Here is a 140870-nt window from a genome sequence, read left to right as displayed (position 1 = left end):
AGGAGGCAGTGCAGGAGAGGACGCAAGGATGTGCTGATTCCTGCATCTGAGGTGGGTAATAAATGCTTCATTGGCGACGTTATCAATTGGTGCCTTCACTGCAGAACATAAAAAGGTGTGCGCAACAGTAATTTCAGTGGATGGAGGGAGGCAAGCTCTGACACTGATTTGCTTTATTTCTTTTCATGTAAAAACATGCCGTCGAGAAAACAATCCTTGAGACTTAAGGTCAGCATTCAAGCAACGAAGGCAACTGGATCATGCTGCGGAGCTGGTCACGATGTGGAAAGGAACATTGCATTTATGGATGAAGTGGGAGCGCACATTGGGATGTGCTTGGGGGGAACATTCACCAAGAATAGACTGAGCTCAGACTCTTGTGACTTTGCCTTCTTCACATGGACAATACAGTAGTGGAATAGAGAGCCAAGCGTTCATTCACCACAAGGCTCTCCAGGAACAATCTCTTTAGCTGTGCATAGCAGAGACTCGGCCTGTCTGTCTCACGGGAATGCTGGAGACACAACACTCATGTATCCATGCACAGCAGTTCCTCGGATGCTTAATGAACTGAATAAAACTTCTCAATAATTAACACCAGAATTGTTGAGGTTTTGTTTTGGATGCTATTTCCCCGACTTTGCAACTGCACTTCAGATATTCAACTGTGGTGGAGGGGTGGAGGTAGGGGGGTAGAGGGAGGGGTGGAGGTAGGGGGGTAGAGGGAGGGGTGGAGGTAGGGGGGTGGAGGTAGGGGGATGGAGGTAGGGGGTGGAGGTAGGAGGGTAGAGGGAGGGGTGGGTGAAGAGGGGGTAGAGGGGTGGGTGAAGAGGGGGAGGGAGGGGTGGGTGAAGAGGGGGAGGTGAAGAGGGAGAGGGGGGAGGGGAGGTGAAGAGGGAGAGGGGGGAGAGGTGGGGAGAGCGGGGAGGGGTTGGGAGAGGGAGCATGCAAAAGGCAGGGACCAGACAGTTGCAATGCCTGAAGTACTGTTGAGAAGTAGGGGAGAAAACAACTGGATTGGGCATCCGCAGCCGGGGGGAACGGCTGAATGGAGAGGGCCGGAAGCGAGAGGCCGTAGAGAGCCGCGGGGAGCGAGCGGCCGAAGACCTTGGTGTCACCGGGTGTGGGGACTGGCCGGTAAGTCTTTTGCTGTTGTGTTTATGGCGCATGCACAGAAAAACGCACTCCTCTTCCGCCTCGATGCTCCCCCCCCACACCCTCCCCAACCCCTGTTCTCCCCCCCTTCCTCCCCCCCGCTCTCCCCCACTCTCCCCCCTCCCCCCCCACTCTCTCCCCCCCCACAGCTCTCCCCCCCACCATTCTCCCCTCCCCCCGTCTCCCCCCTCCCCCCAGCTCTCCCCCACCCCCCTCCCCCCTCCTCCCCCCTCACCCTCCTCCACCCTCGCCCCCTCCTCACCCCCCCTCCTCCCCTCCCTCTCCCTCGCTGCTCTCCCCCCCGGCTCTCCCCCCCCCACCGCTCTCCTCCTTCCCCCAGCTCTACCCCCTCCCTCTTTTCCCCCCCTCCCTCTTTCTCCCCCCCACTCTCCCACACCCCCCCACCGCCGCTGCTCTCCCCGCCCTCCGCGCTGCTCTCCCCGGCCCGCTCCACTCTCCCCGACCCGCTCCACTCTCTCACTCCGGCCATTGTATGCTGCCACGTGTTTGTTAGGTTGCCTCTGTGTGATTCTTTGAGCAGCGCCATCTTTAGTCCTGGCAGCTGCTACAGTCGTAAGCTGTGACGTTTTAGTGGCACATGCTGTATTTGCGCATGTGCCAAAACAGCGCCACCTACCGATAGCGTTGTCAACAAATGCAGTCTTCTTGATATGCATACCTCAATACCGTATGCCAGCAGGATCTTTGGTGGGAAGCATCTGAGGATGCTAAAGGAGGTAAGAATGGAAATTGAGGAGGCACTGGCCATAATCTTCCAATCCTCCTGAGATACATGGGTGGTGCCAGAGAACTGAGAATTGCAAATGTTACATCCTGTCCAAAATAGGGTGTAAGGATAAACCCAGCAACCACAGGCCAGTCAGTTTAACCTTGGTGATGAAACAATAATGCAGGACAAAATTAACAGTTACATGGACAAGTGTGGATTCATTAAGAAAAGCCAGCATGGATTTTTAAAGGCAAATTCTGTTTAACTAACTTAATTGAACTATTTTATGAGGTGACAGAGAGAGTTGACGATGCCATTGTGGTTGATGTGGTGTACATGGAATTCAAAAAGCATTTAATAAAGTGCCAGATGACAGACTTGCCAGCAAAGTTGAAGCCCATGGAATAAAAGGGACAGTGAGAGCACAGATGAGAAACAGAGAGCAGTGGTTAATGGCTGTTTCTCAAACTGGAGCAAAGTATACAGTGATGTTCTCCTGGGGTCGGTACAAGGACCATTGCTTCTCTTAATTATATATTAATGACCTAGACCTGGGTTGTACCGGGCACAATTTCAAACTTTGCAGATGACACAAACCGTGGAAGTATTGTGAACCCTGAGGAGAACAGTGATAGACTTCAAGACGACATAGACAGGTTGGTGGAATAGGCGGAAATATGGCAGATGAAATTTAATGCAGAGAAGTGTGAAGTACTACATCTTGGTAGGATGGCTGAGGAGAGGCAATATAAACTAAAGGGTATAATTCTAAAGGGGGTGCAGTAACAGATAGACTTGGGCGTACAAAAGCAAAATATTGTGGATGCTGGAAATCTGAAATAAAAACTGAAAATTCTGGAAATACACATCAGGTCTGGCAGCATCTGTGGAGAGAGTAACAGAGTTAAAATTTCAGGTCTGTGACCTTTCTTCAGAACTAGGAGTATATGTGCAATGTGAAAGCATATGTGCACAAATCGTTGAAGATGACAGGGCAGTTTGAAAAGGGATGTGGGATCCTGGACATTATAAATAGAGGCACGGTATGCAAAGGCAAGGAAGTTATGATGAATCTTTATAAAACACTACATCGGCCTCAACTGGAGTATTGTGTCCAATTCTGGGCACCACACTTCAGGAAGCATCTGTCGGCTTTAGAGAGGGTGCGGAAAAGATTTTCAGTATAGTTCCAGGGAAGACGGGCTTCAGTTGGGTGGGTAGACTGGAGAAACTGAGGTTGTTCTCTTAGGACAAGAGAAGGTTGAGAGGGAAGACGGGCTTCAGTTGGGTGGGTAGACTGGAGAAGCTGAGGTTGTTCTCTTAGGACAAGAGAAGGTTGAGAGGAGATTTGATAGAGGCATTCAAAATTATGAGGGGTCTGGACAAAGTAGATGGAAAGAAACTGTTCCCATTGGTGGAAGGGTCAAGAAACAGAGGGCACAGATGTAAGGCAATTGGCAATAGAACCAAAGGTGACATGGGGAACATTTTATTTTTACACAGCAAGTGGTTAGGATCTGCAATGCACTGCCTGAGAGTGTGGTGGAGGTAGATTCAATCGTAGCTTTCAGACGAGAACTGGATAAGCAGCTGAATGGAAAATCATTGCAGGGCTACAGGGAAAGAGCAGAGTGAGTGGGACTAGCTAAATTGGTCTTGCAGAGAGTCAGCATGGGCTCAATGGGCTGAATAGCCTCCTTCTGTGCTGTAACCATTCAATGAGTCTATGGGCTAAATTTTACTGGGGATCTGCCGTCCGCAGCGGCATCCTTTGAATTCAGTGCGGCATTTAGCAGCCGTCGCAGAACCACCGTGATATTACGCGCAGGGGCTCATTAACATCACTGCGCCAAGTCTCCCCCCGATATTACGTGGGGAGAGGGGGGACATTCGGTGCAGAAAGAGTTTTGACAGTTGTGCAGCAGGTGCTGGGACCCTATTTTAGCGCCCCAGCACCTGCTTCCTGACAGCTGTCAAAGAAATACTTACCCGACTGCTGAAAAGTGGGGCTGCTGTCAATCTGGCAGTGAAGCAGAAAGTGCTGCAGAAATCCAGCAGGTCAGGCAGCATCTGTGGAGAGAGAAGCAGAGTTAACTTGTTCAAGATCACAGACCTGAAAATTAACTCTCTCCACAGATGCTGCCTGACCTGCTGAGTGACCCCAGCACTTTTTGCTTTGCTGCCACGTACTTACCGTGCTGTGCCCCAGTGTCCTGTGAAGTTGTGATCCTCTTCTTCCACTCAAGTGTAACATCCCTTCTTGTCGGCGTGCTGCACCTGGGTGAATAATCTTAAATTTGCACATTCCGGAACGTGAGACTTAAAGACACCATAAAGATTATCACAGAGATTTACAGAGAACACACTGACACAAATGGAAATGCACGGGTGTCACAGCAATATAAATCCATCTTTCACTAAATGTTCCTCACCAACATGTGTGTCCTTTTCTTTGTGTGAATGATGTGTGCCAGCATGTAGCGTCAATGTCACATCCCTTTGCACCATTGGCCATTCAGAAGAGCCAACGTATGCAGTAACATCATTGCCATGCCACCATTACTCATGAGCATCTCCACGGATGCAGTGACATGGACATTGGCTCAGTCAGCTGCTGCCTCTAATGGTTTACATAGGGATGCTGCAGATTTGGACTGGTGCACAGCAGGTGAGCGACGGTGATGTGTGGCTTGCAGAGCTCATGTCAGTGCCTATGGAACAGACAGTCTTTGTCTGATAAGCCACTGCCATAAAACCCTACCTCACTGCCCTCCCTGCGTGCACAGCCTGGGTGTCATCTGTCCTCCCATGCGTCTTTCATGTTGTAGATCCTCAGCGTCTTCATAGTCCGAGGAGGAATCCTGTTGACATCTCTCCTCATCATGCCAGGCCTGTTGGGTGCATAGTTGTGCAGAGCAGCAAAGAAAGGAGCTGGCCTTTTTGGCCGGTAGTGCAGGGCATCACCCTATCCATCCAGGCATTGGAGGCGCTCTTTCAGCATGCCGATCTCCTGCTCAGTGGCTGGCGTTGTATCTTTCCTCTGCAGCAGTGGTGGAGTCTCTCACTGGTGTTGGGAGCCATGTCTGCAAAGGATAGCCCTATCTCCAAGAAGCCACCCCTCCATCTGAGCCAGCTCAGTCAACAGCGGTGACAGCTGGGACTGGCGCAAGACCCAGGTGTCATGGCAGCTGCCTGAGAAGTGGTCACAGTCTTGTTGCAAGCATCAGCAGTGTTCACACACCAGCTTCACCTAGATTGAGAGGGTTCCTTTAATGGTGACGTCTGTAGGTGGTAGCCTGGCAGTAGGCCTGATGGTCACATGAGTGCAATCTATGAACATTACAACCTATGGTTCTCCGGCAATGCTGCCAGAACCAATGGTCCTCTGGGCCTGGCTGTGAGAGTCCGTCCTGACGCGGAAAATTCAGCCCTATGTTTCTTAAATGGGGAAGAGGAGGGACATCACAAAAGAACCCAAACATATAAGGTCTTTAAGATTATGAAAGAGTTTGATAGGGTATATGTAGAGGAGATGATTCTTTCCACTTGTGACGGAAACCAGAACTAGAGGCCAAAATATAAGATAGTCACTAATAAATCCAGTAGGGAATTCAGGAGAAACTACTTTACCAAGAGAGTGGTTAGAATGTGGAAATCACCACAAGAACTAGTTGAGGTGAATAGCATGGATGCCTTTAAGGGGCATCTAGAATAAGTACATAAGGGAGAAAGGAATATAAGGACATATTGGTGGGGTTAGTTGAAGAGGGGTGGGAAGAAGCTTGGGGGGAGCATAACACAGGCACAGATCTGTTGGGCCGAATGGCCTGTTTCTGTGTTGTAAATACTATATAATACTATGTATACCATATAAAGAAGTTCCTCCTTGATTTTTCCTTTTATCTGCTGGTGAACCTGATCAGAAATCCCAACAGCAGCAGAAGAGGATAAGAGGGAGAAAGAGGGTGAGCAGGGAAACAGCACGGACCTGTTCAGAGACACCAACAGTGGCAGCGGAGAATAAAAGTGAGAGCAAGCAGTGGAACAGTGCAGATCTGATCAGAGAAACTTGCAACAACAGCAGACGATAAGAGAGAGAGAGAGAGAGAGAGAGCAGGGTAACAGCACAGACCTGAGTGATGTATTTCCATAAAAGCAAAGAGTGACATCAGAGGACAGCAGGTAGGTAACTTGTTGAGTATTAGTTTATTAAAAAAAACTAGGGCAGTAGTTTAATAGGATTGGAAAACTATAAGGTACTGTATTGTTACAAGGTGTTTTTGGTATTAAAACTTAGGATTCTGTGTTTTTAAAAACTGAAAATGATTTCAGTGGACATTGAGACATCTGGAAATAACTGAACGTTATGGATGTTTTGAAAGGAAGTTCAACAAAAGCTGAACTGGTAAACAAGGACTGGAATGCAGGTAATTTCAAGGAAACCAGCAAGGGTGGTGGGGGGGCGGCAGGGTTTGACCTCAGAGCTACCCTCTGTTATGACAAGAGAGAATTTATGACTGGGCATGTGACTTATTTATGGAAGGTTTTGGTTTCATTTTTGAACTTTAAAAGCCAGTAGGTTTGGACAAAAGCATGCATTCTGAAATTTGATTTTGACCTGCCTGGAGATCAGAAGAAGATCCAGGAAAAAGTGTTACCTGTCTGTAAAGAATCCTTGCTCTGGAGAAGCAAAAGCTTGTATGAAGTGGTACTATTAGAGTCATAGAGTCATAGAGTTATACAGCATAGAAACAGGCCCTTCGGCCCATCGTGTCTGTGCCTGCCATCAAGCACCTAACTATTATTGTCCCAGTTTCCAGCACTTGGCCCGTAGCCTTGTACGCTGTGACATTTCAAGTGCTCATCTAAATACTTCTTAAATGTTGTGAGGGTTCCTGCCTCTACCACCACTTCAGGCAGTGTATCCCATATTCCAACCACCCTCTGGGTGAAAAAACTATTGCCTCCTGCATTTTTGAAGAAACCCTGAATCTTGCATTTTTTTTAAAAAAGGACTTTTGCATTAAATGTGAGAACCGACACCTGATGCTATACCCCTGATGGAAGACCAATGTGACGTCTCCTGCAGTTGAATTTCCTTGAATGCAGACTGTTCATCAAACTTGGCCAGAGAGACTTGCACAGAGCATCCAACTATTCGACTTTGGGACACCTCGCCAAACCGAAGAACTTACTTCCAGATCATGACAGTCTAAGTTTATTCTTCTTTTCATTCCTTTTGCAATAGATGTAAACCAAACTCTCTTTGTTCCCAGTTTACTAGTTTTTGGATGTATGTGCATGTGCATGAAGGTTAGGGAAAATAAGGAGGTTTCATATCCCAATTCATATATAGATTTACTTCATTATTGGTTAAGACTTGATTTTAGGGCGGCACAGTGGCGCAGTGGTTAGCACCGCAGCCTCACAGCTCCAGCGACCCGGGTTCAATTCTGGGTACTGCCTGTGTGGAGTTTGCAAGTTCTCGGGTGCTCTGGTTTCCTCCCACATGCCAAAGACTTGCAGGTTGATAGGTAAATTGGCCATTATAAATTGCCCCTAATATAGGTAGGTGGTAGAGAAATATAGGGACAGGTGGGGATGTGGTAGGAGTATGGAATTAGTGTAGGATTAGTATAAATGGGTGGTTGATGGTCGGCACAGACTCGGTGGGCCGAAGGGCCTGTTTCAGTGCTGTATCTCTAAATAAAAATAAACAGTTAATTTTGTTGCTCATTAAAGAAACCTGGTTGGTATTCTTTATTCTGGGGACAAATAGAGTATCTAATTGGCTGTTTTTGGTGAGTGGGAAAATTTATTGTTATGCTGTGACCTGTGGAGAAGTGGGACTGAATTAACAGTCCTCCACTGCTCGTCAACTGTCCCACCGTAAAATCTTTGTTTCCAGTCTACTTTAGCCAAGTCCTCCCTCATTCTATTGCAGTCCCCCTTGTTCAAGCACAGGACCCTGGTATTGGATTTTATCTTCACACTCTCCATCTGTATTCTAAATTCAACCATACTGTGATCACTCCTTCCAAGAGGATCCCTAACTATGCGGTCATTAATTATTCCTGTCTCATTATACAGGACCAGATCTAGGATAGCTTGCTCCCTCGTCGGTTCCATTACATACTGTTCAAGAAAACTATCACGGATACACTCAACGAATTCCTCCTCAAGGCTACCCTGACTGAGCTGGTTCGACCAATCTACATGTCGATTAAAATCCCCCATGATAATTGCCGTACCATTTTTACAGGCATTAGTTATTTCTTTGTTTATTGCCCGCCCCAATGTGATGTTATTATTTGCTGGCCTATAGACTACACCTATCAATGACCCCATGTTTGAATCCCTCCAATCAGATTTCCGCTCCTATCACATCACTGAATACTCAAAGCTGCAAATGACGTCCTCTGAGACAGTGGCCATGGTGAACGATCCCTGCTCATCCTTCGCTACCTCTCTCTGGTTGACCACACCATCCACCTGTTGGCTGAGTGATCTGCACTCCATGAATAAAGGCTCAAGACCCAAGAGTCCGATCAGCTTGACAGAGATTTTGTTGGAAGGTGCACGTTGAAAGAAGGAAAAACTTGCACTTATATTTATTTTTTATTTATTTAGAGATACAGCACTGAAACAGGCCCTTCGGCCCACCGAGTCTGTGCCGACCAACAACCACCCATTTATACTAACCCTACAGTAATCCCATATTCCCTACTACCTACCTACACGAGGGACAATTTACAAAGGCCAATTTACTTATCACCTGCAAGTCTTTGGCTGTGGGAGGAAACCGGAGCACCTGGCGAAAACCCACGCAATCATGCCTTACATGGTGTTTAGATGTCCAGAAGTACTTTGCAGCCAATTCAGTACTATTGGTATAGTCACTGGGGAGGCGGTGGCGTTGTGGTACTATCACTGGACCAGTAACCCAGAGACCCAGGGTATTGCTCTGGAGACATGGGTTTGAATCCCACCACAGCAGAAGGTAGAATTTGAATTTAATTAATAAATCTGGAATTAAAAGCTAGTCTAATGATGGCCATGAAACCATGGTCAATTGTTGTAAAAACCCATCTAGTTCACTAATGTCCTTTAGGGAAGGAAATCTGCTGTCCTTACCTGGTCTGGCATACATGTGACTCCAGAGCCACAGCAATGTGGTTAACTCTTACATGCCCTCTGAAATGGCCTCTCAGTTGTACCTAACCACTACGAAGTCAACCTCACATGGACTGCAGCGGTTCAAGAAGGCAGCTCGCCGCCAACTTCTCAAGGGCAATTAGGGATGGGAAATAAATGCTGGCCTAGCCAGTGACGCCCACATCCCATGAATGAATTTAAATAAAAAACTGTTGTAATATAGTGCACATGAGTAATAGAAGCAAGCGTTTATACTCTCATCAGCAAGATTCCCATCTTCTTTCTTTTGGGCCTCCTTATCTCGAGAGACAATGGATACGCGCCTGGAGGTGGTCAGTGGTTTGTGAAGCAGCGCCTGGAGTGGCTATACAGGCCAATTCTGGAGTGACAGGCTCTTCCACAGGTGCTGCAGAGAAATTTGTTTGTTGGGGCTGTTGCACAGTTGGCTCTCCCCTTGCGCCTCTGTCTTTTTTCCTGCCAACTACTAAGTCTCTTCGACTCGCCACAATTTAGCCCTGTCTTTATGGCTGCCTGCCAGCTCTGGCGAATGCTGGCAACTGACTCCCACGACTTGTGATCAATGTCACACGATTTCATGTCGCGTTTGCAGACGTCTTTATAACGGAGACATGGACGGCCGGTGGGTCTGATACCAGTGGCGAGCTCGCTGTACAATGTGTCTTTGGGGATCCTGCCATCTTCCATGCGGCTCACATGGCCAAGCCATCTCAAGCGCCGCTGACTCAGTAGTGTGTATAAGCTGGGGGTGTTGGCCGCTTCAAGGACTTCTGTGTTGGAGATATAGTCCTGCCACCTGATGCCAAGTATTCTCCGAAGGCAGCGAAGATGGAATGAATTGAGACGTCGCTCTTGGCTGGCATACGTTGTCCAGGCCTCGCTGCCGTAGAGCAAGGTACTGAGGACACAGGCCTGATACACTCGGACTTTTGTGTTCCGTGTCAGTGCGCCATTTTCCCACACTCTCTTGGCCAGTCTGAACATAGCAGTGGAAGCCTTACCCATGCGCTTGTTGATTTCTGCATCTAGAGACAGGTTACTGGTGATAGTTGAGCCTAGGTAGGTGAACTCTTGAACCACTTCCAGAGCGTGGTCGCCAATATTGATGGATGGAGCATTTCTGACATCCTGCCCCATGATGTTCGTTTTCTTGAGGCTGATGGTTAGGCCAAATTCATTGCAGGCAGACGCAAACCTGTCGATGAGACTCTGCAGGCATTCTTCAGTGTGAGATGTTAAAGCAGCATCGTCAGCAAAGAGGAGTTCTCTGATGAGGACTTTCCGTACTTTGGACTTCGCTCTTAGACGGGCAAGGTTGAACAACCTGCCCCCTGATCTTGTGTGGAGGAAAATTCCTTCTTCAGAGGATTTGAACGCATGTGAAAGCAGCAGGGAGAAGAAAATCCCAAAAAGTGTGGGTGCGAGAACACAGCCCTGTTTCACACCACTCAGGATAGGAAAGGGCTCTGATGAGGAGCCACCATGTTGAATTGTGCCTTTCATATTATCATGGAATGAGGTGATGATACTTAGTAGCTTTGGTGGACATCCGATCTTTTCTAGTAGTCTGAAGAGACCACGTCTGCTGACGAGGTCAAAGGCTTTGGTGACATCTAAGACTAGGAGAATCACCAGCTGAGGTTGTCCCTACAGCTGAGTTCACCTAACAGAGGGTTTCATTACATATTTATATATTGCTTGAAACGCACCCATTTTGGACAATCTCTTTTGTCTGCAACTATCACTCAGTTGTCATATAACTGGTTTGGGCACATAACTGTGGGAACTAAGGGTTTAACTCTTATCTGTAATTCTCAAGTTTACATTCCTTGCATTGTTTGGCTGAGCTCATCCCCTTTCTCTTAGTAATTTTCCATTCCCTCACACCTTCATTGTGATAGTTTATTATAATCAGGCCATGCCAACTTAATCACGTCTCCTTTGTTCATTCTAATCAGAGTATCCAATTGTCTAATCATAGACTGTCAAGTTTTCTTTTACTTCTGCTTTCTCAATCTCCTTTTCTAATTGGTTTGCTGAACAGTCTATCTCCCATCTGCACTGTGTCAAAAAAAATGGTTATTTGTACATGTCTAGCTGTTCAGCTAATGGATTTCGTATTCTAACTACCCCATCATATTCTATGCTGAGCTAAGCTATTTAACCTCTCCTGGTTAGACACGTCCTCCAATGCCTTTCCTCCATTGTCCAGCTCAGTGGGATTGCCTTCACCTGCTTCGACTCTTCCCTATCCTGTTGTAGTTGCAGAATCTCCAGCAATGACTTCTCTTCCTGCCTCCGCACTGCTACATCTGGAGTCCCCCAAGGATCTACCCTTGGCCACTGCCTACCTCTCATCTACATACTGCCCCTCAGCCACATTCGTCCGAAACATGAGGTCAGGTTCCACATGTGTACTGGCAACACCCAGCTCTATCGCACTGCCATCTCTTTTAATCCCTTCACTGCCTCCGTGTTGTCCTATGCTGAAAGAGCTACATTTTTCTGCAGTTAATCATTGGGAAGACCAAAGTGATTGTCTTCAGCTTCTGCCACAATGTCTATTTTCCTCATCATCTCTTCCACCTCCATGCCTGGTTACAGTCTCAGCCTGAACAAGACTGGTTGTAACCTCTGCTTTCTATTTGACTTGAGCTGAGCCTCCAACTTCATATTATTTCCATTACAAAGATATGTAACATCACCCATTTCCACACGGCCTCAGCCCATCTGCTGCTGAAAGCCACATCCATACATTTGATACCTTCAAACTTGACTATTCCAATCCTTCCCAGACCTGCCTCCCAACTTGCATCCTCCGTAAACATGGGCTCATCTAAAACTCTGCATGAATTCATACTCACCTATTCCCCTGTGCTCACTGACATTTTCTCCCCCATCCCTATCTCCGTCACCTCTTCCAGCCTGACAACCATCCAAGAACTCTGTGTTCCTCCAACTCTGGGCTCTTGTGCATCTCCCACTTCCTTATTGATGGCTGTATCTACAGCCACATAAAGGCTGGAATTCCTAATTCTTCCTAAGCCTTTCTGCCTCTCCGCTTCACACTCATCTTCTAAGACCCTCCTTAATGCTTACCTCTGAACCAAGGTTTTAGTCTCTCATCCAAATGTCTTCTCCTTTGGCTCGTTGTCAAATTTTGTCTGACTGCACGCCTGCGAAGCACTTTGTTTATCTTTTTACAGCTTTTTCATTGAAAATTCTCAGTTGGAATTTATAATCTCATTACAAAGGACTTGATGGTGCCAAATTATTTAATTGCTGACAGGAAGAAAGGGTTTATTGAGAAATCCTGTTTCTCAGAAATATGACTTGTGTGTATATAACTTCCTCCTCCTGAAGGTGCTTAGTTATGCCTGAGTTCAAACTACTGACATAGGCCTCCCTCTGCTGCCTCAACATGTGAACATTCTTGATACAAAGTGATTCCTGACAACGCAGCTCCCCACTGACGTCATCAGACTGCGCCGCGGTGCGCACATGCGCACACGGTCTCCTGCTCTCTGCGCATGCGCTGCGTTCTGGCTTGCCAGGACTGGTTAGCGCATGCGCCGATGACATCATCGCGTGACGTGGTGTTCCTCGGGCAACGCGCCAGTTCGGCCTCTGTGCATGCGCTTTATGCAACGCCAACGGATATTCAGGCATGCGGCAAAGCTTCGGCGCGAGTTTCTGAAAGTGGAAGGAGGAGAGGTTTCGTCGGGCATTTTCTCGCATTTTATCTCAATTATTTAGTCGTTTTGGAGATTTGCTTCATTTTTATTAGACAGAGGAGATTGTTCCAAGGTAAGTTGCTCTGCCGTTGTAAGTTGCTCTGAAAACATTTCCATTGTCTGGGGCACTGCATGTGCTCCAGTCCCTGTTGTAAGTTGCTCTGAAAACATTTCCATTGTCTGGGGCACTGCATATGCTCCAGTCCACTGCACTGCACTAAAATCCTTTCCATTGTCTGGGGCTGTGTGCAGGCAGTACATGTGCTGCAGTCCAGCGAACAACCTTCCATCTAAACAGTCACTTTCGTTTTTGTAACGTTTCAATGGAGTGCATTCTGTATTTCTTATCTCATCTCATGTTTCCCGTGTGGTCCCTTAATAGCCTTCCTGAACTGCAAACTTCGATGATGGCAGCTTCAGTAGATTCCACAGAGCAGTTCCTTGCCACCTTCACAACCCAGGAGTTCGAGAGTTATGACGACTTCAGCAGTAAACTTGAGATGTTTCAACAGCTAGCATGGTCTGCAGGCACATCCTGTGATGTGCCTTGTTATGTTTCACTGTGTTAACAATGCTGTTTAAATGCAATTTGCTGTTGTGCTTACAGGCAACGGGGAGTCTATTTAAAAAGGTCAGCACCCATACGCTTGAGAGGGAAAACAAGAGACAGCAAGTTGAAATTCCCATCCGCTTTAAGTATGCCTCAGTGAGGCTGTGCTGTGTACACTATGGGCAGCCACGCATCCGTTCCACTGGAGTGAGACTGAATCAGAGGTAGGTGCTGCGGTTACTACATTTCCACTGTGTAGCTTGTCAGTCCTGTGAAGCTGTTCCTTGATGCGCATCGAACCAAGATTAGATTTGCAGTATCAATACATCTCGTCAGTGAGATCCTGTGCCCACAAAGCCACGCGCATACCACCCCCGTGTCTACGGACTGCCTTTGTTGTGATTTCCCGGATGGAGCAATGGCTGGTCGACCACCTCTGCGCAACCTCCTCTGCACTGCTAAACAGGTGCGCACCAGATTTTGGGACCTTGTCATGGTGCACATGTAAACTGCTGCCAGCAATACACCTGGGGATGGCTGGCGTTTTGGTGAGGGCACGAGGAACTTGGGGCATGCTCATTGAATGTCTGTATAACTTTTCAGGTATCTCGCCCTGGGCTGTGAGGTCTTCATCAGTGTGAAATTCAATACGAGCAAGAACAAACTGTGTGTCAGCTCCTACCATCTTGTACATACCGCTCATGTTTTGCATCCAGAATGTTTACGCTTCTATGCAAGGAGACGACAACTGAACCACGATGAAAGGCAGAAGCTAGAAGAGTTGGTCAAGCTGCAGGCTGGGAACAAACAGCTGAAGGATTATATCGAGCGTTCATTCAATAAGACCGTGACCCTTAGTGACATTAGAAATGTAAAATCCCGGCTCAAAACAGGCGATGACAGCATGGATGCGCTGTGTAATACGCTGGAGAAGATTCAGCAGGACGGGGCAGCAGTATGGGTTGGCCTGCAGGGAAGCAACATCCACTATATTGCCTTCATGACACCAGCCATGAAGGCCCACATGCAGGCCTTTCCTGAACTGCTGTTCATGGACGGAACGTACAAAGTGAACAAATGCGGCTACCCTCTGTACCAGGTGATGGTGCCCAGGTGATGGTGCAGGACAATGTTGGTAGGGGCAGGGCTGTGTTCTATGCCATGGTGAGGAATGAGACGGCTCAGATGCTGGACGAGATTGTGGGTGTTTTTGTCGATTTCATGGGATCCAGCGCCTCCCGCGTGAGATCAGCCATTGTGGATAAAGACATCAATGAGATCAATGCAATCAGAAAGCATCTCCCAGCTGCAACGGTTCTCCTCTGTCAGTTCCATGTGATGCAGAGCATGAGGAGGAAGATCAGCAGCTACCCATTGAATGGTGAACTGAGGGATCAGTTGTTTATGATCTGCAAGGAAATGGTTCATGCACCTTTGGAGGAGAAGATCACAAGTTGTGTAGAAAGGATTGGACACCTCTACCCACCCCTGCAGGACTACCTGCTTACAAACTGGATTCCACAGAAGGAGATGTGGGCATCATGTTCACACGGTAAAGTCCTAACGTTTGGGAACAACACCAACAATCGCATTGAGTCAGAGAATGGCAAGATAAAGCACCTGCACCACTCCTCCTCATCCATGAAGGAATGCATCTCAGCGCTGATCTTCCACAATAGTGTCCTGGATTGGGAGCGCTCCTATTACACATTCCTGCAGGGAGCCTCTTTCAAACGCATCACTGAGGCACCAGCAGATCTACAATCATTTTACACAGGATTCACCAGTCATGCTGTGAAGCTGATGCATCAGGATCACAGCCACATTCAGCGAGTACATGTCAAGCAGCAGGACAAAGGCACAGTGACTGTGATTTCTGGTGCCAAACAGTACACACTGCAGATACATGATGGCCAGGCTACCTGCAGCTGCATCTTCTCCATTCAGACTTTGTTGCCCTGCAAACATGCTACTGTTGTGCAGAGGCATCTCGGTCTGTCTTTGGAGAGGAGAGGCTTGCCCCCAACTGCCGCTGGCGTGCATCTCAGACACCGACGACGACAGGCATGACTGCTGCCATTGTGATTACAGAGGAACAGCCAAGGCCCCTCAGCTACAATGAAAAATACAGCTTGCTTTCAGATCAATTGTACCAGCTACAACAGTCCGTTCTGCAGAGTGGAACGGCATCATTCATGCGGAAACTGGACTGGATGCGGCGACAGACTCTCCGCTGGCAGCAAGGACTGGCTGATGAGATGGAGCCAATTCATTTGCCCAACAATTGCCTGGAAGCACCTTCGGATGGAGGTGGCCACGCGCTGGACATCAGTCACGTGTCACAATCCATTGATCCTGAGCGTTTCATCCCCTGGCCTAATGATCTGATGGACCATACATACACCTGCCTGTTCAAAGCTCCACTTCCCCCACCTGCGGTACCCTCTCCTTGCTGCTCAGTTACACAGTCACCTATTCCTGCACCCATCCGAGCAGTGCACATGGACACACAGCCACCTGTTCCTGCACCCATCCGAGCAGTGCACATGGACACACAGCCACCTGTTCCTGCACCCATCCGAGCAGTGCACATGGACACACAGCCACCTGTTCCTGCACCCATCCGAGCAGTGCACATGGACACACAGCCACCTGTTCCTGCACCCATCAGAGCAGTGCACATGGACACACAGCCACCTGTTCCTGCACCCATCCGAGCAGTGCACATGGACACACAGCCACCTGTTCCTGCACCCATCCGAGCAGTGCACGTGGACACACAGCCACCTGTTCCTGCACCCATCCGAGCAGTGCACGTGGACACACAGCCAACTGTTCCTGCACCCACCCGAGCAGTGCACGTGGACACACAGCCAACTGTTCCTGCACCCATCAGAGCAGTGCACATGGACACAGAGCCACCTGTTTCCCCATCCGCTTTTGAAACAACCATGCAGAGCCTTGTGAGACTCCGCAATTGCCAGCTGCTGCCTGTCAAGCAGAGAGGGCATCCAAAGGGGTCAAGCACTTGGGGAACATTCAGCAAGAAGAGACTGAGCACTAAACGAAACAAGCATGCCGTGTCCAGTGGTATCACAAATGTGAATGCTCTTGTTGCGTGCACAACTGGTGAGGTGGGAGTGCAGCCACACCGTTCTCCATCCCCAATGTTGCTTTAAGGCAAAGGTAGTTAAGAGTGAAAGAAATGGAAGGTGATGCTGATAGTAGTGGGCAGGATTAAATGGGAGCGTATGGGAAGGCGCAGGAGTAGCATAACCACTAGCAGGGAACAGCTGGGCTAAATGGCCTGCTTTATGTTCATAGTCCAAAAGAAATGTGCTTCTTTTTCCAGCACCCTCACATCATTCATGTTTTCCCTGAGAGCAGCATTGAACCATCACGAGATAGGGGCAGTTACACCATCCTGCCTCCTACATCTGAGGTGGGTACTAAGTGATTCATTGGCGGTGTTATCAGTACATGCCTTTACTGCAGAACATAAAGCATGCTCAACGGTAATTTCATTGGAGGGAGGGAAGCTCTGACACTGATGTTCTTTCCTTCTTTCTTTTCATGTAAAACGTGCCCTTGAGAAAACAATCCTTGACACTTAAGGACGGCATTCAAGCAAAGGAGGCAGTGCAGGAGAGGACGCAAGGATGTGCTGATTCCTGCATCTGAGGTGGGTAATAAATGCTTCATTGGCGACGTTATCAATTGGTGCCTTCACTGCAGAACATAAAAAGGTGTGCGCAACAGTAATTTCAGTGGATGGAGGGAGGCAAGCTCTGACACTGATTTGCTTTATTTCTTTTCATGTAAAACATGCCGTCGAGAAAACAATCCTTGAGACTTAAGGTCAGCATTCAAGCAACGAAGGCAACTGGATCATGCTGCGGAGCTGGTCACGATGTGGAAAGGAACATTGCATTTATGGATGAAGTGGGAGCGCACATTGGGATGTGCTTGGGGGGAACATTCACCAAGAATAGACTGAGCTCAGACTCTTGTGACTTTGCCTTCTTCACATGGACAATACAGTAGTGGAATAGAGAGCCAAGCGTTCATTCACCACAAGGCTCTCCAGGAACAATCTCTTTAGCTGTGCATAGCAGAGACTCGGCCTGTCTGTCTCACGGGAATGCTGGAGACACAACACTCATGTATCCATGCACAGCAGTTCCTCGGATGCTTAATGAACTGAATAAAACTTCTCAATAATTAACACCAGAATTGTTGAGGTTTTGTTTTGGATGCTATTTCCCCGACTTTGCAACTGCACTTCAGATATTCAACTGTGGTGGAGGGGTGGAGGTAGGGGGGTAGAGGGAGGGGTGGAGGTAGGGGGGTAGAGGGAGGGGTGGAGGTAGGGGGGTGGAGGTAGGGGGATGGAGGTAGGGGGTGGAGGTAGGAGGGTAGAGGGAGGGGTGGGTGAAGAGGGGGTAGAGGGGTGGGTGAAGAGGGGGAGGGAGGGGTGGGTGAAGAGGGGGAGGTGAAGAGGGAGAGGGGGGAGGGGAGGTGAAGAGGGAGAGGGGGGAGAGGTGGGGAGAGCGGGGAGGGGTTGGGAGAGGGAGCATGCAAAAGGCAGGGACCAGACAGTTGCAATGCCTGAAGTACTGTTGAGAAGTAGGGGAGAAAACAACTGGATTGGGCATCCGCAGCCGGGGGGAACGGCTGAATGGAGAGGGCCGGAAGCGAGAGGCCGTAGAGAGCCGCGGGGAGCGAGCGGCCGAAGACCTTGGTGTCACCGGGTGTGGGGACTGGCCGGTAAGTCTTTTGCTGTTGTGTTTATGGCGCATGCACAGAAAAAACGCACTCCTCTTCCGCCTCGATGCTCCCCCCCCCACACCCTCCCCAACCCCTGTTCTCCCCCCCTTCCTCCCCCCCGCTCTCCCCCACTCTCCCCCCTCCCCCCCCCCACTCTCTCCCCCCCCACAGCTCTCCCCCCCCACCATTCTCCCCTCCCCCCGTCTCCCCCCTCCCCCCAGCTCTCCCCCACCCCCCCTCCCCCCTCCTCCCCCCCTCACCCTCCTCCACCCTCGCCCCCTCCTCACCCCCCCTCCTCCCCTCCCTCTCCCTCGCTGCTCTCCCCCCCCCCGGCTCTCCCCCCCCCCACCGCTCTCCTCCTTCCCCCAGCTCTACCCCCTCCCTCTTTTCCCCCCCCTCCCTCTTTCTCCCCCCCCACTCTCCCACACCCCCCCACCGCCGCTGCTCTCCCCGCCCTCCGCGCTGCTCTCCCCGGCCCGCTCCACTCTCCCCGACCCGCTCCACTCTCTCACTCCGGCCATTGTATGCTGCCACGTGTTTGTTAGGTTGCCTCTGTGTGATTCTTTGAGCAGCGCCATCTTTAGTCCTGGCAGCTGCTACAGTCGTAAGCTGTGACGTTTTAGTGGCACATGCTGTATTTGCGCATGTGCCAAAACAGCGCCACCTACCGATAGCGTTGTCAACAAATGCAGTCTTCTTGATATGCATACCTCAATACCGTATGCCAGCAGGATCTTTGGTGGGAAGCATCTGAGGATGCTAAAGGAGGTAAGAATGGAAATTGAGGAGGCACTGGCCATAATCTTCCAATCCTCCTGAGATACATGGGTGGTGCCAGAGAACTGAGAATTGCAAATGTTACATCCTGTCCAAAAAAGGGTGTAAGGATAAACCCAGCAACCACAGGCCAGTCAGTTTAACCTTGGTGATGAAACAATAATGCAGGACAAAATTAACAGTTACATGGACAAGTGTGGATTCATTAAGAAAAGCCAGCATGGATTTTTAAAGGCAAATTCTGTTTAACTAACTTAATTGAACTATTTTATGAGGTGACAGAGAGAGTTGACGATGCCATTGTGGTTGATGTGGTGTACATGGAATTCAAAAAGCATTTAATAAAGTGCCAGATGACAGACTTGCCAGCAAAGTTGAAGCCCATGGAATAAAAGGGACAGTGAGAGCACAGATGAGAAACAGAGAGCAGTGGTTAATGGCTGTTTCTCAAACTGGAGCAAAGTATACAGTGATGTTCTCCTGGGGTCGGTACAAGGACCATTGCTTCTCTTAATTATATATTAATGACCTAGACCTGGGTGTACCGGGCACAATTTCAAACTTTGCAGATGACACAAACCGTGGAAGTATTGTGAACCCTGAGGAGAACAGTGATAGACTTCAAGACGACATAGACAGGTTGGTGGAATAGGCGGAAATATGGCAGATGAAATTTAATGCAGAGAAGTGTGAAGTACTACATCTTGGTAGGATGGCTGAGGAGAGGGCAATATAAACTAAAGGGTATAATTCTAAAGGGGGTGCAGTAACAGATAGACTTGGGCGTACAAAAGCAAAATATTGTGGATGCTGGAAATCTGAAATAAAAACTGAAAATTCTGGAAATACACATCAGGTCTGGCAGCATCTGTGGAGAGAGTAACAGAGTTAAAATTTCAGGTCTGTGACCTTTCTTCAGAACTAGGAGTATATGTGCAATGTGAAAGCATATGTGCACAAATCGTTGAAGATGACAGGGCAGTTTGAAAAGGGATGTGGGATCCTGGACATTATAAATAGAGGCACGGTATGCAAAGGCAAGGAAGTTATGATGAATCTTTATAAAACACTACATCGGCCTCAACTGGAGTATTGTGTCCAATTCTGGGCACCACACTTCAGGAAGCATCTGTCGGCTTTAGAGAGGGTGCGGAAAAGATTTTCAGTATAGTTCCAGGGAAGACGGGCTTCAGTTGGGTGGGTAGACTGGAGAAACTGAGGTTGTTCTCTTAGGACAAGAGAAGGTTGAGAGGGAAGACGGGCTTCAGTTGGGTGGGTAGACTGGAGAAGCTGAGGTTGTTCTCTTAGGACAAGAGAAGGTTGAGAGGAGATTTGATAGAGGCATTCAAAATTATGAGGGGTCTGGACAAAGTAGATGGAAAGAAACTGTTCCCATTGGTGGAAGGGTCAAGAAACAGAGGGCACAGATGTAAGGCAATTGGCAATAGAACCAAAGGTGACATGGGGAACATTTTATTTTTACACAGCAAGTGGTTAGGATCTGCAATGCACTGCCTGAGAGTGTGGTGGAGGTAGATTCAATCGTAGCTTTCAGACGAGAACTGGATAAGCAGCTGAATGGAAAATCATTGCAGGGCTACAGGGAAAGAGCAGAGTGAGTGGGACTAGCTAAATTGGTCTTGCAGAGAGTCAGCATGGGCTCAATGGGCTGAATAGCCTCCTTCTGTGCTGTAACCATTCAATGAGTCTATGGGCTAAATTTTACTGGGGATCTGCCGTCCGCAGCGGCATCCTTTGAATTCAGTGCGGCATTTAGCAGCCGTCGCAGAACCACCGTGATATTACGCGCAGGGGCTCATTAACATCACTGCGCCAAGTCTCCCCCCGATATTACGTGGGGAGAGGGGGGACATTCGGTGCAGCAAGAGTTTTGACAGTTGTGCAGCAGGTGCTGGGACCCTATTTTAGCGCCCCAGCACCTGCTTCCTGACAGCTGTCAAAGAAATACTTACCCGACTGCTGAAAAGTGGGGCTGCTGTCAATCTGGCAGTGAAGCAGAAAGTGCTGCAGAAATCCAGCAGGTCAGGCAGCATCTGTGGAGAGAGAAGCAGAGTTAACTTGTTCAAGATCACAGACCTGAAAATTAACTCTCTCCACAGATGCTGCCTGACCTGCTGAGTGACCCCAGCACTTTTTGCTTTGCTGCCACGTACTTACCGTGCTGTGCCCCAGTGTCCTGTGAAGTTGTGATCCTCTTCTTCCACTCAAGTGTAACATCCCTTCTTGTCGGCGTGCTGCACCTGGGTGAATAATCTTAAATTTGCACATTCCGGAACGTGAGACTTAAAGACACCATAAAGATTATCACAGAGATTTACAGAGAACACACTGACACAAATGGAAATGCACGGGTGTCACAGCAATATAAATCCATCTTTCACTAAATGTTCCTCACCAACATGTGTGTCCTTTTCTTTGTGTGAATGATGTGTGCCAGCATGTAGCGTCAATGTCACATCCCTTTGCACCATTGGCCATTCAGAAGAGCCAACGTATGCAGTAACATCATTGCCATGCCACCATTACTCATGAGCATCTCCACGGATGCAGTGACATGGACATTGGCTCAGTCAGCTGCTGCCTCTAATGGTTTACATAGGGATGCTGCAGATTTGGACTGGTGCACAGCAGGTGAGCGACGGTGATGTGTGGCTTGCAGAGCTCATGTCAGTGCCTATGGAACAGACAGTCTTTGTCTGATAAGCCACTGCCATAAAACCCTACCTCACTGCCCTCCCTGCGTGCACAGCCTGGGTGTCATCTGTCCTCCCATGCGTCTTTCATGTTGTAGATCCTCAGCGTCTTCATAGTCCGAGGAGGAATCCTGTTGACATCTCTCCTCATCATGCCAGGCCTGTTGGGTGCATAGTTGTGCAGAGCAGCAAAGAAAGGAGCTGGCCTTTTTGGCCGGTAGTGCAGGGCATCACCCTATCCATCCAGGCATTGGAGGCGCTCTTTCAGCATGCCGATCTCCTGCTCAGTGGCTGGCGTTGTATCTTTCTTCTGCAGCAGTGGTGGAGTCTCTCACTGGTGTTGGGAGCCATGTCTGCAAAGGATAGCCCTATCTCCAAGAAGCCACCCCTCCATCTGAGCCAGCTCAGTCCACAGCGGTGACAGCTGGGACTGGCGCAAGACCCAGGTGTCATGGCAGCTGCCTGAGAAGTGGTCACAGTCTTGTTGCAAGCATCAGCAGTGTTCACACACCAGCTTCACCTAGATTGAGAGGGTTCCTTTAATGGTGACGTCTGTAGGTGGTAGCCTGGCAGTAGGCCTGATGGTCACATGAGTGCAGTCTATGAACATTACAACCTATGGTTCTCCGGCAATGCTGCCAGAACCAATGGTCCTCTGGGCCTGGCTGTGAGAGTCCCTCCTGAAGCGGAAAATTCAGCCCTATGTTTCTTAAATGGGGAAGAGGAGGGACATCACAAAAGAACCCAAACAGAGAAGGTCTTTAAGATTATGAAAGAGTTTGATAGGGTATATGTAGAGGAGATGATTCTTTCCACTTGTGACGGAAACCAGAACTAGGGGCCAAAATATAAGATAGTCACTAATAAATCCAGTAGGGAATTCAGGAGAAACTACTTTACCAAGAGAGTGGTTAGAATGTGGAAATCACCACAAGAACTAGTTGAGGTGAATAGCATGGCTGCCTTTAAGGGGCATCTAGAATAAGTACATAAGGGAGAAAGGAATATAAGGACATATTGGTGGGGTTAGTTGAAGAGGGGTGGGAAGAAGCTTGGGGGAAGCATAATACAGGCACAGATCTGTTGGGCCGAATGGCCTGTTTCTGTGTTGTAAATACTATATAATACTATGTATACCAGGCGCTGCTTCACAAACCACTGACCACCTCCAGGCGCGTATCCATTGTCTCTCGAGATAAGGAGGCCCAAAAAAAGAATACCATATAAAGAAGTTCCTCCTTGATTTTTCCTTTTATCTGCTGGTGAACCTGATCAGAAATCCCAACAGCAGCAGAAGAGGATAAGAGGGAGAGAGAGGGAGAGCAGGGAAACAGCACGGACCTGTTCAGAGACACCAACAGTGGCAGCGGAGAATAAAAGTGAGAGCAAGCAGTGGAACAGTGCAGATCTGATCAGAGAAACTTGCAACAACAGCAGACGATGAGAGAGAGAGAGAGAGCGAGCAGGGTAACAGCACAGACCTGAGCGATGTATTTCCATAAAAGCAAAGAGTGACATCAGAGGACAGCAGGTAGGTAACTTGTTGAGTATTAGTTTATTTTAAAAACTAGGGCAGTAGTTTAATAGGATTGGAAAACTATAAGGTACTGTATTGTTACAAGGTGTTTTTGGTATTAAAACTTAGGATTCTGTGTTCTTAAAAACTGAAAATGATTTCAGTGGACATTGAGACATCTGGAAATAACTGAACATTATGGATGTTTTGAAAGGAAGTTCAACAAAAGCTGAACTGGTAAACAAGGACGGGAATGCAGGTAATTTCAAGGAAACCAGCAAGGGTGGTGGCGGGGCGGCAGGGTTTGACCTCAGAGCTACCCTCTGTTATGACAAGAGAGAATTTATGACTGGGCATGTGACTTATTTATGGAAGGTTTTGGTTTCATTTTTGAACTTTAAAAGCCAGTAGGTTTGGACAAAAGCATGCATTCTGAAATTTGATTTTGACCTGCCTGGAGCTCAGAAGAAGATCCAGAAAAAAGTGTTACCTGTCTGTAAAGAATCCTTGCTCTGGAGAAGCAAAAGCTTGTATGAAGTGGTACTATTAGAGTCATAGAGTCATAGAGTTATACAGCATAGAAACAGGCCCTTCGGCCCATCGTGTCTGTGCCTGCCATCAAGCACCTAACTATTATAGTCCCAGTTTCCAGCACTTGGCCCGTAGCCTTGTACGCTATGACATTTCAAGTGCTCATCTAAATACTTCTTAAATGTTGTGAGGGTTCCTGCCTCTACCACCACTTCAGGCAGTGTATCCCATATACCAACCACCCTCTGGGTGAAAAAACTATTGCTTCCTGCATTTTTGAAGAAACCCTGAATCTTGCATTTTTTTAAAAAAAGGACTTTTGCATTGAATGTGAGAACCGACACCTGATGCTATACCCCTGATGGAAGACCAATGTGACGTCTCCTGCAGTTGAATTTCCTTGAATGCAGACTGTTCATCAACCTTGGCCAGAGGGACTTGCACAGAGCATCCAACTATTCGACTTTGGGACACCTCGCCAAACCGAAGAACTTACTTCCAGATCATGACAGTCTAAGTTTATTATTCTTTTCATTCCTTTTGCAACAGATGTAAACCAAACTCTCTTTGTTCCCAGTTTACTAGTTTTTGGATGTATGTGCATGTGCATGAAGGTTAGGGAAAATAAGGAGGTTTCATATCCCAATTCATATATAGATTTACTTCATTATTGGTTAAGACTTGATTTTAGGGCGGCACAGTGGCGCAGTGGTTAGCACCGCAGCCTCACAGCTCCAGCGACCCGGGTTCAATTCTGGGTACTGCCTGTGTGGAGTTTGCAAGTTCTCCCTGTGTCTGTGTGGGTTTCCTCCGGGTGCTCCGGTTTCCTCCCACAAGCCAAAAAACTTGCAGGTTGATAGGTAAAGTGGCCATTATAAATTGCCCCTAGTATAGGTAGGTGGTAGAGAAATATAGGGACAGGTGGGGATGTGGTAGGAATATAGAATTAGTGTAGGATTAGTATAAATGGGTGGTTGATGGTCGGCACAGACTCAGTGGGCCGAAGGGCCTGTTTCAGTGCTGTATCTCTAAATAAAAAAAAATAAACACTTCCTTGAACTGGAAAAGAGGTGCTGTCTGAATGTATTACAGAAAATGGCAACGAGCTGGGATTAAAGACAATAAACATAAGCATCAAGCTGCAGCAAGGACTGCAGTAAACACGATCAGCCAGCTCCCAGTGACCTACCTGCTTGGATGGTGGTGATTTTGGCTGGATTGTGCAAAGCCTGAGCCTCAAACTGTCACCTCAGCTGAATGGGATGCTTCAGAGTCCGAATGTGCTTTGGATTCAAAGTGCTTATTTGGGTAAGAAAATATTTTCAGCCACTGACTAGACTGATTTTAGGTATCACTGTTACAGACAGCCACAGTAAAATATTTAGTGGGTTACTATGAATTTGGTAACAGGACAATATGGCTGCACCCACAGGATACCTTTGAAGAATAAGAACATATAAGAGGGCTTTAGAACGATTCCGTTTGTTTATTGAAAGAATGGACATGTTTTTTTCAGAGCTAATAACAGTGAAGGTGCAAGTGAAGAGGTCAAGACTCTGATAAGGCAATACTTGAGTGCAAGAAAGCAATTTCGCTAACGGCCATTGGCCTGGAAGTATATGGCATGCTAACAAACCTTCTTGCTCCCAACAGGCAAAAGATTTGCCATTCAAAATAATTATTACCAGTTGGAGGAACATTTCAGCCCAAAGCCACTCGAGATAGTGGAAAGCTACAAATTTGGAACTAGAAATCAGAAAAGTAGTGAAACAGTTGGTGAGTACATTGTGGCACTGAAGAATTTATCACTACATTACAACTTTGACACCGTTTTAGACTGTGCATTACATATGAACATAGGAACACAGCAGCAGGAGTAGATCATTCAGCCCATCAAGCCTGCCCCGCCATTCACTATGATCATGGCTGATCTTCAACTTCAATGCCCTTTTCCCACATTATCCTCATATCCCATTATGTCATTTGTGTTTAGAAATCTGTCAATCTCTGCTTTAAACATACTCAATGACTGAGCTTCCACAGCCCTCTGGGGTAGAGAATTCCAAAGATTCACAACCCTCTGAGTAAAGAAATTTCTCCTCATCTCGGTCCTAAGTGGCTTCCCCCTTATTTTGAAATTGTATCCCCTGGTTCTAGACTCCCCAACCAGGGGAAACATCTTAGCTGCATCTACCCTGTCTATCCCTTTAAGTATTTTGTAGCTTTAAATGAGATCATCTCTCATTCTTCGAAACTCTAGAGAATACAGGCCCAGTTTCCCCAATCTCTCTTCATAGGACAGTCCCGCCATCCCAGGAACAAGTCTGGTGAACCTTCGTTGCACTCCCTCCATGGCAATAACATCCTTCCTAAGGTAAGGGGACCAAAACTGCACACAGTATTCCAGGTGCGGTCTGACCAAGGTTCTATGCAACTGAAGCAAGACTTCACTACTCCTGTACTCAAATCCTCTTGCGATAAAGGCTAACATACCATTAGCCTTCTTAATTGGTGACTTATTCACAAAGATACCCCGGTTCCTGTGTATATCTACATTTACTAATCTCTTGCCATTTAAGAAAGACTGCGTTTGCTGACAATGCAACCACTAGGTGGCGCTGCAGTGGCACATACGCAAGTGCAGCCTGTGCCACTAAAACATCACAGTCGGCGACGTCAGGCAGCTGCCAGGACTAAAGATGGCACTGCTCAAATAATCACACGAAGGCAACCTAACCTAAACACATGGCAGCACACAATGGCCGGAGGGAGAGAGCGAGTGGACCGGGGAGGGAGCGAGTGAGCGAACGGGCAGGGGAGAGGAGGAGAGCACGCCCACCCCCGCTTCCCCCACCCCCCCCACCCACTCTTCCCACACGCCGTGCTTCTCCCACCCCCCCGCTTCCCCCACCCCCCCATCCCCGCTACCCGCACAACCCCCACCCCCGCTCTCTCTCCCCATTCCCCCGCTCTCTTGCCCCACACCCCCGCTCTCTTGCCCCACACCCCCCGCTCTCTTGCCCCACACCCCCCGCTCTCTTGCCCCACACCCCCGCTCTCTTGCCCCACACCCCCGCTCTCTCCCCCACCCACCCTGTTCCCTCCCCCATCCCCGCTCCCTCCCCCATCCCCGCTCTCTTCCCCCACCCCCCTCCCACCCCCACACCCCCGCTCTCTCTCCCGCTCTCTCCCCCAAACCCCCGCTCTCTCCCCCACCCCCTCTCTCTCCCCCCGCTTCCCCCACCCCCGCTCTCTGCCCACGTTACGCGATGACGTCATCTGCGCATGCGCCAACCAGTCCTGGCAATGCAGAACGCAGCGCATTTGCGCAGACTGGCGCAGTCTGATGATGTCAGCTGCCGGCTGCATTGTCAATAATCACTTTGTTTAAGAAATACTGTACACATCTGTTCCTCCGACCAAAGTGGATAACCTCACATTTTTCCACATTATATTCCATCTGCCACATTCTTGACCACTCACTAAGTCTGTCCAAATTCCCTTGAAGCCGCTTTGCATCGTTCTCACAACACACATTCCCACCTAGTTTTGTGTCATCCACGAACTTGGAAATGCTACATTTGATCCCCATATCCAAATATGGTGAACAGCTCTGGCCCAAGCACTGATCCCTGCGATACCCCGCTAGTCGCAGCCTGCCAATGAAATTTATTCCTACTCTGCCTTCTGCCTGTTAACCAATCCTTAATCCATGCCAGTATATTACCTCCTATCCCATGTGCTTTAATTTTGCTAACCAACCTCCAGTGGGGGACTTTATCAAAAGCCTCCGAAAATACAAGTATACCATGTCCACCAATCCGCTCCCCTTTATCAATTCTGTTAGTAACATCCTCAAAAAACTCCAACGGGTTCATCAAACATGATTTCCCATTCATAAATCCATGTTGACTATGCCCAATCAGATCATTATTATCCAAATGTCCATTTATCACATCCTTTAGAATAGATTCTAGCATTTTCCCAATGACTGATGTAAGGCTAACAGATCTGTAATTCCCAGTTTTCTCTTTTCCTCCCTTCTTACGAGACAGATTTGTGTGTGGATTGATGGATGAAAGAACCCAATCAAAATGACTAAATACACAAAATCCTACATTTGTGCTAGCGCGTAAGATGGCTCTTTCTATGGAGATGGCATCAAAGATTGTTTGGGAATTTCATCCATTGCCAGTGACTAGTATAGCTTCTGTCCACTGTCAGAAGGCTTCTACCAAGCCTAAAGTGGAGAGACTGAGTCAGAAGCGTGCTGGTAATAGCAGTTTAGTGTCTTATTATCGCTGTAAGGACAACCAAATGGCACAAGAATGTCAGTACAGAAATGCTAAGTCTTTTTTTATTCATTCATGGGAAGTGGGCATCGCTGGCTAGAACAGCATTTATTGTCCATCCTGAATTGCCCTTCAGAAGGTGGCGGTGAGCCGCCTTCTTGAACTGCTATAGTCCATGTGGGATAGGTACACCAACAGTGCTGTTAGGAAGGGAGTTCCAGGATTTTAACCCAGCAACAGTGAAGGAACTGCGATATAGTTCCAAGTCAGGATGGTGTGTGGCTTGGAGAGGAAGTTGCAGGTGGTGGTGTTCCCATGCATTTGCTGCCCTTGTCTTTCTAAGTGGTAGAGGTTGTGGGTTTGGAAGGTGCTGTCTAAGGAGCTTTGGTAAGTTGCTGCAGTGCATCTTGTAGATGGTACACACTGCTGCCACTGTGGACTTAACTGGACCAGCCATATAAATATTGGGGCAACAAGAGCAGGTCAGAGGCTGGTAATTCCGTGGAGAGTAACTCATCTCCTGACTCCCCAAATCCTGTCCATCATCTACAAGACACAAGTCAGGGGTGTGATGGAATACTCTCCACTTGCCTGGATGGGTGCAGCTCCAACAACACTCAAGAAGCTCGACACCATCCAAGACTTGATCAGCACCCCATCCACCTCTATAAACATTCACTCCCTCCACCACCGGCACACAGTGGCAGCAGTGTGTACCAGTTACAAGAGGCACTGCAGCAACTTGCCAGGGCTCCTTCAACAGCACCTTCCAAACCCGCGGCTTCTACCACCTAGAAGGACAAGGGCAGAAAATGCATGGGAACACCACCACCTGCATGTTCCCCTCCAAACCACACACCATCTTGACTTGGAACTATATCACTGTTCCTTCAGAGTCATTGGGTCAAAACCTGGAAATCCCTTCCTAACAGCACTGTTGGTGTACTTACACTCAAAGGACTGCAGCAGTTCAAGAAGATGGCTCACCACCACCTTCTCAAGGGCAATTAGGGATGGCCAAGAAATGCAGGCCTTGCGAGTGAGGCTCACATCCCAGGAATGAACAAAAAAATTGACAAGGTCATTGGGAAAGTTCTATTGGTAGGACATTTAATATAAAACTAGGAATACTATACCTTGGCTGCACAGTTCCTCCATATGGCTGCATTTAGAGTAATGTGTTGAGTTTTAGTACCCAAACAAGACAGGAGACATTGAGGTCCAGGAGAAAGTACAAAAGAAGGCTACCAACATGGCTGCCAGTCTTGAGGCTCTTAATTATCAGGATTGGCTCAAGGGGTTGAAGCCTCTCTCACTATAGAAACACAGCTTAGAGGACATTTGAGGGTTTTGAGGTAACAAAAAGAATAGATTTTGTCCGGTTGAGTAAGTTATATAATATGGATGGGAGAACTAGAGGTTATGGCTATAAAATATGTAAGTAGAGGGGTTAAGATGCCAGGAAGTGTTTATCCACAGAGTGTCATTACTCTCTAAAATAGTTTACCAAACCACGTGGTATGTATTCCTCCTTACCTTCAAATGGGAAGCTGGTCAAGTTAATGAGGGAAGATGATATCTTGAGTAATAAAAGATGGCTTATGGAGTAGCCGGGAATTAGGAGATTCGGGATTTACCACCGTCTCCTGGAGCTAGCTTTAGTGGAGAATGGGAAGGTAGTTATCAGAATTTCTTTCCTAAATTGACCACAAGTTTTTTCTGAGCTTTGTTTCTTCTTCTCCCAGAAAATTTGTGATCAAATGTTTGGGTGAATACTTCACAATGTGGTCATTTATCTCATTGCTGTTTGCGGGATCTTTCTGTGTGCAAATTCGCTGCCTGTTTCCTACATTACAACAGTGATTACATTTCAAAAGTGCTTCATTGGCTGTGAAGAGCTTTGGGACATCCTGAGGTCATGAAAGATGCTATATAAATGCAAGTCTCCTTTTTTCCTCAACTGCGATAGCAAATGGAAGAGTTATACAAAAAGAGGGTGGCGAAATGGATATCGAAGAAACTGTACTGCAGAGTAATAGAATGCAGGTTCACACTTGCTAATTTCCACACTGTAAGTTCTCAATCTTGTGTATTTCTTTATTCCCACTCCGAACATAGGAAACAATGGGAAATCATGGGGAAAGTTGTCCTAAAATAACTACCTGCCTACTTTCACTGGGGATATTGTTTGCCATTGGGAGATGATATGCAAGAGTCACAAGTCAGGTGGGTGATATGGAAACAAAAGCAAAATACTGCGGATGCTGGAAATATGAAATAAAAACAGAAAATGCTGGAAATACTCAGCAGGTCTTGCAGCATCTGTGGAGAGACAAACAGAGTTAATGTTTCCGGCCAATGACCTGTCATCAGAGGTGATATGGAAATTACGTGCTGAGGAAGTAGATTTTTCATTACACTTTTTCCAACAAAATGAGTAGCAATATGTAGCAACAAGTTCTTCTGTTTCTTACAGCTTGTTCTTCCTTGTCGATGCTGTGTTCCTGATCTTTTACAGCTAACAACAGTCAATTTAATGTTTCCATTCAGCGTTAAGTGTAACAAGTTAATGGTTGGCTGAGGCATCAATTTTAGGAACTTGGTTTTTTTCCTGTTAAGGTATGATGATTACAAGAATTATGAGCAACGGCCCTAATATTAAATGAGGGTTTATTATTCAGAAATTGAGATAATATGAAGGGCCTTCCCAATTGTTTGACGCAAAGCCAAGATTCAGCATGTAGGAATCCTTGTCTAATTCCTGGCTGTTCTGGTGGATTCCCGTTGAAGTTACAGTGGGATTTTGCTGGATTTACTACCAATTTCCAGGTCCAACTTTGTTTTAACTGCAGGTATGTGGATGCCGAAAGATACTGCCTAACTTACTCTGTAATAACAGTGAGCACTAACAGTTGCACTGTTATTCTAAATGCAAAATCAAGGCTGTTGTTCTTAAATTTGCTATCATCTGTCCTGTCTCTTTAAAACCACAAACGCTACCCTCAGCACAAAAGGATTACCTGTTAAATGCATCAATTATTACGACAGTTCCAGGGTCAAGTTGAAACACTTTAACTAACATTCAGGTTGAATATTATTTGACCAGTTCTACCCGTGACATGAATCATTTATGAAGGATTTTCCAAATGATTCTGATCGTGGAATCAAGGGGCAGCAAGTGTTGAATAACTGCTGTACAGTCAAAGTGCACTGTGTTCATAAGCAATGTCAAGCTTTGTTATTCCTTGTGAGGCCCAACAAAATTAGAACGTTCATTAACATTTGAATTTCCTTTATAATTGCTACGAGAACTAAGGTGTTTGCAATAAATAGGCATTGTTGGATTTCTTACAGGAGACCTCCATGAGCAGTTTGATAGCTGGCCTATGCACGGTGAGCTGATCTCAGCTAACAGCATAGAAGAGCCACTATAATTGACTTTAATGCCCCCTAATTCAGAAAGTAGAAACATTAGTCCAGGTTTCCACTCCTACTTGCTGGAAAGTACATCCAAGACAGCATCAAGTGAGGACAGAGTTAGGATGTTCAGAATGTTATCTGGTGATCTGAGATATGACCAGATAATCTGTTTTTGTGACTTTGATTGAGGAATAACTATTGGCAAGGGCACTGGAGATAACTCGCCTGCTCTCTTCGAAATAGTGCCATGGGATTTTTTACGTCTGCCTGAGAGGTCAGGTGGGGACTTGGTTTAATGTCTCATCCAAAAAACGGCACCTCCAACAGTGCAGCACTCCCTCAGTACCGCACTGAAGTATCAGCCTTCAACTTTGCTGTTAAGTCTTGGAGTGGGACTTGAGCCCAAAACCTCTGACGCAGAGGTGAGAGTGCTGCCCAGTGCAACACAGTTGACAGTAATTCCTACATTACAACAGTGACTACACTTCAAAAGTACTTCATTAGATATAAAGCACTAGGGGACATCCTGTGGTCTTGAAAGGTACTATATAAATGCAAATAAAGGAAGAAATAATGGCATTTGGTGATCTGAGATATGCTTTCTATTTCCCTCCTGGTGTTTGATAAGGTATCTACCAAAACTCGTTTTCACAGCCACATCTCCTTCCTCAGTGACTGTCTCCGGCTCCGACTGATTCCACGTGGATTCCAACTGCAGTTTCACCCATCATGCTTTGAAACCACCCAGGATCACAGGTATCTCCGAGAAATACAACGTTCCTCGGACTGCTACTCTCGCCGCATCCTGAGATCCACACTCAGTGCTATGCGCCGCCATATGCACACACTGGACCTCTCTCTCCAGCAGCACCGTCTCACCTTATCTCAAATCTGTTCCACTCCGCAGTTTCATCTCATCTTACGTCTCATCCGACGCATTAACAAAAAACTTTTTTTCTTCCTTTCAGGTGTTAAGGAACGCAAGCTCCAGCAGCTGATGGGGACTAATGCCCCTCCAGATCCTCCTTCCGCTTCACTTCCCTCTGACCCCACCCCTTCTGATCTGACCCCTTGCCGTGTATTCACTATACCCTCTGACCTCCCCCTCTCTGATGCTGAACGTTCTGTACTCAGCAAAGGTCTCAGTTTTATCCCCTTACGCCCCCACCTCAATGAATTTCGCGCTCGGCATGACGTTGAGCTCTTCTTCCGTCGCCTCCGCCTCCGGGCTCACTTCTTCGACCAGGAGTCCTCCCCCCGACCAGCAGACCCATTCACCCGCCTCCAGCATTCTCCCTCTACCTGGACCCCTCACCCTGGCCTCTTACCCGCTCTTGATCTCTTCATTGAAAACTGTCGGCGAGACATTGGTCGTCTCAATTTCTCTGCCCCCCTCACTCACTCTAACCTGTCCCCCTCTGAACTTGAGGCACTCCGTTCTCTCAGGTCTAACCCCGACATGGTCATCAAACCTGCAGACAAGGGTGGTGCTGTTGTTGTATGGCGTACCGACCTCTACCTTGCAGAAGCTCAACGCCAACTCACAGACACCTCTTCCTACCTCCCTCTGGACCATGACCCCACCACCGAACATCAAGCCACCGTCCAAAGGACTGTCACTGACCTCATCTCCTCTGGAGATCTTCCCTCTACAGCTTCCAACCTCATAGTCCCGCAACCCCGGACAGCCCGCTTCTACCTCCTTCCCAAAATCCACAAACGGGACTGTCCCGGCAGACCCATTGTGTCAGCCTGCTCCTGCCCAACTGAACTTATTTCTTCCTATCTAGACTCTATCTTTTCTCCGCTGGTCCAGTCTCTTCCCACCTACATCCGTGACTCTTCTGACGCCCTACGTCATTTTGACAATTTCCAGTTTCCTGGTCCCAACCGCCTCCTCTTCACTATGGACGTCCAATCGCTCTACACCTCCATCCCCCACCAGGATGGTTTGAGGGCTCTCTGCTTCTTCCTGGAACAGAGGCCCAACCAGTCCCCATCCACCACCACCCTCCTCCGCCTGGCTGAACTTGTTCTCACATTGAACAACTTCTCCTTCAACTCCATGCATTTCCTTCAAGTAAAAGGTGTCGCTATGGGTACCCGCATGGGTCCTAGTTATGCCTGTCTTTTTGTGGGATATGTCGAGCATTCATTGTTCCAGTCCTACTCAGGCCCCCTCCCCCAACTCTTTTTCCGGTACATTGATGACTGTATTGGTGCCGTTTCCTGCTCCTGCCCCGAACTAGAAAACTTTATCAACTTTGCTTCCAATTTCCACCCTTCTCTCACCTTTACATGGTCCATCTCTGACACTTCCCTTCCCTTCCTCGACTTCTCTGTCTCCATCTCTGGGGATAGGTTGTCTACCAATATCCATTATAAGCCCACTGACTCCCACAGCTACCTCGACTACACTTCTTCACACCCTACCTCCTGTAAGGACTCCATTCCATTCTCCCAGTTTCTCCGTCTCCGACGCATCTGCTCTGATGATGACGGTGCTTCTGATATGACCTCCTTTTTCCTCAACCGAGGATTTCCCCCCACTGTGGTTGACAGGGCCCTCAACCGTGTCCGACCCATTCCCCGCACCTCTACCCTCACCCCTTCCCCTCCCTCCCAGAACCGTGACAGGGTTCCCCTTGTCCTCACTTTTCATCCCACCAGCCTCCATATCCAAAGGATCATCCTCCGCCATTTTCGCCACCTCCAGCGTGATGCCACTACCAGTCGCATCTTCCCCTCCCTTCCCCTGTCAGCATTCCGAAGGGATCGTTCCCTTCGCGACACCCTGGTCCACTCCTCCATTACCCCCACCACCTCGTCCCCGTCCCAGGGCACCTTCCCTTGCAATCGCAGGAGGTGTAATACCTGCCCATTTACCTCCTCTCTCCTCACTATCCCAGGCTCCAAACACTCCTTTCAGGTGAAGCAGCGATTTACTTGTACTTCTTTCAATGTAGTATACTGTATTCGCTGCTCACAGTGTGGTCTCCTCTACATTGGGGAGACCAAGCGCAGACTGGGTGACCGCTTTGCGGAACATCTCCGCTCAGTCCGCAAGCAGGACCCTGAGCTTCCGGTTGCTTGCCATTTCAACACTCCCCCCTGCTCTCATGCTCACATCTCTGTCCTGGGATTGCTGCAGTGTTCCAGTGAACATCAACGCAAGCTCGAGGAACAGCATCTCATCTACCGATTAGGCACACTACAGCCTGCCGGACTGAACATTGAGTTCAATAATTTCAGAGCATGACAGCCCCCCACTTTACTTTCATTTTTAGTTATTTTTTCTTCCTTTTTTTTTTTGCATTCCTTTTTACATTTTTTACAATCTCTTTTTGCATTTATTTCATTTCATCTTCGTTTGTTCAGTTTGCTTACCCACTGTTTTTTTCAGGTTTTTTTTCTTCAGGTTTGCACTTGCTGATGTTCAATATTCAGTGTATTCACACCTAATCTGTACTAATGCTTTGTCTTTCAACACACCATTAACATATTGTTTGCCTTTGCTCCGTGACCTTTTGGTCAGCTATGTGGCCTGGTCCAATCTGCACCTTCTCCTTTGTTATCTCTTGCCCAACCCCCACCTCACTTGTTTATAATCTGTGACTTTTCTAATATTTGTCAGTTCCGAAGAAGGGTCACTGACCCGAAACGTTAACTCTGCTTCTCTTTCCACAGATGCTGCCAGACCTGCTGAGTGAATCCAGCATTTCTTGTTTTTGTTTAAGAAATAATGGCAGCTTGTCAGAAAGGTCGGGCGATAATCATGGGGGATTTTAACCTACATATAGACTTGAAAAATCAGATGGGCAGAGATAGTCTAGATTAGGAATACATAGAATGTTTTCAGGATAATTTCTTGGAACAGAACGTTCTTGAGCCAACATGAGAACAGGCTATACTAGACCTGGTATTGTGCAACGAGATAGGATTAATTAATGACCTCATAGTTAAGGCACCCCTAGGCAGCAGCGATCATAATATAATTAAATTTTACATTCAATTTGAGGGAAAGAAGAGTGGGTCCAAGACCAGTATTTTAAACTTAAATCAGGGCAAGTATTAGGGCATGAAAGCAGAGCTAGCTAAAGTAAACTGGCAAATTAGGTTAAGGGATAGGTCAATAGAGATGCAGCGGCAGACATTTAAGGGGATAGTTCAGAGTACACAGAATAGATACATTTCAACGAGAAAGAAAATTTCCAAGGGTGGGACCCGCCATCCATGGTTAACGAAAAAGTTAAAGATAGTATCAAACTTAAAGAAAAAGCCTATAATTGCGCAAAGATGGGAGGCAGGTCAGAAGATTGGACAGAATATAAAAAACAGCAAAGAATGACTAAAAGATTGATAAGGAAGGTAAAATTAGAGTACAAGTGAAAGCTAGCTAGAAATATAAAGACAGATAGTAACAGTTTCTATAGATATTTAAAATAGAAAAGAGTTAACAAAGTGAGCGTTGGTCCTATAGAAAGTGAGTCTGGGGAATTAATAATGGATAATAATAATGGCAGATGAATTGAACAGGTATTTTGCCTCAGTCTTCACTATAGAGGATACAAGTAACATCCCAGAATCAGCTGTAAGTCAGGAAATGGAAGGCAGGGAGGAACTCAAGAAAATTACAATCACCAGAGAAGTGGTACTGAACAAATTGTTGGAGCTGTGGGCTGACAAGTCCCCGGGTCCTAATGAACTTCATCCAGGGTCTTAAAAGAAGTGGCTAGTGAGATAGTTGATGCGTTAGTTTTAATTTTCCAAAATTCCCTAGATTCGGGGAAGGTTCCGCTAGACTGGAAAATAGCAAATGTAACTCCTTTATTCAAAAAGGGAGGGAGACAGAAAGCAGGAACCTACAGACCAGTTAGCTTAACATCTGGCTTAGGGAAAATGTTAGAAGCTATTATTAAAGACGCTATAGCAGGGCACTTAGAAAAATTGAAGGTAATCAGGCAGCGTCAACATGGTTTTGTGAAAGGGAAATCATGTTTAACCAATTTATTGGAGTTCTTTGAGGGAGTTACATGTGCTGTGGATAAAGGGGAACTGGTGGATGTATTGTACTTAGATTTCCAGAAGGCATTTGATAAGGTGCCACATCGAAGGTTATTGCAAAAAATAAAAGCTCATGGTGCAGGGGGTAACATATTGGCATGGATAAAAGATTGGTTAGCTAACAGGAAACAGAGAGTAGGCATAAATGGGTCATTTTCTGGTTGGCAAGATGTAACAAGTGGTGTGCCACAGGGATCAGTGCTGGGGCCTCAACATTTCTAGATCAGCTAAATTTGCTGATGACACAAAGATAGGTAGGAAAATAAGTTGTGAAGAGGAGATAAGGAGGTTACAAAGGGAAATAGATAGGTTAAGTGAGTGGGCAAAAATGTGGCAGATGGAGTACAATGTGAGAAAATGCAAAGTTGTCCATTTTGGCGGGAAGAATAACAAAGAAACATATTATCTAAATGGTGAGAGATTGCGAAGCTCTCAGATGCAGAGAGATCTGGCTGTCCGAGTGTATGAATTGCAAAAGGTTAGTATGCAGGTACAGCAAGAAATTAGTAAAGCTAATAGAATGTTATCGTTTATCTTGAGGAGAATTAAATACAAAAGTAGCGAGGTTATGCTTCAGCTATACAGGGCACTGGTGAGACCACATCTGGAGTACTGTGTACAGTATTGGTCTCCTTATTTAAGAAAGGATGTAAATGCGTTGGAAGCAGTTCAGAGAAGGTTTACTAGACTAATACCTGGAATGGGCGGGTTGTCTTACAAGGAAAGATTGGACAGGCTAGGCTTGCATTCACTGGAATTTAGAAGAGTAAAAGGTGACTTGATTGAAACATATAAGATCCTGAGGGGTCTTGACAGGGTGGATGTGGAAAGGATGTTCCCCCTTGTGGGAGAATCTAGAACCAGGAGTCACTGTTTAAAAATAAGAGGTCGCCCATTTAAGACAGAGATGAGGAGAAATGTTTTCTCTCAGAGGGTCGTGAGTCTTTGGAATTCTCTTCCTGAAAAGGTGGTGGAAGGACAGTCTTTGAATATGTTTAAGGCAGAGGTAGATAGATTCATGATAAGCAAGGGGGGTGAAAGGTTATCAGGGGTAGCTGGTAATGTGGAGTAATCAGTTCAGCCATGAACTTATTGATTGGCGGAGCAGACTCGAGAGCCCGAGTGGCCTACTCCTGCTTCGAATTTGTATGTTCGTAAGTCTTTCAATTCTTTCTTTCCGTCTTGGCTGTCACATGAAGAATGGGCCATTGAGGTAGTACAGGGATTCTGAGACTTGACAAAACTGACTTGGATCTGACCTACAGGCCTAACTAGTGATCTCTTGAAATTTGGACGTAGGGAGCTGAAGCCAAAGAAAACTAAATCTTACAGGTAGCATTAATGCAGTTCCTTGGATAAACAAGCAGAAGATAGTGATGAGTGTCTTCTCTGAATGATAGACTGGTCACCCTAAGGTGAAAGCAGAGAGCACATTTCAGTGAAGAATAGGATCAAAAGCAGGGGTCTCTTGTTTTGTTGTTGTTGAAATCGAAATCAACAGTAACCTTCAGGGCCAGAGATTAAGGCATTACAAAATATGCAGGGGTTAATATCCTATGGTCTCAGCCATGGTCAGTAGTAGCACTCTTGCCTCTGAATCAGGAGGCTATCCATTCAAGCCCCATTCTAGACGCATCAGCACACAATCTAGGCTGGCAGTCCTGAGGGAGAGCTGCACTGCCAGAGGAACTTGTCACTTGAATGAGTCATTAAACTAAGACTCTGCCTGCTGTCTTGATGATTCCATGGCACTTTTCGTAGATGAGCAGGAGTGTTCTCCTTTGTGTCCTGGCCAATATTTATCCCTCAACCCTCAACTAGTATCATTGAAATAGATTATCTGGTCATTTATCTCACTGCTCTTTGCAGGAGCTTGCTATGTGCAAATTGGCTGTCTTATTTCCTATATTACATTTGCACTTCAAAAAATACTTGCTGTAAAGCATTTTGAGACATCCTGAGGTTGTAAAAGGTGCAAGTTATTTATTTCTTTACCCTGACTATTATATGTGACTTGAATTTAATTCATAGGACAGTGTAGAGGGTGCACTACCCTGCTCCAGCATAACTGCTGTTTGACTGACCTTATGGACATGTAACTGGAATCAATGACGAGTCAGTGGTTGTTGCTCTGTAACTGCGGCAGGAAAATATCTCCTTCGTGCCAATACCAGTTTTACATTAACAAGTGTTTTGCATTACCAAAACAGGAACATTTCCATAATTACAAAAGCGGTACATAGTGGTTCTGCAATATCATGTGTCTCAATAACACTGGGTATTACACAAAGCTGCTTTAATCTCCTTTCGTACAAAGCTGGAACGAGCAGGGTGAGGGCAGGGAGTTCAATGCACAACAACTGCAAGAAGTGATGGATTTTATTCACAGCTCAAACGTTTCAAAGTAGATTGGATGCTGCTTCCAGGGATCAATGAGACCTCCTGTTCAGAAATCTCAGGGAATTCCTGAGTAAGGAAAGTGGGCTCACTGCAGGAAATTATGAGAGCAACAGAGACAGATGGAAAAAGCATGGCACCTACCAAATTTAATCTTATGGTCACATTGGGCTGAAATTTATCAGCGCGCCGCAAATCGTGGCGGCGCGCTCTAATCTTGGCGGTCTTCAAACATGGATGCGCCATCGCTGAGCCCCCATGATATTTCACACGGGGACATTTAAATTATGGGAGCAGAGTGGCCGCCCCTGATGACGTAGAGGGGGGCGGCCACTCCGTCCCCGGCAACGGTGTCCAGCGCCACCGCACAGGTGCTGGCACCATTTTTAAAGGGCTTCAAGCCCAGAGAATAAATTTTAATTTTTAAAGTTATATGGTGGTGCATTTTTGTAAATATTTAAATAAATGCTGGAGGCCTTTTCCCACCCCCACTCTCCCCCTCCCCACAATGTTTGTTTTTGGGCCTATATCACCAAAATGAACTTTATTTATAACCAGAACTCCCACCCCCCCATCCCACCACCCCACCTCGTAACATTTGCCCTTCAACTCCTTCCCAGCATCCCCTCAGCCAATACAAAGTGTTTACCCGTCCCCCGCACTGATAATCTCACTGATCCCCCCCCCCCCCCCAACAGTGTCACGCTTCGGAACTCTGAACAGAGTTCTGAAGGCACGGGAGTTATGGCCAGCGTCCAGTCTATCGGCGTGGGACGGCCACCAGGACAAGGTAAGTTAATTTGCATCTTTTAAACTTAATTTTAATATTAAAATGAAGGGCCCGCCACCTATCAGCGGACAGTCTGCACCGAGGCCTCGCCGCCACCGGTAAAATACGGCGGGGCCTTCTCAGCATCAGAGGTCATGGCGGACCTCTCCCGGAAGAATTCTCCGAGCTCCCCCACCACAACCCCCGACACCAGAGGGCTCATAAAATTCAGCCCATTAATTTGAAGATCATCAGGTTACCGATACTAATAGATTTTGGCATTTGCATTGAGAATTTAACCACCAATAAGTCAACAATACTCAGAGCAGCCCTTTGCAAATCTCCAGGCGCCCAAAATTCAAACAGGACAAATTGATAAATAAGACATTGAAGCATAACTAGGACTGAGTTTTCTGGGTTTCAAGGGCTGGATTGCCAGGGGTCAGGCCTGCGTCAGGCACACAAGCCACAGGGCAGCCCTGCTGATCTGGGAATGTGATACTGGTACTTGTTCCAGGAGGAGGAAATAAGTTAATTCCTTTGCTCAGCACTGACAACGTACTTCGAAAAACACAAAATGCACCACAACAACATGCACTGGCTTCTCCTGTGCGCTTGTATGGATTTACAGACAAACAGACATTGTCAAAACTGTGTCACAATGAAAAGTGTGATATTGTGACTTGTTTCTGTCAGGTCTGAAGGAGGAACTGACTGAGTTCCAACTGAAGTTGAACATGCCACAGAAACTGAAGATCTGCTGGGTATGCAGCAATGCCATTAGAGACAGTAGCTGCTTTTACATTGGCGGTTGAGGGTAGCTTGAAGCATTTTAAATGTGATCTTTTCAGTTGCCGGTCGTAGCAGATCAGGATGCTTATCTTGGAGTTGTAGTTGTCTGTTCATTTTTAATTTCCTTCATGGCCTTGCCTCTATTGCTATAACCTCCACCAGCCCGACAAGAACAGGACTCCCCACACCAATGTCTCTGTCTTTCTGAGTCTGGCCTCTTCTGCATCCCACCTTCCCTTTGCCCCATCATTGGAGGCCGTGCCTTCAGCCATCTAGACCCTATCTTCTATAATTACCACCCGTCCATCGCTCTTTCCTCCTTAAAACCCACCTTTTTGAACAAACTTTTGGTCATCCCTTTGACACACCATTCATTTTTTTTGATTATGCCTCTCTGAAGCCACTTGGGATGTTTTTCTATGTTAAAGGGGCTATATAAATCCAAGTTGTCATTGTTCTAGTTTACTGTTGTTTTTGTTGCTGCATAGATGTATGTATCACCACCTAGGTTATGATGACTGACTGGCCATTGTAATGAGGTGCATTTAGACTCCAATAGATGCAGTGCCACTAAACTCCTCATTATGAGCTAACTACATTGGATCTTCATTGCAGCATCTATTTTATTTAATTATTTTATTTAGAGATACAGCACTGAAACAGGCCCTTCGGCCTACCAAGTCTGTGCTGACCAACAACCACCCATTTATACTAATCCTACATTAATCCCCTATTCCCTACCACATCCCATCCCCACCATTCTCCTACCACCTACCTACACTTGCGCCAATTTACAATGGCCAATTTACCTATCAACCTGCAAATCTTTGGCTGTGGGAGGAAACTGGAGCACCCAACGGAAACCCACGATGTCACAGGGAGAACTTGCAAACTCCGCACAGGCAGGACCCAGCACTGAACCCGGGTTACTGGAGCTGTGAGGCTGCGGTGCTAACCACTGCGCCGCCCTAAGAATTCTCAAGGATCTCAAAATAAGAATCTAATAATTTTGGAGACAAACAGATCACGAGGCCTAACAGCCTATTCCTTTTTCAAAGGTCAACCTCACTTGCCCACATTCTTACTATGTATATCCCTCAAACCATTCTCTCTCCTGAAAGGCGTCTAGTTGTTTCTTCAGCTCCTTTGTACCGTCCTCTTCAATGTCCATCACTGGTAACACTTTCCACAACTCTATCCTCTGAGGGAAAAAAAATCTTCCAATACCTTTCAAACTTTCTGATTTTTAATTTCTGCCTCCTGGCAGCTGAACCTTTCACTACATGAAACCCTAGATAACTTTCCTCAATTGAATTCATAATCTTGAAAGCTCTATTTAGGTCACCTCAGAGTCTTGTATATTCCAACTTAATCAAGTTCAACACCCTTAATTTAAACTCACTGGGACATTTGCTGATTAAGACTTTTTGATTGTGGAGGAATTTGCCTTGTAGCATCTGCAGAGCTGGAAGTTACCGGAATTTTTAAATCCTGCTCGCTATAATTTCTTCCTTAATATTTCATCTCTAATTAATCTACTTTTTGTCGGTATCAAGTTTACTTGAAAAAGGCTGAAAAAATCCAGTTATAAAGCAAGAGCATCTCACAATTTCTGTTTAATTGTAGACCTACTTGAAACACTCCAGATTTTTACATTTCTAAGTGCGGATAATTTAAGGCCTCCACGCTGAACTTCTTAGTTGCATCAAAATAGATCTTCAGTCCCATACAGTCCAATATTCCTTAGCGGATAAAAATTATTTTCAGCAACGCCTGTACCTCTAGTTATCTATTATCTTTGGTATGAAATTCCTCTGCTGTCCAATTTAATGTAACTGCTGACCTTTCAGTCAGAAATATCACTGAGAACCATCTCAATCTAGATTGGCTTAGTTTTGAATTTGTAAAATGTGTTGCATTTCATTAGGTATCTTACTGCGCTAAAATCAAAGGCTTCAGTCAAACCCGCTTTGACAATGTTGAGAATTTTTACCAAGAAGAGGTAACGTAGCTCATTGTTTTGCACAGTGCTAACGTGATGCTGGCAGTTCAGTATCTGAACACAGCTCAGAACATGAGGGTGTGTCTCATCTGTAGAATATTTTAACTTCAATTCACCCTGTAAAGTACATTTTAACAATTATCATTAAAGGCAAAAACTTATTTAAAAGATTTTTTAAAACTCTGTTATGGCTTTATATCCAACATAAAAATTAATGTTTAATTTAATGTAAAACCATTTAAAAATTCAATTATAAATTCGTCAGGTCTTTCTCACATTTGTGTAGTTGGACCCAATCTAATTTCTCGACCGTTGGTTCACTTCAGCAACATCATAGACCTTGGAGGGTTTGTAACTTGTTGACTCACGGTGTCATGTATTATACAGTGCCATTCAGGGAGATCATGGTGACATTCTGGATACCCTCTGTGTGAATCCTGGCCCAGTCAGGATAAGTGAACACGTCAAACACATACACACCCCAGGTGTTTATGGCCAGCAAGAGCAGGATGATGCCCAAAATGTTCATAACGATCCCAGATTTTACCTACAAAGACAAATTCAATCATTTGAAAGCGCATTCAGTGGATTAAGAAAAGACAAGAGCAGCGTAGGTTGCTTATAAGAGCCTTCAGAATAAAAGCAGAATGAGGGAAGTGTGGTCCCAAATTCCTACAGGCCCATCTGGCACACTCCTGGTAGATATGTTGGGTCCCAGCCTCATCAGCAAGCGGCTGATTGAGGAGAGAGAGATAACTCTTTGATGCCCCAAAAATGGTCCCTTATATCAAAGGGGGTATGGGTTAGTCAAAAGAATGCTTGCCTCAAGGGTTTGCAAGTTTCCCTTGTGCTTTGCTGACCAGAGCTGAATGCAATACACAAAGTGTGACCTGACCATCTAATCGATACAGCTACAGATTTATAAAAAGACTTGCATTTATATAGCAACTTTCACAACCACAGGATGTCCCAAAGTACTTTACTGCCAACGAGGCACTTTTTGAAGTGTCGTCACCATGGTGTTGCAGGAATAGCAGCAGCCAATATGCACACAGCAAGCTCCCACAAACAGCAATGTGACAATGACCAGATAATCTGTTCTGTGACATGGAGAGTTAAATATTAACCAGGACACAAGGGATAACTAACTCCCCTACTACTCTGAAATAGTGCTATGGGATCTTTTACATTCACCTGAGGGGACAGACAGGTAATCAGTTTAACATCTTATCCAAAAGATGGTACTTCAGACAGTACAGCACCCCCACCATACTACACTAGCAAGAAACTAGACTCGAACGCACAACTTTCAGGTCGCTGAGATAAGAGGACTATGAACTGAGCCACAGCTGACATATACATAGGAATGCGAATCTCCCAGTAGGGTGATTCTTTTGAAGGGAATGTGAATTTAGATAGGGTGACAATATTAGGCCTAGACCCCTCCTGGGCAAATGGGATTAGTGAATTTACTCCACCTTTCAGACTGGACATCAAACCGAGGCCCCATCTGCCCTCTCTGGTGGATATAAAAGAACCTTTATTTGAAGAACAGGGGTGTTCTCTCTGACATCCTGACTAACATTTATCCCTCACCAGTTATTTTGCTATTTGTAGGGCCCTACCAAATGTAAATGCACTGAGAGCTACCAGAAAAGAAGCTCAATAATTTCCATTTTTGCTGTCTGCGGCACATTATGGGTATATCCTGGCAGGACAAAATCACAAATGTGGCAGTCCTCTTGAAGGCAGAACTCCCAAGTGTGTTGGAACTAATCAAACAGAGACACCTTCGGTGGATCAGACACGTCCACAGGATGGAAGATGGTCGCTTACCCAAGGACCTTATGTATGGAGAGGTAGTTGGGGTGAGATGACCTCTGGGGTGCCTAAAGATCTGCTTCAAGTATGCTTGCAAGCGTGACATGAAGGCCCCAAATGTTGACTGTTGCACCTGAGAGTCAATAGTTGGCGAAAGAGGGAAATGGTGACACATCCTGTAGACTGGCGTGCACTATCGCGGTGACCAGTTGCGCCAACATCAAAAACAACAGCTAACAGCATCACTTGACAGCTTCACATGCAGCACTTGTGGCAGAACTGACCTCTCAAGGAATGACCTTCACAGCCACCAGCAAAGGTGAACCAAGAGAAGACACCTCACCTAAATGGATTGTTTGCTGCGCGTCCATCATCTTTCGTAGATGGAAGAATACCAACCAACCAACTAAATGCAAATTGGCTGCTGCGTTTTGTACATTACAACAGTCATTACACTTCAAAAATAAGTACTTTATTGCCTGTGAAGCACTTTGAGACATCCTGAGGTTATGAAAATCACTATATAAACACAAGTTCTTTCTTTATAGCCTACTAAAAAAAAAAGTTCAGCATTCCGTTAGCTTAGTGGATTATTACACTGCAAGGACTGGACTTGGATCAATGTTGAGTTTATCATTCTTGGACTTCTCCTTCATCCTTTCCCCTTGTTAATTTAAGACAATTGGTTAAATGTTTAACTTTAGTTTTTTTTTAGTTTAGTTTAGTTTAGAGATACAGCACTAAAACAGGCCCTTCGGCCCACCAAGTCTGTGCCGACCATCAACCACCCATTTATACTAATCCTACACTAATTCCATATTCCTACCACATCCTCACCTGTCCCTATATTTCCCTACCACCTACCTATACTAGGGGAAATTTATAATGGCCAATTAACCTATCAACCTGCAAGTCTTTGGCATGTGGGAAGAAACCGGAGCACCCGGAGGAAACCCACGCAGACACAGGAAGAACTTGCAAACTCTACACAGGCAGTACCCAGAATTGAACCCAGGTTGCTAGAGCTGTGAGGCTGCGGTGCTAACCACTGTGCCACTGTGCCACCCCAAGAAATTTGGTCGACCAAAATACATTTTGTTCAACAATCATTTTCTATCTGATTTTAAGTCATGAAAGCAACACTCCCATCTTATACCCAGTACTAAACCAGTAGAGGTGGGATAGTTGGCTGGGCCCTGGGTGTAGCAGGGGAAGGTTTATACAGGGATTACTGCAATATGTACATGTATACAATAGGTCTACTCATTTGTATATGACAATTGAATGAGTCGGTTCACACAGACACAAACATGCATCTGTCCACTCATCTGTGCTCCCCTTCTTTAAAATTCACTGATCTCTCGCTGCAAATCTTTTCTGGCTGAATTTTTACTTAAGAAAATTACAAGAGGTGTTTTACCCTAGAGCTGCTCTTCCTGGTTCAAATGTGAATGACCTACTGCACCCGAAGGGATTTTATTTGGCAAAAGTCATTCAATTATGGCCTGGACATTTAGTGTCCAGTGCGTCACTGCAGCACTTTTAAAGGTAATTCATAATCTTGTGAATGCAGGTATGTTAATTGTTCATCTGCCCAGTAAAGTTTATTCAGTGTTAATACTAGCCACTAAAATGTTTAAACACATCAATAAAGTCACAATCTGGGACTAAGACAGCAGTTTGTAAAGCATTTTTAAACTGCAGTATCTTAATAAATTTGCTCGCATCTGTCGTGTACATAAAGTATTTCATCCACAGTGTGATTGTTGAGTCCATTGAATGTACTGTGACTGTTGACCCACTACAACATCTTGCATTTATATAGCACTTTCATGTGGTTAAACATCCCAAGACACTTCCCAGGAATGCCATCAAACAAAATTTGACACCAGTCACTGGGATTTCATTTTCTGTAAATTAACTATAAGTTGGCAGAAATCTATTGTTGTGTTAAAGACTTTTGGGCCAGCTTTTCTTATGGGATGAGGAAAAGGAGCAGAGACCGATACGCCAGCTCCTGTCCCTTTGTACTTGCCATGCCTCCACTGGGATATCCTTGGTGTGCGCTGGAATTAAATCCGATGTAGATGAGAGGCTACATCATAGCCTGTCCCTTATCATTTTCTGGATACTTCACCCAGTGGTCAATTGTCCTGAAGACCCAGAAGACAATGACCTGGATTTTATAGAGGCCTCCATGTTGGGATCCGTGGCGGGGGCGGCGGGGGCATGAAGATTACCCCATATGAGGCCCGCCCCATCTGCCGCTCAGCGACAGGACCATATTTAAAATATTCTAATAAAGTTACTTACCTACATTAGTGATTTTCCTGTCTCCTCCTGAAGTGCTGCCATGCTCTTCAGCCTGGTGGCCGGCACTGCCACGCCTTTGGATCCCTCGGGGAAACGAGGAGCAACACTGGTGGGGAGGGGGAAGGAGGTATGTGGCTTGGTCCGTGGCCAGGGGGAATGGGGTCAAATGACCGTCACAGGTGTAGGAGGTGATGGGAAGGGTTATAGTTGAAAGTTTGGAGGGGAAGGTCAGATTGTGAAGGTAAGTGTTTTTTGTGCGGGAAAGGGCAAATAATTAATTTAATTGATCTTACGCATGTAAAACAGGCATAGCACTAATGAATGTTTAAGGCAGAATGTTTAATGAGAGAAAATGTGTGAAGGTCATACAGTGAGAAGCAAAAGAAAGGAGACAAAGTGGAAGACTAACAGGGAAATAGAAAAAATAGAGCTGAAAGACAGTTACAGGAAAACAGGCACACAAATTATATTAGTCTTGAGTAACGTCATGGGACATCAGCCAGTATTTTATATATAGGGATAGGCACTTTTTTTGCACATCATTGACTTCTTACAGTTTAATGTTGTGGAGTTCTGTGTTGTAAACTATGCTGATACCAGCTTGTGTCCATGGACCCAAATAGTTTTACCCGCAAGGATCAGATACTTTTCTATTAAATCAATAGGGTGTAATTATATTGGCAATGGAGGATTAGGTAATGACAGATATCACATCAGATGACAGCTCTGTTAAGAAGATTAGCAAATTCTTTTTTGAGGGGGAGTGGGCAGGGGCACAATTGCTGGTTGAAAATTAATTCATAAAGTGAAAGGTCAAAATATCATTTTACAACATACTTGTAAGTCATTCATTCACCTGCATTCCGCTGGTAGCCAATGGGAATGTAAGAGGAAATGCCCCGAAAAATGGAAAAGAACTTTCCAACAACTTTTCGAAACTGTAATGGCGTTTGTAGAGACCTGGCATGTTGCAATAGTATGGAAGACGAGGTCATCCTTGGTGGCAGTTACTTGACTCTCCTCTTTCCCCTCCAAGCTTTCCTTCTGTCACAATAGGATGCATGCAGGTGGCACAGTGACCTCCATGCTTTTTTTCTTCTCAGTTGCTAGGTGTGTATGCATTCCATGAGTCAAGTCATTGTCCCGTTGGAGGTGCCATCTTTTGGATGAGGCATTAAATCGATGCCTCAGCCTGTCCTCTCAGGTGGGCATAAAAGATTTCATGGCACTATTTGAAAGCACAGCAGGCATGTTATGCCCGGTGTCCTGGCCAATATTTATCTCTCACCCAATAACACTAAAAACAGATGATCTGGTCATTATCTCATTGCTGTTTGTGGTAGCTGGCCATGTGCAAATTGGCTGCTGTATTTCCTACATTATTACACTTAAAAAGTACTTCAATGCCGTTAAGGTACTTTGGGATGTTCTGAGATCATGAATGATGCTATATAAATGCAAAGACAGTGGTAAATCAAGTGAGGAGGATGACCCAAGTATAATGAGGCCCTTCTGATTTTCCTCTCTGTGCTGCACCCATGTGGATTTGACTCTCGGGCATTAAAGATGAAAATATACCCAAATGCCTCTACATAACCTAAATTAAACAAACTCAGTTGGGTCAATACCATGGATTTTCCAGAGAAGAGATTCGAGACTATAGTGTCAGATAATTGAAGCGAGTAAGTGAGAGGAAGGTGGGGCCAATTAGAGAGGCAGAGGGCATGGCTGAGGTACTAAATGAATACTTACCATCTGTCTTCACCAAGAAGAGGATACTGCCAATGTCACAGCAAAGGAGAAGAAATGGAGAAATTGGATAGGATCAAAATAAGGAGGTAATTAAGAGGTCGTCAACGTTCAACGTTGAAAGTCACCCGGTCTGGGAGGGATGCTTCATAGGTTACTGAAGGAAGTAAGTGTGGGAATTATGGAGGCTCTGAACACAATCTTCCAATTCTCCTTCAATTTGGAAGTGATGCCAGAGGACTGGAGGATTGCAAATTTTTTTTAAATTGGTTCATGGGATGTGGGCGTCGCTGGTTTGGCCAGCATTTATTGCCCACCCCTAATTGCCCTTGAGAAGGTGGTGGTGAGCTGCCTTCTTCAACTCCTGCAGTCCATGTGGGGTAGGTACACCCACAGTGCTATTGGGAATGGAGTTACATGATTTTGACCCAGTGACAGTGAAGGAACGGCGATATAGTTCCAAGTCAGGATGGTGTGTGGCTTGGAGGGAAACTTGCAGGTGGTGGTGCTTCTATGCGTCTGCTGCCCTTGTCCTTCTAGGTGGGAGAGGTCGCAGGTTGGAAGGTGCTGTCAAAGGAGGCTTCGTGAGTTGCTACAGTGCATCTTGTATATCGTACACACTGCTGCCACTGTGCACTGGTGGCAAAGGAAGTGAATGTTTAAGGTGGTGGATGGGATGCCGGTCAAGTGGGTTGCTTTGTCCTGGATGGTGTCAAGCTTCTTGAGTGTTGTTGGAGCTGCACGCATCCAGGCAAGTGGAGAATATTCAATCACACTCCTGACTTAGGCCTTATAGATGGTGGACGGGATTTAGGGAGACAGGAGATGAGTTACTTGCTGCAGAATTCATAGCCTCTGACCTGCTGTTGTAGCCACAGCATTTATATGGCTGGTCCAGGTAGGTTTCTGGTCAATGGTAACCCCCAGGATATTGATAGTGGGGGATTCATCAATGGTAATGCCATTGAATGTCAAGGGGAGATGGTTAGATTCTCTTGTTGGAGTTGGTCATTGCCTGGTACTGTGTGGCATGAATGTTACTTACCACTTATTAGCCTAAGCCTGAATGTTGTCCAGGTCTTTCTGCATATTGGTATAGACTGCTTCGGTATCTGAGCAGTTGCGAATGGTACTGAGCACTGTGTAATCATCAGCGACCATCCCCAATTCTGACCTTATGATGGAGGGAAGGTCATTGATGAAGCAGCTGAAGATGGTTGGGCCTAGGACACTATCCTGAGGAACTCCTACAGTGATGTCCTGGGACTGAGATGATGTCCTCCAACAACTACAACCATCTTCCTTTGTGCTAGGTATGACTCCAACCAGTGCAGAGTTTTCCCCCTGATTTCCATCGACTTCAATTTTTAGTTATGCCTTGTGCTGCTCCTGGCATGCCCTCCTACACTCTTCATTCAACCAGGGTTGATCCTTTGATGGCATTGGTAGAGTGGGGGATATGCCAGATCATGAGGTTAAAGATTATGGTTGAATACAATTCTGCTTCTGCTGTAGCCCATAGCATCTCATGGTTGAACTGCCAGATCTGTTCTTAATCTATCCCATTTAACAAGGTGGTAGTGGCACACAACACAATGAAGGGTATGCTCAGGGTGAAGATAGGACTTCGTCTTCACAAGGACTGTGTGGTGGCTACTCCTACCAATACTGTCATGGACAGATACATCTGTGACAGGCAGATTGGTGAGGACAAGATCTAGTAGGTTTTTCCTCTTACTGATTCCCTCACCACCTGCTGTAGGCCTAGTCTGGCAGATATCTCACAAGAACACAAGAAGTAGGAGCAGGAGTAGACCATACCACCTATCGAGCCTGCTCTGCCATTCTAAACAATCATGGTTGACCTTAGGATTCAACTGAACTTTCCCGCCCTCTCGCCATATCCCTCGATTCCCTGAGAAACCAAAAGTCTGTCTATCCCAGTCTTAAATGTATTCAAGGATGGAGTATCCACAACCCTCTGGGGTAGAGAATTCCAAAGATTCACAGCCCTTTGAGTGAAGTAATTTCTCCTCATCTCAGTCCTAAATGATCGGCCCCTTATCCTGAGACTGTGCCCCGTGCTTTAGATTCCCAGACTAGCGGAAATAATCTCTCAGTGTCTACCCTATCCAGCCACTGTAGAATCTTATATGTTTCAATGAGATCACCTCTCATTCTTCTACACTCCAGAGAATATAGGCCTAATTTACTTAGTCTCTCATCAAAGGACAACCTCCTCATCCCAGGGACCAATCTAATGAACCTTCACTGCACTGCCTCCAATGCAAGTATATCCTTTCTTAGATATGGAGTCCAAAACTGCACACAGTATTCCAGATGTTGTCTCACCAAAACCCTGTACAATTGTAGCAATACTTCCTTATTCCTGTACTCCAATCCCTTTGCAATAAAGGCCAACATGCCATTTGCCTTCCTAATTGCTTGCTGTACCTGCATGTTAACTTTCTACGTTCCTTGTACAAGCACACCCAAGTCTCTTTGAACATCGACACTTACAAGTTTCACACCTTTTTAAAAAGACAGCTAATATGTTACCCCCAATTCCATGAGCCCTTATCTTGCCTTTTAACCTTTTGTGTTGCACCTTATTGAATGCCTTTTGGAAATTCAGGTATACTGCAACTACTGGTTCTCCTTTATCTACCCTACTAGTAACATCCTCAAAAAATTTGAATAAATTTGTCAAACTGAATTTCCCTTTCGTAAAACCATGCTGACTTGTTCTAATCATACTGCGCTTTTCTAAGCTCATTGTTAAGACTTCCTTAATAATAGATTCTAGTATTTTCCCAACGACTGATGTTAGGCTTATTGTAAGTCCCCATTTTCTCCCTCCTTTCTTGAAAAACAGTCTAACATTTGCCAACTTCCAATCTGATGGGACCGTTCCTGAATCTAAGGAGTTCTGGAAAATTATAGCTAGTGCATCCACTATCTCAGCAGCTATCACTTTTAGAACCTTGGGATGTAGGCCATCAGCTCCTGGGGGTTTGTCGATTTTAGTCCCTTAAGTTTCTGCAATACTTCTTCTCTGATGATATTATTTTCCTTAATTTCCTCACTCTTTTTAGCCTCTAGGTTACTGTCTATTTCTGGTATGTAACTTGTGTCTTCTACTGTGAAAACAGACACAAAATATTTATTCAATGCCTTTGCCATTTCCTCATTTTCCATGATAATTTCTCCTGTCTCTGCTTCTAAGGGACCACTGTTTACTTTAGCTACTCTCTTCCTTTTGATGTACCTATAAAAGCTCTCACAGTCTATCTTTATGTTATTGGCAACTTTTTGGTAGCCTATTGCTGGTTTCTAAAACACTCCCAATCCTCAGACTTGCTACTCTTTTTTGCAACATTGTCAACCTTTTCGTTTAAACTAATACTATCCTTAACTTCCTGAGTGAGCCACGGATGGGTCATTCTGGCTGAATTTTTGTTTTTCAAGGGAACGTATTTTTGTTGAACATTTTGTATTGTTTCTTTAAAGTTTTCCCACTGTTCATTTACCCCCATACCTTTTCATCTATTTACCCAATTTACTGTTTGTAGCCAGTTCTCCACTCATGCCTATGTAATTGGCTTTGTTTAAGTTTAAGATTCCCCTTCAGGACTCGGCAGCTCAGTCCATAGTGGGGATACCGAGTCACTCTTGGTGATGGACATTTAAGTCCCCCACTCAGCGTACATTCTGTGCCCTTGCCACCCTCAGATCTTCTCCAAATGGTGTTCAACATGGAGGAGTACTGAGCCATCAGCTGAGGGAGTGCAGTAGGTGGTAATCAGTTGGAGGTTTCCTTATCCATGTTTGGCCTGATGCCATGAGACTGCATGGGGTCTGGGGTCAATGTTGAGGACTCCCAGGTCAACTCCCTCCCGACTATAAACCACTGTGTTGCCATCTCTGCTGGGTCCGTCCTGCCAGTGGGACAGGATTTTCCCAGGGATGGTGAAGCTGTTATCTGGGACATTAGCTGTGAGGTATGATTCTGTGATTATGACTATGTCAGGCTGTTGCTTGACTTGTATGTGGGATGGCTCTCCCAATTATGGCCACCACACTTTTGGAAGGAGGCCAAGGCCTTAGAGACAATGCGGAGTAGATTTACTAGAATGGTAAGAGAGATGCGGGACTTCAGTGGATAGACTAGAAATACTGGGGTTGCTCTCCTTTAGAGCAGAGAAGGTTAAGGGGAGATTTAATAGAGGTGTTCAAAGTCATGAAAGGTTTGAAGAAAGTAAAGAGAAACTATTTCTAATGGCAGAAGGGCCAGTAACCCAAGGACACGGATTTAAAGTAATTGGCAAAAGAACCTGAGGCGCAATGAGGAGAATTATTTTTACACAAGGAGTTGCTATGATTTGGAATGCACTGCCTGAAAAGGTAGAAAAAGGCTAAAAATAACATTCAAAAAGGAATTGGAATAAATACTTTCTAGCATAGCAAAATAGATCCAGACTTCAAAGAACAACAGGATCTGGGAGGATTCATTATTCAAGAAATGCCTTAAATGTGTCCTATAAAAGAAAAGAAACATTTTCTGCACAAGCTTTGAAGGTCTACAGCTAGCAATTCATCATTTTCGAAGCTGTTTTGAGGTGCCATTGTTCAAAAATAAGCTGAAAATTCTCATTCTGCTGTGCAAGTGAGAAAAGGAGATAAAGGCAAATGAAGAGGAGTTTAACATTGCTGAAGTCAAGGCCCTAAAATGTATTAAAATTAGGGTTTCTCCAGGTAAAAACAAAGACAGAGGATGTATACAATAATCAGTTGTCCACCATCAATTTCTCTCTAGCTAATTAACTATTGTTGATATCAAATTTATGGTTATTTCCATGGTGATATAGACTCAGATTTTCCAGTTGAGTTACACCTATCTTGTCAGATCTCTCGCCCACAAGATAGGTGCAACTCAGTTTTGTCAGTTAGTTTAGAGATACAGCACTTTAACAGGCCCTTCGGCCCACCGAGTCTGTGCCGACCATCAACCACCCATTTATACTAATCCTACACTAATCCCGTATTCCTATCACATCCCCACCTGTCCCTATATATTTCCCTACCACCTACCTATACTAGGGGCAATTTATGATGGCCAATTAACCTATCAACCTGCAAGTCTTTGGCATGTGGGAGGAAACCGGAGCACCCGGAGGAAACCCACGCAGACACAGGGAGAACTTGCAAACTCCGCACAGGCAGTACCCAGAATCGAACCCGGGTCCCTGGAGCTGTGAGGCTGCAGTGCTAACCACTGCGCCACTGTGCATGGGTAAGCATGGGTAAGCATAACCAAATCAGATGATGACAGGATGAAACCTACATACATTCACTCTATAGTGTTCCAAACCAGCACAATAATGTACACAACTCTGCCTTGTAAGTGTTCAAGATATATGGGGACAACTTCCATTTAAACAAAAAGGACCGTACTCATTCTAGCCAAGAAATAGACAACTAAATAAATAAGATAGACAGGAAGAATCTTTTTCCCTTAGCGGAGGTGTCAATAACCAGGGGGCATAGATTTAAGGTAAGGGGCAGCAGGTTTAGAGTGGTTTTGAGAAAAAAACTTTTCACCCAGAGGGTGGTTGGGATCTGGACCACACTGCCTGAAGGGGTGGTAGAGGCGGGAACCCTCACTACATTTAAGAAGTATTTAGATGAGCACTTGAGATGCCATAGCATATAAGGCTATGGGCCAAGTTCTGGAAAATGGGATTAGAATAGATAGGTGCTTGATGGCCGGCATGGACACGATGGGCTGAAGTGCCTGTTTCTGTGCCGTATAACTCTGTGACTCTATGACTCTAAAGAGCAGCGTAGTTGCAAAAGTCCTATTCATCTAAGCAGTGATTGTTCAATCACATATCACTGATTCAATTTTATGCATTGAAGTGTGAGGCTATAGAATCCTACATACCATATCGTTGACCTTTAGATGGCCCGTAGCAAAAGCAATGGAGTTCGGAGGTGTTGATATTGGAAGCATAAAAGCATAGGAGCCGACAACGGTTGTAGGGACCATCAGATAGAGAGGATTCACACTCAACTGTATAGCCTGCAATAAATGATAAGTAAATGGGATGAGATGTTGTCCTTGTAATTGAGAGCAGTCCACTGGATATCAATTATATTGGCAATAAGGAGATTATATTACTGGTAGATAAAAATCCAATTTCTGCTGATTCCAGGAGCTAGAGAAACAATGTGAGCACTGCATTTAAGTTTCAATACTACAACAACAATTTGCATTTATATAGTGCCTTTAACGTAGTAAAACATCCCAAGGTACTTCACAGAAGTGTTAGCAAACAAAATTTGACACCAAGTCATACAAGTAGATATGAGGACAAATGGTTGGTTAAATAGGGAGGGTTTTAAGGAGATTTTTAAAGGAACAGAGAGAGGTAGAGATGCAGAGAGGTTCAGGGAAGGAATTCCAGAGCTTAGGGCCTAGGCAGCTGAAGGCATGGCTGCCAATGGTGGAGTAATGAAAATCAGGGATGTGCAAGAGGCCAGGATTGGAGGAGCACAGAGATCTTGGAGGTGTGGGAGGCTGGGGGGTGGTGGAGGTGGTGGGGGAGTGGTAGGGCTGCAGAAGGTTATTGAGTCAGGACAGGACGAGACCATGGAGGGATTTGAAAACAAAGTTGAGGATTTTAAAATCGAAACGTTGCTGGAGTGGGAGCCAATGTAGGTTAGCAAGCACTGTCAATTTAAAATTACATTTTTTTTAAAGAATTGGTTTATTTGATATTTTACCAGGTGTAAAGTACAAGTAGCACAGATGCAAGGTAGTCAGAGGAACCAAAACTCTTCAGGTATGTAGGCAACAGAGAAAATAAACAATATATTTGCATTATGAACAACAAGGGGTGGCCAATAAGCGTGGTCCTGACAATATCGCTCACATCCCAAGAGCATGGAAAGCACAGGGATAGAAACAAATCTGGGCCTGTCTTCAGATCCAGATTTGACGCTGCATGACCAGCACGCCTATCAAGAAAGAGGCACGAGAATTGTTACCAACTGATCCTTGCTGTGTGTTGTTGTAGTTGTAGCATAGGTAGGGCATTGTAGATAAAGTCTAGGAGTCTAGATTAGGTCAACTAATAATTCTTTTATTATTTTGACACAGAACCGTTTCTTTTTTTTCTCCTTGGATTAAAAACAGTGTGTGCCTTTAAGACTCTGTTTGAAAACAGTGTGCCTTTAAGACTGAGCACAGTTTGCTGGCTGCACCTGTCCCTAGGCCACAGCAGGAGAGAGAGGTCACTTGGTTTAATGTTTCAATTTGACTGTGTAAAAACTAGCTAAAACTGGTCTCAACCAGCCACTAGCAAAGCATGCTTACTGAAGAAAAGAGCTGTCTATTTCTCAGCAGAAATTCTACAATGAGCTACAGACCAAGTTAATTGCCTAAGGAGGGGAAAACCCTTTGAAGAGACCATTTGTATTGCTGGAATAAAGTTTCAACTGAGAGACTGTCGGTTTTAAAATCCGAGTGGATCCATTGTTACACTCCTTGTTTAAAGAACTGTTTGAAGCCTACTGCAGCCAAAGTGTTTTGAATACCTATCAAGAACAGACTGTTTCATCAAATCCATGTGAAGACTTCGAGAGGCGTTTGATTATTTTAACATTAGAATACCTCACCCATCAAGAACATAACCCACAATGACTTATTTATTTATTCTTAAGAAACAGCTAATTTTTAAAAACACCACTTTTAAAACTGGTTAACTGTTACTTTTGAATGTATGTGTTTGAATGGTGGAGTTAGGTTACAATAAGAAGTTATAAGGTCTTTAGACAAAAATTTATCTTAATAGTGTTTAAGATTTAGTTTTTGAATAAATAGTTAATTTGTTGTTGTCTAAAGATACCTGGTTTGGCCTGTTTTATTATGGGGGTTGCTAGAGTGTTTAATTTGGCTGTTTTTCCAGTTGGGTGGGAAAACTTTAATAATATGCTGCGACGTGTAGAGTGATGGGACTGAATTGACAGTGCGTTGCTCCCGCCTCAGTCGTAACAATTTACACATTTACTCTCTCCTCAAGCCTCCTTAGCTAGCATCCCTCATGCTGCTACTCTCTTCTTCCAAAGTCCATTACCATGAGACTGTTACATCATCATCACTACAGTGGGAGGGGTTGCTCACACTGTCTCCAACATTAACCGTTACATGTCCTTATGTCCTTAATCAGCATTTCCCCCTAAGTCTTTATGCAACATTTTCTTAACATATATACATTCTTGACTTAACATGCTACCCTTTCTCCCCTCAAGTCTGAGACTTGACAGATTTAGTCTGTTAGGAGGTTTCAGAACTCTCCCCGATCTTGTTCTAGTCTGAGTGGGAAGATCGGTAGTCTTCCTTGTAAGTCTTGATCGCTGACTTGGTTGAGGATTGTAGTATTCTGTTTGCTTTGGGTTTGTTCGTCATCATCTGGGCCCTCCAAATGAATGATTGACTGCTGCTTCTGGGGAATAGGGATAATATTTCTCCTATTTCGACATATGTTCCCTTCTGTTGTGTGTACCAAATATGATCTCTGATACTTTTCATCTCTGTGAATTACAGTACCTTCCCTTTCTTGGTCATGTATCAAACACTGTAACGACCAGGTGAGAAAGGGATCTAGGGTTCCCTTTCAGCCTTCACCTGGTCTTCCTGTAACAGGTTTTAATTATAAACACACTGTGTTTTTTAGCTCCCCCTTGGTGAATCCTTGTTCACCGCTTTCCAATTATAAGGCAAAGAAACCAGCACAAACAGGCTTTCTTAGGTTTAAAGAAGAAAAGTAAAATTTATTAAACTTAAACTCTAATTCAGCTAACACCGACAGATACACGATGCTAGCATGCATATGTGATACATACATGCAGATAGGGACAGCAAAGAGCAGAAGAAATAAAGTGGAAAAATTTGAGGCAATATCTGAAGAGTTTTTGTTAGGAGAGTTCTTCTCAGACCAGGAGCAAAAAGCCTTCTGCCAGTTCAAACACTGTCTCTACAATTTAAAACTCCCCAAGTTGGCCAGCAGGGTAGTCACGTGACTGACTGGTATAACCACTTCTGGCTTTGTGGATTGTGTGTGTGTCAGGGAATGGTCCTTTGTCTACAAATACTGCCTGTTAATATGCAAAAATGTCTTTCCAGCCAGGGGGCCGAGCAACCCCTTGTAACAGGCCTTCTCTTCTTCCCAGCAACAATTTGAAACTTAATGTCCATGTGTAGAAATTAATATGCCTCATTCTTGGCAGGTGGGGGTCTGTATGACAATCCTTTTTGGCCTTCATTCAGTTTCGGTAAGTCTCTGGCACAAAATCTTTTGTTGTAATTTCGTGTTTGTTTCCTTCTATGAGTTTTCCCGGGCCTCTTACTCTCTCAGAGTCTCGGACTTTCAATCCTAGAAGCAATTTTTTATTGACTCAGAAAGTTACATTCAAATCTTCCTGGCCATCAATAACTCTGCAGGTGATAGTCCACACATCAACGGTGTAGGTAGATAAATTAGGAGTCAGGTTGGAAGATCTTCATTCTTCTTCAATAAGGACTTGATGGTTCTTACACCTCTTTCCACTTCACCATTTGACTGTGGATACTATGGTGAACTTGTGAGATGTTGAAATCCCATTCTTGTCGCAAACTGTGTGAAATATTAATTCGCAAACTGTAGTCCACTATCTGACAGCACTTTGTCAGGGATACCATGTGTCGCAATGATGTCTTGTAGAACTCTTATGACTGTTTCGGTTGTTGTTGAACATAACCCACTCACTTCTATTCACCTTGAGAAGTAATCAGTGGTGATTATGTAGGACTTTCCGTTGAACATGAAAATATCCATACTTAGCCTTTGCCAAAGTCTGGTCAGAAATTGAGTAGTTAACAGAGGTTCATGCTGTTCTAGTCTTTGTATTGTACAGATCTGGCAGTTCTGTATCAGATTTTCAATGTCATAGGATATTCCTGGCCGCCACACTGATGATTGTGCCCTTCATTATTCCCATATGGCCTTGATGTAGACATTCTAAGATCTCCAATCTCAGTGAACTATGAATGACCACTCAGTCATTATAAACTAGCAAATTGTCAATAATAATGAAGTATTTTCTATATTCATAGAAAATTTTCATCGTCTTCCCACTAGAATCTTCTTGTGACCACCCTTGTGTGAGATACTGCCTTATACAAATACATCCTTCATTGCTTTTTGGGTGCGATGAATTTCTTGCAATGCTGTGTGCTTGCTGGCCAATTTTGTGCCGTATACTGCGAATATGACTCAATCGCATTGGCAAAATTCACACCTTGTGTCGGGTGGTCTGCCGTCGTTCTTGATAGCGCATCAGCAAATGTTTGCATCTTTCCCTGGACCTATATGGTCCCATATGTATATCTCATCCATCTTCAATGAAAGCTTTGGATTCTTAGAGGCATTTTTGTGATCACCTTTTCATCTAACAAAGATACCGAAGGTTTATGGTCTGTCTCAATGATGACTTTCAATCCAAAATTTCTGAAATTTTCTCATGCACATGTGATGGCAAGTGCTTCTTTTTCAATTACCACATACCTTGTCTCCGTGTTGGACAAAGCTCTAGATGCGTAGTATATTGGCCTGCGGGAACCATCAGGTTGCTCCTGGAAAAGGACTGCCCCTAACCTAGTGGAGGAGGCATCTGGCACTATCATTGTTGATAGAGTAGGGTTATAGTGGGCCAAGATGTCTGGTGATGTGAACATCTTTTTAATCTTCCGCAGCGCTTGTTCTTGGTGTGAACTCCAACAGCACTCTTGCTCTTTTTTGAGAAGTTGTCTTAGTGGTTCTGTTACCTGGCTAAATGAGGTAGAAATTTGGCTAATTGATTCGCCATTCTCAGGAATCTTTGTAGTTGCTAAACGGAAGTAGGAGTAGGGAATTCTGTAATGGCTCATGTCTTATGTGGATCTGCCATTATACCTTTACTGCCCAAGAAACAAATTGAGGTCTTGGAAAATTCACACTTCTCGTTCAGTGTTAGCCCTGCTTCCTGAAGTCATTGTAGAACTAATCGAACTCTTTTGTCATGTGCCTCTACTGTCCATCCATGTATCAGGATTTCATCCGTGTGACAAATAATTCCTTTGAGTCCTTCTAAGACGTTAGGCATAGACCTTTGGAAGATCTCTGGTGCGAAAGTTATCCCAAACGGAAACTGATTGAAACAAAACCTCCAGAAGGATGTTATAAATGTGGTTAGTAATCTAAAGGTGTCATTTAAGGGTACCTGCCAAAACCCACGATTAGCGTTAAGTTTGGTAAAAATGGTGTTCTGAGACAATTTTGCTAAGCTGTCATCCACTGTGGACATTGGGTGAATTTCACGGGCTGCTGTTTTGTTAAGCTGCGTTAATTCCACACAAATACGTAGAGTTTCATTTTGTTTCAGGACAGGAACCATGGCCGAACACCACTCTGTCGGTTGCGTAACAGGAGAAATTCTCCCCTGTCTGGTTATCTCTTCCAACAGGTCTTGAACTTGGTTCATCAATGGGTGAGGTATCTTTCTGGCTGTAAAGATACACACTGGCCTAGCATTTTCTTTAAGTGTGATTCTATACTCCATCTTGAGTCTTCTGAAACCTGTGAAAAGGTTCGGGTAGTCTGCTTGAAAGCAACTGTTTACCAGTGGCTGCTTGACTTCATCAATCTTCTTGATCAGGTGCAGGTCTAAGCACACTTTTCTACTTAGGAGGGAAAATTCTTAGTTTTGCAAGACGTATAGGGTTTCCATAATTTGTCTCCCTCTATATTGGAGAGTTGCTTGAAGCTTACCCTTCACTTTCAGTTGGGTCGCGCCTGGACCATGCAACTATGTGTCCGCTGGTTGTAGGCAATGTCTCATCAACCATGGCTCTTAGTCTGACAGAACTGTGACACTAGCACCTGTATCCAGTTTAAAATTCATTAGGTGTCCATTTACATAGATGTCCACTGTCCAAAATCCTTGCTTTGGGTCATTAACTTCTCCCAGGAAATCTCTTGCTTCCTTTTCTGCTGAAAGTTGATGCACTTCATTCACTGCTCTCTGTGTGAAGGTCTTTTATGACTTTGAGTGAAGAGGTCTTGCTCTGGCACATTTTTCTATAATGCCCAGTCTTTTTACAATTATACCGTTCCGCTTTACTAACTTGACACTGATCCCGTCTGTGGGTCTTCCTGGCTCCACATTGCTCGCACGGTTTCCTGGTGTTGTGTACCTTCTCACCTATGCGTGTCTTCTTCTCTACAAATTGCCTGTCCTTTTTTGGCTTCACGAACTGTACTGTCATTGGATTTCTTCTAATCCAAGGCTTCTCTTCAACCCGCAGAATGGCTCTGTTTTGTCTTCGGACTTCCGCCTGTCGTACGATCCGAGTTGCCTTCTTCAGTGCAAGGTCATCTTTTGACTGCAAGAGATCTGACAGAGATTCATCAGCTGTTCCGACAACTATTCGACCCCTTGTCAGTTCCACCTTCATTTCTCCATATTGACATCCCTCTTCCAATCTGTGCAGATCATCTATAAAAGAATCTATGCATTCACCTATCCTCTGGACTCGCTTTTTAAATTTTGCTCTTTCCAAAATTTTGTTACTGCCTAAATTGAAATATTTGTCGAAGGTTTGTAGCACATCCTCAAATTTATCAGAAGCTTCATTTATCCCTTGCCTCACGATCATGTCATCCGCAAATGAACTCATAGAATGTAAAACGGTATTTACTTGTTCTGTTTCTGATTTAGTATGGAGTTGGGAAGTAATCCTAAATTGGAGGAATCTTTTTCTCCATAAGGACCAATTTTGTACCTGTTTGGGTCCTTCCTGATCGTGGAACCTTTCAAACATTCCAAATTTCAAATCCATTCTCTTGTTAGGCTTTTTAGGGTATTCCTTTTTTCAAATTGTTCTGGCTTTAATGGAGGCTTTTGCGCTCTTTCGGGGGTTTATCAGCGCTTTCCGACCATTCCTGCGCTTTCTCTCCGTGGTCTGGTTGAGTAATGGCTGCCGACTCCGCCCGACTTGCGAGTCGCCTTTTCTCCCGAGATTGACCTCTCTCGCCTCGATTTTTCAATCCAGTGCACCGTTATCCAAGAATGGCCCCTTTGCAATTCCCTCACTCGATCCTGGACCGTCGCACGGCACTGAGACTCAGAACCCGATCTCTGGACCTGGATGCTTTTGTTGCAGACCACCACACTTCTATGGTGCAGTCCGAATGCCTGCAGGGCTGACTCACTGACTGTGCGCGCCTTCTTCGACTGCGGAGTGGCTCTGGAGTTCATAGCAATCCCCCGCTGTTCTCTTGGTGCTACTTCATGAGGTAAGGTGATTTTCAATACTTTCTGGTCGTTCTAACTGGTGCCACCATATTGTCTGTTGTTCTTTTAGTTGTAGCATAGCTAGGGCATTGCAGATAAAATCTAGGTGTCTGGATTAGGTCAACTAATAACATTATTACTTACACTCTCCTCAAGCCTCCGTCGCTAGTATCCTTCATGCTGGTACTCTCTTCTTCCAAAACCCATTACCATGTGACTGTTACATCATCATCACAAAAGTGGGAGGTGTTGCTCTCACTGTCTCCAACATTAACCCTTACATGTCCTTATACTACAATCCTCAGGCCTCAGCAGCAATGTTCCCTCTAAGCTACATGGGTGCACAAGCTCGCAGCAATCTGGAACGTGCTGGGATTCAACAGTCATCCCATATGCTGTGACACCGGCATGTTCACCAGTGACTGCAGGGGTTGGATTCTGCTGTTACTGTTGCTGTAAATCACATCCAGGACTGAAATATGTTCATTTTGACAATTGGGATTTAATGGGGTACCTCAAGGATGAGTGCCTAGGCCCAGTTATTTACAAACTGTATCATTGACTTAGATGAGGGGACTGAGTGTAATAAACCCAAGCTTGCAAAGTTGGTGGGAAAATAAGCTGCAAGGAGGATGCAAAGAGGTTGCAAAAGGATATAGATAGGCCAAGTGAGTAGTTAAGAATGTGTCAGAGGGAATATAATGTGGAGAAATATGAAGTTATCCACTTTGGTAAGAAAAATAGTAAAGCAGGATTTTGTTTAAATGGTGAGAGACTGGGAAATGTTGGTATTCAGAGGGATCTGGGTGCTCGCGTACACGAACCACAGGGCTAAATTTTGCCATTGGGGGTCAAGTCTGTTGCCAGGAACGAAAGTGGGAGGCGACCCCACTCCGGTAGGCGGCAGGACTCTGGGGCAGCACTTTGCCAGCGGCAGCCAATTAACAGGCCGCCACTGGGGCTGCCGTTCAATTAAGGATGGCGGCCCACCACCCCTCCACCCTCCCCCCTCCAGAGTTGCTGGCCTAATCAGGGGGCTGGCAGCTCAGCAGCCTCGGCAGCAGCGACCACTGCTGAGGCTGCAGCATGAGGGAGCGAGTGCCTCAATGCCGAGGCGCCCTTGAAGAGCACATAAGATTTTGTGAGGAAACCAGGGCCTGTTCCAGGCTATTGGGTAGTCGGGGCGGGGGAGCGAGGGTTATGGTGCACCAGCAGTGCCGTTGCCACAGGGGCAGCCATTGCAGGTGGGGCGTCCCTCTGTGAGTCATGGAGCAGCCACAAAAGAAGATCCCCCCCCACCCCTCCCCCGGGAACCCAACAGGAGGTAGCCAGGCTTTACCTAGCAGTCTCCCCACATGTTGGTGGGTCCTCCCGATGCGAGCAAAATGCCAGTGGTGGTGGGAAGTGGCCCTTAAGTGGTTCAATTGGCTCCCGAGGCGGACAATATTCCACAGTGGCGTGAAGACATCAGGCTCCCTTCCTGATGCCTTCCCCTGCTATATTGCCAGCCCTCTCGCCTTCCAGCCTATCTCCAAAGGACTGGAAAAATTCAGCCCACAGAAAACAATTAGGAAAACAAATAGTTAGTCTTTATTACAAAAGGATTGGTGTATATGAATCAAGAGGTCTTACTGCAATTGTACAGGGCCTTGGTGTGACCACTCCTGCCGTACTGTGTACAGTTTTGGTCTCCTTACCTAAGGAAGGATATACTTGCTTTAGATCGAGTGCAACGGAGATTCATATCCTGATTAATGGGATGAGGGGATTGTTCTCTGAGGAGAGACTGAGTAGACTAAGCCTGTATTCCCTAGAATTCAGAAGAATGAGAAGTGATCTCATTGAAACATATAAAATTCTTAAGGGGCTTGACAGTTTAAATGCTGCGGGAATGTTTCCCCTGGCTGGGGAGTCGAGAGCTAGGGGTCATAGTGTAAGGGGTTGGCCATTTAGGAGTGAGATAAAGAGAAATTTCTTCACTCAAAAGGTTGTGAACCTTTGGAATTCTCTTTCCCAGAGAGCTGTGGATGCTCAGTCTTTGAGTACTTTCAAGTAGAGGCCTGCTTTAGGTCGGGAAAAAGAACCCGACCCGAACCCAACCGAACTACAATGGATCCGAGCCCGACCCGGTCCGAGTCCCTCCGTTTTTGCCCGAACCCGACCCGACCCAAACCCTCCACTACTTGACCCAACCCGAGCCCGACCCGATCATCCCTTTACTTACCTTCCTGACACCGAACCTGCCGGAAGCTGCAGCGTATGCGCGATGACATCATAGTGACACCAGTTGCTCTGCGCAAACTCAGTTTCATCCCAGACTCCCAGCTCAGGTACGTTTTTTAAAATTCCAGCAGAGCACTTACCGTGTGTGTCCGGCCCGACCTGACCCGATTCGACCTGGACTCGGCCCGACCCGTGCCCGAAAGCCGGCCCCGGAAGATGGGCCTGACCCGACCCGCACCCGACACATGTCGTCGGGTCCTGTTGGGTTCAGGTCGGGTAGCAGGCCTCTACTTTCAATTCTATAGCCTAACCTCAACCGTAATCCTGAATTTTTGATATGCACATTGACACATGAAGCTCTGTGACATAGAGACTAAATTAATAGTACAATAGTTTGTGCTACAACAGTCACATTGAAATGGAATCTGCCCTGTTACTGTATCTATAGCACAAGCCACTATCCCAACTGTGCACAATGTAAAATAAATAACACAATAATGTCCCTGAATCAGAATGTTGTGCGTTTAAGTCCCACTCCAGAGACTTCAGCACAAAAATCCACGCTGACACTTCGGTGGAGTACCGAGGGAGTGTTGCATTGTTAGAGGTGCATTCTTTTGGATGGGATGTTAACCGAGTTCCCGTCTGCCCTTCTAGGTGGACGTAACTGATACCATGGAACTATTTTGAAGAAAAATCGAGGAGTCCTCCAGGTGTCCTGGCCAATATTTATTCCCCAACCTACATCACTAAGCCAACATCACTAAGACGCGTTATTTGGTCATTATCATACTGCTGTCTGTGGGACCTTGCTGTGTGCAGATTGGCTGCCACATCTCCCACACTACAACAGTGACTACTCTTCAAAACTACTTCATTGGCACTTTGTGACATCCTGAGGTCATGAAAGGCACTATAGAAAGGCAGGTTTTTCTTTTTTCTTCCTGCTTTTTCAAGAAACTCACCAGTTCAGCCACGATCGGTAACATTATAACAATTGTGGCAGTGTTGCTGGCAAATTCAGTGAAACATGTTATCAGCAAAGAGATCAGTGTGATGGCTGTGGTTGGTGTAATGTTCGCCAGTGGCCGAAGCTGGCTGCCAATCCAGATGGACAGCCCCGAAACCTGGAAAGCAAAGACGACAGACATTGTAAAGCTGGACGAGGAAGGTCTAAGTTCTGTACTAATTTTAAAAGGATTGGACTTCCTGGAAAAATACAGAATCCAAAATTGTGAAATACTTATGTTTGGGTAAAACAGACACACAAAAACATTGCTAATTGGTCATTCTGACCTCTATGCTCAATTCTCCAACCTACACTCCCATTGAGCAAGGTTATCCACCAAGAGAGCCTCTGATAAATTATCTCTGTATCTCTGTATCTACCCATCAAATCCTTTGCATAGTCTTAAAGGCCTCTATCAGGTCACCCCTCCGTCTTCTCTTTTCAAGAGAAAACAGCCTCAGCCTGTTCAATCTTTCCTGACAGGTATAATCTCTCCATTCTGGCATCATGCTAGTAAATTTTTTTGCACTTTCTCCAGTGCCTCTATATTGTTTCTATAACATGCAGGTCTGAACTGTTCACAGTACTCCAAGTGCAGACTAACCAAGTTTCAATACAAGGTTAACATACCTTCTCTGCTTTCCAATGCAATCCCACTAGAAATGAATCCGGTGTTTTGTTTGCTTTTTTTTTAATGGCCTCATTAACTATCGGCAAGAACTGAGAAGGTAGAAGTAGTTTGGATTAACTCATCTTCACACTTGACTCCAGTTAACCCTGCAAGCCAGTGCCCAAACACACATCATGGTCATGATGTATAAGCTTACCAGTGCCGGTAGGCTGCATGGTTGTACTTGAGGGCTCTTGCCAACTGGGTTAGCTAAGATCTCTCCACTTGGGTATGCAGGAACAAAGTGTACCCTCTTAATCAGGCTCTCCCAGTGTAATAAAAGCAAAATACTGCAGATGCTGGAAATCTGAAACGAAATAAAAAGTGCTGGAAATACTCAGCAGGTCTGGCAGCATCTGTGGAGAGAGAAGCAAAGTTAACATTTCAGGTCCGTGACCTTTCATCAGAACTGGCAAAGGTTAGAAAAGAATTAGGTTTTAAGCAAGTGAAGGGGAAGAGAGTGGGGAAGAGAACAAAGGAGAAGGTGCTTGATAGGGCAGAGGGAGATTAAATAACAAAGCCATCCTGGGACAAAGGCAAAGCGTGTGTTAATGCTTGTGGTGAAAGACAAAGCAGTATTCCAGAGAGAGTGTTAATAGTGGAATAATGAGCAGCTCTGACTGCATGAAAAGCAGGCACATGGTTAAAAAATAACATATTAAAGAACGGCCAGTCATGCTCTGAAGTTATTGAACTCAATGTTGAACTTCAATTGAACTAATCGAAAGATCAGGTGCTGCTCCTCAAGCTTGCGTTGATGTTCACTGGCGCACTGGTGCAGGCCAAAGACAGAAATGTTGGTATGAGAGCAGGGGGGAGTGTTGAAATGGCAAGCAACCGGAAGCTCGGGGTCATGCTTTCAGACTGAGCGGAGGTGTTCCGCAAAGTGGTCACCCAATCTGCGTTTGGTCTCCCAATGTAGAGGAGACCGTATTGTGAGCAGCGAATACAGTATGCTAAATTGAAAGAAGTACAAATAAATCGCTGCTTCACCTGAAAGGAGTGTTTGGGGCCTTGGATAGTGAGGTGAGAGGCGGTAAAAGGGCAGGCATTACTCTTCCTGCAATTGCATGGGAAGGTGCTGTGGGAAGGGCACGAGGTGTCAGGGGTAATGGAGGAGTGGTCCAGGGTGTCGTGGAGGGAATGATCCCTTCGGAATGCTGACAGGAGAGGGGAGGGGAAGATGTGTTTGGTGGTGGCATCACACTGGAGGTGGCGGAAATGGTAGAGGATGATCCTCTGGATGTGGAGGCTGGTTGGGTGGAAAATGAGGACAAGAGGAACCCTGTTGCGGTTCTGATGTTGCGGGGCTATGAAGTTGGAAGCTGCAGAGGGAAGATCTCCAGAGCAGATGAGGTCAGCGACAGTCCTATAGACAGTAGCTTGATGTTCGGTGGTGGGGTCATAGTCCGAGGGAAGTAGGATGACGTGTCTGAGAGTTGGCACTCAGCCTCTGCAAGGTAGAGGTTGGTACACCAGACAACAACTGCACCACTCTTGTCTAAAGATTTGATCACAATGTTGGGGTTAGACCTGAGAGAACGGAGTGCAGCTAGTTCAGAGGGAGACAGGTTAGAGTGAGTGAGGGGAGCAGAGAAATTGAGACAGCCAATGTCTCACCAAAAGTTCTCAATGAAAAGATCAAGAGTGGGTACGAGGCCAGAGGGAGGGGTTCAGGTGGAGGGAGAATGCTGGAGGTGGGTGAATCGGTCTGCTGATTGGGAGGAGCTTCCAACCTCATAGCCCCGCAACCCCAGACAGCCTGCTTCTACCTCCTTCCTAAAATCCACAAACAGGATTGTCCTGGCAGACTCATCATTTCAGCTTGTTCCTGCCCCACTGAACTTCCTATCTTGACTCAATATTTTCTCTGCTCGTCCAGTCTCTTCCCACCTACATCCGTGACTCTTCTGACACCCTATGTCATTTTGACAATTTCCAGTTTCCTGGCCCTATCTGCCTCCTCTTCAATATGGACGTCCAATCTCTCTACACCTCCATCCCCCACCAGGACTGTTTATGGGCTCTCTGCTTCTTCCTTGAACAGAGGCCCAACAGTTCCCATCCACCACCACCCTCTTCTGCCTGGCTGAACTTGTTCTCACATTGAACAACTTCTCCTTCAAATCCACTCCTTTCCTTCGAGTGAAAGTGGTTGCTCTGGGTACCCGCATGGGTCCTAGTTATGCCTGTCTTTTTGTGGGATATGTTGAACATTCCTTACTCCAGCCCTACTCAGACCCCCTCCCCCAACTCTTTTTCCGGTACATTGATGACCATATCGGTGACGTTTCCTGCTCCCTCCCGAACTGGAAAACTTTATCAACTTTGCTTCCAATTTCTACCCTTCTCTCACCTTTAAATGGTCCATCTCCGACACTTCCCTTCCCTTCCTTGACCTCTCTGTCTCCATCTCTGGGGATAGGCTGTCTACTAATATTCATTATAAGCTCACCGACTCCCACAGCTATCTCGACTACATTTCTTCACACCGTGCCTCCTGTAAGGACTCCATTCCACTCTCCCAGTTTCTACGTCTCCAACGCATCTGCTCTGATGATGCAACCTTCCACAACAGCGCCTCTGATATGTCTTCCTTTTTCCTCAACTGAGGATTCCCTCCCAATCTGGTTGACAGAGCCCTCAACCGTGTCTGGCCCATTTCCTGCACTTCTGCCCTCACACCTTCCCCTCCCTCCCAGAACCGTGACAGGGTTCCCCTTGTCCTCACTTTCCACTCCACCAACCTCCAGATCCAGAGGATCATCCTCTGACATTTCCACCACCTCCAGCGTGATGCCATCACCAAACGCATCTTCCCCTCCCCTCCTCTGTCAGCATTCCAAAGGTATCGTTCCCTCCGCGATACCCTGGTCCACTCCTCCATTACCCCTGACACCTCGTCCCCTTCCCATGGCACCTTCCCATGCAATCGGAGGAGGTGTAATACCTGCCCTTTTACCTCCTCTCACCTCACTATCCAAGGCCCCAAACACTCCTTTCAGGTGAAGCAGCGATTTACTTATACTTCTTTCAATTTAGTATACTGTATTCGCTGTTCACAATGTGGTCTCCTCTACAATGGGGAGACAAAACACAGATCGGGTGACCACTTTACTGAACACCTCTGCTCAGTCCAAAAGCATGATGCCGAGCTTCCGGTTGCTTGCCATTTCAACACTCCCCCCTGCTGTCATGCCAACATTTCTGTCTTTGGCCTGCACCAGTGTTCCAGCGAACATCAACGCAAGCTCGAGGAGCAGCACCTGACCTTTCGATTAGGCACTCTACAGCCTTGCAGACTGAACATGGAGTTCAATAACTTCAGAGCATGACTGGCCTTTTTTAATATGTTATTTTTTTAACTATGTGCCTGTTTTTCATGTAGTCAGAGCTGTTCATTATTCCACTATTAACACTTTCTCTCAACAAATACTTTGTCTTTCACCACAAGCATTAACACACGCTTTGCCTTTGTCCCAGAACAGCTTTGTTATTTAATCTCCCTCTGCCCTATCAAGCACCTTCTCCTTTGTTCTCTTCCCCACTCTCTTCCCCTTCACTTGCTTAAAACCTAATTCTTTTCTAACCTTTGCCAGTTCTGACGAAAGGTCACAGACCTGAAACGTTAACTTTGCTTCTCTCTCCACAGATGCTGCCTGACCTGCTGAGTATTTCCAGCACTTCTTGTTTTGTTTCTTCCAGTGTAACTTAGGTAGAAATGCTAAAAAAAAATGGCATAAAGCTGTTTTTTACACTATTCCCCTGGGTTTCTGACACTCTTCTGCCAAAGTTACAGCTGGAAGATCAGGAAAGTCCACCCCTCTACTTGATCAGAAATGTTCCGGAACAAACGCATTAAGAATATTTTCTTTGAAATTAGAAACAGACTTCCATAAGGGATCCAACACTGAGGAATTTAGGGTTTAATGAGTCAAGCTGTTAAATTGGTATTATGCCTTCTTTTTAAACATTATTTCAGGTAAAATATCAAGTACATCTGATAAGAAGTACCTCACACCCTTTTGCTATTGCATATCCTCCTCCGAGCAGGAGGAACACATTCCAGGGTAAATCTGTTTGGATTTTCTTCCAGGTTAGCAGGGGTGGATTCATTGTTCCAGAGGCTGGGGAAGAAGAATAGAGAAAATAAATAAAGGTGGAAATAAGATAAGCGTCCAGTTATTGCAAAAGCCAAGTAATTACGAAGTTTGGGAACGATTGTCAGTAATTACAATGCCAGTCAGTTACAGTCTTGATGATCTCCAAAATGATAGTCATGTACAACAAAACAACGCAGCCTTACTGAATGGCGGAGCCAGCTCAAAGGATTGAGTGACCTACTCCTGCTCCTATTTCTTATGTTAACCTTTCACTTTAATTGAGCAAATGATTCAGCATATAGAGAAATGTAAATGTTTTACTGTTTTCAACTGTGTGACAGATCAGCCATTTTAATGAATAACTATATCCTTGCTAATGCAGATGAACGGTTACTCAAGCTTTGTTGACACATTAGTGAATTTGCTAGTGTAGCCTTCTCTGCAAATGCTGCTGATTAAACTGAATTTGATTAGACCGAATTATAAACCTGTTTGTATTGTGCGTCTCCCCAAACACATTGCGCAACCCCAGGCAGGCTCAGCTGGCTTAACAGTTTTGCCATGTACAACTCACAGTTCCACACTCTTCTGTCGAACAAGCCAAAATTTTCTCAGGGATTCTGCTGGAACGTTTTAGGAATTTTCCACTCTGCTTTGTGAGGGGTGGAAGTGAGAATGGCTGGACACGCAAAAGACTGGTAAATTTAGCCTCATAATTAAAGGGACCAAGGGCTGGATTTTACGACGGGCAGGGGGGAGCCGTCCACTGGCCGAAAAGTCGGTGGTGATCCTGCCTCCACCGGGCTTGGATTCCAGTTCCCAGGTTCTTAATTGGTCTTGGGCAGGACTTCCAGCTCATTGAGGCAGGAAGTCCCACCTAATGGAGCTGCCGGCCAATCAGCAGGCCGGCAGCTCTTAGTCCCAGCAGCACCACGGGGAGCGTGGTGGGCCTACATCCAGTTGCAGGACAAAGATGATGGACATTCCCGGAAAAGAGGTAAGTGCTTGGGGCCTTGCCGGGGTCAATAGGTTAGTCCCCAGCGAGGCAAGCAGGGTTGGTAAGGGGGGGCAGAGGGCGTGTTGGGCATTGGGAGCAGTTGGAGATTCAGGGGCGGCCCTCCATGGGCACAGGGTGCCCGATCAGGAGGGCTCACCCCCCAGCCTGCCAGAAGGCCGCCTAGTTTTATCAGGTGGCTTTTCTGAGTTCAGCCAGCCAAACGTAAAATCCCCGTGGCAACGGGCAGAGGCCGTTAATTGGCCACTTAAGGGCTTTGATTGGCCTGGGGTGGGTGGGTCAGTTCTCGCTGCCGCCGTCCCGCGTAAATTGGCAGCGGAGGCGGGAGTGGGTCGGGAAGGGCCCCGCCCGCTAAAGGCCTCCTCAGGTCAGGAAAAAGAACCCGACCCGAACCCAACTGTACCACAGCGGACCCGAGCCGGACCAGGCCCGAGTCCCTCCGATTTTGCCCCAAGCCCGACCCCAACTCGACCCGATCCAACCATCCCTTTACTTACCTTCCAACTCGGAACCTCCCGGAAGCTGCAGCGCATGCGCGGCGATGTCATAGTGACATCACTCGCTCACTGCACAGACTCAATTTCATCCCGGACTCCCAGTTCAGGTAAGCTTTTTAATTTTAATACTTACCAGCAGAGCACTTACCGTGTGTGTCTGGCCCAACCTGACCCAGCCGACCTGGACTCAGCCTGCCCTGACCCGAGCCCAAAAGCCGGATCCGGAAGAGGAACCCGACCCGAACCCGACACATGTCGTCGGGTCCTGTTGGGTTCGGGTCAGGGAGCAGGCCTTTACCGCCCGCCACTAGTCTCCTGTTTTGGGGGGCATAAAATTCCATCCCAAGTGTGCACTTATTGAGGCTTTTGGGGGGAAGCGGGTGTTGGGCCTGGAATTTCACCCCACTATCCAGGATTGCAGGTAAACTATGAATTTTCTGATTGCACAGGGCCAATGGCTCAGGAGAGGTGCCTGTAATGGTGCAGATGTCTGCCAGCTCCATGCAATTGAAGTGCCCTCCCATTGACCTCACAAACTCTGGTAGGGTCTGCACTGAAGGGCACTGATGGGTGTAATCCTGGCATAATCACTGAAATTGTGACCCATGAGTTTTCAGGTCCACATTTACTCTCTACACATACTGTTCCACACTGTCGTCTAACAGTTACGCACATTCATATATATTGCAAAGTATACAGCACAGAAACAGGCCATTCAGCTCAATCAGTCTGGTGTTTATAATCCACATGAGACTGTTCTTGTTCTATCTACCACATCTCAGCCTTTCAGCATACCTTTCTATTCCCTTCTCTCTTATGTACTCGTCTAGTTTCCTTTTGAAAGCATCGAAGCTATTTACCTCAACTGCTTCCTATGGTAGCAAATTCCACATTCTAACCACTCTCTAAGCAAAGAAATGTTCCCTCATTTCCCTATTGGGTTTATTAGTAACTGTCTTAGCTGCACAGGTTTTTTCCCCATATACAATGCACAGTTCCAGACTGCACTTTTAACTTTTTCTTCCACTTACATAAAAGGCACAGCTCTCGACTTTTCTCCCCTTACATCTCCCTTTTTCATCCATAATTTGGTTAAACTGGTTCACATACCTTTTGGATCAAACCACCACTTCAATGAAGGCTTTTGAGATGGAAAGAAGCACATTGAAATAACGAATGACATTCCAATCACCGCATCTGTCACATATCTGAAAAAGAGTGTTTTAGAACAAATAATAGGAAAGTAGGCTGATAGTTAATGATGACTTCACCTCTGAGGAGGGAGTATGCAGTTAAACTGCCACTCTTGTGTGCAGGTCTCTTTTTTTAAGTGAGGCAAATGTATCAGTATAACTCAGTCTCTGATCTAACTCAATAGCACACTAAAGCAAAAACAGTGCAATCCCCTCCAATGTTCCTTAACCTGGATTCAATTTGCATTTCCTGATATTCAATACCAGCTCTTGTTTAGTTTAGTTTAGAGATACAGCACTGAAACAGGCCCTTCGGCCCACCGAGTCTGTGCCGACCATCAACCACCCATTTATACTAATCCTACACTAATCCCATATTCCTATCACATCCCCACCTGTCCCTATTGTTGTAAAGGTATATTTCCAGTTGACTATTTTAAATACACAAACTTGAACACCATCTTGTTTTCTTACTGCCTTGGTGTACCCGAAAGTATAATTTTAGGCTTCCTTTCTCTGTCCAGTTAAGTATCTTATAGGTTTGCTCAGAAGTGTCTCTTGACAATGATAAACCTTCATTATTAAATTGTTGCTTATAACTCCTCTCTATGACGCCAAACTTTTAAAAGTCTTGCACGTGAAACCTTTTCAAATGCCTTCTGAAATCAAAGTAAATTACAACCACTGGTTAACCTTCTCCCACCAGCTTAAGCATCTTCTTGAAGAATCCCAGCTGTTTAACAAAGCTGGGCTGATTGCTTCTGAATCCTGCAACAATAAAAACTTGCATTTATATACTACCTTTAATGCAGAAAATCATCCTAAGATGTTTCGTACAGGAAAATGCATGCTGAGCCAAAGAAGGAAAAATTAGAGCAAGAGACCAAAATCTCAATCAAAGAGCTGGGTTATAAGGAGGGACTTAAAGGCAGACGGGGAGGGGACAAATGTAGATAAAAGAGAAAGAAGTAATGGGCTGGGTCTGCAGTGAAAACCAAATTATGCACATAAATGAACACAAAGAGAATTTTGATTAAAAAGGCATGGCATAGATTAGTAGAGACATATAACTCCTGTAAACTGAGGCGTAAAAAGCAGATAATATGATACAGTCTGCCATTTAAAATATGTGCTCTCCCTTTCTAGCGTGTATCCTATCTGGTTAGGTGTGCTGTAGATATTATATTCTTTAAGTTTCTTCACAACACCTGTTTTAGTGCAATAGATTTCTGAGCCAAAATGACTGAATCAGGAATTAATTTGTGAATTCAGATGTGAAGAATCTGTATAATCTATTTGCCATTGCCTGATTCTTTGTTTTTAATATTTTTTGAACATTTTCATGAAATGACCAGCAGACACCTACTGCTACCAACATACCAACATTTTGGATTTCCTTTTCTCTATCCATAACTTGGTTTTTCCCCCTCTTTTTGTATCCAAGGTGAGGGATATTAATAACAGAAAATGGAATATTTGTGTCCACTGTCAACATCACGCACTCCAAGATAGTTATATGAGAAGCGAAATTCCCTCTATTCGTCTCCAAGAACATTCCTGAACCAATCTCATGGTGACATTTTTCCATTTACCACACCAGCCATCTTGTGATCTCTGTGAGTCAGATTGCCAGTTTGGGCTGAATTTTGGGCAGTTTTAAGTTATGGCAGTTGTCCACTAGGAACTGAACTGAATCTGCCCAAACTCACTAAGACCCTTATAGTGAGCAGACAGAGAGAACACAGTGGCACAGAGGTTAGCACCGCAGCCTCACAGCTCCAGTGACCCGGGTTCAATTCTGGGTACTGCCTGTGTGGAGTTTGCAAGTTCTCCCTGTGTCTGCGTGGGTTTCCTCCGGGTGCTCCGGTTTCCTCCCACAGCCAAAAGACTTGCAGGTTGATAGGTTAATTGGCCATTATAAATTGCCCCTAGTATAGGTAGGTGGTAGGGGAATATAGGGGCAGGTGAGGATGTGGTAGGAATATGGGATTAGTGTAGGATTAGTATAAATGGGTGGTTGTTGGTCGGCACAGACTCGGTGGGCCGAAGGGCCTGCTTCAGTGCTGTATCTCTAAGTCAACATTCATCTTATCAGTCTAGGTCCCAGGAGGTGAAAGACTAATGTGTAATATTGCATTGCACCACCTAGTCCCCCTAAAATACATTTTTCTATTACCTTATTATAATGCCTCATTTAATTACTCTCCACTGAATTTTATATAGTTCTCAGTTCTTTGTACTCTTTGCTTCCTCAAATGTATTTTTCAAAACATTTATAATTGAACAGTTCATCTATACAAATTTACAAAAGTCTTCTTACCCTTGTTGGAAAATACTGGCCCACCCAGGAATGAATTTTGGATCTCTTGTGAGAAGCAGAATCACATAGAAGGTGAAGAATATTGAAACAGTGCCCTCTGCAAACCTGCAAGGTTATTAAAAGAAGGAAAGACTTGCATTTAAATAGCACCTTTCACGACCTCTGGATGTTCCAAAGCAATTTACAGACAACTAAGTATGTTTCAGTTCTAGTCACTAATGTAATGTAGGAAACACGGCATCCAATTTGCACACAGCAAGCTTCAACAAAGAGCAATGAGATCACAGTTTTCAGTGTTGCTGGTTGAGGGTTAAATATTGACAAGGACAGTAGGGAGAACTCCCCTTCTGTTCCCCAAAATAGTGCCACAGGCCTTGTTTTAATGTCTGATCTGAAAGACGCTGCAGCATTCCTTCATGCTGAGTGTGTGCTCATTAAATTCAGTGAGTGGGGCATACATAATAGCAAATATATGGAAGGAACGCAGGATCAAAACTCAAGAACGGCAGCAACTGGGTAATTTAATTATGGTAAAAAATAAAGAGCAGGAAAGAAGGAGCAGAGGTTTACTTTCACTGATGGTTTATAAGCAGCACAAGAGGAATGAAATTGGATGCATTAAATCTGCTCTGTGAGATTACCACATGGAGAACTGCTGAGACTTTTCTTGAATGCATCTCTACAAATGGCGAAGATGTAATCCAATGGCTAGCTAAAACCGTGCATTTTTAACCAAACGCAATGTGGAATTCCTGAATCTTCACATGGTGGGAGAGAACTCATTATTTGCATAGGAGCCTTCAAACCATGTAAAGAGCACCTATACAATTGATCCGGTCTCCCTGTGGAACTTCAGGGATTTTGCAGAAAAATAGATTCCATTAAAACTTCTATGATTTTCCACGTGATTGATTTTGTTGGCCAGAAATTTATGGTCAGTAGTTTTAGTCATAGTCTGTGACAACTGACCTTGTCAGTTACTATGCGATGAGCAAATCTAAACAATCTAATCAAAACTAATTTAATTGACTAATGGGGTGTGTGCAGTAGCCATATTATGTGGTACAGAACTGCGTTTTGATATCAGTGCCCACTCAGTTTCTGATTCTCTGATTAGCACAAGCACATGTGGCTGCTTCCTCAATCATGGGCTGGTCCAAACACAACTCCTGAATATATACACTTTAATAAATGAGCCTCTCGTCAATCCATAATCTCAAACTCAGCGCTGAACTGTGTTGATCACATGTAATATATTTGTGAAAATGGTAATGAGCCAAGTCTAGAGGGACCTATAGAAGAAATATATTGGAGTAGAAAGTGGTCTGCTTTGGGCCCATTTTGGTTAGTGAGGGGGGGGGGGTGTAAAACAGGTGTAAGTTATATCAAATTAGCAGTGGGATAATCTTTTCCTACTTGCACAGGTGTTGGTCTTGCCGCTAAATTTGTGCAGCCATTTCATCAGGTGTCCTGAGTGGACACCTAAAACAGACATTAGACCCCTTACATATGTAATTTAGGGGCCTAAAACTGTTGAAAGGTCCCCATTGAGAAATTTGGCAGTGATGAGTGGTGAAAGAATTCAGCCTAGTCATAATTATTACTTTTTAAACCTTGTCATAATTATTATTTTCTAAAATGTTCCTGCGGAGGCAAAGGAGCAGATGCCACCTTGCAACCACATTGTCCCTCTCCAAAATGCCCGACTGGAACTTACCTGAGAGTCAGTGCCAGTCATCTCTTTGCTAGGGTGAGCTGCCTACGGAGGCAGCCTCCAGCATGTATGCTGATGAGGCCCAAGGACCAATTTCCATTGATTCACAGGCCTCTCAGTTCAGATGTGTTTTCATTGTGCAACGCCAAGTCTCGACCCAAAAGTTGGCCTAGGCCAAATTGTACCTAGACCAAAATATTCCCCATAGTCTTTCTTTTCTTCCCTCTACCCCAATTGTAAATATTTAACTCTTTTCTGAATTATTCTGCCCTTCCCACTCTATGAGATGTTCCCAGTGCAGGACCTTGCCTAGGCAATCTGCTTCAATCCTGGTAATCAACCTATTCTTTAGCACACAGTTCGAAAATCTGCAAGAGTGTCCTGTGATTTTCAGTTCTGTCCCTTACTGTGGGGAAAGACGTCTCCCTTCTGGCAGTTGTGGTTGTTCTGCATTTACTTACAGTGAAACATGTAGAAAAAAACAAATTGAGACCTCCAAAGGACTTACATGGTAAAATATACAAAAGAAGCTCTGAAACCATGGACACTCAAATTATAAACTACACATAGCCTTCAATGCACCAAGCCCTCTAACAACTTAACATATGGAACATGCAGACCAGCATGAGACAGCCTGGGTTTTGTGAAATAAAAAGCTTTTGTACAGTGGGGAGCTCTATACTCAGCATCCGTAGCAGCAAAGAAACAACTTTGGGTTTGAATGCTTGCATGCATAGCTTTATACAAGGGATACAGCAGCTTCTCTGCTGGATAAATAACTCCCCATTCTATTGAAAAAAAAATTTCACTACTGTTATGACTGAGGTGGGAGGAGTGCACTTCCTTTTCTAGTTCCACTTCTCCACATGCCACAACATATATTTAAATGTTTGCCCAGTTACCGATGCGGTCAATAACATGCTCTACTCTTTATCCCAGAATAAAATACACCAACCAGGTTTCTTTAACAAACAATGAAATTATCAGTTTATTATAAAACAAGACTTATCCAGTAATGAAGCAAAGCATTAACACACAGATTGAAATATGAAAGTTCCCTTTTAAAATACCCCCCACACACACTGAAAAAAATAAAGAAATTCTTTCTGTAGAGCTCTGTCACAAAAAAGACCAAAAAAAATACTCTGGCCAAATACTTGCTAATTCTTGAAGAAAAAAAGAGAAGATATGGAAAGATATCAGTTGTTTCTTTTGGTCTGGCGTCCAAATACACATAAACGCATCACTGGGATCTTTTCTGGAGCAGTTCTTTTCAGGTGGCATCGAGAATTAATCTGGCAGGTTCCTTCCAGCTTCTCAGGAGCAATGTGACATCAAAGGTTTCAGTTATCACACTGAATACACTGGGTTTTTCAAAGACAGGAGGAAAGAGGAGATGACACATTGCTCCTCTCAGAGTCTCTTAGAGAGGGGCAGGAAAGATGAGCTGGGTGTTTTTTCCTTGGCAGGCTGTTCTTCAACTGGCTTCAAAACAGTTCATACCACTACTGAACCAAAACAATATCTCAGAAGCAAAACCCCAAACAGCAAGTCTGAACCTCCTGACCACTAGAAACCTTAACATGTCACTTCTCTGCAAATGTCTTCCCCAGGTAACCAAGGTTTCTGCTGTTTATTTATTGTAAGGCATGTGACATCCAGTAAAGGTTGTTTTCAAACACAACATCTCAGTGTCCTTTTAGTGAACTGTCAACAACAAAACAAAGTCCAGCATCTATGAGATCTTCAGAATTCAAAATCGAATCCATTTCCAGCATTTCAATACGGGTCCTCAAAAAATTTAACAAAAATGGAAGCACTTTCATAATACTACATATTATGACCATTTTCAAAATAAGGCAAAGAAAGGACAGCTGATGCCAGTCCCTAAGGTAATATTTGGCTTTCACTGTCTACATTCCACTGGCTCCTCACAGCTTGTTTCTCTCAGCCTTTAATGAGCCTTGCCTAGTTAATAATAGGATCTGCAATGGAGTGTCACCCATTGAGAAGTAGATCCTGAGCAACATCACAAAGATGTCGACTTATTCCGCAATTCCTATTGTGCATTATATTTATATTAAGTCTGGACAGTTCACATTGCTTTTCTACTTTTTCTAAACATTAGCCAAGTCTCAATTGAATTTTTTTAATGGAGAGAGTTGTTGTTGGGTATTGTATTGCATTGTCCTGTTTGAAGTTAAAGAATGTCTTTCATTGATATGTTATTAACTGCTACACAGCAGCTGGCGGATACTGGCACTGTGTTCATGCTGTGGTCGGAGAGAACAATTGGCTCCTCTAAAATGATTCTTCAGGATTCTCATGGAAAGTGGGGTGGGGTGGGTGGGTTGTGCTGCAACCTGATAATACAGCATTGTACAAACATTCATGGGATGGGGGTGGGGAGAGAGAAGGTGGCAAGCAGAAGATCTCCTGGTTTTCCATATGGCCAATCTGCCTCCCTCAAAACATGATTTTGGGAATGCAATTTATGGATTTCAGAGAAACTAGTTACTGAACTGAGGTGCTTTCATTGTGAGCAGTGGGAGTGAGAGCTATTATTTGGTAAAACATTAATGCATCTATGTTATTAGCAGCGGCCTCACATTGGCAACTTAACCTGTTGACAATAAATCACCAAACACACTACACATGGGCAGTAGGCAGTATTCCTAAATACATGCTCTGTATTCTGCATAGTTGTCAGGGGTGGTGGAGTCAAGGAAACAAATACAAATCCCTGCCCGACAACGCACTGCAAAACATAAAGCGCTGTGAAACCATCCATACTTACGTTAATGGCCCCAGTTTATCGTAATCATTCTTTATTTTAGTTCTCACTCTGGCTTGAGACTCAGTGTTGACGGTTTTCTTCTTCTGACTCCATGACCTAAAGATGGGAAAAGAAATTCCCAAATTATCACTGAACTTATCCAAGAAATTTCAATGTAACTTTGCCTCTCTGCTTCTTTTGAATTTGACGTGCTGTTCATGGTAATCAATCTAATCATTGTTTAGTTGTGTATTGTTTGTTTAGCTAGAACTGGAGTTCAACAGACATCCAATAAGAGATTGCAACAGTTCTGTGCACAGAGAATGGGCTAAGGGGAAGCCCAAACAAACAGTCCAAAAAGAATTCAGGTTTACTTATAACTCTCCTGAAAGACGTAATATCCGTATATTTTTTAAAAACATCAATATCTTATCCCACTAAAATAAAAGCAAAATACTGCGGATGCTGGAAATCTGAAATAAAAACAAGAAATGCTGGAACCACTCAGCAGGTCTGGCAGCATCTGTGAAAAGAGAAGCAGAGTTAACGTTTCGGGTCAGTGACCCTTCATCGGAACCCGAAACGTTAACTCTGCTTCTCTTTTCACAGATGCTGCAATATCTTATCCCATCTGGTTCACTAAAGTCCTCTAGGGAAGGAATTCTGCTGTCCTTATCTGATCTGGTCTATATGCAACTCCAGACCCACATCAATGTAGTTCACTCTTACCTGCCCTCTGAAATGGCCTAGCAAGTCACTCAGTTGTAGTCAAGAAAGTGGCTCACCACCACCTTCTCAAGGGCAATTAGGCACTAAACAATGGCCTTCCACACAAATTAAAAGGAAATCTGATATAGAAAACTTATTTCAAACTAGCATATCCCTTCTTCATATGAAAATAGCAAGTGTGTGATGGCACAGATGGCTTCATAGATATATATATAATTACCTTTTACTACACACACATACATATACAGACATGCATACATGCAATCACTCTGTACCCTTGGCCTCTATGTTTTAATGAATAAAGGCATTATTTACAAAGATGAGCATTATTAGAGGCTGTAACTTGCCTGCCATTCTTGGGGTAGAAATTAATCTTGGGCAGCAGCGCTAAACAGATGTCATTGCATCAGTTGTTTATTACACGCCCACTTGACGTTCAGTTCTATTGAAGTAAATGAGACGGGGTACAAGGCGCAGTGTCTCGCAGGCAGCAGGTGAGATACCGCCTATTTAACATTACTTAAAAATAGGTTGAGACATCTCTCCTTCCCTTCCAGAGCATAAGTGGTCAATGATCAGTAAGTGAAACACATCAATGATGACTGAGGATAGGTGCAGATTACGAATAGCAAGGGTCAGAAAGTGCTAGTGGGAGTAGTTTATAGGCCCCCTAACAGTAGTAATACAATTGGACAGAGCATTAAACAAGAAATTATTGGAGCTTGTAACAAAGGCTCTGTAATAGTTATAGGGGACTTTAATCTTCATATAGACTCGACCAATCAAATTGGCAAAGATGAGTATGTAGAATGCTTTCTTGACAGTTTCCTGGAGCAATATTTTGTGGAACCAACGACGGATAAAGTTATTTTAGATCTAGTATTGTGCAATGAGGCAGGGTTAATTAGTAATGTCATAGTAAAAGATCCACTAGCAAACAGTGATCATCATACAACTGAAATCCATATTAAGTTTGAAAATGACATACTCCAATCACAAACAATAATCTTAAACCTGAACAATGCTATTTACATAGGTATAAGGGGAGAACTGGATAAGGTTGATTGGGTAAATAGATTAAAAGCTATGGTGGTAAATAAACAGTGGGAAACATTTAAAGAAACAATTCATAATGTTCAACAAAAATACACTCCATTGAAAAACAAAAACGCAGCAAGAAAGATCCATCCGGGGCTTACTAAGGAGGTTAATGATAGTATTCGATTAAAGATTGGAATGTTTTAGAAACCAGAAAAAAAGCCACCAAAAAGTTGTTAAAAAGGCAAAAAATAGAATGAGTAAACTAGCCAAGAATATAAAAATTAAGATTGTAAGAGCTTTTACAAAAGGAAGAGAGTAGCTAAAGTAAATGTTGGTCCCTTTGAAGTAGTGACAGGAGAAATTATCATGGGGAATGAGAAAATGGCAGAAACGTTGAACAAATATTTTGTGTCTATCTTCACAGTAGAAGACACAAATTACATACCAGAAATATGGGTAACCTAGGGGCTAATGAGAGTGAGGAAATTAAGGTAATTAATTTCAACAAAGAAAAAGTACTGGAGAAACTCAAGGGACTAACATCCAACAAATTCCCAGGAGCTGTTGGACTACATCCTAGCGTTCTAAAACAGAATATATTTGAATATATTTAGAATATACTTAAGGCAGAAGTAGAGACATATTTGGTCTCTCAGGGAATCAAGGGATATGGGGAGTGGGCAGGAAAGTGGAGTTGGAGCCCAAGATTAGCCATGATCATATTGAATGGGGGAGCAGGTTCGACAGGCCGTATGGTCTACTCCTTATGTTATGTTATTATATCTATTTACACAGGCTGCCGATTAGGACCAGCAGGTCGACCTACACCTTTAACTTCTACCAATGGTATGTTTAATTCAACAGCTGGAGGGATACATTTCATGGAGGTTGGGAGAGAGGGGGGTGGGGGGGGAAGGTGGTAATTGGCATGACAAAGCTTTGACCAAAAGCACACAAGGAAGATTTCAGCTCAGAATTGCATGTAATTTCTTTCTCCTTTTTGTTACCTTAGGTTGAGTCCTCCGTGTAGGAAAGAGATCCACAACCAACCCATGAACAGGAACACGATTGCTAGAGGACAGCAAAATATAAACCAGGATGCAAAGTTCACCATGTTGCAACCAGGAAAATAACTGAAACAAAGCAGGAAAAGAAAATCTTAATTTTTTCTGAAATCACATGGCATCAATTGTAAATTTTGAGGATCATCCTCCACATCCAAGGAGCTGAGTGGAATAGAGTTAAGGCTGGGAGGGAGTAGAGAACTACACAGAATTTACTGCACAGAAACAGGCCATTTGGCCCAACTGGTCTATGCTGGTGTTCATGCTCCACAGGAGCTTCCTTCCACTTCACTTGATCTGACCCAATCCATCAGCATATCCTTCTAATCCTTTCTCCCTCACTTTCTCTCTCCCTGGATTATGCTATGTTGCACAGTACTCAATGGGATCCCTCAACCCACATCATTCAAACAGAAATTGTAATATTACAGGCCACAAATGAGCATATTAGTTACTGTCTAGTAATTTTGATTATTTCCCTTATCCAGTGCATTTTAAAAAACGAAATGTAATTGGATTCAGTCATTGCCTCTGTCACTTGCTATTTTCTTAGTTTCTATTTTTAGTTGTTTACTGTATGGTTAAATCCTTTTACCCCTCCAAAGGCAAGTGGGTGTCAGAGTTTCCATCGTTTGGAATCAGGTAACACCAGAGAAAGTTTCAGTCGGCCTCCTTTAACTGCACTTAACAAGGCTCTTACTGACCCTCAGCCCTGCGGCCCCGAACCTGCCTCAGCGAAAATGGCCAGCACCAGAGACGGGGGTCGGGAAACCGGCACACTGACAGGCCAGAAAATCCTGCCCAAAAATTTAGTGTTTTTTTTAAAAAATGACATAAATTGGATTTTGAAAGTAAACAAAGCCAGTTTTGAATGAAAATGTTAGGAAGGGTAGTTAGGAGGGAAACAGCTTGAAGGATGAGGGGTCTCTGGTCTCTACATTTGAAGGGAGTAATTGAAAGGGAGATAGGAGTTGATGAATGGTTAATGGTGATGTGAGTGACAGCAGAGCAAAGAGCAGGGGAGGCTAAATGATTAGTTCAGAAGAATAACAGAATCATTGAAGATACAGCACAGGAGGCCATTCAACCCACCCTGCCTGTGCCAGCTCTTTGATAGAGCTGTCTAGTTAATGATGAAGACATTAATGATGATATTAGTGACGGAGTATTAAGAAGGGCAATTGAAGGTGGGTAGGTGAAGGCTGGGAGGTGTTATGGGAGCGATGAGAAGGCAAAAGCAGAAGTAATAGGTGAGGGAATACAAAGGGAACAATGGAGGGACACCTGATCCCTACCTCAATGTCGTAATCTGCAGGGCTACAAACCAAATGCTGGAAGATGGGATTAGAATCGATGGATCATTTTTCAGCCGGCACAGACACGATGGGCTAAGTGGCCTCTTTCTGTGCCTTAAACGTTCTATGATTCAATGATACTAGCCCTCATTCCAAAGGCAGCTGCACCATCTGCCATCACTTATCATCTTCCACCCGAAAGAAAAGAAAAAGATAAAAAGAGACACAGAAGAGAGAAGAAAGAAAAGCAGAAGGAACAAGGGGAAAGAACAGAGAGAAAAAGAACAATAGACCCAGAGGAGTAGAGACAGAAACTGCAACATATGTTCTATGTTCTATAACTTTAGGGACTTTCAAAAGGCTTTTGGATAGGTATATGGATAAAGGAGAATGATGGGGTATAGATTAAATTGTCCTTGACAGAGGACAAAGGATCGGCACAACATTGTGGGCCGAAGGGCCTGTTCTGTGCTGTATGTTCTATGTTCTATGTTCTATAAAGACCACAGACAGAGGTTGAAGGGAAACCATATTCTCTAATCTATCATGTGCAATGGCACAAGAGTTGCACTAGTGAAGCCATAGAATAATGTCCTGGGGTTTCTGCTACAGTGGTTGTCAGTCTGCGATCTTCTGCTCCCTCATTTTAATAGACAGAATATCCCAAGCTAATGAACGCAGTAGTAGTAAACCACGGGCAATATATCCAGTGTACATTTCCTGGCCATTATACTTCAAGTGTTACACTCAAATCTCTGTGCAACACTTTTAAACAAAAGTTTAATTAAAAAAGCAGTGATTTGGAAAATATAGAGAAATTTTCCATGAGCATAAAATACCTGGCTCTGAATGTTCTCAGTCTCTTAATTAATCTTACCACTCACACTTAAAAAAAAGACAAAAGGGAAAAGGGGATGATTCTGATCTGCTGCCTAAATAAGAGTTTAACTCTGTATAAACTCACCCATTATTTATTTAACAATTAGACTTTGTGGCCTCAAAGGAACACAGTTTCATCTAAACAACAGAATATGCATTGTGCATTATATGGCATAATGCCCCTGTCCTTATAAACCAGCTTATCATCCAATTTATTGTGTGCAAAGTCATGGGATCTGATAACAGCATTGCAGAAACAGGATAATGCACTAACTTCCTCTCCCTCACAGTTTAGGTGTTACACCTTTTGAATCACACTTTAGCATTACACTGTGGGCATTACAGGGGCATAATGCTTCCATTTGTGTGGAGTCCAAAACTAGAGGCCATAAATATAAGATAGTCACTAATAGATCCAATAAGGAATTCAAGAGAAACCTCTACACTCAAATGAGTTGTGAGGAAATAGAACTTGCTACCACATGGAGTAGTTGAGGTGATTAGAATTGATGCATTTAAGGGGAAGCTAGATTAATACATGAGGGAAAAAGGAACTGAGGATATGTAGATAGGGTAAGATAAAATAAGGCGGGAGGAGGCTTGTGTGAAGCCTAAACATAGACCTGTTGAGAAGAATGGCCTGTTTCTGTGCTGTAAAATTCTATACCATTCTGCGTAATGCTATAACACTTTAACTTGAGCATCACATTTCAAACAGCTTGCATGACATAGACAAATTATATGTAAAATTCTTGCAGCTGATTGGTTACATTTCATATTCATAAAATGGCAATAAATGAGAAATCAGTGGGCAATATGAAAAAGCTGACAAAACATTAATAAAAAGTGAACCAATGTAATTGCATCAAAAAAGTTTCAAAATCTTTCTCTTGCAATGAATTCTAACTCAGTAACTCAGAGCAGTGACATGATCTACCAATAACAAAGAAAAACTGAACGAAGTAACTTGCTTAAAAGGTCAAAATCTTGTTGGCTTGCCATTTTTTCCAGTAACTGAAATTTCTTATGTCAAAAATAAGGTTTGTAATGCAATGAAATACACTTCCACACCCCGATATCGCCTCTCTGTTTTGCTTCAGAGAGACAAGCTGAGTTAGGCTGTAATAGAGAGACAGGGACAGGAGGGATAATTAGATATAAAAACAGAAAATTATGGAAATACTCAGCAGGTCTGACAGCATCTGTGGAGAGAAAAACAGAATTAACATTTCAGGTTGATGACCTTTCATCAGAACTGGGAAAAGTTAGAAATGTAATAGGTTTTAAGCAAGTGAGAGGGGGGAGGGGGGAAAAAGAACAAAAGGGAAGGTCTGTGATAGCCTGGAAGACAGGAGATAAAAGAGTTGGTGGTACAAGGCCAAAGAGATTGGTAATGGGACAAGTAAAGAAACAAAAGATGTGACTGGAGGAAGTGTGAATGGCAGAATGGCAGAACAGCTGCCGTTCATAAGTAAAAACAGGAGAAGAGCAAGAGAGTCAAACTGAAACCTGCAAAGAATAATGAAACATATGGGGGAAGAGATTATAGGCTGAAATTGTTTATTATATGTTGAATCCAGAAGGCTGTAAAGTGCCTAATCAAAAAATGAGGTGCTGTTCCTTGAACTTACGTAAGCTTCATTAGAACACTGGAAGAGGTCAAAGACGGCAAGCTCAGGGTGAGAGCGAGGTGGAAAGTTAAAATGACAGGTAACTGGAAGCTCGGAGTCATGTTTGTGGACTAAGCCTTATGTTTGCAGAAAACCTGCGTTCAGTCTTCAAACACGTCACCCAATCTACATTTGGTCTTCCCATTGTAGAGCATCTCTGAACAAAACTCTTCAAAACTTCCTCCACTGAAGACATACATCCTGCCCTTACTTCACCTTCCCTCTTCATAATAGCATAACCTCTGACCCACCATGAAGAATATCATGGGAGATCTGCTAGTTGTTAGACCTTAGTGAGACCGTCAAAGTTAATATACGAGATATGAATCCCCAGACCAATATAAAGAATTACACAGCAAGATTTCACGTTTTAAGAATTTTATTGTTACAACTAAACTAAAAGAAATTCCCATTAATTAAATAGTACTTCCAAATTACAAAGAAAGGTATTTTATTTACTTATTAAAAGACCTGGACACCTCACACAGCACAGTCCTCTTTGATGGCGAAACCTTTGTAGTTAAAAGTCCCGAACTCCTCCCAGTTGCAGTGAGTTGGATCTCCAAGACCTTTCGTGGAACGTGGGCATCGCTGGCTAGGCCAGCATTTATTGTCCATCCCTAATTGCCCTTGAGAAGGTGGTAGTGAGCTGCCTTCTTGAACCGCTGCAGTCCTTGGGGTATGGGCTCACCCACAGTCCTATTAGGAAGGGATTGCCAGGATTTTGACCCGGTGATAGTGAAGGAACGGCGATATACTTCCAAGTCAGGCTGGTGTGTGGCTTGGAGAGGAACTTGCAGGTGGTGGTGTTCCAATGCATCTGTTACTCTTGTCCTTCTAGGTGGTAAGGGCCGCGGGTTTGGAAGGTGCTGTTGAAGGAACGTTGGTGAGTTGCTGCAGTGCGTCTTGTAGATGGTACACACTGCTGCTACTGTGGGTGGGTGGTAGAGGGAGTGAATATTGAGGGTGGTGGATGGGGTGCCAATCAAGGGGGTTGCTTTGTCCTGGATGATGTTGAGCTTCTTGAGTGTTGTTGGAGCTGCACCCATCCAGGCAAGTAGACAGTACTCGATCACACTCCTGACTTGTGCCTTGCAGATGGTGGACAGGCTTTGGGGAGTCAGACCTGTTCTTGCAGCCACAGCATTTATGTGGCTGGTTCCAGTTCAGTTTCTAGTCAATGGTAACCCCCAGGATGTTGACAGTGGGGGAGTCAGCAATGGTATTGCCATTGAATGTCAAGGGGAGGTAGTAGCTTCTCTCTTGTTTGAGATGGTCATTGCCTCACACGTGTGTGACGCGAATGTTACTTGCCACTGCTCATTCTCTGAGCACTTTTGACCTGAACGTCCATGAATAAAGTGATTGTTGGTGATCCTATTGGGCTTTTACTTCTCCACAAACCTCAACTTTCAAAACAGATTCAAGTCTTCGCAGCATTTTGCTGTATCAGTTTTTTTCTGAGAGCAGGTTTTCCCTCTCTCTGTCCCTTGAGGCTATCACCCTGATTGTCTTGCTTTCTTACAGCCTGTTCTGAGGCTGCTACCACTGGTCTTCCTTCTTTCTTACAGGCTATCTGGCTTCATAAAATCTGTTACATTTATCTCAAATCAAAAGTCAATCACTCATTGTCCTTTTCCATTAGGCAAAGTCCAGAACTCTGGCTTCAGCACAGTCACCCAGGCTGTCCATTTTTTCCAGGTGTTAGCATCTTCAGAATTACTGACTCCTTGTTTACGATCCGAAACTCTGGGAGGGTGAAACCCATTGTTCTTAAGGTGTTTTACCCCTTCAGTCTCTGTTTTTCAAAACAATTCTTTGATCTGTTCTCCTGGTAACCAAGATTCCTGTCTTGTCTTTAAGCAGAGTTGATGTGAGGTCACTTGTCTTCTCTGACGCCATCTTAAACTTTTAAAAATCACAGTTTTTAAAACATAATCATGTTACAAAGTCCAGCGTTAAAATTTGAGCTTCATAGTGCCCTTAGTTTTGGCATTACTGGTGCCATTTTCTTACCAAAATGGCATCTGCACTGGACAGATGCACTTCTGGCACAGTGCATGTTAAATGCTATCTTGGTGAGGACACTAGCGCGGGCATTAGGAGCGTGGTCTGGAAGTATGCAGCTAGGCAGACCATGCTGCGCTCAGCAGCAGTAAGAACTCCCCACCAATGCTATTTAAAGGGATCATCAATAACTTTCAGGTTAGTTGCTAATTACTTTCTACTGGCTCAGTTTGAGTTAGTGGAAGTGCTGGGTATTTTGAGGAGTTGGTTACAGTTGATGAAGTCTGTGGGGAATGGAGTGGTGCTGCACGTGAAGGAGGCATTGGTTGTTTTTTTTTATTCTTTCATGGGATGTGGGCGTCGCTGGCAAGGGCAGCATTTGTTGCCCATCGCTAATTGTCCTTGGCAATTGAGTGGCTTGCTGGGCCATTTCAGCGGGCATTTAAGGGTCAACCACATTGCTGTGGGTCTGAGTCACATGTAGGCCAGACCAGGTAAGGGTGGCAGATTTCCTTCCCCAAAGGACATTAGTGAACCAGATGGGTTTTTACTATAATTGAAAATAGTTTCATGGTCACCATTACTGAGACTAGCTTTTTAATTGCAGATTTATTAATTTAATTTAATTCTGCCATGGGATTTGAACCCATTTCTCCAGAGCATTAGCCTGGACCTCTGGATTGCTAGTCCAGCAACAATACCAGTATGCCACCATCTCGCTGCAAGGGTTCTGGGTAAACCAATTGCTCCCAGTTACGGGTGCTATTGTTGCAATTCTCCTCAGGCATCAGCGTAAGAGGGAGATAGAACAGAGGCAGCAAAGAATAGGGCAAGCTGCTGGAAGAGGGAAGGGAAGAGGGGGAGAGGGCTTCCCAGCAGGAAGCCTTATTCACGTGGGTCTTATGGGAGCGCATCTCTTACCAAAGCCAGGAGGGGTTAGTGTGTCATCTGCAACCATTCCATATCAACTTTATCCAACAAAACATCCAATATTACAATATTTCCTTGTGCATTCCCTTAGTGCCTGTCTTGCGGATGCCTTTGCTGGCCTAGTGATCCTACACAGCGTGGCTGGTGGATGGCTGCTGACTTTCACAGCGGGAGAATGCAAATGGCCTTGCAGGATGCACTTAAGCAGTTCTAGGCTTGGAAGGGCTGGCTTTGGGCTGCAGCACCTCAGCATAGACGGCAGCAGTCTGGGATGCATGTTAATAGCAGGGTTACTGATGGAGTGGCAGTGGTGTGAGTCAAAATGCAGCCATCCTGAGAAAGGACGGCAGGTTCCTGCTCCACGGAGCCACTGCTCCTCCGCAGGAGCGGCCCCTCAGCAATCCTAGTAATCTACTGGAGCACAGATTGCTGGACTGCTGTGAGACCATGAAAGCTCCTTTGCACACTGGTAACTACAGCCATGATGGCAGCAGTCTGAGCCTGGATGGCAACAAGCCGAGATTTCATGACCGCAGTGTGACTATCCATTGCAGCACTCAGACACTAGGTGGCTTCTGCTTGTGCTGCAATGGAAGCTGAGACATCGGCCCTTCGTCGGTGCATCATGGTTGGGTCTGCAAGTGTTCTCACGGAGTTGGCCACCACTTCCACACTGGAAAGGATGGGTTCAAGCTCTGCGCTAAGGCCTGTACCAAGTTGGAACTGGACGCCTCCATGCTCCTTAACAGTGACAGCAGGCTTTCTGGCAGGCCTGCCAATATAAAAGCATTTCTGTGTACATGCTCATCAGTCTTTTCCTGTACACTGCCTCATCGAAATCCTCATGTGAGTCCTCTGCAACAGAACCTGTGTGTGACCTCGCCCTCTGGGGAGCTGGCACCCACACTATCCTTTCCCCTTGTCCTGGCCGCAGGCCACTCCTGCCTAGTGACTCACTACATGCACGTCTCACCTCTATGCTACCCTCTAATCCTCTAATATGCAAGCAGTGTCAGTATCTGAGCTGGTGGCTGCAAGTGTGACATGGCGTGATGGTGTTTCTTCATCATCAGCTTCTCTTGGCCTTCAAGCTCCCGCATCACTGCCTGGCCAGGGGGAATTTCTTGGGTAGCTGGAAGGAGAAAGGCACGGGAGTATGTTTGTGGTGAAGGGAGGAGGGGGAAAAGCAATAGGTCAATGCTTACATCAGCTACAGCTTGAAACTCAGCAGGGATTGTGGGATGAGGAGAAAGTGAGATATGAGAAGCAAGATTAGGTAGGAATATACCATCATCTTCTATGGTCTCAGCCCCATCGCTGGCTACGGCCTCAGCGATTGCCACTTCAATTATGGCAACCACCATCTCCTCCATGGGGATGAGAACATACAGTCGTGCCTGTCCCCCGCCGCATATGTGCTGCTGTCTCCCGTTATGCGCCACCTTGTCCTACAAGAGAGAGGGAAGTGAGTCAGTCAGTGTGATGCAACGTGTTTGGGTGATGTAGCTCCATAGTTGATTAGCTGGCATTGTACACAAACTGAGATGTGGGTATGAGAATTGCAGCAGTGCTAAGTGTAAGAGGGCAAGCTGAAGTGATGAGTATGAGGTATGAGTCTTGCCTGATAGAGAATGCTGATTAGTGAGTGAAGGGGGTGTGGTGCATTGAGCAGGGTGTCTGAGGCCAGTGGTTGAATTGTAAGCATATGTCAGTTGAGGATGAATTCACTGACCTTGACTACTCTTGTAAGGTTATTAAATGTCTTGCAGCACTGCATCCAAGTCCTTGAGGTGACACTGTTCACATTGTTCTCTGTGATTATCTGCTCCCATTCCCTTCTAAGCACATATCTGGAGGGTCTCTTATGTGCGCACTTCCCCGCCCCCCCACCCCCCCAAGTAGATACAAGGTATCATTCCTCCTGTCCACCTCCTGCACTAGGGCATTGAGTGCTGTATCAGAAAATTTAGGAGCCTGCTCGCTGACGTTTTGCACCATCTTCATTCTTCCTGTAGGTCAAACACTCTTCCACAATGGCTTCCAGTACCTAAAGCATGCCAGAATGCACCCCACCTTTAAGAGTGACAGGCTGGCTTTGAGTAGTGCTGGCTAGCTTTAAGTGGTACAAACCTAGAATGAACTTGGACCCCCTGCTGAAACATTCAGCCACTCAACAACACATTTAGCACTGGGCAGCACAGCGCTATTATTTAAATAAGCCAGCAGTACAAAGTTTGCAGGCTGCCTGCATTACTTTGAACAGACACGGATTAATCATGATGCTCACTTCTATTTTGGAAGGCTGTTGAATTTTTAACCTAATAATTCTACATTGTGCCAGACAACAGGCTGAAAATATCACATTTTGTTACAGGCGCAAACAATTTCTTACAAGTTAGAAAGAAAGCTAATTGTTTTTAAAAACCCTTACTAACACAGCAGATAGAACATCTCTAACTTCTAACTGACTTCAGTAACAACATTTAAGAAAACAAGAAGCAACAGTTGGAACTGTAACTGGCCCGAGCATTGAGTTTAAGAATGTATAACAATTAAAGCTAATAGTCTTTTAAAGGGACACACACCTTCAGCAGAAGCAATGCCCATTGGGGCTGCAAATCTATGGGAGGATCTTAATAGAAAAGTTATAGCACAGAAGGAGGCCTTCAGCCCGTCGTGTCTGTGCTGGCCAAAAAACTAGCCACCCAATCTAATGCCACCTTCCAGCACCTGGTCCATAGCCTTGCAGGTTACAGTACTTCAGGTGCATGTCCAGGTGCATTTTAAAAGAATTAAGGGTTTCTGCCTCCACCATCATTCCTGGCAGTGAATTCCAGACACTCACTACCCTCTGGCTGAAGAAGTTTTTTCCCATGTCCCCTCTAATCCTTCTACCAATCATCTTAAATCTGTGCCCCCTGGTAATTGACCTCTCTGCTAGGGGAAACAGGTCCTTCCTGTCTACTGTATCTAGACCCCTCATAATTGTGTACACCTCAATTAAGTCACCCCTCAGCCTCCTCTGTTCTAAGGAAAACAACCCTAGCCTGTCCAATCTTTCCTCATAGCTGCAACTTTCAAGCCCTGGCAACATTCTTGTAAATCTCCTCTGCACTCTCTCCAGATCAACTATGTCTTTCCTGTAATATGGTGACCAGAACTGTACGCAAAACTCCAACTGTGGCCGAACCAGCGTATTATATTCTACAGTTCCAGCATTACATCCCTGCTTTTGTATTCTATACCTCGGCCACTGATGATGCCACCAATGATTGTAGGGTGAGGGGGAGGTCCATGCATTTTATTGCTACTGGAGAGTGCCTGGGCCACTAGGGGAGTATCTAGGGCACCCACCTTGAGACACATGCCATACGTTATAGCCAAGATTACCAGTTCTGGGGAAGGTGATGGGTCCCAATTCCAAAGTGCCTCCCGATGGTTCCCTTAGTAAGTAGGAAGTATTTGTTTTCTTTTATTTAAATAAAAATCTTTATCTCTGGCAGTGCAGATCATGTTCCCAAGATCATTGGATAGCAATAAGAAATGGCGTTCCCTGGCCAATTTCCCCTTCCTAATTTGGGAAGCTAACTGTAGCCTCACTATCTTCTTTCTAGGTGAGACCACCTAACTTAACTAAAAACAGAAAATGCCTTTGTACCACCTAACATAACCCTGATAGATGATTCAACTCAGGAATTTTTATGATCTGTCTGGTTTAGCTGTCTATTGCCCTAACCAGCTGTGTCACTAGCGTGCTTGTTACTTTAACTATTTGTGAAATTTCCGTTTGTTTGCGAAATCCTGCAGAATTTCCCAGAAACACCCAGCTTCAGAAGTAATCTCAGTTTAAGTATAATACAAGTTAGATGCAGAGTAAAGCTTCTGCTCTGCCTTAACAATGCACTTTCAGCCCAACCTCAGATGGGCACCTCCTAATGCACCTGGGCAATACTTTCACTTCTCTCACCAACCATCCTTGCAGCTTCTCTGAGTGAAAGTGACATTTTCTTTTAAATTGAAAGGTCCTTATCATCATTTTACGTTTTCAGCTGCCCGAGTAGAAGCAGGTTTGGTGTTGTTCCAGTCAGCGTGGCAGTGCCTCCGATACTTGCAGCATAAGGAATGCAGATAAGGAAGCCCTTCCAGAGCCTCTTCTGGTTCGCCTTTTCCTTCTTCTGTTGATCTAATGTAAAATTAACATCAGTCTCAGATTTCTGTGGATGGTCACTGCTGGGGAAGGAAAGCAAAAGTTTCGCATCAGACAGCGGCTCTAGTTAGCATATTTAATGTTAATGCAAAAGTTCCAGGTGTCAGTAGCAACAGCTTAACATAAGTTACTAGCCAGAGCAGTATCATGTGTATATACCGATGAATGCATAAAGCAAAAACGCCAGACTATATAAGATACATAAAAATTACAGTAAATGCAATACCTACAGATCAGAGAGAAGTCAGACAACTGTAGCAATTAAAAAGGATTTTAGTAAGATCTTACATAAGTCAAAAGTATTCAAAAGGCAAATTGCATTTTCAAGATGAGATTTTATAGAATCATAGAATGGTAACAGCACAGAAGAGGCCATTTGCTCCATCGCGTCCATGCCAACTGTCTACAAGACCAACTCACCTAGTCCCACTACCCCGCCTTTTCCCTATAGCCCTGCAACTTTTTCACTTCAGATAATTATCCAATTCTCTTTTGAAGGCCTCGATTGAATCTCCCTCCACAACCCTCTCAGGCAGAGAATTCCAGATCCTAGCCACGCACTGCGTAAAAAGGTTCTTCCTCATGACGTGGTTGCTTCTTTTGCCCATCACCTTAAATTGTTGTCCTCTGATTCTTGACCCTTCTGTCAATGGGAACAGTTTCTCCATGTCTACACTGCCTAGACCCCCTCAGAATTTTGAAAACTACTATCAAATCTCCTCTTAATCTTCTTTCCAAGGAGAACAGCCCCGGCTTCTCCAATTTATCCACATAACTGAAGTTCCTCATCCCTGGAACTATTCTCGTGATTTATTTTCTGCACGCTCTCTAATGGCTTCACATCCTTACTAAAGTGTGGTGCCATAATTGGACACAATACTCCAGTTGAGGCCGAACCAGTGTTTTATAAAGGTTCATCATTACTTCCTTGCTTTTGTGCTGTATGCCCATATTTATAAAGCCCAGGATCCCTTATGCTTTGTAAACCACTTTCTCAACCTGCCCTGCCTCCTTCAATTATTTGTGCATATATATTCCCAGGTCCCTCTGCTCCTGCACCCCCTTTTGAATTTTATCCTTTATTTTATATTGCCTCTCCTCATTCTTCCTGCCAAAATGAATCACTTCACACTTCTCTGTATTAAATTTCATCTGCCACTTGACTGCCCATTCCATCAGCCTGTCCATGTCCTCTTGAAGTTTACTGTTTAGAGATACAGCACTGAAACAGGCCCTTCGGCCCACCGAGTCTGTGCCGACCATCAACCACCCATTTATACTAATGCTACACTAATCCCATATTCCTACCACATCCCCACCCGTCCCTATATTTCCCTACCACCTACCTATACTAGTGGCAATTTATAATGGCCAATTTACCTACCAACCTGCAAGTCTTTTGGCTTGTGGGAGGAAACCGGAGCACCCGGAGAAAACCCACGCAGACACAGGGAGAACTTGCAAACTCCACACAGGCAGTACCCAGAATTGAACCCGGGTCGCTGGAGCTGTGAGGCTGCAGTGCTAACCACTGCGCCACCGTGCCGCCAAACCACTTTATTACTATCCTTCTCATAGTTCACAATACTTCCAAGTTTGTCTCATCTGCAAATTCTGAAATTGTACCCTGTATACCTAAGTATAGGTCATGAAGATAGGTCAAGAAAAGCAGCAGTCCCAACACTGACTCCTGGGGAGCCCCACTAGCTATCTTTCTCCAGTCTGAAAACCAACCGTTCACCACTACTCTCAGTTTCCTGTCACTCAGCCAACTTCGTATCCATGCTGCCACTGTCCCTTTTACTCCACTGCCTTTAACTTTGATGACACTTTATCAAATGTCTTTTGGAAATTCATGTACACTACACCAACTGCATGACCCTCATCAACCCTCTCTGTTATCTCATCAAAATACTCAAGCAAGTTAGTTAAACACAATTTGCTCTTAACAAATCTGTGCTGGCTTTCCTTTAATTAATCCACATTTGTCCAAGTGACAAATACTGAACTAGTCAATAACCAATAGGACAGCTACAGAATATTAGTATTGCAGTATGACATAGAACATTTTCTGCTGAGAGAGACAGCGAGAGAGGGAGAATAGCATAGGACAAAGGTAAGCATTAGAAAGAAGGTGATAGAACTGGAGGCTGTTGGAGCAGTAGGGAACCCAAATGTGGTGGGAATTTTTTAAAAATGGTTTAATCCAGCGGATAGAAGTTAAAGAACATTTACTGGTTATACTGTTTAGAATTCAGGTCATAGGATGTTATGATCATACTGTGAAGGGCTCTGGTCAGACTGAACCTTAACTACTGTGTCCCGTTCTGGTCACTAAGAAACAAGAGAGACATTTAAGCATTGCAAAGAGTCACAGCATTGATCTCTAATCTCAGGAATCTTGGCTATGAGGAAATATTGGAAAACAGCCTTTTCAGCCTGGCAAGGAGACATTTGAAATGTGATCTTATAGATGTAGATACAACATGCAATGGTATAGAAAAAGATAATCAGTAATACTATATTAAATTAAAAATGTGGGAGTAGGATAAGGAGGCACAGATCAAACTGAGTGATAGCGAGCCATCCTTCGTTGCACAAAGAATGAACAACACTTGGAGTAGTCTTCTGGGCAGAACTGTAGAGGCGGAAATACTAAAATTGTTTCAGAAACATTAAATGCAGCAATGGATCTTTCTGGATGGAAGAATTGGATGGGGCATGTCTTATAATGTTGTAAGGGAGCTTAAGCTCAGAGGAAAACAATCAAAGCATCTGAGCAGGTGATGGCAGAGTTGGTGAGTTCAAAGGTCAGAGTGGCAGAAGCTAACAGTGCTTATATGTAGGGTTAGGCCATTATTTGCATGGATAATGCAAAGTGTATCTATCAGTTGACAAAATGAGAAAAGGGTATTCTTAGACCATAATTAGACATTTTCTGCAACGACAGGTATTCCTCTGTCGAATGTTAGAATAAAAGAGTTTATTAGTTTTAAGATAAACACATCAACCCATGTTAAACAGCAGACAAAAGAATTTAATGCGAATATTTGAAGTGTTTGTACATTAACATGGCAAAGTGCAATTTCACATCAAGGCTATTGATGAGACCCTCTTATAGCTCCTAAGCTTACTTTTTTGGTTCCATTATGTTTCTTTTGCAAATATGACTGAAACACATTGAAACTGTTACTTTGTACTAAAAAGATTAAAGACCCATTGAAGGGCTTTTTCTTTTAGAATAAATAACTTATTCCTAACAGTCAGCTTAGAGTGCATTCAACCTCCACTACCATTTTGTACATAATACTTTTAACACAGTACCTGTCGTCAGAAATAAAACATGACACCTCATTGGGTGATGGTTCCTTTGAAGTATTATCTGGGGAAGAAAAAGAGAGGGAGCAGAAAATTCTATTTTATTCAATTTTGTAAAGCAGGTATCAATATTACATTTCAAACTAAAAACTTCTTATTTTGTAACAGGCAGCTTTTGCATGTACTAGGAACTAAATGTATGGAGATGTTAATTAATGTTCTTTAAGAGGCGGACATTAAAAAAGTACAACTAGTGTTAGATGCTGAGGTGATTTAATCATACAGAAAATAATTGTCCAAAAGATTAAATCTGGTCACTTACTGTTAAATTCTTGGGTGGCTGGTTAACTGCTGCACGTTTGGGCTGGATTTTCTCTTCAGAAAAGTGCTTATTTTGTGACAGTTTTGAGGTGGTATAAAGAGTAAAATGGGTGCTCTAGCTTATTGTCCCAATCCTGCCCCAGAAAATGATCACCAAATTTATCCTCTTCAAATTACGCCCATCGCCATTCGTGTCCACCACGAAATGCATGTAAATGGAGGACGTGGGCATGACAAACTCCTCCTACAAATTCCCCCACTATTTCCCCCGGTTAGTGCCGCTGACCCGTCCACAGGAAGCACCATTGCAGTATGAGCAGCGGTAACCCTCCAGCAGATACAGTGGAGAGCAGACCATCCTATTTCAAATTTCTGCAGGTTGTCTGGACTTTCCCTAGACTTTCTTACCCCACAAGAGTCCATCCCTTCCCATTCTCACTTCAATGAGTAGAACATCGAAGGATGCACCAGAAAACCTGGGTCTCTGAGCTTCCTTCAGTCATATTTGGAGTCTTTCACTTCCTATAGGTGTTGCTCCAGAACTGACTAAGAAGGTGAGTCCCTTTGGCCAGCGGTAGCATTTAAATCAAGCACAACTTGGTTTCTTCCCTCCCAGTGGCAGTAAGACTAGGACGAGGTGTTTTATGTCTGTAAATCCATCCTGCATATAGAATGAAAGAACTGCCAGAAAAAGCAGCGCTGGAGTCACTTGGGTGAGTAGAAGTCCTGCCTACTTCTAACCTGCCAACTAGAGGAAAATCCAGTCCATCACTCTGTCTTGGAATCCAACAACCTTCAGAATCCCTTACTTGTAATACACAAGGTAATGACTCAGTTGAAGCACATTAATAATCTGGAGGTGAAATTCTTCCTGTTACAGCCTTGATCCAGACATGGATATTAGAACTGAATGCTGTAGGAGCTGTGAGAGTTACTGCTCTTAACACCAAGGTAACATCCAACTAGGTATGGCACTAAAAAGCCCTTGGTCAATAGGGTCAATGGAAAAACCTTCCAATGGCAAGAGTCATAGCTGGCATAAAGGGAGATGGGCATGGTTATTAGCCAAATATCATGGTCACTAGACTTGCTGCTGCATCCTCAGCCCAACTATCTTCAGCCAATTCATCAATGACCTTCTTTCTACTAGGAGTGGGGCATTTGCTGTCCTTTCTGCAGTGTTCAGCTTGTTATGACCAGGTGTGAAAGGTGTCTAGGAGTCTTTTACTGTCTTCGTCTGGTCTTATTATAACAGGATTTAATTTTTAAACACACTGTGTTTTGAGCTCCCCCTTGGTGAATCCTTGTTCACCACTTCCCACTTATAAGGCAAAGAAATTAGCATAAACAGGCTTTCTTAGGTTTAAAGAAGAAAAGTGAAATTTATTACTTAAACTCTAATTTGGTTAACGCCTATGGATGTACGACACACCCACGCTAGCATGCACATGCAATACACACATGCAAATAGGGACAGAGAAAAGCAGAAAAAAAATAAAGTAGAGCGGTTTGAGGCAGTCTCTGAAGGGGGTTTCTTTTATTTATTCATTCATGGGATGTGGGAGTCGCTGGCTAGGCCAGCATTTATTGCCCATCCCAAACAGGTGGATGAGGGTAAAGCAGTGGATGTGGTGTATATGGATTTCAGTGAGGCGTTTGATAAGGTTCCCCACGGTAGGCTATTGCAGAAAATACGGAAGTATGGGGTTGAAGGTGATTTAGAGCTTTGGATCAGAAATTGGCTAGCTGAAAGAAGACAGAGGGTGGTGGTTGATGGCAAATGTTCATCCTGGACTAGTTACTAGTGGTGTACCGCAAGGATCTGTTTTGGGGCCACTGCTGTTTGTCATTTTTATAAATGACCTGGATGAGGGTGTAGAAGGGTGGGTTTGTAAATTTGCGGATGACACGAAGGTCGGTGGAGTTGTGGATAGTGCCGAAGGATGTTGTAGGTTACAGAGGGACATAGATAGGCTGCAGAGCTGGGCTGAGAGATGGCAAATGGAGTTTAATGCGGAAAAGTGTGAGGTGATTCACTTTGGAAGGAGTAACAGGAATGCAGAGTACTGGGCTAATGGGAAGATTCTTGGTAGTGTAGATGAACAGAGAGATCTTGGTGTCCAGGTACATAAATCCCTGAAGGTTGCTACCCAGGTTAATAGGGCTGTTAAGAAGGCATATGGTGTGTTAGCTTTTATTAGTAGGGGGATCGAGTTTCGGAGCCACGAGCTCATGCTGCAGCTGTACAAAACTCTGGTGAGACCGCGCCTGGAGTATTGCGTGCAGTTCTGGTCACCGCATTATAGGAAGGATGTGGAAGCTTTGGAAAGGGTGCAGAGGAGATTTACTAGGATGTTGCCTGGTATGGAGGGAAGGTCTTACGAGGAAAGGCTGAGGGACTTGAGGTTGTTTTCGTTGGAGAGAAGGAGGAGGAGAGGTGACTTAATAGAGACATATAAGATAATCAGAGGGTTAGATAGGGTGGATAGTGAGAGTCTTTTTCCTCGGATGGTGATGGCAAACACGAGGGGACATAGCTTTAAGTTAAGGGGTGATAGATATAGGACAGATGTTAGAGGTAATTTCTTTACTCAGAGAGTAGTAGGGGCGTGGAACGCCCTGCCTGCAACAGTAGTAGACTCGCCAACTTTAAGGGCATTTAAGTGGTCATTGGATAGACATATGGATGAAAATGGAATAGTGTAGGTCAGATGGTTTCACAGGTCGGCGCAACATCGAGGGCCGAAGGGCCTGTACTGCGCTGTAATGTTCTAATCTAATTCTAATCTAATCTAAATGCCCTTGAGAAGGTGGCGGTGAGTTGCCTTCTTGAACCGCTGCAGTCCATGTGGAGTAGGTACACCCACAGTTCTTGTTACTGTTTCTGTGTTTCCAGCTCGCCGTAGAGTCTTTGATTGCAGACAACTCTTACTTTTCATTGGGGCCCTGCATTCTTCATAAACCTTGTTCACATAGGAGACTTTTCTCTCTTTGAGTTCACGTGTCTTCAATGGGTCTTCCATTCCATGAGAAAGAGATGGGAGCAGACAGGAGAGAGGTGTTCTCAGTCCAGGAGAAAAGAGCTTTCTGAGTTTCTTTCTCTCAGCAAGTTCAAATTCAAACATCCAGTTAGTCATGTGATTAAACTGGCCTGACCAGGTCTTCTGTGTATTGGAGAAGCAGGGACTGGGTCTCTTGTTCCAACACTGTCTGCCAGCATGCAAATGTCTTTCCAGTCAGGGGCTTGGCAATTCCTTATAAGCCCTCTTTTCTTCCCAGCCACAATTTTAAGTTTTAATGTTCATGTAGGGAAATAATGTGTGCCTCAATCTTGGCAGGTGGAGGCCATTTACAACTCCTCTCGAAATAAAGCAGCCCATGCTATCCTACAATAAGACCTGAACAACATCTAAGCTTGGGCTGTCAAATGGCAGGTAACATCTGCACCATATAAGTGCTAGGCAATAACCATCTCCTACAAGAAATGCCCTAACCACCTCCCCCTCAAAAGTGGCCTATGTGGATGTTCATGCCTTTCTTGTAGCTCTTCTGCTGGTGTTATGGCTCCGTCACCTTTGAATACTTGTTTGGGCAGAAAACTGACTAAACACCATTGACAGAAATTTTCTTGAAGCTTTTCTAGCTTTGATAGAGGTTCAACTGAAACCCAGTTTATGTGCGCAAATAGATTTGCGCCAAAGTAATGGCGGCGGAAATTCTCACACTAATGAACATCAGCACTGCTTTGCATATTAAAATATGAGACAAGAGTTCCATATTATTGATAAGCCATAAGACATTGGACACTGGTCACCATCTTAAGAAGAAATATTAAATTAATACAGAAATGCAAACCTCCCCAACCAGTTTTGCCTTCCTCTTGTCCCTTCTCCTCCACTCACTTTAGTTGAAATAAATCAATGGGAGTGAGTGAAGCCCAATTTTTACATCCAGCCTGGATATGGAGTTCACTTCAAGCCTTTTAGTTGGAAGATCCAATGCACTAACATTGTAAATACCAATGTTGTACAGCTTATTTGGGTTACCTTTATGGTCTAAGCCATCTATGCCATCTTTAAGATTAATAGACTTCTGGGTGACTTCCATGCTACCAGATAAGCTTTGGAGCACTGCAGTGGCTATAGGCATCATCATGGCAGTAGTGGCAGTGTTACTAAGCCACATTGACAGAAAAGCTGTGGTTATCATCATTCCCAGGATAAGCCTACAAAACACAACACAAGAATAGCAGTAAATCTTAGCTACAACACAGGTTTCTTAGTTTCTGAATTAGAGTAAAGAAAGAACAGTAAAGCACTGTAATGAAAATGGAAAAAAATTCTGCAAATATGCATTACTGCAATACAGCATCTAAGGGAGAAAGAGACTTTTGGGGGTAGATTTTCAATTTTCCACCCAGGCATAAAACCAGCACTGTAAATTGGCCCTCCGTTATTGAAACTGTCCAATATTGGGTGGTTTCTGTAACGGGTAGCAGATCCATAACAACAGTTCTACGCCTGGTAGCACGTTGTAAATCTAACCTATTAGGCGTGGCTCCACTGTAATTATATAACAGAGATATCACCATGATTCTTAATGGAAAAATATATAGTTTTTTGGTTATTCTAATCAGTCAATGTTAATTGGGTTCCTGAGTGTAGCCAGCTAGCCAGCTGACTTTGCAATGTCCTTGATTTCTCAATTTCACCTACAGGTTGGAGTATGGGAGATAGAAATGTCACACTGGTGCAATAGGGGCCTTTAAGACTCACTATTCGAGCAGCATAGAGGGAGTTACTCTTTAGTTGTTGTGCAATACAGATGCTGGAGGTCTGAAATGGGAATATGTTCAAATGTGCCAAATTTCAGCATTTTTTAAAAGAAGTTCCAGAGTCTGTTACAAGACTCTTGTGTCCACGAAGAACAATTACTACAATACTCCCAATAGACCAGGAGAGAAAATAGTGGCTGGTTCTTTGGTCTTTGTAGAACACCACTCACAAGGAGTGCTGATAGAAATTCACAGGCCTGTAGTCTTCGATTTTCCACCCATTCATTTCAATAGATAGAAAATCAAAGGAGCTCATCATTTCTTAACCAGTACTCCCTGCAAGTACCATAGTCTAAGGATACGGGATAAACCTTTCAGGACTGAGATGAGGAGAAATCTCTTCACCCAGACAGTGGTGAACCTATGGAATTTGCTACCACAGAAAGCAGTTGAGGCCAAAACATTGTATGTCTTCAAGAAGGAGTTAGATATAGCTCTTGGGGCGAAAGGGATCAAAGGGTATGGGGCGAAAGCGGGAACAGGTTACTGAGTTGGATGATCAGCCATGATCGTAATGAATGGCAGAGCAGGCTCGAAGGGCCAAATGGCCTACTGCTGCTCCTATTTTCTATGTTTCTATGTTTACCACTCAGTACTAATCAGAAAATCAACTCAATAGAATCAGCCCATTATTACTATGTAGGTAGGTTATCAGATATAAGTAAAAAGAAAAGTTGTGTTGTCATACGATAAAACATTACGACCAGTATCTTCAGTGTATCAGCGCAAAAAAACCACATAAGGTTACTAAAAGAATAAAAGAACCGCAATGTTAAAAGTCTCATTGTTTTTTGGATTGGGATGAGAGGTGATATTTGATGCTCCAGCAAAGGATAACTGAATATTTTACAATTTACTTATGAAAAAATTAAGTCTGGTTTCCCTCTCCCTTTCCCATTCTTAATAAATTTTATGATCTATCTAATGCACACTCTTCAAATGTTTGACTCCGGTCTGTAGTAAGGCTTAAATTATATATTTCTTTCACTTAAAGGTTAGACTGTCTTTTGATCAAAAATTCAAATGGGGATGTTTCCTCAATTTAGTTCGCAATATTGTTATTTAGACATGAAAAACTATTTTACGTGTATTTTTGCAGATTTGAGGCAAATTCGCAAAATACCCATATCTTCTAGGATACTCAATACTTTATCTTACAACATCTGAGCCGAGATATATGAATTATATTTTTTAATGTTGACATTAACTCATTTAAAATGAATGGATTAAATTCGGTCAGTAATGGCCGGTAGAAAATCTAAATTATATAGTGTAAAATATTATTAAGTCTGTCTGAGAATCTGTAAATCAAAGGCAGAAATTTTCACCTTCACAACTTGGGCAGCATGCAGAGCAGACAGACCACCTATTATAGAACAGGCACAATTTGAAGTTTCACTGACTTAAATGGAAATGGAAATTGATTGTCTTCCACAACAGGTGGATGACCCAAGCAATATTTCAAATATTTAACCCAAGAAATGTTTCACTTAACCACTTCAAACCATTAACATTTAACAAAAATACATGTGAATATAGGGTTACCGTTCCAGATTGCTGACTGTCAGCAATTTATTTTTGCTTTTGTTTCAGATTTTCAACATTTATATTACTTTTTGTTCACATGACACTGCTCTGTTGACTAGGGGAACTGTTAATCCATTCAAATTAAATGGGTTAATACTGGCATGATAATGCACATTGGGAAGAATATGCTCAATTTATCCTTCATAAGAGTGTTAAATATAAAATGTTTATTGAGTAGGTGAAGTGGGAGATGGTGGTGTAGTGGTAATGTCACTGAGCTAGCATTCAGAGACCCAGACCAATTCCCTGGGGACAAGGGTTCAAACCCACCATGGCAGCTGGTGGAATTTAAATTTAATTAATAATTTCAATTAATTAATTAAAAAATCTGGAATTGAAAGCTAGTCTTAGTAATAGTACCATGAAGCTATTGTTGATTGTCATAAAAACCCATCTGGTTCACTAATGTCTTTTAGAGAAGGAAATCTTCCATCCTTACCTGGTCTGGCCTACATGTGACTCCAGACCAAAGCAATGTGGTTGACTCTTAACTACCCTCTGAAATGGCCCAGCAAGCCATACAGTTGTCAAGGCATTTCGGGGTGGGCAACAAATGTTGGCCTTCCCAGTGATGCCCACACCTCACGAAAGAATAAAAAACAACTCTAAAATTTTAGCCCCAACTTCTCTCCACAGATGGTGTCAAACTTGCTGAGTGTTTCCAGAATTTTCTGTCAAAATCTAACATGGACATTGAGGCTCGAATGCTTCTTTACATATCATGCACTTTTGGTATTTTCCAACTTTTTATGCTGAATTTGCCATTTGGTTATAAATAAAAATATCATTAGCAATTCCACTACCAAACGCATCTTCCCCTCCCTTCCCCTGTCAGCATTCCGAAGGGATCGTTCCCTCAGTGACACCCTGGTCCACTCCTCCATTACCCCCACCACCTCGTCCCTGTCCCATGGCACCTTCCCCTGAAATCGCAGGAGGTGTAATACCTGCCCATTTACCTCCTCTCTCCTCACTATCCCAGGCCCCAAACACTCCTTTCAGGTGAAGCAGAGATTTACTTGTACTTCTTTCAATGTAGTATACTGTATTTGCTGCTCGCAATGTGGTCTCCTCTACATTGGGGAAACAAAACGCAGACTGGGTGACCACTTTGTGGAAAATCTCCACTCAGTCCACAAGCAGGACCCTGAGCTTCCGGTTGCTTGCTATTTCAACACTCCCCCCTGCTCTCATGCCCACATCTCTGTCCTGGGATTGCTGCAGTGTTCCAGTGAACATCAACGCAAGCTCGAGGAACAACATCTCATTTACTCAGGCACACTACAGCCTGCCGGACTGAACATTGAGTTCAATCATTTCAGAGCATGACGGGCCCTCCATTTTCCTTTTATTTTTAGTTATTTTTTCTTTTTTTCTTTTTTACATTTTTTACAACTTTCTTTTTCATGTTTATTTCATTTCATCTTAGTTTCTTCAGCTTGCTTACCCACTGTTTTTTTTCATGTTTGTACTTGCTGCTGTTCAACCTTCAGTCCGTTAACGCCCTATCTGTACCAATGCTTTGTCTTTCAACACACCATTAACATATTGATTGCCTTTGCTCCATGACCTTTTGGTCAGCTATGTGGCCTTGTCCAATCTACACCTTCTCCTTTGTTATCTCTTGCCCCACCCCCGCCTCACTTGCTTATAACCTTTGACATTTCTAATATTTGCTAGTTCCCAAGAAGGGTCACTGACCCGAAACGTTAACTCTACTTCTCTTTCCACAGATGCTGCCAGACCTGCTGAGTGGTTCCAGCATTTCTTGTTTTTATTTCAGATTTCCAGCATCCGCAGTATTTTGCTTTTATCATTAGCTTTTGTTTGTGAACTGCTGTTCTATTATGTTGCAAATAGTTTTGCCGAGATAAGCTGGGAATTTCCTTCAGATTTCTCCTGCGCCGTTGCCGTAAAAGACTGGCGGAAATTCCGGTTTGCATGCTTTATCAAAGGGTTTCCGCCAATTTTCTGCCGAAGTTTTTTTTGGTGGTTGGTCAGTCGAAGTCGGAAGGAAATTTGCGTCGATAGTGTGAGACTAAGTTTGATTGAGCAGATGTTAGCAAGTGGATAGATAATTGGTAAGCCCCGAGGTATTCACTTCTACACGGACAAATAGGAAATGTATGGCTTTGGGTTTGTGTTTGACCAGAATTATTGTTGGACCACTGACGGACAAATGGTGGTTCTAGAAAAAGTCTGCAATTGTAACATGTCCTAGTCTGTCATTGGCTATAAAGGATTGATTCTCAACTGGGGTTAATAAGAGCATGCCTTCTCTCCTGAGTTTAATCAATAAATGAAAACTCATTTTTATTACTTACATGGATGGAGACAATCCCACAAACAAGAGGACAGACAATGCTATTCGGCGGTGCAGGTTCCACTGCTCAATCGCCAAAGCCATGATCAGGCCACTCAGGAAGAGAGCATTGGTCTCAGCAAAGTACTGAGGACAGACCTTGCTGGCTGGTAAGATACCGAGCAGAGGGAAAAGACAGATGGGAATCAATGATGTCACAGCGATTGGCAAAGCTTCCGTGCACCAGTACACAGCCATGAGAAGAATCACGTAGAGACATTTTCCCTCCTAGGAAAGAAAGATTTATTTTTAAATGCAAAGATTATTTTTTATATAAGGAAAACTGTTTGTGTTTCTTAGAATCATAGAATGATATATCATAGAAAGAGGCCATTCGGCCCCTTGTGTCTGTGCTGGCTCTTTGGTAGAACTCGCCAATTAATCCCACTCCCCTGCTCTTTCCCCATAGCCCTGTAAATGTTTTCCCTTCAGTATTTGTCCACTTTTTTGAGTGTTACTATTAAATCTGCTTCCATTCCCCTTTCAGGATACCCCTATCAGCGTTAAGTATTGTGATTTTGCAGCCAGTATCAGCTCCTTCTTCCCAGATCGAACTTTTGTTGCTTCCTTCAAACACAATACATTGTTCTGCTCCATTGGAAATTCTTAGCGAGGTAAACTCTGATGGAAGCCAGAGGCCGCTATTACTTTGCATGGTCCCTTTACAACAGTTCGTTTTGGGACCTCTACATTTTACTAGGCACTAATGTTAGTTCTGCCTAGGTGTCAAATCCACACAGGTATGATCGTGAAATGGCATGTTTTGCGCCAGGTAATATAAAAATAGCTGGCAAATAGGTGACACACGAGTAAAGGACATTGAACGATTACAAAGAGACTAAAACACCAATGTTATTTCAGTAGAGAACGCAGAATCAAGCCTTACATATTTCATTAAGATCAATCTGGAATATATTACAGACAATCGTGTTAGTCCCTTCCATAACTCATTCGGTATTCTACACATTGAAGAAATAGTTAGCAAGTTGTTTAATGTTTTTGTTCATTTATTGACCATTTAATCTACTGAGATATAACATGCACAGCAGTATGAAGTGGAATTAATGCAGTTTAAAATTGACCTGGGATATATTTTTGTTGCGAAACAGATCTTCCAAAGTTCTTACGCAAATTTATTGAGTAGTTGAAATGTGATATAGAGAGACGGGGACTTCAGGTTACCACTATTTGCTACTTTAGAATTCCTGCATTTGGAAAGCCGAGGGCTGTGCATTCAGGAAGGAGCCAGGGAGCTTAGCGTCTTTTTAGACAGACTGATCTGAACTTTATGCTTCTCTGAAGTGTTGCCCTGTTGTGCAATGAGAGGGACACGTCCTCGTTGTGTTGGGATGACACTGTTGCGGGCAAACAATGTGAAGAGTTTGGTCTAAATGGCGCACCTTTTTCAGAAAGAACAGGTTTACTATGTCAGCCGACAGAGGCCACAACTCTCCCTCTGAAGATCACTACAATTTAATATAAAGGCGGATAAACATTTCAGTAAACTCGACTGCCAGTTTCCAGCAAGAATACATAAATAAATTAAACATTCATTCATGGAATAATAGTTGGCAGACAATTAAGTGGTTCCAGCATTTCTTGTTTTAATTAAGGCACTTTAATGTTTTCAGAAAAATCCCATTGGGTTCAGTGGGAGGCTTAAGGTAGTACTTCATATGCACTCCCCACCCCTCTCCACAAAAATGGCTATGTGCTCTTTTGCAACAAAACCCAATCTAATTTACCTATAGCATGTCTCACAGAGGAGTCTTTACCTTAGGAGGCGCGGTGAACAGAATCGGTGAAAGTAGCACAGGTCCCAAACAGACCACGATGCTCTTGCGAAGGCTCCAAGCCTTCTTGGCGATCACCGCGATTTTGACCATGTCGCCAGTCGCTGGGCTTGGCGCACTCTCTCAGCGTTCTCTGGCACTTAAGCAGCAAATACTCAATGCGTGCAGCGCAGACAGACTTTAACCATAGCGCCTGACCTCCCAGTCCAAAGGCTTTAGTGCTGATCACCTATCTGTGAATGAATAGTGGCCCTCCGGGTTTTAATTAGTCGCAGTCCACATGGACTGCAGCGGTTCAAGAAGGCAGCTCACCACCACCTTCTCAAGGGCAATTAGGGATGGGCAATAAATGCTGACCTTGACAGCAACGCTCACATCTCATGAAAGGATAAAAAAAAAGTGAAATATGGGTTCTGCTGCAATGAATTCTCAGCGGAAAAATGTCCATTGAAGACTTTATTCCCTCAGCGAGGAGCACCATGCCTTGAGTGGAACAACTTCTCTACAGAACCGATTGCTGTACTCAAGAATGTTCAAACCTAAAGAGGATGTAAAGTGAGTTGGATATCCTTGTGTGAGGTGGCACAATAGCAGCAGATGAAATTTAATGCCGACCAGTGTCAAGTACTACTCAGATAAGTAGGGGTCGGCAACGTGTCGAGATGCATGGTTTTCATCCAGCCTGCCAATCCTCTGTGACTGACAGCAGGCTGCCCATGGCTTGGCTTTGATTGACAGCTTTCCTATTGACTTCTTTGGCCATTTCTCAGGAACGAGGATGACTTGGGTCCTTAGGTGACTGAATAGTCCAATTCTGGATCCGCACACTCTGCCACAGGTGAGGAAGATGGTGTTTGATGAGGCGAGTGGATGGGATGCTCTAATTTCCGAGCCCTCCTTCCACTGTTTGTGTTTGGTTGCTGCCTGGGCATGTCAACATTGATCGAACTGGCTGGCACCCTCGCGGATACTTCTCCATTTTGGGTGGTCTCAGGCAAGAGATACCCACGAATCAGTGGAGATGTCACATTTTTTCAGGGATGCTTTAAGGACATCCTTGTAGGATTTCCTCTTCCCTCCTGGAGGCCTCTTGCTGTGACGGAGCTCGGAGTAGAAAGCTTGTTTTGGGAGTCTTGTGTCAGATGTGCAGATGATGTGGCCCACCCAACGTAACTGATTAGTCATGACCAGTGTCTCAATACTGGGGATGTTGGCCTGAGAGAGGACACTGATATTGGAGTGCCTGTCCTGCCACTGAATTTACAGGATCTTGCGGAGGCACTGCTGGTGATATCTCTCCAGGGCTTTGAGATGTCTGCTGTACAGTGTCCATGTTTCTGACTCATACGGGAGGGCAGGTAACACTGTGGCCCGGAGGGAGTAGGCAGGACCTGTGTCTGATAGATGGCAGCTGCCTGTCTGTGATTGGTCATTGTCTGTGACTGACAGTGGGCTGCCTGGGTGGGAATGGCTGCTGTGAGGGAGAGGGAGAGAGAGGCCAAGGGGAGAGCGGGAAGTGGGCCAGCACACAGCCAGAGGGAGCATGCTGAGAGTCAGGCACCCCTTTAAACAAGCACCAGCTGGGGGAGCAGAAGGGGAGCGGTGGGGTGGAGGGCGGGGAGGGGGGTGGGGGTGGGGGGTGAAGAGAGAGAGAGGAAAGAGAGAGAGATAGGGAAGAGAGAGGGGGAGAGACAGGGACACGGGGAGAGAGAGAGTGGGGAGAGATGTACATGGGGGGGAGAGAGTGGGGTCACAAAGGGACAGAAAGTCAATAGAGATAAAGGGGAGAGAGATAGGCACAGCGAGGGGAGAGGGATAGATACAGAGAGGGGAGAGAGAGAGAGGGAATAAAAAGAGATCAAGATCATTCCTGACAGATAGACATCCATCCGAATTCTCTGCATCACTATATCAAGTGTGCAGGCAAATATTGACTACTTGTGCAAGCAAAAACAATACCAGGTATCTCACTAAATAGGGAGAAATGTGTTTTAAATTGAATAGTGTTTTGATGGCATTAGATTGGCTATACACTTTATATACGGATTAATTGCCCCCATGTCTGTAGCTGAGTCAATAATTTTGTCAAATGTCCGTGGTGCAACATGTTGCTGCCTATCCCTGAATATAAGATGGAAAAGATGACGGCATGCCTATTCCACGAATAGTGTCATAACAGCTAAACTGAAAAGGGGAATGGCAGACTTGGTACTTAACCTGTTCAATCAATATGGATCAGCAATTGGAAGAGCAAGTAGAAAGTTGAGGAGGTTATGCTTAACCTCAGGTCAAATTTTCAGCACTGTATCCAGTTCTGGTGAGTAAGGTGAAAGGGAGAAATGTCAACCCTGGATGTTGTGCAGAGAATTGCTCCAGCCATAGAAATCTCTCCCCATTAGAGAGAGAGAGAGTTGGTGACGTGTAGCTTGAGGGTTACAACTCCTCAAGCATGCGGCAAGCTGAGGAGGCAGGCCTCCATGAGCTACCACAGCCAGTATGGGAATTGAACCCGCTGTTACGACTAGGTGAGAAAGAGGTCTCGGGTTCCCCCTCAGCCTTCACCTGGTCTTACTGTAACAGGGTTCAATTTTAAACACACCATGTTTTTAGCTCCCCCTTGATAAATCCTTGTTCACCACTTTCCATTTATAAGGCAAAGAAACCAGCACAAACTGGCTTTCTTAGGTTTAAAGAAGAAAAGTTGAAATTTCTTAAACTTCAACACTAATTCGGTTAATGCCTACGGATACATACCCCGCCCCACGCTAGCATGCATGCGCGATACAGACATGCAAATAGAGACAGAAAAGAGCAGAAGAAAAATAAAGTGGAAAGGTTTGAGGCAATATCTGAAGAGTTGCTGTTACGGTTCTTTGAGCTGACTGTAGAGTCCTTGACTGTAGGTAGATCTTGCTTTTCATTGGGGCCCAGTATTTTTCTTAAATCTTGTTTGCTGTAGGAGACTTTTCCCTCTTGGGGTTCATGTGTCTTCAGTGGATTCAGAGGCTTGTGAGAAAGAGATGGGAGCAGACAGGAGAGAGATCTTCTCAGTTCAGGAGCAAATAGTTTTTCTTCCCAAACTGTTTGTACAAATTCAAAAAACTCCGGTTACCCAGCAGGTTAGTCATGTGATGAGCTGGTTTGACCATATCCGTTTGTGTATTCGGCCATCTTAGCAGTCAACCTGGAATGCGAGCTCCCCCATCTTCAAAGTCTGGTGATCTAAAGTCCACTGTGGGTTGAATGTCAGGGAATGGCTGCTTTGTTATTCCAAACCCTGTCTGTTAATATGCAAATGTACTTTCCAGCCATGGCCGATCTGTTTAACAAGTCTTCTTCACTCCAGAAACAGTTTTAAAATCAATGTGCCCTGTTCTTGGCAGGTGGGGACCTAGCATGACACCGCGCTGTTGGCGTATTTCTACATTTCACACTAGCTGTCTAGCCAACTGAGCTAACCGACCCCCCTGTCCAGAGAATAGTCATAAGATTAATCCCTAGTGACAGAGGATTGAGTTATGAGGAATAATTCAAGAGCAGGGGCTTTTCAACCTTGAAAATTGGTAACCTCATCTAAGGGACCTCATAAAATTAGGTGTGGTGTCATGGCATTGCAGACGGTAAGTCAAAGAATATAGTCTCTCTCTTACAAATCTCTATTGTCTTGGTTTTGCTGTTCCTTTCTGTCTCACCCCTTGTGCTTCTATCTTTCTCACCTTCATTTTATTTCTCTCTGTTTTCTCCTGTTTCTCACTGTCTTTTTCTTTTCTTCTTGCCTTTCTGATGGAAGGTGGTGAGTGACTTGGGGTGGTGTGACAGGGAACAGAGCCACAAATGGCTGAAGGCTGAATATGGGATGGGGCGTTGCAGGAACTATGTGACTTTCAATGGCTTCCTTATCATCCTCTCCCCCAGCACCTTTATGTCTTCCACTCCTTTATTCCGTCACTAACACCACCTCCATTCTTACCCATATCACTCATAGCCCACCATCTATTTCTCCCTACTTATATTTGCTGCTTCCAAAGGCAGGTGATGAGAGTACAGATGCCCCCTCCACATGAATGTGTTTCTTTCCTACCCTGCCTTCCTATCCATTTCACTGATTGTTTTGATAACACAATTTGTGTGTTTTTTTTTAAAAGAAATCAAATTAGAATGAGGAAAGACACTCTGCCTCTCTTGTCGCTCATAGGTATTAGAAGCTAACTTTTCTAATTGCCAAGACAAAGACAGGTGGGATAATTAGTTGTCATCAACATTCACTGGTGTACTTTCTGAAAATGTAAGAAGATACATAAACCCTTTACGTCTCTCTTGCAATTTCTCTCCTTTTTTTTTTACCATAGCCTCTATCTCTTCAACTTTAAGCACTTTTAAAGTTTACATAACACAAGACAAAAGCTACATCAGGTGTTTATACAGAACACTGTATTTTTTCATTTTCCATCACACAAAAACACAGATAGCCACTTTCCTTAAAACACACTCAATATAAAATTTTACCTGAATAAAGCTTCCGAAATTTGCTTTTAAGCTTTTCTTGAATTAATTTTGAAAAGCAACTGATCAGAAACTTATATAAGTTAAAGTAAAATACTTTGTCAGTACTGAATGGTACTGATGCATCTGGAAAATTAGGTGCATTGTAACACATTCCAACTACACAATCCAATTTCAGCTTACTTCAGTTTTAACTCTGGGAAAACATTTGAACTCCAAATCCAAGCTTCTGGGACAGTCTGAGACCCACGGGGGAAAAATAACACAATAAATTCAGCAAAATTAATTGTAAATAGTCATTGGTAGTACAGAACTTGAGTATTGCTGAAAAGAGAGACATTTTGTTGAAGCTTTTTGCCTTGCACTCATCAGGACTATTTGGAAGAATACTGATGTAAGGTAACCAACAAATTTATACTGTATGAGAAGGGAGTGTTGATTGGTTGGCAAGTGGACTCTGATTGGTAGAGGTGTTGCCATGGCCAATGCACCAGTTTATGGTGACTGACAATTAACTGCCAAGCTTTGTTTGGAATTTAAACCAGGCAGCCTGACTCTGATTGGTCAGTATTCATTGAACTTACGCACTCGGCAACTCACGCAGTTGAGTTCAGTTTTAATGACACCTTGTATGCCCAAATAGATGGTGTTGCCATGGTATCCCCTCTAGGCCCAGCTCTTGCAGAAATCTTTGTTGGGCTCAATGAGAAACATGTCTTCAAGGGAATGACTTCTAACCTCCTATCTCTTGCATATTTCCGATACGTAGATGATAAATTTGCTATGTTTGAATCTGCAGCTGCATGTAATAATTTCCTTACATGTCTTAAAGTGCTCCATCCTGCGATCAAATTCACCTTTGAAATGGAACAGTCAAATGAGCTCCCTTTCCTTGACGTACTAGTTGAGATATCTGCTAAAGAGTTCTCTACCATGATCTACCGCAAGCCTACTGTCTCTGGTCAATACACTCGTTGGGATTCTTTCAGTTCCACATATAAGTGCTATAAGATTGGCCTTCTCGGCAACCTCATAAATTGGGCCCGAGCCATTTTCTCACCAAGCAAGCTTGACGTTGAAATGGGGGGAATCAAAGGCATCCTGCGTGACAATGGCTACCCTGATCAGATCATTTCTCGCTCCATATCGCGTAAACTTATGACCGGGCCTAAGACCATCATTTTCGGCTCCGAAAAGTGCCCTGGAAGGATAATGTATCCCAAAGATTTGAACAACAGGTGAAGCTAGCTGTTTCACGCTGCTACTATGCAGTAGCAACATGTGTGGTGTTCGCCACTAACAGGATGCTGCCGTCAAGCCAAAAAGACATTCTGCGTATCACACAAATGAGTAATGTGATTTATGAATTTCAATGCCAGTGTGATGCTAGGTATAAAGTCCCAACGACCGGCGGATTGTATCAAACAACATGTCCCTTCAACTGTTTGCAATGGGCAAGGTACAGGCCGTACCTAGCCAGCCCATGCTTGCAAAACTCAAATCACAGTGTCCAACATTAGATGTGATTCCACGATTGGACAACATTTGCTAAATAATCCTCAGTGTGCTAAGAATTACGCTGAATTACGATTGTCAGTCGGGCTCACAGTGTGGCACATTTGCGCATACTGGAAGCTACATATATTAATACACAGGTCCCTGTACTTTGCAGACAGAAAGAAAATGTTGTACGACCAGGTGAAAAGGGGTCCAGGGTTCCCTCTCAGCCTTTGCCTGGTTCAACTGTAACAGGGTTTAATTTTAGAAACGCCGTGTTTTTAGCTCCCCCTTAGTGAATCCTGGTTCACTGCTACAATTGTATGTCTCATTCTTGGCAGGTGGGGGTCTGCATGACACCTCCACACCCAACAGAATGAAATGCGATTTTTTTTAAAAAGAGCATTTCATTAAAAGGGACTAGAGAGAAGATAAGGACAGGAACACACACATGCATCTTTCTCATTCATTCAGAACCCTAACAATTGTTGCAGCCTGTCATTTCTTGCGGTTTTTGGAGCAGTTTTTTCAGTTTGCACATTTCCATGATTGCCTAAGGGGGCTTTGTTCTTTGTTGAGGTCTGTGGGGAGAGGGGGAGGGGAGGTTAGGTTTAGTTAGCTCTAAGTTGGAGTTCTGTTCAGGGGCGGCGGCAGTGGGTGGTTCCACTCTCAACCCTCTTTCAGCGCCTTGATGTGTCATGCAAGGGCTTTTCACCTCTGGGGATGTCTGGTTCCCCTATTTCCTGACTGTGGGGGCGGATTCTTTGCTAATCATCCCTTTATCCTCTGGGACACTCCTGCTTGCAGGTATTTGTCCAGATTCTGCTGCACCCCCTGCAGCATTTCAACTAGGTGAGGCATCGCCCTCATGGTTTCTCTGCCCTCGAAGACTTTCCTTGTCTCTGCAGGTGCATGTATTAGCAACTCTGGTGGGGTGCTTCTAGTGTCTACATTTACATAGGAGGATGTGGGGTCTAACTTTTCAAATATTTTAGGGTTGTCTGACCAGACAGTAGGGCTTTCATTTGGGATCTCTCCCCGACTTCCTTTAACCTGCCCTCTTGGTCCCTTTTTCCCCGTTCCTTTCTAACCTGTTGCCAGCCTTGTGCCTGCCTGTCCCCTTTTGTTCTCAACAGGGATCCCTTACAGTTCACCAGCCCTCTGCTGGCGGGACCTCCAAACACTGATACAGGACTTCGGGGTGCAGATTTCACCAAAGGTTGGGGTTTCCCCTCGACCTGGCACATGTGGCAACTCCTACAGTACTCCACCACATCTTTGTGGAGTTTTGGCCAGTCAAACTGCTGTCTTATGCGGGCTTTGGTTTTTCGTATACTGACATGTACAGCCACTGCAATCTCATGGGCCATTCTTACTATTTCTCACTGGTACCTCTGCGACACCACTAACTGGTGAACCACTGTCCACTCCTTGCTCTCAGGTCTGTGAGGAGAACTCCATTTCCTCATCAGTACCTCATTCTTTAAATAGTAGCAATCAGGGACTCCCTCTACTTCAAGTTCAAATTGGGCAGCCCATGCTAACTCTCTCAATGCTGGGTCAGCTCCCTGAGCCTCAGCTAGGGAAGATCCATTTAATTCATTCCCTGGGTCTTATAACTTTCCAAAGAAAGTCTCAGATAGACAAACCTCATGGTCATCTGCCTGCAATGCCAATGCAGTCTCCGCTGGGGGAGCTGGTTTGATCATAGCCTCACTCATTACACATTCAGGGAAACTGCAGGAGATCGTCTCCTGCCCCATCTCTCTGACCTCCTACAGATTCTCTTTCACTACTGGGGAAGCTGCCACCTTCATCCCTGCCAGATCATTACCTAGGAGCAGGTTACAGGCAAACGAGGGACAATCCTTACGGTCACCGGGCCTGAAGCTAGGTCGCACTCCAAGTGCACCTGGTGTAAAGGTATAGGCATACGCTGCCCTCCAATACCATTCACCACCATTCTGGAGTTTACTGCCCTCTCTGGGGAAAAGGTCAGGCCTTTTCCCAGTAAAAGGGATCCAGTGGCCCCTGTGTCCCTGAGGATTACTGTGGCCTGCTTGCCTCACTCGAGGGGTATGGGGTTACTCTCCTTTCAGACAGAAAACCCTGATACCCTTCAGGAATCCTATTAAATTTTCCTGCACTTGGAGTGGTAGACTTGCTGGGTCTCACTCTTACTGCAGTTAAAGTCACAGCTTGTTCTGCTGTGCTTTCCATCACGGTCCCTTCTTAACTGAGCAGGTGTGTCCTGATTACCCCTACAGGTTTTCCTTTTAGTTTCCAGCAGTCAGCTCTTAAATGCCCTGCTTTATTACAATGGAAGCACACATGTCTCCGGGTCTTACTCCTACTTATAGCACCTTCCTTTTTGGCTGCAGGAGGGCCCCCCGTGTCTCCTGCTTTTCTTCCCCTCCCAGGACTGCTTGGGCTTCTATCACCTTCCCACCCTCTGTCCTTTTAGGATTTGTGGGGGTGATTAGGAAAGGTTTTCCCCTGGGAAACTGACTTATAAATGAGAGCAAACTCATCGGCCAGGAGTACTACCTGCCGGGCTTTATGAGCCTTTTGTTCCTCCTCATGTGTCTTGATGGAGAGTGGGAGACAGTTTTTAAATTCCTTTAACAAAATTACTTCTCTGAGATTTTCATAGCTGAGCTGTACTTTAGGAGCCCTCAACCACTGGTCAAAAGCCAGCTGCTTATTTCTCTCAAACTCCAGATAATTTTGATCAGCTTGCTTCTTGAGGGTTCTAAACATTTGGTGATAGGCTTCTGGTACTAACACATTTGCCCCGAGGATAGCATTTTTTTGTCAGTTCATAATTCGATGAACTCTAATCCGGCAACATGGAATAAACCTCATGGGCTTTTCCTACTAATTTACTCTGTAACAGCAGAGTCCAAGCCTCAGCTGGCCACTTTAACTGCCTTGCCAGATTTTAAAAAGACACAAAAAACACTTCCACCTCTCCCTCACTGAATTTTGGGATCAGCTGGGAGAGTTTTAACAATTCTGTACCCATCCCTGAATTACGCTCCTACATGTTGGCCATTCTTTCACTGGAGTTACTCTGTCGCCCCCCAGTTAACTCAAGCCACCTTAGCTCTATCTCTTCACATTCTTTCTGGAACATTCTTTCTCTTTCTCTCTCTTTCTCTTTCCCTGTCTTCCAATTCCAGTTTCCTCTGTTCCAATTGTATCTTTGCTAGCAATACCCTGTCAGAGTCTATTCTAACCCTGCTTCTGCTTCTTCAGATCAAAGGGAAAAATGGTTGGTCACTAGTCTTAGGAGTTCAGACTTCCTAGCCTTGCCACGTACAGTGATCCCACACTGCTCAGCCATTTTCGTCAACTCCTCCATAGACAGTGCTTTTAACTTATCCCAAATTACTTCACCCTGGCTTGGGGAGTTTCTAGTTTCAGTCGCAGACATGTTAGTATTCTAGCACACACAACCACAAGAAAACCTGTATTGAAATCTTTTCTCTTTTTTGATTGGGAATAATTTGGCTTCCCACTTCCAATTTCTCATTTGTCTGTGGGTAAAATCCTGGACGAGCCCCCAAATTTCTGTTACGACCAGATGAAAAGGGGTCTAGGGTTCCCTCTCAGCTGTTACCTGGTTCAACCGTAACAGGGTTTAATTTTAGAAAAACCATGTTTTTAGCTCTCCCTTAATGAATCCTAGTTCACTGCTCCAATTGTAAGGCAAAGAAATCAAACAAGTTTCCTTAGATTTAAACAAGAAAGGTAGAAGTTTATTAATCTTAAACCCTAATCCGGTTAACGACTACGAATATGCGACACGACTAGGCTAGCATGCATATGCAATAAACACACACGCAGATAGAGACAGAAAAAGTAGAAGGAATAAATGGGAAAATTTTGAGGCAATATCTGGTAGTTACAGTCCTTTAAGTTCGACGTGGAGTCTTTGGTTGCAGGTACGTCTTGCGTTTCATTGGGGCCCAGTTCACGCTTCAACTTGTTCCGATGTAGGAGTCTTTTCTCTCTTGAGGTTTACATGTCTTGCATGGGTCTTGTGGCTTGGGAGAAAGAGAGAGAGAGGGAGAGGCTTCCTTGTTTCAGGTTCCAGTTCAAACAGCCTTCTGCCTTTCTCTGTGGCACAATTTTTAAAAAAAACAGGTTGCCCAGCAGGTTAGTCATGTGACTAGCTGGTTTGACCACTTCTATTTGTGGATTTTCCCATCTTATCAGTCATCCTGGAATGTGAGCTTCCTCACCTTCAATGTCTGGTGATCATAGTCCATTTTGGGTTAAGTGTACCAGGCAATAGTCATTTGTCTCTCCAAGCACTGTCTGTTAGTATGCAAATATTTTTCCAGCCAAGTGTCCTTTCTTCACTCCAGCAACAGTTTAAAATCAATGTTCGTATGACAAAATTAATATGCCTCATTCTTGGCAGGTGGGGGCCTGCATGACAATGTACACACATTGCACCTCTTTCAGCTAAACAAAATAAGTGGCAGTCATTCACTGGTTCATTCCTTAGGGCAATGACCAATCAGACTCAAGTTGCCTGGTTTAAATTTCAAACAAAGCTTGGCAGTTAACTGTAAGTCACCATAAACTGGTGCATTCTCCATGGAAACACCTCTACCAATCACAGTCCATTTGCCAACCAATCAGCACTCTCTTCTCATACATTATATATTTGTTGCCTCCCTTGCATTGTTATTCTTGTGAATAGTCCTGATGATTATAAGACGAAAAGCTTCTACAAAATGTCTTTATTTTCAGCAATACTAAAATTAATTGTGTTATCTGAAATTATTTTTTTCAAAAACTTTGTTTAAACTCTTATTTTGGGCATTGGAAAATTTAGTTATCAGAAAAAAAAAGTCAATTCTCAAGAGTTTCAGCCAGGACTTTGAGTCTACAGTGGGGAAAAGACACCTAATTGTAAATTCATCATCTTGTAATTGCACATTGGTGATTTCCATTGTAAATATAGACATAGGAATTTATAATGGAACAAAGTTGAGACAAAAGTGTGATGGAAAAGACAAGAGGGAACAATGTTCTGTAGACAGCAATTTCACCCTGACCTATAATTTTAATATGACACTCTCCCCTGGCATTGCAAATGGGGAATCAAGAACAAGTGTAACATTCAGGTAAAGTGGGCTTTTTTTATTTCATTCATGGGATATGGGCATCACTGGCTAGGCCAGAATTTATTGCCCATCCCTAATTGCCCTTGAGAAGGTGGTGGTGAGCTGCCTTCTTGAACCACTGCAGTCCATGTGGGATAGGTATACCCACAGTGCTGTTCGGAAGGGAGTTCCAGGATTTTGACCCAGCGACAGTGAAGGAACGGCGATATAGTTCCAAGTCAGGATGGTGTGTGGTTTGGAGGGGAACTTGCAGGTGGTGGTGTACCCATGCATCTGCTGCCCTTGTCCTTCTAGATGGTAGGGGTCGCGGCTTTGGAAGATGCTGTCTAAGCAGTCTTTGTGTGTTGCTGCAGTGCATCTTGTAGATGGTACATACTGCTGCCACTGTGCATCAGTGGTGGAGGGAGTGAATGTTGGTGGATGGGGTGCCAAGCAAGCAGGCTGCTTTGTCCTGGATGGTGTCGAGCTTCTTGAGTGTTGTTGGAGCTGCACCCATCGAGGCAAGTGGAGAGTATTCCATCACACTCCTGACTTGGACTACTGAAGACAATTGGACCAATGATCAACTTATAGTTGGGAAATCCGGTAATGGTCATAAAGGCAAAAGTCATGGAATAATTTATGAAAAATAGATGGATGGCATGTTGGGTATTGTAAGTTCTTTTTGGATCAGAGGACTGAAATAGGTCAAATGGCCTTCCTCACTAACCTAACTTGTGATCTGTCACCAGGGTAAACACCTGAGTGATCATGCTGCAGTCACTTTTGAAACAAATTTCACAAAAAAAGGCAAACTTAAAGAAAAAAATGAAACTGGATGACCCTATCAACAGTAAGTAAATATTAATACATAGGTACCATTCTCAAGAGACGCAGATCAATATATATGAGTTACATTGCTGGTTCCCAAATCGCTCTTTTTCCAATTAGAATTAATTTTGCTGGCATTCAACTGTGACATTTGTTAGGAAAAAACAAATGGTGTCATTAAACACTTTAAAATGAAGTTTGGAAAGATTCACCAATTTTAAAGGAGGTAGGTAAGTTTTTCAGTGCGAGAGGAGGGGGAGTAAGGTCAAACTAAAATCATTGGTTTAGGGGATGGTGGGAAGGGTTGGGGTTTAAAGTTTATGTACTTGTGGGATGTTGGAGATGTCTTAACTGTTGCCCTCTCCCCCCAAAAACACTTCCCCTGCCCACTTGACCTCCCCCCCCACCCCCCCAAGTACATAAACTTTAAACTCCAACCCTTCCCACCATCCTCTGTAACTGTAATCTTCCAAAGTTCTCTAGGGCTGAAATTTATACTTCTGCCGCCATAATCGGTGGGTCGCATGTCACAGAACTGCTGCCATATTGAATGTGGCGGCTCATTTAAATGGCCAGGGCGGACTGCCCCCACCCCCACCCAATGACATGGAGGGGGTGGGCGGACCATCCCTGGCAATGGTGCCAGCTGCCTTTGCGCAGGTGCTGCTGCCATTTCTAAAGGGCTTTGAGCCCTAACTTTCAACTTAAATATTTAAAGGTAAGTTTAATTAAAAAACTTAAATTGCCCCTCTCCCACACCCCCCCCCCCCCGAGTAGCCATAATATTCATTACTTACCCTCTCCCCCCTGAAAACACTCCCCCTGTCCACTTGACCTCCCCCCCCACAAGTACATAAACTTTAAACCCCAACCCTTCCCACCATCCCCTAAACCAGTGATTTTAGTTTGACCTCACTCCCCCTCCTCTCGCACTGAAAAACTTACCTGCACCCCCTCCCCACCAGTGTTCCGTCTCCGATCCCCAGATGGGGATCCGAAGGTGTGGGAGGGCCAATATTGCAGCGGGGTGGAAGGCAGAGGTGAGAAGGTAATTAATTTCTTTATTTAAATTAATTTGCATATTTAAATTTGGGTCCTGTCACCAAGCAGCAGGGGGGCCGCCACGAGGCTTCGCTGCCACCGGCAATATCGGGCTGGGCCTTCCCGGCGTCAAGGCCTGTGGCGGGCCTCTGCTGGAGGCATTTTCAGCACCCCCCCATCCCCCGCCACAACCCCCGACCCCTGACGTCGGGGGGCCTTTAAAATTCAGCCCCTCGCTTCAGGAACCATTCCTGTAGTTTGGAAAATTGCACGTGTCAGTCCATTATTAAGAAAGCTGAGAGATGGAAATCGTGGAATTATAGACCATTTAGCCTTATATTTGTTGTTGGGAAATTACTAGAGTCTATAATTAAGGATAGTGTGACTGAACACTTTGAAAATTTTCAGCCTAACCAGAGAGAGCCAATGTGGATTTGTAAATGAGAGGTCAAGCCTGAAAAACCTGATAAGATTTTTGAAGAGGTGATGAAGTAATGGACAGGAGAATATCCATGGATGTTATTTATATGGGATTTCCAGAAGGCATTTGATAAGGCCCCTCATAAGGGACTGTTGGCTAAAATTGGAACTTATAGAATTGCAGGCAAATTATTGACCTGGTTAGGAAATCGGCTGAGTAGCAGGATACAGAGAGTAGGGATAATGAACAGGTACACTAATTGGCAGGATGTGACTAGTGGTGTCCCACAGGGACCTGTGCCGGGGCCTCAAGTATTCACCATAGTTATTAACAACTTAGACAATGGGATAGAGAGCCACATATGCAAGTTTGCTGGTGACACAAAGATAGGCAACGTTTTAAGCATTGTAGATGGAAGCATAAAATTACAAAGAGGTATTTATATGTTAAATGAATGGGTAAAGCTGAGGTATATGGATTTCAATATAGGCAAATGTGAGGTCATCCACTTTGGACCTAAAAAGGATAGAACAGATTACTTCCTATATGATGAAAAGCTGGAAACAATGGAGGTCCAAAGAGACTAAGGGAATCATGTACATAGATCATTAAAATGTCATGATCAGGTACAGAAAATAATCGAAAATGCTAATGGAATGCTGGTCTTTGTATCGAGAGGACTAGAATAAAAGGGGGTAGAAGTCAGCTATTGTTACGACCGAGGCGGGAGGAGTGCACTGTTAATTCAGTCCCACTTCTCCTTAGGTCGCAACATATTATTTAAACTTTTTCCACTTACTGAAACAGTCAATCAGATGGACTATTTTTCCCAGAATAGAACACACTAACCAGGTTTCTTTACTGAACAACAAAATTAACAGTTTATTATAAAACAAGTCTTAACCAGTAATGAAATAAAACAATATCATACAGATCAAATTGTTAAAAATCCAACATTAAATTTTAAAAGTCCCCTTTCTACCTTAACCAAATTTTCAAGTCCTTTTTTACCTTAGTCCCTTCACACCCACACACATATACACTGGTTAACCAAAAAAATAAAGAGGGATTTTTAGATCAGAGTTCTATTATAGACCAAAAAAAAACACACCTGGGCAGATCACTTGCCCATCCCTGAAATGAATAGCAGATGAGACATGCTGTACCAAAACAGGCACACAGTCCAACCCCCGAGCACACGCAGACAGGCCACTGATCTTCGGAACAGTTCTCTTCAAGCGGCATTCAGAATTACATCTGGCAGGCTTACCTCAAATACAGGAAACAAGACAAATCGACACAGTGGACTTCACAGAATCTTTTAGGGAATTGGGGGAAAGCAAGCTGGGTTGTAGTCTTCTGTTCTTCCTTGGAATTCTCTCCTTCTTCTGTCCTTTTTTGACACTTCAGCAGCACTTGACTTTTATCTCTTTCCAGAAGGTAAAATCACACACACACTGACACACAACCAGAAAACGTGTCAGTTTTTTTTCTGCCCATCCAGCTGCTCTCTGTTACTACTAGGCTTGTCCAATCAAAGATGCGCTTGTCACTTTTCTGCCCCTGTTACCAGGGCTTCTGCTCTAAGCCTAACCCGAGCCATGTGACAAACAGCATCACTGTTGCTAATCCAGCTCCCTCAGTGCCCTTGTAGTTGTTATAGTAAAAGTCTTAAAATGTGAAATCTTGTTGCATGATTCTTTAACTGGGATGTTCATATCTCTTGTTTTAAAGTTAGTGATCTTTAATGAGGTTGCAATACCTGCCACAGGTGTGAGGACCTCTTGTGGCTTGACATCACAGGGGACAGCTGTAGCTTGTTTCCCTCATCAGTTGATTCATGCTTGTTTTCTTCATCTTCAGAAATTCAGAAGACAGAATCATGTGGCAAATTTACACTGCGCCCAATTCTAGTTTCCATTTTGAGCCACTGTCAAAGACTAATATTGCCCCCATTAATTCAAGAATTTACTTTGAACTCAGAAAATAATTTTGAGTCAGAAAAGATCTCCAGGAAGTATTCAAGAGTAAATATTATTGGCCAATATATTGCTTCCCATTTTATTTAAATACCTAAAATACGGTTGAGTTGAAAAAATAGAAATAAAGTCAGGATTGTAATCTGCATCCTAAAAATCAATTAAAATCTGACCTCACCCAATGTTTACTTAACAGCAGCAGCAGCTACTTGCATTTATACTGTGTCTTCAATGTAGAAATCGATCCAAAGCACTTCACAGAGGTGTAATCACAATATGGTTGCCAAGGCAAAGATGGAGCTAGTAGGAGGGCTGGCCAAAAACTTGGTCAAAAAGGTGGTTTTGAGGATGGTCTTAATGGACAACTAAGTGGAGTGGCAGTGGGCTTATGAAAATGCTATATTTGGAACCTCAAAGTGTAAACCGTGGCGCGGAGTCAACTCCCCCTTGTCCCCTTTATTTCCTGCACACAGTTGATCCTGACCGTCACGTGGGATTGAAGTCCTCTTAATTCAGGCTCAGGCTGAGTGTTTGGGATATCAGGTTTCAAGAGAGCCACCCTCCAGCTTAATCCACAGCTACAGTTACTGGCTTAGTACAAAGAGGAGGAACTCAGTCCTTTCTTTAACTATCAATTTACTATATTCACTTTGTTGTACAATGTAAGAATAAGGCTTATACACTTAGTTAGACAAAAGCATACAAATCCCACTAAGTTATCCAGTTAATAACAAAACTAGTTAGAATTCATAAGCACACCCACTAGGTTCCTCTGACCTTTCCCTGACCTAGTCACAGAATACAAAGGATATTACCCGAAAAAGGGAGAGTTAACGCTGGCCAGACGTTCCGTTCTCTCTCTCTCTTCTACGTTGTCGCCGCGTTGCTCATGCAGGGTCTTCCGCTTCCACGATGGTTGATCTCCGGAGTCTTCGCTGGCTCTATGCCCAAAAAGCTCTATTCTTATCCTGTTGCTTATCTCTCCAAATCTGAGCTGTCTCTTTCCGGTTGGGTTAAGCTTGCTCACCTCGTTCACATCTCTTAATTGGCCCAAGCCCAAACTCCCCAGTATCACACCGTGTCCAAAAAAGGCCCTTTTCCTGTGATCGATCCTTTGTCTTGTCTCATAAAGTTATTAGTTCAAACTGGTTTTTACCAGCACAGGCCAGTGTCCGAGCTCCAGGTTACTACAGGTCAAACAATCCTAGCAGTTTGTAACTGATTCTGTATTTCTTACAGCCCCTGGCCAACATCTCCCCCCTCATGATCCAAAGATACTTATCTTAGGATCATCAAGTTTCCATTCTCTGTGAACCATTCCCGAGAACGTCATTGTCCCCCAGTGGGTGTGCAATACTGTTACATATAAAAAGATATGTTATAACACTTAGTATATACAGTTGTTTTTTTTTCAGTTTTTTGTTCACATTGATAACCATTCCTTCTGTTTCATTATAGTCCCATCATCCAATCTTCGCAAAGGTTAATTTTTCCACCTTCTAAGCTGATATACATTGAATACAACAATTATTAGCGCACATAGAATCACTATGACAGCAATATGTGATACAATTCTGACCCATGGATGTATTTGAACATTAGATCTCCAATTCCAAAACATACTCCAAAACCCTGGGTCACGCAACAGTTCATTTGCCTTGTCAGCATGAGTTCTAATTGTTTTAGTGTGTTTATTCCATTGATGAATTATCTCTTTTGCCTCTTCTGCTATTTGTGCCCAATCCGCTGTTAGGTGTGGGATGGGTGATAATTCGGTGACAATATATTCCCGTACCTCTTGATCTGTATCAGTACGTTGAACCGTAAGATTCTCCTTTATCACGAATCTCTTTATTGGCTTAGGCAGTACTTGTCCACCAACAACCAGGTCCGAGATTACATTGTGAATGGCTACATTGTGTCCCTCCAGAGGGCACTGTTTCCATCCCTTGTTGTAATTCATAGCAGCCGTGGCTATGTAATACGTTTGCCCTACAAGGGCATATTGTAAAAAGGTCTGGTTATTTACAGGCAAAATGGACAATGAACAATTTTCATAGGTGCTGAGCCCGCAATTTGTAAGTTTCTGTCTCGTTGTCTCTTCCGGACAGGCCCAGTGATTCCCCCCTTGATATCCAAATACCCTCCTGGTACTTGCCCACGTTATGGACTCTCTTTTAAAGGGTAGGTCAAATTACTCCCGTGTCGGGGAATATGAAACACTGCCCCAACATAATATCTTCCTCTATCCTCGTCACAGGTACCTAACACTCTGTCAGTTAAGGTCAAACTTCTTTTCCCTCCAGTATACCCAATGTTTTTCCCGCGCACGCCAACCCATCTACTCCCGCATAATACAAATTTAAATCTTCTCGCTGTCCTTTGTTGGTTCGAACTATCTTGATCTGCCGAGCAAAGTTGTTTCTGGCCATGGGATAATCTTCCCGCGTCGACACTGCTTCAGGCACATTCATTCGTTGTGATAGCTCCGATGCGGATTCACCTATAGTCCCAAATATGGTCAATCCAATTGTAATGCAACGTATCACCCTCTTCATTGTGGGTTGGACCTGTAATATACAAGTGTAATTTCTGCTCTTATTTACAGTTTCTTTCTTATCCTATTTTAAGTCCAGTCTTTCCATACACTGAGCCAGACTGTCTATATCTTGTTCCCAATATGTTAATGATTCTAACTGTCCATTTCTCCTAGCCCACTTACTTCCCCTGTTTTCTTTATTTTTCTTTCTTTTTTCCCTCGATTTCCCTCTGTATGTGGATGTACAACTTCAGGTTGTCTTTCAAACACTTCCGCTTGGATCCGCAGTTGATCCTGCTCTTGATCTCCCTGACCTTCGATCGGAACATCGGTAGCATCAAGCATCACATGCCAACTGTGATTATCTTGTTTTTCTCCTACTAACTTTAACTGATTAATGTGATACCAGCCACTCTTATCTGGCGCCGTCAATACTTTATATACGGATGGACTAGCTTTATCTACTATCTCATAGGGACCGGCGAACTTTGGACTCAAAAATGAGATGGGCTGGTATATTCTGATCATTACCCTTTGTCCGGGTCTCAGCTCTATCGGGCTGGCTTTCACATCGAAATAAGCCTGGCTTTGCTGTCTCTTCTTTCCCTGTTGGTGAGCTGCCACGTAATTTGCTTCCCTCACTGTTTCTACTAATTGTTGTACCCATTTTTCTGATATAATACTGTCCACCTCGGGTTCGGACAAGTCCAAACCTACCAACCCCTCCATTCCTCTCATGTCCCTTCCCGTCATGAGTTTATAGGGAGTATAGCCTGTTGATGAAGCTACGGTATTCCTGATTACCATCAACACATAGGGCAAAACAACCTGCCAGGTCGCCTTATGCTGCTGTACCATTTTAGCTATCATGTTTTTCAATGTCCGATTCATCCTTCCCACAATTCCACTAGACTGTGGTCTATCGGGTATGTGGAATTTCTGTTTAACCCCGAAGAGGGTCATGACATTTTGCATTACTTGGCTGTAAAATGTGTTCCCTGATCTGATTCTATGCTTCGGGGTAAACCCCACCGAGTGAATACCCTTTCTAACAGAATTTTCGCGGTGACTTTGGCTGTATTTGTTCTGATTGGGAAAGCTTCCACCCATTTGGTAAACATAAATACTATTACTAGAATGTATAAATATACAAACTGGGTGGTTTTATTTTAATTAAAAAAAGTCAACAGATGAAACTCTCCGCCGAACAAAGGCGGTGGAGGGGTGCCACCACCACCCGGTAAACGGGATCTGGAACAAGCAGAGATCAGCAGCCGCCAGCCTCTCAATCCGGGATGTAAAAGGGTTGAGATCTTTTCTGGGTTTGGTGGGATATTGCAGGGACCACATTGATGGATTCGCTACAAAAGTGGCCCCATTAATGGAACTATTGAAAAAGAATGTGGCGTGGGAGTGGAAAACTGAACACACACAGGCCATTTCAGATTTAAAGCAGGCACTAGCTGCTGCGCCTGCTCTGAAAACCCCAAATCCAACTGAGCCGTTTTCATTGGAGGTAGCTACCACAGACACCACCCTCTCAGCAGTTCTGTTACAGGAGACACACAGGAAATTGAGACCAGCAGCATATGCCTCGTGTATGCTTTCACCGGTAGAGCAAGGGTATACGACGTGCGAGAAACATTTGTTTGCAGTTTTTTGGGCAGTACAGTATTTTACTTACAGTGGGACTGAACCCACTTACAATACTGACAGAACATACCCCTGTACAGTTACTATTAGACGGTAGGATCAAAGATGGGTCAGTAAGTCAGAACTGAATTGTTAGGTGGACACTATTGTTGCAGGGAAGAAACATAAACGTGAAAGGAGTAAAAACTACCAGTATGTTGGCAGACAACCTAGTGTATCAAGGAGAGAAACATGAGTGTCAAGTCATGATAGCAAATGATCCCAAGGGACCATTTGTATCAAAACAAAAAGGAGGGGGTAGGAGTGGATTGGAGAAAGCAACGGGGACAGAAGGCAAAGATGCAAAGGAACAAGAAGAACCCCACTGAAAAATTTTTGTGGATGGTTCCTCATCAGTACAGGATGGCGAGTGGAAGACTGGGTGCGGGATATATGTAGAAGACGAACACGGTCAGGAAAAATTTGACGCAGCCTTAAAATTGCCTAAAACCATGAGTGCGCAGGTGGCAGAATTAGCAGCCGTCACATATGTAGTTGGCCACCCGGAATACTTCCCGCCTGGATCGGTTATATATTCTGATAGCATGTATATCTGTAATAACCTCACGGAACACTTGCCCTTATGGGAGGCGAGAGGTTTTGTCTCAGCGGATGGGAAGCCCCTTCCATTGGCTCCATTATTAAGATACATCTTTGTAGGAGCACAGGGGAAAGGATATGGGATCACAAAGGTAAAAGCTCATTCAAGACGTACTCCGGAAGGGAACAGGAAAGCGGATGAGCTAGCCAAACAAGGTGCTGTTAGTGGGCAGGAATGGCAGCCACCGATTGAGGACATTGGGGAACAGAAAGGAAAACAGGTTAAGGTCATGGATTTAACAGAGGATCAGAAGAAAGATGAATAATTGAAAAAACTGATAGAAGGCGTGGAGTCAGATACATACAACGAGTACAAGGGGATATATATTCAAGATGGAGTGGTTTTATGTGAAGGAAAATTCATAGTGCCAGAGGGGGGACGAAACCAAATAATCCACTGGTACCATGACTTATGGGGACAATTTGTAGCCATATAGAAGGGCTCAAAGCGTGAAGCCTGGCATTCGATTTCCATAAGAAGAGAAAGAGAAGCAAATTTACAGAATCCATGAGAAATACCTGAGAGGCGACAGGGAAAGAGATTTGTTGACAGGAAATGTGTGAGCCATATGCAGAGAAAGAAAATGCATGAAGAGCAGTGGTTAGCACCACAGCCTCACAGCTCCAGGGACCCGGGTTCAATTCTGGGTACTGCCTGTGTGGAGTTTGCAAGTTCTCCCTGTGTCTGCGTGGGTTTTCGCCGGGTGCTCCGGTTTCCTCCCACCACCAAAGACTTGCAGGTTGATAGGTAAATTGGCCATTATAAATTGCCCCTAGTATAGGTAGGTGGTAGGGGAATATAGGGACACGTAGGGATGTGGTAGGAATATGGGATTAGTGTAGGATTAGTATAAATGGGTGGTTGATAGTCGGCACAGACTCGGTGGGCCGAAGGGCCTGTTTCAGTGCTGTATCTCTGAATAAATGAATAAAATAAAGGGACAGAGAGTACCCTGGAAAGGATAAAGGAGGTGTGCTGGTGGCCTGGAATGAAAGGGGACGTGGAACACTACGTCAAGAATTGTTTGATCTGTGCACAACACAACCCAGATAGGAATGTCAAGAAAGGGGCCCTCCGACATACTAGACCAGTAGAAGGGCCTTGGACTAATTTACAGATAGACTATGTAGGACCCTTACCCCCCACTCCAGGAGGGTTTAAATACATTCTAGTAATAATAGATATGTTTACCAAATGGGTGGAAGTCTGCCAACTGCTACTACCCTCCGTTGGTCAATTTCTCTCTTTCCCGGTGTCAAGATCATTCCCAAGTAAGTAACCTTCTGTTTCATAACTTGCGCTTTTTTAGGGTTTACTTTTAGTCCCAATTCATGTAACAATTGTAGTAATTCACTTAGTAACTGATAATGTTCCTGTTCCGTTTCAGTTTGTAGCAGTAAGCCATCTACATACTGCACCAGACATTCAGGCTTTGAGAACCTTTTTAACCCTTCCCTTAAACGTTGGTGAAATATAGACGTGGAATTATGAAATCCCTGTGGCAGGGCGGTCCATGTATATTGTTGTCTTTGGAAGGTAAACGCAAATTTATATTGGCATTCTTTCTCCAGTGGAATAGACCAAAAGCCGTTACTTATGTCTAAAACCGAGAACCACTGTGCGTCCTCATTTTGTTTAACTATCGTCTCTGGGCGAGTTGCTACGGTAGGGGCCGTTAATGGGGTTACCTTATTTAATTCTCGATAGTCTATCGTTAGTCGCCAGCTGCCGTCCAGTTTCCTCACCGGCCAAATTGGTGAGTCGTTAATGGAGGCTACCGGTCTTAATATCCTTTGTAGCAACAAACTCTGTATCCTTTCCCACCTCCTCTTCTGCCTGTTTCGAAAAACCATACTGCTTCTGTGGTTTGGGGTCTGGGCCCTGTATATACACACTCCCGGTCATTTTACCACAATCATGTTTATGTCGAGCAAATACTATTGAATTCAGTGTGATAATTTGTTGTACTTCACTATCGCTACTCATTTCTTCTGGTCTTGTCCACAGTTCCCCGAACGTGCATATCCTATCCTGGTATTCCCCCACCTGGACGGATATGTGATTTATACTACCCATGCCCAAGGGCATTTGCCAAATCGCGCAATTAACAGGGTCAAAACAGAGTCCTGCTTTAGCCATGTAATCACACCCTAATATATGTTCTTGTTCTCTGGGTAACTTAATGAGAACCACTGAGTGCTCTATTGCTACGTCCCCCACACTGACTTCCAACGGGACGCTCACATATCCCACTTGTGAATGTCCTGTGAATCCACGTAAAACTAGTTTACTTTGAATTTTGCAATCTACTTTACTAACATTGGTGGTGTTTACGGTGGTTCGGGATCCTCCAGTGTCCCAAAGGCACGTGACAGGGCGGCCTCCAACCCTACCATTCACTAGGGGTCTCCCTGTGTTATCCCACCACGTGTCACACACCCATAACGGAGAGGCCTGCAACCGTCATTGTAATTCAGGGTACAACCCCGAAGACGGTGCTATCTCTAGTATATCACATTGAGGATTTGACCTATTCGGTCCTTCCACTGGTAGGCTCTGGCGTTTGTTCTGGCCTCCTCCCTGACGTACATTTTCTCGTCTCAGGTTTGGGCATTCTCTTTTGAAATGTCCCTCCTGGCCACAATTGTAGCAGTGGGTCGGCCCGCCCGGAGTTCTCCCTTTTCCTAGGACGGATCCTCTCCCAATGCCTCTACCCCTTCCTCCTGTCTGAAAGGCTGGGTGGGGTGCCCCTTGTGTAGTTCCCCTCCCTTCATTTCTCCAGGTTATCGTTTGATCTTTTACAGGCATCACCTTTCCCCCAGGGACCTTGGAGAATTTTGTTGTTTCCTTCTCCCATGCTCTAACCATCCTCCTGAGTATCCAAGCCTCTGTGTGCGTATCATCAGAGGGATCAAATTGATCTAGTGCCCTTCTTGACTCCTCAGTGCCATGTGACACCAGCGTTCTCAGCCATCGGTTTCTAATCTTTGGGGTTGGATTGGCTCTATCTAGTTCGCGCCATATACCCCTTGAAACACCGCCAGATGCGAGCCACAAACGCGACAGGGTGTTCACCTTTTCTTTGATAGCATTTCGTTAGCGCCTCCACTGGATCCCCTCTATTAGCGCCCATGACATTTAATACTTGTTCTTTTAAATCCTCATTTGTGCCTCTACCGGGTTTTTGTTCCTCCGGTAGGGCAGAGTGTATGTGTGGGTGTAGGCACATTATAATTAATTTTCTCTCTTCAGCATCATCTAAGCTGTGTATTCCTCTCTGTTGACTGACCGCTTGGAACAGCTCCCTAGGATCATCCCCGGGTGCGCACGTCCCAATGTCTTTCGCAATATCCCTCAATTGCTGTACCCCCATTGGAGTGGAATATGTCATACGCGGGCCAGCTGCCACCTGGCCATCTGCCCCTTTCGCTGCCCTAGTGGTCACAAGGGGGGCCATGGGGGCCGATGGCTCCTTTGGCTCTGGCTCATATGCTGGCGGAGGATCCTCGGGTAGAGGGTCTCCATCATCATGGCCGTATCTAGCCGCTTCGTCTGCTAACTCATTCCAATCTATGCCCCCTTCACCGTTCTCCTCACTTCCTTCGGGTACAACAGCACAGATTATACCTCTCTGCATGGCTAGCTGTTCTTGCAGTCTCACTATGTATTTTTGGCACTTTGTGTGATCACCTGAATTACTTCTCTTTTCCTGAGCTGCTCTCTGAATTACATTCATGGCAGTTTTTAAATCACTACATTGCTGCTTCCATCCTTCCACCTCCGCTTTAGCTGCTTGGGCTTCTCCCTCTCGCCTACTTTTTTCCTTAACTAGTTTTTCACACTGTAACTGATATTGGTTCATATGCATCAAATCCTCACTTCTCTGTCCCTGCAAATCAGTTTCTTTTTCACTAAGGCGGGCTGTCTCCTCACGGAGTTTTTTGTTCTCTTCCTCTAGTCTTTCCTGCTTATTTTTAGCCTGCTGTTGGCATTCTATCCATTCCTCAAGTAAACAGCCGATAGCTACTGACTTCTGTATCTTTTTAAATTTCCTAGCTGACATCTTTGCTTGTGCAATCTTCCAAAGGGCTTCCCCTACGGGTTTTCCCTTATTGCTAGTGTGACCAGCATATTCTCCGTATTGCGGCCACTTCGCTATTACGTATTTTTGGAGGAATCTTTTCCAATCAAAACAATCTGAGTCTGCAAGATTTGGAGATTCCCTTTGTTTCATCGTCTTATGTTAGTAGCTACAAATTAACCCCTAAGTTCCTGTTCTCTCTGTACTTTGCCAATTCGGTTCGGCTCGAGTCTCCCGCTGATTCAACGGAGAGATTTATCCTCGGGTCCGCCCAGGGACGCCAATTATGTAAACCGTGGTGCGGAGTCAACTCCCCCTTGTCCCCTTTATTCCCTACACACTGTTGATCCTGGCCATCACGTGGGACTGAAGTCCTCTTAATTCAGGCTCAGGCTGAGTGTTTGGGATATCAGGTTTCAAGAGAGCCACCCTCCAGCTTAATCCACAGCTACAGTTACTGGCTTAGTACAAAGAGGAGGAACTCAGTCCTTTCTTTAACTATCAATTTACTATATTCACTTTGTTGTACAATGTAAGAATAAGGCTTATACACTTAGTTAGACAAAAGCATACAAATCCCACTAAGTTATCCAGTTAATAACAAAACTAGCTAGAATTCATAAGCACACCCACTAGGTTCCTCTGACCTTTCCCTGACCTAGTCACAGAATACAAAGGATATTACCCGAAAAAGGGAGAGTTAACGCTGGCCAGACGTTCCGTTCTCTCTCTCTCTTCTACGTCGTCGCCGCGTTGCTCATGCAGGGTCTTCCGCTTCCACGATGGTTGATCTCCGGAGTCTTCACTGGCTCTATGCCCAAAAAGCTCTATTCTTATCCTGTTGCTTATCTCTGCAAATCTGAGCTGTCTCTTTCCAGTTGGTTTAAGCTTGTTCACCTCGTTCACATCTCTTAATTGGCCCAAGCCCAAATTCCCCAGTATCACACCATGTCCAAAAAAGGCCCTTTTCCTGTAATCGATCATTTGTCTTGTCTCATAAAGTAACTAGTTTAAACTGGTTTTTACCAGCACAGGCCAGTGTCCGAGCTCCAGGTTACTACAGGTCAAACAATCCCAGCAGTTTGTAACTGATTCTGTATTTCTTACAGCTCCTGGCCAACAAAATGGACAAAGCTTTACTTTAGTCGCAGAATAGATATTAACATGGTCCTCATAAACAGTGTATTCTCTGACTTATCATGAACCATGTCGAGGGATCTTCACTAGTATATTAAAAGTCTTATGCTTATTGTGTCCGTGATGTCTCAACATCTCACACTGAAATTTGTCACACTTACAAGTCTCCAATATAAAGTGTAAAAGGTAGGAACATAAGAAATAGGAACAGGAGTAGGCCATTCTGCCCTTTGAGCCTGCTCCGCCATTCAATATGATCATGGCTGATCTGCTACTTCAACTCCACCTTCCCGCGTTATTCCCATATCCCTTAATTCCTTAGTATCCAAAATACTTGGCTCAAATTTTTATAAAACAGTGACAAATAACAAATGAACAATCTGAACAAAAAAATAAATAAAAAGGACAATAAATAATTTCCTGACCTCAATAATCTCACTCCTCCTCAAGCAGAGGAACATAGGAATTGCTAGATCAAAAAAACCCCAAGAACTATCTAGTTCATCTTCTAGTATCCTGATAATCACATGGTAAAATGATCATGGAGCTGTTGACTAACATAGCAATCAATCTCTATCAATTAGTCTACACTGACCCAGAAATGACATAAGGTAAACTCCAGTGGTGTGGATCTTTGGAAAATATAATTCAAAGTCACCTTTTTCCTCTCAACACACTACACTTATCATGCCGTGTCTCGAATTACTGTTATACTGTATCCCCAAATATTATTTTCGGAGGAACGGAAGATTTACTAGCATCTGCCAATCTAGGGCCGTACATCAGTGCCAAAATAGTTTAATGAATAACCTGATCCAGGGTCTCTGCCAACAGATTACATCCTAGGAGGTGTAATTCTGCATTTCGTCTACAAGCACAGTTTGTTTTTTTTGCAGTTATTAAGAGCTCCCAGTAAATAGCAAGCAATATAGGCCAGCAAAAACCCCAGTTCAAATCCAACTCTGTCCTCATTTAGCTAGTACCAACTCAGGCAGTGATGAGGGTACTACAGTTGACATCAGGTTCCTTGGGTTAGAGAAGGGAAAAAAGCATCCGGAGATCCTCCTCCCAACTGCTCATCAGCCATTGGATGTTTTGATGTGTAGGCCTTTGGTGAGGATAGAGTATATTTTACCTGTTATAAACCCATGGTTGAATAGCTTAATCCTTAAAAGCGTGGCTCACGCTCAGTGCCTGTGGAATTGCCGCACACCAAGAAGTCTATGCCTTCGAGGGAGGACAAAACAAATTGAAATTACGAGCATAAACTTTCCTTAACTCTGCACACTGGCATCTATATACACCCGCAAACACACTTTAGATATATATATATATATATATATATATTTAACTGGCATATTGTTGTTAATAATATTTTTGAGTCTTCCATTAAGAATGTAAAATTCAAGTATATTTCTACTTTAGATAATTTAACAAACTGGGAGTGTCATTCCGGATCAAGATGCTGATGATGCATCCAATGCAAAGCATAAATAACACTGAAAACGCCCTCTTTCCCTTTAGAAAGATTATTTCACTAGACATAAAACTGTAATTTCTGCCTCACTCTAATAGTAAGCAGGCTGCCCTTTAACCCTAACCAAGTTGCCCTTTGTGTTTTTTTTAAAGTTAAATTCCCACTGTCTCTATCCTGTAGGTTTCTTCAGCTTGTACACTGGTGCCAAAAGGCTATAGCTGGTGACTTGATCCAGGGCCCCTGCTAATAGATGACATTCTAGGAGAACAGCAGCTAGGAAGACGCCCCTCATCATTTTCCAGCTGGTGTCAAGTCTGTGTTCAAAGTTTCACAGAGCCACGCTAGAGATTGGATACCCATTGAATGGGTGTGAACCTATCTCACCCACTGCATAACACAATGGTGCTATACTACTAATCCTGACCCTAACCAGGTCATCCTCCCTTTGTGTTAACCTAACCCTGATTAGGCTGCTCTCACTGTTAATCCTAACCCTGTCATTAGAACAGCAGTGGTACCAATGCACATTTAAAAAAAGTGTTGGTTATTTAAATCCATAAATTGATTTGTGACAGCGTTCCAACAAAAGTGAAAAATATATGATGGTAACAACTCACACTTCTCTTCCAAGACCACATTGCCTTACTTATTATTTTGATTCACTTGGGAGCAAAAATAATTAATTCTTGCCCCTTTGTGTTAGAAAATTGTGGGGTCAAGTCCTATTCCAGCATTTAATCTTACCTGATACTCCAGTACTGGGTGAGTGCTGCATTGTTAAGGATGCCATCTTTCTGATTGCACAGGTGGATGTAAACCATCCTATGCCACTATTTGAAGAGTAGGGATCACCAGGTGTCCTTGTCAACCTCAGCCAACACCACCTAAAGCAGTTTAACTGTTCATCCACATCATTTGTTGTTCATGGGTCCTTGTTCTGTGCAGAATTACTGCGATAGTTGCCTACATAACAGTTATGACTGTTTTGTTGGTGAAGCATTTTGGGGTGTCCTGCAGGCGTGAGAGGTGTTAGATAGATAGAATAGCTTTTATTTATTTACTGCTTTCCCTCATCTCATAGGCTGCCTTAGCATCTCCAATATGCTCATCCACCCCCCTTAATCCCGTCTTGTTTCCTGATCATCATCTTTCTTTCTTTTACTTTGTTGAAGTGCTCTGGGATGGTCCTTTATATGAGGTGCAAGTTATTCTATTTTGTATTGTTTCAATTTTTTTTTTAAACTGCCAAAATATTTTTGCTCTCTATCTTTTATTCCTGTGGTATATTGTATATATTAAAAAGCTCACTAACATTATTTCACTATTGTATGAGCAAGGTTTGACGATATTTCATTTCCTTTATGGCAAGGAAGCGAACTATTCTCATAGTCGTTGTATTTCATTTGCATTACCTTGAATATGTTGCTATTCAATATGTTCCATGAGGTGCATCAAGCCTTTATTTTCATATCATGATGTCAGAGGTCACATGTGTACAGCAAGCCAAAGTGTACAAAGCTATTTATCCAATCATACTCCCTTTCATTAAAAATTTGCATTTACATTGCAAGTAAAAAAAATTATAGGGAACAGTATATTTACACCTTGGGAAAACAGAATACTTAATAAATTTGACAAAATCCACAAAAGAAAAGAAAGACTTGCATTTAAATAGCACCTTTCACAACCACCAGATGTCTCAAAGCACTTTACAGCCAATGAAGTACTTTTTGAGGTGTAGTTGCTGTTATAATGTAGGAAATACGGCAGACAACTTGCTCACAGCAAACTCTCACAAACAGCAATGTGATAATGACCAGCTAATCTGTTTTTGTGATGTTGAATGAGGAATAAATATTGGACAGGACACGTACCAGGGGTAAATCACCTGTTCTTCTTTGAAATAGTACATGGATCTTTTACGTCCACCTGAGCAAACAGATGGGGACCTCAGTTTGACGCCTCATCCAAAAGACAGCACCTCCGACAGGGCAGCACTCTCTTAGTACTGCACTGGTGTGTCAACATTGATTTTTATGCTCAAGTCCTGGAGTGGGACTTGAACCTAGGACTTTATGATGCAGTGACAAGAGTGCTACCAACTGAGGCACAGCTGACAAAGATGCACTAATACTTTCTGCCTTGATTTAATTTCAAGTTCATTCAGAATTTTAGGGAGCTCCCAACACACTCCAAACTGCATAGCCATCCAGTCCAGGAAAAACTCTGGAATGTCCAACTCTGAGGCAAATCAACAGAGGCTCTGTCTAAACATAAACAGGTAAAGCAGTCTCATTAGCCTTTTTAATCAAATTTCATTTTCTTTTCTTGAGGAGTCATCCTTCCACTCCTGAATCCTCCAAATGCACCCCAACCTCTCTCTTGACAAGTTGCGGCAGAATCTCTTCAATGGTTGATATGGTGTAGTGAGATCTTTTCAAAGCTTTATTGAGGTCCTTTGGATCTAAACTCACTCTCAACTTTCCATGTTTTTTCATTGCTACCATGCTGCTAATTCAGTCTGTAAGAGTTATCACTTTCTTGGTTACTCCCATCTTTTCAAGCTCCTCTATCTTGTCTTTCGGCTGGGCTTGAGGGTAGCTGAAACTCTCCTCGGAAGATGTTGAGTTGGCCTCACAGTCTCATCTACTTCAAGATGATATTCACCAGGAACACATCCAAGACCTGTGAAAACATCTTTGCAATCTGTCAGGATCTGTTCAGCAGTCAATGGCTTGGTGTCATGTGAAACACTACAAATCTCTTCTCGTATGTGGAGGGTTACCAGTCGCGATGAGGAGAGTTTGCTTAGTGTCAACTATCTGAAGCTGAAGTTCTTCTTTCTTCATGTTACATTGGACTCTCAGCCTGGTTTATCCTCATGGGGTGAGCATCGTTCCTTCATAGACCGTCATCTTTACCTTCGATGGTTCCATATACGGATCATTATCTTGAGCAATTTCACACAAGTCTGCAAAGCTCATGATATTGCAAGTTGAACTGTGTCTATCTGACACCTCACATCAGCTTGATGCTCTCCTTCTGCAGTTCATCATTGCAACAGTCACAAACGACATTCTGTCTCAAGACTTGACGGCACCAACATGTTTCTAGAGTTAGAGTGATTCATCAGAATCATTGTCTGACATCTCCCCATTAACCATCTTTGCAGGCTTGCTTTTCTTCTTTCTAGCAAAACATTTGCGTGTAAAGTGGTTCAGCTTCTTGCAGTTAGAACACTGCTTTCTCCACCCTGAACATGCTTCCTTTTTCCTCTTGTGGTGTCCTCCACAGTATTTATATCCAGTACTGTGGCCTTGATCTTTCTGCTGACCTTTCTGAAAGTTGTCCTTCCTTTTCTTCATTGTCTTGTGCTTGGAAGACTTGTACTGCCTCTCAGTTCAGTGCACAGCCTCATCGGTCCTCCCATCAATACTCTTCAGCTGTTGATTAGCCCCTCAGAGCTTCTACACATGTCAATAACTTCCTTGAGAGTAAGCTTCTCTTCTCTCAGCAGACATGCTCTCACAGCGGGATCTCTTTTTTTTATTCATTTCATGGGATGTGGGTTTCACTGGCCAGGCCAGCATTTATTGTCCATCCCTAATTACCCATGAGAAGGTGGTGGTGGTGAGCTTCCTTCTTGAATCGCTGCAGTACGTGTGGTGTCGGTACACCCACAGTGCTGTTAGGGAGTTCCAAGATTTTGACCCAGCGACAATGAAGGAATGGCGATATAGTTCCAAGTCAGGATGTGTGTGGCTTGGAGAGGAACTTGCAGGTGGTGGTGTTCCCACGCATCTGCTGCCCTTGTCCTTCTAGGTGGTAGAGGTCGCAGGTTTGGAAGGGGCTGCCTGAGTAGCCTTGGTGCATCCTGTTCCTAAAATAATCCTGTCTTTGATGAGATTATCCTTCAGTTAGCCAAACTCTCACAACTCAGCTAGACATCTCAGTACAGTCTGATTAATATTCTTCCTCTCTTCCTTAGCTCCAGTGTTAAACACATAGCACTCATAAATGACAGTAGTAAAGGGTTCAAAGTGGGACCTCAAGGCCTCCAATCTCACAAGTCTCCTCAGTGAGATCTCGGGTGCAATACAGCTTGTATTACTCCTTCCCTATCAATGATAACAGAGTTGCTATTCTTATCAGTTCAGGTTCCTTGTCCAACTCTATGGCAATCTCGTAATACTGCCATTGAGACAGGAAGAATTGCCAATTCCCTCTCAAATCTCCCTTCATGTCCACAGGAGTAGGTATTGGAAAATTTGAAGCCATAATGGCTTACCCAGCTGTCGATGTCCAGTGCGAAGTTGCAGACAGGAGTTATTTTTAAACTAAAACTTTTCCTCCTGGAACGCCATGCGGCCTAATTATTCTCTGATGTTTTGTTCATCTGCCGATTGTCTTACAGTAATCAAAATCCTCTCAAATCCCAGTTACTCACTTCTGACACCATGTTCTATGTGGTGTATAAAAAGGATATTGCCAAAAGCTTTTATTTACATATCATGACATCAGAGATCATGTGTATGGTAAGCCAAAGTGTACAAAGGTATTTAATCCAAGCACAATAAAGACTTTCCAACCTAAGGAACAGTATATACATTTTTTGAGGGTAAGGACTTAACCAAGTGTGGAGGTGCAAGCTGCAGACAGACTGGCTGGGGGATAATAGAGACCTTGATTGATGCTGCCTGATCTTCTCAGCATTTTATATTTTGATACAAAAACAGACCTAAATTTAAAAAAAAAATTAGTGCGTCCTGTTTTCCTGTGAAATTGTATTGCACATATAGATGGTGTTTATAGAACTTGTGTTCAAGATATAAGCGTTGTTGTATGTTATAAATGTTTATGATATATGAATGATGTTAAATTTAAACAGTATTAATGATCATCAGATTATATTTGAGATACTGGCGAAGTTTCTCGTCCTTATTATCAGACCTCACATTTTCAGAGGTTTTTTTTTGGTTTTCTTTAGCTGTATCTCCATAAGGAGTCGCTGCCGCACTTCAAATAAAAGTTTGGACAAAAGAATGTCAGTGAGTTAGTAGAACCCCTGCTTTCACTGCACAGAAAGCGAAGCACTCGTTACAAGCTGCTTGATCTTAGCAGAGATATTTTTAAACCCTGAAGCACACAAATGCTGCAGCGTCCGAACAAACATCTGCTATACCGTAACGATATGAAACATCGGTAAGAATCGAACCAAGGAAACACAACTTTAATAAGTCTAGTACCCTAACCACTACACCACCACTCAAATTCTACAATTGACCCCCGCTGAACCAATCTACTAGTGTCTATCTCAGAGACATTCATTGTAATGTCATTCAATCTTCAACTTGTCATTTTTACGAATCCCAGAAAGTCATTTTGTTAACATTTTCTTTTTTTTATTAAAATCTCTCACATCCAAAATTGTTAGTGATCTAAATTGCAACATTTTCAAATAGGCTGCAATGGTCTCGAGATTATTTTGTGTGTGGGTTATTGGAAAGTTACTAACTTGCTGTAGCTATTATTAGACAAGGAAAATCTGTTCCCATTAAACGGTACAAGGATTAGAGATCACAGATTGAAAGTTTTTGCACAAAAAATGCAGGGGGAATATGAGGAAACACTTTTTACGCAGCGGGTGGTAATGACCTGGAACCCGCTGCCCACAAGGGTGGTGGGAGCAGAGATGATCAATGACTTCAAGAGGAAGTTGGATGGCCACCTGAGGGAAATAGACTTGCAGGGCTACTGGGATCGAGCTGGGAGTGGGACTGACTGCATGGCATGGACTCTATGAGCCGAATGGCCTCCTGTGCTGTAAATGACTCTGTGGCTCAATTACAGTTCATTTCATGTCTGGCATTTGGTAACAATACTGACTTCTGATAATTGAGCTTTGTAAATTCATAGTAACTGATTTCATGGTAACTCATTCCTGATTAATAATCAGCTAATTACATTCTTGGGACTTTGAGGCTGAGTGGTTCCAAGTTAACATACTCGGTGACTGGAACCGAGTTCATCTGCCAAGGCACGCTTTGGTCAATGGGTATCTGGGCTAGTCTTGTCCGCAGTACTCCAGATTGCTGTTGATGACTGACCAGGCAATCTGACTTATTAATGGAAATAAAAACAGAAAAAAGCTGGAAAAACACCACAGTCAAGGAGCTAGAAATTAGGTTGCACAGCGCCCATTTTTTAAATCCTTGAAACGGCGGGCAGGAAGCGTGCATGCACTTTCAACCAGTGAGGCGCCCGTCGAATTGGGTAAGAACAAACAAGAGGCATCCTTTACCCATTCCGGGAAGAGGCATTAGGCCTTTTTGCATATGCAAATGCTTAAGGTGCCTGCTGCAAGATTGGTTTGCCTTGAGGCAGCCAGCGACATTGCACCCTGGGAAACTCACCCCTACACAATGCCTGTAACAATTACCTTTAAATGTGGAGGTAAGAGGAACGGGATTGCAGAAATGGGCCAAATTTCTATGCAAACATTTCAACAACAATGTGCATTTATAAAGTGTCTTTAATGCAGTAAGACGTCCTAAGACGCTTCACAGGAGCTTTATGAAACACTGAGCCACATAAGGAGATATTAGGACAGGTGGCCAAAAATGTGGTCGAAAAGGTAGGTTTTAAAGAGTGCTTTAAAGATGAGAGAGGCCTAGTTGTTGTTGACTGATTTTGTTTTTCCACAGGTGCATCTTAACCTGCTGCATCCTTGGTTTTTATTTTCATATTTCCAGCA

General features: G+C 44.2%; 2 protein-coding genes across 4 annotated transcripts; both read right to left on the bottom strand.

Moving 5' to 3' along the window:
- Positions 1-41980: 41980 nt before the first annotated feature.
- slc13a3 (solute carrier family 13 member 3) lies at positions 41981-107388 on the bottom strand. 2 transcript variants are annotated; one of them, XM_068048530.1, is made up of 13 exons: positions 107180-107388; positions 105367-105632; positions 100668-100846; positions 96307-96364; positions 92817-93002; positions 81938-82063; positions 79182-79277; positions 74671-74775; positions 72268-72365; positions 69557-69669; positions 64829-64990; positions 54211-54348; positions 41981-42930 (listed from the first exon to the last, which is right to left on the bottom strand). In XM_068048530.1, exons 1-13 carry the CDS (start codon positions 107288-107290, stop codon positions 42763-42765), a joined length of 1806 nt encoding a protein of 601 aa, XP_067904631.1. In that variant the 5' UTR covers positions 107291-107388; the 3' UTR covers positions 41981-42762. The 2 variants fall into 2 exon arrangements, with proteins under 2 accessions (XP_067904631.1, XP_067904630.1); XM_068048529.1 differs by having other exon boundaries at positions 92817-93005; positions 107180-107387.
- A 15256-nt stretch (positions 107389-122644) lies between these two features.
- LOC137378286 (uncharacterized) lies at positions 122645-132634 on the bottom strand. Of its 2 annotated transcripts, none has more exons than XR_010976589.1 (2): positions 132188-132634; positions 122645-125159 (listed from the first exon to the last, which is right to left on the bottom strand). XR_010976589.1 is itself a non-coding variant. In XM_068048528.1 (2 exons), the coding sequence occupies exon 1, from the start codon at positions 131653-131655 to the stop codon at positions 130426-130428; it is 1230 nt and encodes a 409-aa protein (XP_067904629.1). In that variant the 5' UTR covers positions 131656-132612; the 3' UTR covers positions 122645-125159; positions 129110-130425. The 2 variants fall into 2 exon arrangements, 1 of the variants encoding a protein (XP_067904629.1); XM_068048528.1 differs by having other exon boundaries at positions 129110-132612.
- Between the last annotated feature and the right edge of the window lie 8236 nt (positions 132635-140870).

Source organism: Heterodontus francisci, chromosome 16 (genome assembly GCF_036365525.1).
Source record: "Heterodontus francisci isolate sHetFra1 chromosome 16, sHetFra1.hap1, whole genome shotgun sequence".
NCBI classification, from domain to species: domain Eukaryota; kingdom Metazoa; phylum Chordata; class Chondrichthyes; order Heterodontiformes; family Heterodontidae; genus Heterodontus; species Heterodontus francisci.
This window is presented reverse-complemented; position numbering and strand designations above follow the sequence as displayed.

Excerpts from the sequence above, each read along its gene's own strand:
- slc13a3 (XM_068048529.1), bottom strand. The coding sequence starts at position 107,290 with ATGGTCAAAATCGCGGTGATCGCCAAGAAGGCTTGGAGCCTTCGCAAG. Across the intron at positions 96,365-100,667 it reads AGATGGCTTAGACCATAAAG|ATAATACTTCAAAGGAACCA; the intron begins GTAACCCAAATA and ends TTTCTTCCCCAG. Across the intron at positions 74,776-79,181 it reads GATAAACTGGGGCCATTAAC|GTTTGCAGAGGGCACTGTTT; the intron begins GTAAGTATGGAT and ends ATAACCTTGCAG.
- LOC137378286 (XM_068048528.1), bottom strand. The coding sequence starts at position 131,655 with ATGAAACAAAGGGAATCTCCAAATCTTGCAGACTCAGATTGTTTTGAT.